The 144,179-nt window shown below is 43.3% G+C and overlaps 4 protein-coding genes, 1 long non-coding RNA gene and 2 pseudogenes across 7 annotated transcripts; 2 read left to right on the top strand and 5 right to left on the bottom strand.

Annotated features, from left to right (window-relative positions):
* Positions 1-10,435: 10,435 nt before the first annotated feature.
* SRGN (serglycin) lies at positions 10,436-22,798 on the bottom strand. The gene is made up of 3 exons (XM_036336933.1): positions 22,643-22,798; positions 14,200-14,347; positions 10,436-11,364 (listed from the first exon to the last, which is right to left on the bottom strand). Exons 1-3 carry the CDS (start codon positions 22,716-22,718, stop codon positions 11,121-11,123), a joined length of 468 nt encoding a protein of 155 aa, XP_036192826.1. The 5' UTR covers positions 22,719-22,798; the 3' UTR covers positions 10,436-11,120.
* On the top strand, positions 12,092-12,488 carry LOC118670086 (annotated as a pseudogene).
* Positions 22,799-50,635: 27,837 nt separating the features above from the next.
* Positions 50,636-51,948, bottom strand: LOC118670261. The gene is made up of 3 exons (XR_004972267.1): positions 51,874-51,948; positions 51,571-51,745; positions 50,636-51,129 (listed from the first exon to the last, which is right to left on the bottom strand). It is a non-coding gene; the product is annotated as an uncharacterized LOC118670261 (long non-coding RNA).
* Positions 51,949-79,296: 27,348 nt separating this feature from the next.
* Positions 79,297-113,745, bottom strand: LOC118670083 (kinesin family binding protein). 3 transcript variants are annotated; one of them, XM_036336930.1, is made up of 7 exons: positions 113,110-113,741; positions 109,122-109,220; positions 103,827-103,906; positions 101,422-101,605; positions 98,389-98,473; positions 97,305-97,345; positions 79,297-80,807 (listed from the first exon to the last, which is right to left on the bottom strand). In XM_036336930.1, the coding sequence occupies exons 1-7, from the start codon at positions 113,539-113,541 to the stop codon at positions 79,932-79,934; spliced, it is 1,797 nt and encodes a 598-aa protein (XP_036192823.1). In that variant the 5' UTR covers positions 113,542-113,741; the 3' UTR covers positions 79,297-79,931. The 3 variants fall into 3 exon arrangements, with proteins under 3 accessions (XP_036192823.1, XP_036192822.1, XP_036192824.1); XM_036336929.1 differs by lacking the exon at positions 97,305-97,345 and adding an exon at positions 85,779-85,894 and having other exon boundaries at positions 113,110-113,732; XM_036336931.1 differs by lacking the exons at positions 97,305-97,345; positions 101,422-101,605 and having other exon boundaries at positions 113,110-113,745.
* Positions 103,933-107,147, bottom strand: LOC118670084 (prothymosin alpha-like). Its single transcript, XM_036336932.1, has one exon. It carries the CDS (start codon positions 105,476-105,478, stop codon positions 105,218-105,220), a length of 261 nt encoding a protein of 86 aa, XP_036192825.1. The 5' UTR covers positions 105,479-107,147; the 3' UTR covers positions 103,933-105,217.
* Positions 113,746-115,384: 1,639 nt separating the features above from the next.
* Positions 115,385-115,929, top strand: LOC118670335 (annotated as a pseudogene).
* A 3,078-nt stretch (positions 115,930-119,007) lies between these two features.
* DDX21 (DExD-box helicase 21) lies at positions 119,008-143,942 on the bottom strand. The gene is made up of 15 exons (XM_036336928.1): positions 143,769-143,942; positions 141,286-141,828; positions 139,295-139,370; positions 138,454-138,632; positions 136,080-136,197; positions 135,203-135,388; positions 133,835-133,980; positions 133,009-133,158; positions 132,046-132,207; positions 128,944-129,063; positions 127,839-127,912; positions 126,049-126,208; positions 124,970-125,104; positions 122,563-122,607; positions 119,008-121,733 (listed from the first exon to the last, which is right to left on the bottom strand). Exons 1-15 carry the CDS (start codon positions 143,853-143,855, stop codon positions 121,467-121,469), a joined length of 2,448 nt encoding a protein of 815 aa, XP_036192821.1. The 5' UTR covers positions 143,856-143,942; the 3' UTR covers positions 119,008-121,466.
* Positions 143,943-144,179: the final 237 nt, after the last annotated feature.

The raw sequence follows: 144,179 nt of genomic DNA, 5'->3' as shown, positions 1-144,179 counted from the left end.
GACCGGCGTCTGTGCCCCAGCCGGTTCCTCCTCCCCATTTGAGTAGCTGGGGAAGAAGGGAGGGGGGAGGGTTTGTTCGGGAGGCGCTCTCCGCCTGGGGGTCACGGCCCCCGAGGGGAAGGGAAGCTGTTACTCGAGGTCCTGCTTCCTCGGGCCTCGCAAGAGCCGTGCTCGCTAATCCAGAGATGAGGCATTCTTCCAACTTTCTCCAGCTCTCTACCCAGCTCGCTCTCCCTCTGAAAACTTCTTGGTTTTGCGAACTTGTTAACTTTGTTGCCTCTGAAGAGACGACCAATGGAAAAAAGAGCACCATATAGGTTGCTACCTGACGTACACGGACCGTGAACTGTAGGGGGCTCTCGCCAGCGGTGCCGCCCCGGCCATCCCGTGGATGGGAAGGCTTCCCGGGAAGCCCGACGGTGCCGCCCCGCTGGCTGCTCAGCGGCTAGAGAGCAGCCCTGCGGACCCAAAGGTCCCAGGTTCGGTCCCGGTGCCCCTGGTGGGGGCTTGCAGGGGTCAGCCATTCAATGGCTCTCATCATTGATGTTTCTGTCTTTCCCTCTTCCTCCTCCCTGGAATCACTAAAAAGATATATGTACTTTAAAAGTCCGATGATGGTGCTGCAGACGATCGAGTCCTGTTGTAGCATTTCAAAACTTCGCCTTTAACCACCGCAGTGCACTCTATACGTTACCAAAGCAGGAAGAGTCGGCATGCACCGCAGAAATCCATCATAACAAAACAAAATCAAGTTTGTGAAGCAGGGCCATAAAGCAAGCCTCAAGTTTGAGAGGCTTGAAATTAGAGTATGGCCACTAGCCACGATAGAATTAAACTAGAAATAACGAAAAGACATAGCCAGGGGAGTGAGGGCGGAGGGTGGGGCTGGAACTGGGAGGAGGGGAGTTATGGGGGGGAAAAAAGAGGAACAAATGTAATAATCTGAACAATAAAGATTTAATTAAAAAAAAGAAAAGACATAGCCAGAAAATCCGCAAGTACTTGGAAACTCAGCAACGTAATTCTAAACCCCTGTGTCAAGAAGACATAAGTTTAAAAATAGTTTCAACTAAATGAAAGTACAACATAATTTACGGGATGCAGTTGAAGTAGTATTAGAGGGAGATCCATAGCTTTAAATGAGCATAGTTGTAAAGAAGAAAGATTTAAAGTCAGCAATGTAAGTTCACATGAGGAAGCTTTTAAAAAGCATGTTAGCATGTGGAGGGAGCAAGGGGTATATGGGAACTGCACTTTTTGCTTAATTTTGCTGTGAACTTAAAACTGCTGTAAAAAATAAAGTATTAAATAAAAAGCCCTCACAAATATGATCAAATGATCTTCGATAAAGGTGCCATGGTGACTCAATGAGAAAGGACGGTCTCTTCTACAAATAATGTTGGGACCGGGTGGGTATGTCTCAGTGGTTCAGCATGGACCCATGAACCAAGAGTTCATCAGTTCAATCACCAGTGAGGGCAAATGCCTGGGTCGCAGGCTCAGTCCCCAGTAGGGGGGCGTGCAGGCGGCAGCCCATCCATGTCTCTTATCGATGTTTCTATCTCTCCCTTCCTTTCTCTCAAATCAATAAAAACATATTTAAAAACAAATAGTGCTGGGAAAACTGGATATCCCCAAGCAAAAGAATGAATTTGGACCCTTCTCTTACACCATATACAAAAGTACTCCAGAAGAGAGTAAAGACCTAAACATAAGCCCTAAAACTATAAACCACCTAGAAGAAAACATGAGGAAAATCTTCACCACATTGGACTTGGTAGTGATCTCTTGAATATGAAACTAAAAATACAGGCAACAAAACCAAAGATAGACAAATGGAACTACATCCCGTAATGTGTGCATCAAAGGATAAACAGAATGAAAAGGTAACCTATGGAATGGGAGAAAATATTTGTAAATCATACATCTGATGAGGTATCCAGAATATATAGAAAAAACTCCTACAATTCAATAACAAAACATCAAATAATCTGACAAGACAAAGAACTTGAATGGGCATTTCTCCAAAGATGAAACACAGATGTCCAACAAACACCTGAAAAGATTTTCAACATCACTAATCATCAGAGAAATGCAAATAAAACCCACAAGATACCACCTCACACCCATTAGATTGATTACTATTTTTTAAAAAGTGTTATATCCTATATAATAAAAGCCTAATATGCAAATCAACTGAACGGCAGAACAATCAGTGGAATGACTGGTCACTATGATGCACACTGACCACCAGGGGGCAGACGCTCAATGCAGGAGCTGCCCACAGGCCCCAGGCCAGCCAAGGTGGTTGCCAGCACCCCCCCCCCCCCCCCCACCCCCCACCCCCCCGCCCATCACCCTGCTGGTTGCCCTGCAGATGGAGGAGACTGGTGGCGGCAGCGGGGAGTGGGGCAAGTGAGCAGGCAGTGCCAGGCCGGTCAAGATGGGTGCTAGCGGGGGCTCCTAGATCACCTCACTGGTTGCCCCACAGATCAGCCCTGATTGCTGGCCAGGCCTACCCGTGCACAAATTTCATGCACTGGGCCGCTGGTGTATAATAAATAGATAAAATGTGAAATGAAACAAGCACAGAGCCCTTTTATCTAAGACTGTAAAAGAAACAAGGATAAATCAAAGGAGAAAGACTGTTTCGTGTTTTCCCCTTCTTAGATTGTGTTTGCAGTCTCTGTCAAGTAACTGAGGGTATTTGCTGGAGCCAGATATTTGCATTCAGGGATCCTGACATTCATTCATTAAACATACATTTATTGAGTGCACATTAAATGTCAGGGGTTGTAGGCTGTGCAGATAGAACCATTTAGTGGTGATGATGATCAAAATAATAATAATGTTCTTGCCCCCAAGGAACTTAAATTTTAGTCTAGGAAATGGTCAAGAGACAGGTAATTAAATAAATGTATTCAGTTGGGGGAAAGCACTAAAAAGAAATAGACCTGGGGACATGATGGGTTGAAAGAGCTATTTTTAGGTAGGTGGTAGGAAAGTGACATTTAAACAAATCTGAAAGGATGAGTCACCTATTAGAAGAACTGAAGGAAGAAGTCCAGTTCTTCCTGAACTGCTAATGTAAAAGTCCTGAACTAGGAAAAGGCCTGGCTCTTTCCAGGAATGGAAAGACAGTGTAACTGAAGCTTACTGATAACAAGGACAGTTTAGTAACACCAAATGAGAAGCAATTAGAGAACAGTTGAGTACGAGGAGGTCCATAGATGTTGCTCTCTTACTTATCTCCAGATTCAGGAGGATTGTTGGGTCAGAATTTTAAAGCAACACATTCGGATGTTGCCTGAGTATCTCTTCACAACCATGAGAAGAACTGTTATCTTCCATCCTCATTCCAACAGAGCATTTGTTTATTCCCTTTGAATATAGGCTGTCTTTCCTACCAGACTTAGGGAAGGAGTTACAAGCTACCGACACCTCTTACCAACCGTAACACCTAAAATTCAGTAAACCCACAATAAGTATTTTATTTTGTTTTTTAATTAGAGCTGTAGACCTAATTGGAGATCAACTACTCTAACTTTTTTGTTTTATTAGGATTAAGATCATACAACTGATTAGCGTAGAATGCTGATGTCCTGACTCCCAGTACAGTTTTTTTTGGACCCTCTATGAGACTGCCCACTTGACATTAGTAAATAAGACCAGCGATTTTCAACCTTTTTCACTTCATGGCACACACAAACTAAAATTCTGTGGCACACCAAAAAATGTATTTTTGCCAATCTGAAAAAAAATAGGTATAATTTTTATCGATTCACATAAAAATTAGTAATAGTAATTACCTACCCTTTTTGCTCCAACGGACTTTTTTAAAAAATCATATGTGAGGCCGAAACCGGTTTGGCTCAGTGGATAGAGCGTCAGCCTGCGAACTGAAAGGTCCCAGGTTCGATTCCGGTCAAGGGCATGTACCTGGGTTGCAGGCATATCCCCAGTGGGAGATGTGCAGGAGGCAGCTGATCGATGTTTCTCTCTCATCGATATTTCTAACTGTCTATCTCTCTCCCTTCCTCTCTGTAAAAAATCAATAAAATATATTAAAAAAAAAATCATATGTGAGGATTTCTGGTACCAAGAATTAATTAATCAATTAGGTGTAACCTCATCATGTGACGTGACCGATAAGATGCAATTCTATTGTATGAACTACTAGAGTCCCAGTGCACGGGCTTGCGCACTCTCACAATCCGGGGCCACTCAGGGGATGTTGGACTGCCGGGCCAAAACCAGCAAACCGACATCCCCCCAAGGGATGTAGTAGTGCGTGAAGCAGCAGGCTGCCGGGGAGGAGACCAAAGGCACCGTGCCACTCCTGCTCATCTCAGCCCCGCTGCGCCTGCTGCTGCTGCTGACGCAGAGGTGGAGAGGCTCGCCCAGCTGCTCGCCAGCCATGAGCCCTGTGTCGGGCACCCATTGGTCAGCTGAGCAGCACTCCTGCTGTGAGGGCTCACTGACCACCAGGGGGCAGCTCCTGTATTGAGCATCTGCCCCCTGGTGGTCAGTGCACGTCATAGCAACTGGTCAAATGGTTGACCAGTTGAATGGTCAACCGGTCACTTAGGGTTTTAGAGAGAGAGAGAGAGAGAGATTTATGGTTCAAGACAGGGCATTCACACCAGATGGCTATTACGTTGTGTTAGCTGCTGTCATTTTTTTATTTTACCATCTAAGGGAAAAGAGGCCAGTGCCCCTGACTAAATAGTCAGGTATTGCATGTTTTAAAAAACCTTGAGGCACACCAGTTGAAAATCACTGAATAATACTATAGTCAAAGCACATTTAATAAGCCAAATAGAATCTGGATAGGATACAGTGATTTCTAAAAACTATTTAAAAGTTGTATTAGGCACTAGCATATTATTCATAACTGTAATTACACTGGTAATGTTGTCATTTAAACTGTGAGAAAAAAAGAGTAAAAACAATGCAAATCTTCATGAAATAAGACATTATCAATGAAAAAGGAAGATGATTTATTTTTACTTAGAAGATTTGCCTATTACCTTGACAGCTATTCTAGTTCCTACCCACTCTAAGTCTGGGGGCTTAAATTTCACCACATCAACGAGAATAAATAAAAGTAGCAGCAGCAAAGACATACTGGGGAAGCCAAGTATAAATAAGAGCTGGCAAAGAAGATTACGCCACAGGCCAATTTGTACTAAGTATTTATCCTACTGATCAAAACCCAATAACTGTGCTATTATAATAGATGCAAGGAGCCACAGAACTGCTGAGTGAGTTCTCTACCTGTCTACTTACCTATGTAAGCCAGAAGTTAAAGCTAGATTGTGAGACATACATCGTCTTGCCAGCCAAGGACTGTGGCATCTCTACGTTTGCCCTTTGCAAAATAAGAGGTGGTGGAAAATGTGACTAACAAGTGTTTACTTTCACACACACAAAAGTACCAGGTTCAGGTTAAAAGTATTAGGTGAGAATATAATTTGAGGAAATCAATCTATTTATCAAGAAATAGTTAGGAGAAAATCGGCCATCCATCCAAATTCATGAAGACTAAAATGTCAGATTAATAATTGTGACAGTGTCAAGGAGCAGCTATTTGCTGTCTTCCCTACCAGAGTTGACAGCCAAAGTTAAGAAAAAATAATCAAATACAAATATGCTCCCTCAAAAAAATGAAAATTGAATTTAAAGCATATGAACAAGTAGAAAAACACTTTTTTCTCTTAACCTCCCAGACCAAATAGAATACATCCTGCTTACCAGCTTCAGCCAATGCTGCTGTAATCATGGTAAATGTTCTTGTTTCCTTTTTTAGTTACCATTGTAAATGACAAATCTTTCTTTCACAATATATAGTTCTTTTTTAATGTACCCATACTTAATGCCTTATCTCACTGTTTTCCTTTTTATTGAGGAATAATTTACGTAAGTAAAGATATAATTTACATGTTACAAATGTACAAATCTTAAGTGTTCAGTTTGATCAGTTTTGACAAATGCGTACATTTGTTTAACCCATACCTCTATCAAAATGTACCTTGCTGCCGAAACCGGTTTGGCTCAGTGGATAGAGCATCGGCCTGCGGACTGAAAGGTCCCAGTTCGATTCCGGTCAAGGGCATGTACCTGGGCTGCGGGCACATCCCCAGTGGGAGATATGCAGGAGGCAGCTGATCGATGTTTCTCTCCCATCGATGTTTCTAACCCTCTATCTCTCTCCCTTCCTCTCTGTAAAAAATCAATAAAATATATTTTAAAAAAAAGATGTACCTTGCTGCCAGGCTGCTGTGGCTCAGTGGTTGAGCGTTGATCCTCAGTAGGGGGCGTGCGGGAGGCATACTCTCTCATCATTGATGTTTGCATTTCCCTCTCCCTTCCTCTCATAAATATGTTTTTTATTGGTTTCAGAGAGGAAGGGAGAGGGAGAGAGAGATAGAAACATCAATGATGAAAGAGATCATTGATCGGCTGCCTTCTGCACGCACCCACCCACCCCCAACTTGGGATTGAGCCCACAACCCGGGCATATGCCCTTGACCGGAATCAAATCTGAGAACCTGTAGTCCACAGGCCAAGGCTCTATCCACTGAGCCAAACTGGCTAGGGCAAAAAAATATATTTTTTAAAAACAAATGGCATGAATGGCTTAAAGTGCCTGAATGATGATAGCTACAGCCCACATATCAGTAGGATTCTTACTGTGTCTCCTGGTGGAAAGGCTCCCCTGGGGGAACCATGACATCTAAATCTGCAAAACACAGAGTTACAGGCATAGGAAACACCAATTCCCCAAGTAAGTTTGATGTTAAATGTGTTTTATCCTACTTCTCTCCTTGGTTCCTGGAACTATGTGTTCCACATATTAAAGACACAGCACCATATAAAAGTTATTGATTTAGCATGATACTGCATCCTGGAAGTTGATATCCCAATCTCAGTGTATCATATCCAAGCTGGTGTCTCAGCTCTGGCTTCAGCAGGTCCTTCTATCATGCTGGGGGCATCTATGATATGATGTGCGAGACAACAAGTGAATCCCATGGTCTCCTTACTGTAAAGAAGAGGGTCCTTTGCTGATGCAATGTTATATGAAATTATATTGGCGGATCAAACATTCTGTAAGCCCTTCAATATTGATGCTACTGAAGGCCCCACGGGTAGGAACAGCAAAATCCATACCTAGAATACATGTCTGGTCCCTCCAGGATGGGAGGAGCCTCATAGGCAACTTGCCACCAAGGTCTTCTTGAAGGATAATGTCACCTCAGTGGTTCAGAAATGAATGTTATTGTTAGCATGTGGGACATTTGGCAACATCAGTAGCTGGATCAGCCTTGGTTAGTGGGAGCTCATGTATAGCCTCCTTCCTGCCATTATGGCTGCTCCTCCATGCGTTCATTGGGCTAACATTAGGGTGGTCCATGACAAAGGCTGACTGACAATTGCCCAAGTCATTGTGTACACCTGGTTGTTTAGTGCCTCTTCAGTGATGGATGCTTTTTGATGGGTATTATCATTTTTTTAAAAAAGATGTTTTTACTTATTTCAGAGAGAAAGGGAGAGAGACAGATCAATGATGAGAGAGAATCATCAATCGCTGCCTCCTGCATGCCCCACCCTGGGGGGTCGAGCCCGCAACCCAGTCATGTGCCCTGACCAGGAATGGAGCCCAGGACCTTTCACTCTGCAGGCCAATGCTCTATCCACTGAGCCACACCAACCAGGGCGGGTATTATCATTTGATAAAAATTTTCACACTTTGTATCTTCTCTCATTGGTCCATTCCCATGTCTTTACCCCAGATTTCATAGTCCCCAATCCATCTTCCCATTTCATACCCCTAACCAACTGACCCATACATTTACCACTATCCATAAAACTATGTATTCTAACCTGGGTTACTTCTCTTTCCACACAGACTATGTGACCATGCACACCTTCGGAAGCTCTGCACACTGGGAGGCTTTCCTTTCATAGCTATTTTCAAGGCCACTCCTGATTGGCACTGCCATGCATTTTTTACTTGCACCCATATACCAAGCCAATCCCTCTGTGAGCCAAACTTGATCTTATTCCTAGTCTGTCATTTGGTCATAAGGAACACACACACTTCTCTGCTATATGGCCATAGATGTGAGCTGAGGGAGAAATGTCAGGGCATCAGTGGTACAAGACATGGAAGGTCTGGTCACAGGCTCATGACCCATAGATACAGTGGACCTATATGATATTCTGTGAAATGTCCAAACAGTCCAGGTCTCTTTGTATTATATTATGACAGAGAATAGAGGAGTTAACCTGGCACTGGGAAGACTGTACATATGTACTGCTGTCCAATCCAGTACTGTTTCTGATCTTCCTTTTGACATTGCTGGCCTACCACCTACCTGAAGCTGCTGCAATGAGAACCGCTAGTTGTTTAAATTTATGATAGTCCACTATTATCCTCTGACATTCCCCCCAGGATGAAATGTTTACTTATGGTGGATGGGTAGTAGGCTAGCTTTACAAGTTTTCACTTGGTCTTCCTCATTACAGTAGCTCCTGTCACACAGGCCAAGAAAGCAATGTGGAAGTTGTGCTAACTACCAGGTATGTCCACTCTAATTATAATGTGGAGACTGGAAAAATTACCATAGTGATTGGCATCGAAGTGGAGAGCAGCTTAATGGGGCTGAGCCCTTCACCTGTGGAATCTGATGCTATCTCTAGATAGTTCAGAATTGAGTTGAATTGTAACACCCCCCCGCCAAAAAAAAAATTGTAACACCCAGTTGGTGTTTGGAGACTTGCTGGTGGTGTGGAGAACCCCCCACCCTCTTCAACACACATTGGAATTTGATGCGGGACTCTTACCCATTATCTTACCTCTAGAGATGCCCAATCCAGTAAGCGCTCCTGGATTTCATTCTAATTTTGCTGTTTATTATGGTAATTGCCCCCACTGGCTTCTAATGGCTGAGGACTACCACCTGGCCTCTATTATTTTGGGTCCTTATCATTCCATTGCTATTAGAGAATCCAGTTCTGTAACATTTCTACCATCAGTCCTGCCCTTCACAGGAGAGCTACCACTGATAGCTCAGAGGTGCCGTCTCTCTCACCAGCATACTCTTCATTGCTTTGGCCTTCCTGAAGGACAGGCATCTGGTGGGTTTTTCAAGGTTTACACTGTCTGTTCATTCTAGCATTCTCACTTCCTTAAACCTTTTGACTCCTTTCTTCCACTGCCTGCCAAGGCAGTTCTAGCATTTCTACTTCACTTAAATGGATGTTACTCTTTCCAAACTTCTAAGAGCTGTTCTAGCAGCATGTCAGCACCTTCTCCTGGGTATTAAAACCTGTATCCCAAAAGTGTACTTCAATATTGGTGTAACCACGCAGAAACTTTATTTCTTTAATATTACTTTTTCTCCTTTCTTTCCTTTTGATTCAAATTGGCCTCAGTCAACACCTTTATTCAACTCACCGGCTTCCTTCTCCCTCGCACATCCATGCCCTTAATCACTAAGACCCCAGGACAGAGAGGCCTAGGTTGGCATCAAATAATCTTATGAACAAAGCCTCGGGTCTACTGACCACAGAGACAGCGTTTCAATCAAACTAAAAATAACATCTAGACCTCAGCTGTGGTTCAGCCCCTGGTGGTTCTCAACCTTCCTAATGCCGCGACCCTTTAATACAGTTCCTCATGTTGTGGTGACCCCCAACCATAAAATTATTTTCGTTGCTACTTCGTAACTGTAATTTTGCTACTGTTATGAATCGTAATGTAAATATCTGATATGCAGGATGTATTTTCATTGTTTGAGACCCACAGGTTGAGAACCGCTGCACCTAGACCCAGAAAAGCGGTGAAACCAGATGAAGCGATGCCAAGGCTGACATCAGACCCAGATCAACTACCTCCTACCCTAGTGCTGACCAATCAGTAGAGACCATGGCCCTGATCTCCCTTAGTTACCATGATTAACCCATCGCCTAGAAGCCATTGGGAAGCCAGGTCTTTGATACTAGCTCATCTGTGACTTCTGATGTGGGCCACTTCCTCAACCAGTCACGGTACAGGCTGCCCTGGGAAGAAGGTGTGGCCTTGGGCAAGGTGGCTCTCTCCCCAGAGATTAAGTTGTCAGTTCTCAAGAGATCTGGATGGTGCATACCAGGATCCATGACAATGATGACAACAGGCTTCACAGAACCAGGAGGAACAGAAACGGGAGTGGCCTCCAAAAAGAGGAAGTGCTCGGACAAGAAGAACCCTCTTGCTGTATATGAGTGTTTTCTTCATCTACTACTTAGTAGGACTTGATTCAGAAACATAGTTTGATCTCACTATAAAAAATGTATATTTTGTTAATAAGACTTCTATTTTGTTAATAAAATATCTGAGCAAAAATAATTATTATCCTGAATTTAGGACAAGAGATCCCAGACAGCTTAATCCTTTGATTATACTTCTGCTTTAATAGAACAACATTTGAAAATACACAGGTATCCAGGAAAAAAGGTAAAGCAGTATGAGGTATGGAGAACACAACTGTGCTTTACTTTGGGTCTTAAGTTTGTAATTGAAATAGCAATCATATGTCTAAACACACCATGTCCAGTAGCTCTGCAGACACATCCAATGGTAATACTAGAGCTGCACACTTTACACTAAAACATGTCAAATGCCCACTCTATAATTCACTGTGTTTCATCTGTTTGGTGTTGGTTTGTTTGTTTTTCCACTTAAAAAAAGGGTATATAATTCACAATCAAAGTCAGGTTTCTGAAGACTTAGGTATGAAATATCGCCTGTCAATTTGCTTCTCAAATTCATTTTAAAAAAGAAAAACAGTATAATTTATTCTGTAAAGCAATTTTATAGACATGGGGAATCTAGTTAATTCATAGCAATATTGATTGAATATGATATAAAGAAAGTGCAAATATTTTCTAGGACAATAGTAATAGGTAAAGGAGTATTTAATAATTCATGAGAAAAAAGTTGATAAAACTTAAACTTCTTTTTCAGATGTTTTAACATTTCTATAAAACTTTTTGTCCCAAAATTAATCATTTAACTGTGATACAGAAAATATTCTGAATGCATTGGCAGGTATCAAGGTGGAAAACCCTCTCTTCTATATAATAAAATTCTCTTCTGGTCCATCTTGACCCAAGTCCTGGTCATCTGTGGGCACAGGCTTAAAGTTGTAATAAAAAGCATCATTTGTATCCACAAATGATGGTTGGTATTCACTCTCCGTTCCAGTGAGGAAGCCATCTCCAGAGCCACTTCCAGATCCTGAGCCGGAGCCAAAGCCTGATCCAGAATAGTCCTCAGAAAGAGGGAAGACATCATTCAAGTTCTGGAATCGCATCATTCTGAAGTAAGACAGAAAAATGAAAAAAACACAGTAAAGTTGGAGACATAAGGAAGATAATTGTAATACATTTTTAAGGTAAGAAAATAAATGTAGCCACCCAGTTAATTAGTTAATCAAATTAAAAGTTAAAATTTCCCATATTCAATGCTTTAAGACAAAAAGTAAGTCAGACCTTTTCACATGTTTGCCTACACTTGTTTTATGTAACTCATTGCACTTATCTATTCCACATCTATCCATTGCAAACTCATATAAACAATGCTGATTTTCTTATTACTAGCATAAGAATCCTATACTTGAGATAGGCTTAAGGGATCATTTATTAAAAATAAAAAGACCCTTTTACCCATTTTCTCCCACTAAAAAAGGGATAGACAAGACAGCCTAGATAGATGACATTCTTCCCTAATTTAAAATTTCTACAAAACTTCTAATAATTCACAGTGCTTTGACAAAACCCACTCGTAAGAGTGAGAAGGAGAGTTACTGGCTGTGGGGAGGGAAAATCATTGAGATCTGAGGAGAGAAGAAATGGTGTAAAGTAAGTGTTTTTGAAGAACTTGAGTTATTCCTCTAATATTTTAGATTTAAATAAATCGCTATTGAAACCTAAGACCTAAAATAATGGAGGATGCTGTAATATCAGTTCAAGGTTAGTGCCGTGGACTTAAAGCAAAAGCATAAGGGCTCTTTCCTCCATCTTCCTGTAACGCCTCACGGGGTGCATGACTGTCCTGGCTGATGCTCCCAAGAGTATCAACAATGCTGAAGAGAGGCAACACCCAGGTTATTGTTAGGCCATGCTCCAAAGTCACCATCTGGTTTCCAACTGTGATAATGAAGGATGGTTACACTGGGGAACTGGACATTATTGATGACCACAGAGCTGGGAAAATTGTTGTGAACCTCACAGGCAGGTTGAACAAGTGTGGAGTAATCAGCCCCAGATTTGATGTGCAGCTCAAAGGTCTGGAAAACTGGCAGAACAACCTACTTCTGTGCCGTCACTTTGGTTTCATTGCACTGACAACCTCAGCAGGCATCATGGGCCATGAAGGAGCAAGACAAAATCTCACAGGAGGGGAAATCCTGGGATTCTTTTTCTAGACATGTATTACATATCTATATAATAAAAGCCTAAGAGACTATTACGGCAGAATGATCAGAACAACCAGTTGCTATGATGCGCATTGACTATGAGGAGGCGGATGCTCAACACAGGAGCTGCCCCCTGGTGGTCAGTGCACTCCCACAGGGGGAGCACCGCTCAGCCAAAAGCCGGGTTCACGGCTGGAGAGCACAGCGGCAGTGGCAGGAGCCTCTCCAGCCTCTGCGGCAGCACTAAGGAGCAGTGAGCTGAGTGGTAAGGAGCAGTGAGCAGGCAGGCATTTAGGAGCAAGGGGTCCCAGACTGCCAGAGGGATGTCTGACTGCTGGCTTAGGCCCGATCCCCCTGGGATGGGCCAGCAGATGGACATCTCCTGAGGGGTCCCAGACTGCAAGAGGATGCAGGCCAGGCTGAGGGACCACCCCCTCGTGCACAAATTTTGTGCACTGGGCCTCTAGTGTAAATAAAAGGCCTCGAGGGACAAAAACACACAAGTCAAAGCACAGGACAGGACTGCAGAGGGTGACGATGATGTCATCTCCTACACAGTGAAGACAGTGATGAAGAGGGTCTCCAGGATCCCCCAAGTCATGATGGACTTAGCTGGTTTGGGCACGATGATTTACCTGGCTTTGAGGAGAGTGATTTTCTAGGTGTAGCTCTGAGGACTAAAACTGTTATGAAAATCCTTTAATAACTCATTTTTGCTGTATGTTATATAACTTTGATATTCAATGAAATAACGGATTCTAGTGCAATTCAATTTTTTGTTACTTATTAGTTCCTGTTGAATCTTTTTTGCAAGTTTAAAGCAGGTTTTACTTGATCAAGAAGAGGTTTGGTTTTCTTTTATATTATTGAGTTGCGAGAGAGAGACATTGATTTGTTGTTCTACTTATTTATGCATTTATTGGTTGTTTCTTATATGTGCCCTGACCAGGGATCAAACCCACAACCTTGGCATTCTGGGACGACATTCTAACCAACTGAGCTAGCCAGACAAGGCCGTGGTTTTCTTTTGTAAGTCATGTCTTTTTATTCTTCCTTTCCTGACTTCTTGCTAAAAATCACCATCTAATTCCAGAACATTTTTTTGAACCCTCAAGAATCCTATACCTATTAGCCACTCTCTATTCCTCCCTTCCCTCCAGCCCCTGGCAACCACTAATCTATTTTCTGCCTCTATGTATTTATTCTTGGCATTTCCTATAAATAGAGTCATATAATATGTGGCTTTTTGTGTCTCGTTTCTGTCACTTTGCATAATGTTTTCAGGATTCATCCATGATGTAGCCTGTGTCAGTACTTCATCCCTTCTTATGATTAAATTATATTACACTTTAGGGATATATCATTTTGTTTAAACTATGAGGTTGATGGACTTTTATTAGATTTTAGTATCTATTGTGCTCTATTTACATAAATAAAATAATGTTCAATCATTTTCAAAACTTGTTGGTGAAAAATATTCTCACCAATTATTTTCACAAAATTTTTACTCAATTTTTGTCTCTGCCAAAATAAAAAGACTTTGCAAAAGAATAAGTGAACCATGTATTCTTGCACATCTCATCCACCAGTGAATACATTTTACCATGTACTGTGCAGTGAACACCAAACCCCCAAAGCAAGAGCCTGAAGAAAAACACTCTAGACGACCCTCCCACCTCCATGCCAAGATCTCAAGAGAGACTGGTGAAAGGAAAAGTAGAGCAAGACCACTTACAAAAAAGGGTCAGTCCTTGGCGGGAGGATTCTGTTGGATTCGCCTGGAAGTAGGTCGAACAGTGGTCCCTTTTCATCAATGCAGTTTGCAGAGGTACTGTCGGGATTACAGCGGACCCTCTGGTACCTGGCTCTCCGCACAGGTAAACCTGCCCAAACAAGCAACCCACGTGGTTAATAAGTACCTCGTACACAGCTTCTAATCTATTCTCTGTCACTAAGAAATTAAATAGATTCTAAATCTGGTAGCAGGTAAAGTGTGGACAGATTTTATGACCATAAATGTGACAGGAGCACACACTGGGTACCAGCCGTTTACATGTGTACCGTTTGTCCTTCTCACAACTCCCTTACAAAGTAGCCAGAGTTGAAGGTTAAAATAGGACTTGGTGACCAGCTGCGTGGAGTGAAGTCGGAGCTCTGCTGCTGATGGGCTGTGAAACCTTCTCTTCCCTCAGCCCTCACTGCAAAACAAAGATCTTAACAGTGTCTCTTTTTCATAAGCTGGTCACAAAAATTAGATGCATGTAAATGCATGTAAAGACCTTAACATAGGGCCGGGCACACAGTAAACACCTGATAATATTAACTAGCATTATGTTTGTTCTACTCTCTTCATTTTACACAAAGGAAAACTGAGGCCATACAGGAGCTGCCCGGCTCTTCTTATAGAGATGAGTCCAATCATGTTCACAAAGGTTGGGAATATATTGCATGTACCAGACATATTACAGAGTCCTATTTCTTTAGGGCCATCGAGCGCCCTTAGGAATGCAAGCAGTTAAAAACGTGGCCTCTTTTTTTGTCCTTCGACCTAGTCAGAGATTTCAAAACAACAAGGCTCCTCCTCACAGAGGGACAGGCGGGCTGGACTATCCTAGTCTGTCATAGCTTCCTTTGAGTTTAATTTCTACGAAAATGTTATGAGATTATACAGGAGATCTCTAATTAATTCATGAAATAAAGTCTTCATTCCTCCATTTAGCAAGGATGGAAGCCCAGTGGTGAGAAATACTTGACCCTTCAAAAGGTTCATCTCCTCCCCACCCCATTCACATGAGTGCAACTAGTAATCACCTAGCAAGACGGGGCATGCCTAAAATTCTTTTTTTTTTTTTTTAAATTATAGTTGACATATGCAATTCTTGAAAAGCAGGAAAGGTGGTTTTAGAGCCCAGCACATTGTTGTCCTGTACAGATCATAACAATAACTACTAAAAAAATATATAGTGCTATGGACAATCGCTGCAGCATTTTTTGCAATAGCAAAAGATGGGATGCCCTGACCAGTGTAGCTCAGTTGCTGGGGTGTCATCCTGTGCACTGAAAGGTTGCTGGTTCAATTCCCGGTCAGGACACATGCCCAAGGTGTGGGCTCAGTACCCAGGGTGGGGTGTGCAGGAGGCAGCCGATCAATGATTGTCTCTCATCATTGATGTTTCTATCTCTCTCTCTCTCTCTCTCTCCCTCTGCCTACCTCTCTGAAATCAATTTTTTTTTTAAAAAAAATGTAGCAAACAAAAGAAAGGGAAATTACTGCTAATCTCATTACCCAACTCCCCAGAGATGGTGGATTTTGGAGTTCTGCTTTTCTTCCTCCTGGGTACCTGTGTTTCTAGGAGCATAAGCTCAAATAAGTTGTGTCCCATTCTCTTCTGACAGCAACTATCAGAGGTTGGAAAGTGGAGCCTCTTCTGAGGTCAAGTTCCCCTTACATCTCGATGGGATGTCCAAGAACTTTGTTCTTAAAAGACCGCAGAACCACTGAACGCTTTCGAAACATCCTCTTCACCATTATGGCCCCTGTTCTCATGACTACTATCTCTATCCTCAACTTTTTTCTAGCTAGTTTTTCTGAATCATTTTATAAATACAACACTGCCAAGTTATTATATCATTAAGATATACATGACACATACTTATATGTATCTATAGGGAAATAGGGGAATAGGTAAAATACAAAAGATACATGAAACTGTCCACCTTAGTATTATTCAAAATAGGAAAATATAATCAAAACAATAGAAAATGCTCAAATAAATTATTTGGCATTCATATGAAAGAATGTGAACCAAATGGTAAAAAAGTAGTTAGTTAGGGAAAAGACTATGTAACATCATAGGAAAACCTCTCTTTTAAAATGAGTGAAAAAAACAGAATGCCACTGTGATGCATAATAGTTGTTTATATACATAAGGGTTAAGGAAACCATAGAAACAGATATGGGGGAGATGGGAGAAAATACACAAAAATAGCTAGTAGTAGACTCTGGTGATTTTTTCCCTCATTTAATGTTCTAAATTGCGGTAATAAACCATATTTCTTTAAAATTATAAACAAAAGAAAGACTTTAATGTAGAAATAACCTAAATATTCTCTTTTCTTTTTTCCTTTCTTTCCCTTCCTTCCTCCCTTCCTTCTGAACTGCTAGTCTATCACAATCTTTCCCATGGTTCCTCAGTACAATGTCTGGTCTGGGACAGCTAATCATTTAAAATGGGTTGGAGAGATGAAGGGGACATATGTAATACTTTCAACAATACAGATTTTTAAATAAATAAATAAATAAATAAATAAATAAGGGTTAGCTCTGTCACTGCCTGGAGGCTGGGGGTCAGGTGGCAAGATGGCATCACAATGTCCGCCCCTTACCAGCTGTGTGACCTTGACCTACTTAACCTCCGTACGCCTCAATTGCCTCATGCACAAAATGGGGGAAAGTAGTAAATCTAATAATGAGATATAAATATTAAGTGTTTAGGATAGCACATGGTCCGAGCTCTTTAAGTGCTAGTTTCTCTGTTTAGGAGAACAACAAAGACTGAGTTCTGATAGAGAATAGCTTGTAGGGAGACCAGAATTTAAATTACTGTTCTATCGTTTAATGCCTCTCTGATTCTCAATTTCTCATCTTTCAAGTGTGAATAGTGTCCCAAAGAGTTCCTGTTTAAGTAAGGTAAATGTACGTTCAATATCTACCACAAGCCTTTGCATATGGTAGGTAGTTAATACATTTTATTTTTATTTTATTTATTTATTTTTTTATTGCTTAAAGTATTACAAAGAGTATTACATATGTCTCCTTTTTTCCCCCGCCCTTGACAGTCCCCTGGCCTCCCCTCCCCCGTAGTTAATACATTTTAGCTCTTTCTTTCTCCTCTGGTTCTTTCCTAAAGCAGCCTAAGTTTGGAATCTAATTATGTACTACTCAGAAGTCTTAAGCTTGCGGTGGGATAAAAATTTAAAAAATTAAAAATCAACATCTTCTCCAGCAGAGGGTGCTGTCTTCACACCCTATGTTGTCAGACCAGTGATTTTTCAAACACTGCAGCAGCAGGCACACTGGTGTGCAGCAAGATTTTTTTTTTTAACCTTTACTTTACTTTACTTTATTATTGATTTGAGAGAGAAAGAAAGAGAGGAAGAGAGAGAGAGGCAGAGAGAGAGAAACATTGATCTGTTCTTCTACTCATTCATGCATTCACTGGTTATCTCCTGCATGTGTCCCTACTTGGGGATCAAACCTGAAACCTTGATGAATCTTTGGTGCATCTGGTCGATGCTCCAACCAACAGAGCTACCCGGCCAGGGCCAAGAATTTTTTAAACATGCAATTCCTGACTGTTTAGTCAGGGACACTGACCTCTGTTCCCCTTAGATGGTCATATTTTGAAACAACAACAGCCAACACAACAATAGCTGTCCAGTGTGAATGAATTAAAATTACACCCATTTTTGGTCAGATTAGCAAAAAATAGAATATATGTTTTTTGTGTGCCACAGAATTTCAGTGATTAGTTTTGTATGCCAAGAGATGAAAAAGGTTGAAATCGCTGGCCTAAACAAACACTGTGCAATAGTAACAGAAGACAAAACCACCTATGGAATTTTCAATGTTATAGCAGCCATATTTTACTTATTTATTTTTTAATCCTCACCCAAGGATACCTCCTCTATTGACTTTTAGAGAGAGAGTGGGAGGAAGGGCGGAAGAGAGAGAGAGAGAGAGAGAGAGAGAGAGAGAGAGAGACCTCTACGTGAGAGAGACACCTTGATTGGTTGCCTCCTGAATGTGCCCCGACCTGGGGATGGATGAACCTGCAACCGAGGTGCAGCAGCCATATTTTAAAGAGTAAAAAGAAATAAGTGAAATTCATTTAAATACATTTTATTTAAGCCAACATATTCAAATATTATTACTTAACGTAATATAAAAGTTACTGATTTTTTTTATACTAAGACTTCAAATCTGGTGTGTATTTTGCACTGAAAGCAGGTCTCAATTTGGACTCGCCACATTAAACACATTTCAAGAAGCACCCCCCCCCCCAAAAAAAAAACACACAACAACAACAACAAAAAAATAAGAAGCCACAAGTGGCTGGTGGTTACCATTTTGGACAGAGCAGGTCTAGGCAGTATCCTCTACATGTGGCTAAAGCATTGAATATCAAGCCAAAGAAATATTTGCATAGGTAGGAAGTTAAACAGAAAAGTTAAACTGACACTTTATGAGGAAGAAGCCAGGTGATTGATGACATCGTTTCACTGGTATAACAAATGCAACTTGGGTAAACTAGTAAAAAAAGAAATCTAAAGTACAAAATTTTCCCCAAAGTTCAGAATCTCAGCTTTTAAAATTTATGAAGGGGGTTTCTTTTGAGGGGGATGACAAGATGTTCTAAAACTGACTATGGTGATGATTGCCTGTATCTGTGAATACACTAAAAACCATGAAACTGTACACTTTAAACAGGTGAATTGTATGTATGTGAACTTGATCTCAATAAATCTGTTTAAAAATTTATAAAGAAATCAAAGGTGGCAGTCACCTTCTCCCCCACTCCAAAGTTGATCTGAGTTGGGACTGGTGTTTTTAAAATAAGGAACGTGATTACAGACCATAGTTCCTTGCATGTCTATTCAAAGGAGTTGGCAGGATGTGAAAATCTGACAGACTCAGCCCCTGATGGTGTAGGAGTATCTTGACTCTCTCTTGCTTGAGAGAAATATTTTATGATTACCATATTTAAAAAAAAAAAGGAATGTAATACCTTAATCAATAAAGAAATTTAAAAAAATAATAAAAAATAAATAAAATAAAATAAATGAGAATTATATGATGTAATAGATGTTTTAATACTACAATAGCAAATATCTATAATATATAAATGTAGCAAATCAACATGTATACCTTACATTTACACAATGTTCTGTGTCAAATTGTATTTCAATTAAAAATAAAATAAAAACAAAAAAAATAATAAAAGGTAAAAAAAAATAAAATAAAAGGAAGTATGCTCTTGTACTGAAAGATTATCTTCCTAAAAGGCCCCACTTACTGGATCTGCTGGTTGATTTCGTCATAGATTCCAGGGAGAAGAATGATTTTTCTTTAGAATCCCTTTCCTTCACTGCCCACCACTTCCTTTCTTCTCTCTCTCTCTCTCTCTCTCTCTCTCTCTCTCTCTCTCTCTCTCTCCTTCTCTCTCTCTCTCCTGCTTTACCAAAAATACTTTCGATAAATAAACATTACCAGAGCAAATAGCTTACTGCAGTAACCTCGGTCCTTTTATACTGTAGTACCAATTTCCCCCCAACATCATCACAATTTACTAATTTCCTCTTCTTAATGGGGACTTGCTGCAGCAGGTGTGTTAGAAAAACTTAAGCAGAAACTGACACGGGAGGAAGGAGAAAAGACCGTTTGATTCACGGTTTGGCAGCACTCACACAGACCTCACTATCTAAGTTGAAGTTGCTTCCTACTGGCCCGCCAACTGTACAATATGGAGAGGAGACTCCACCCTTGAATGGTTTGACAAGCTATAAAAGTATCAAGTTTACTTTCAATTTCTCCCTCTCTGTCCCTCGACTCAGCGGTGAACTTTAAAGCAAGGGCTATAGTCCAAGCAAGGTTTTTTGTTTAAAATAAATAAATCTCTAATACACCAAGAAGATAGCCAAGGTGCAGTAGAAAGTTAGCTGACCTTAAAATCAGAGGAGCAGTTCTGCTATTAATTAGTTGTAAGGGGCCTGGAGCCAGTTTTCTCCTCTTTAGCTTGGTGTTAGTTCCTCCTCACAGGGACTGTGATGGTCATTTCCCAGAGAATGGAGGGGAAAACCCATTACAAGCAAACAGCAGCACACATGAGTGGAATCAGTGTCTTTACCGTGATCTAGGAGACAGTGTGGCATAGATACATGGTCTGGCTCTGACCCCTTTGGCCATACCTGCTCATGGATTTTCCAGGTTCTCTCTATATGGGCATCTTTGAAGAAGAGAGGCAACAAGGGAGCTTAGATTCACAGGCCTCATCAATAACCCCCTGGAAGCTCGACAATTAAAATACATTGCCAAGCTTCCATTGCTTTGACTCTGTAGACAGTTGTACACCATGTCTTTACTTGGGTTTGACTCATAGTAACTGAAATGGGCTGAATTGTGTCTCTCCCCCACAATTCATCTGTTGAAGTCCTAACTCCCAGGACCTCGGAATGGGACTGGCTTTGGAGATAAGGCCTTAACAGGAGGTAAAGAAAAATGAGGTCATTTGGATGATCCCTAATCCAATATGGCTGGTGTCCTAAAAAGAAGAGGCGACTGGGACACAGACATATACAAAGGACCATAGAAAGGTACAGAGAGAAGACAGCCAGCCAGCAGCCCGGGAGAGAGGCTTCAGAATGAAGTCAACCCTGCCGGCACCTTGATCTTGGACTTCCGGCCTCCAGGGCCGTGGGGAACTAAATTTCTGTTGCTTAAACCGCCGTCTGTGGTGCTTTGTTATGGCCGCCCTCGCACGGGAATAAGATGTTTCGAAAATGTTCAGTGAGAACAAATCAAAGGGCCAGTTAATTTGATCGGTTCAGTCAAACCAATGGGTTACGTGGGGAAAGGACGCTACCGAGCCCTGTCCGGCATCACGTGGATCACTCCCCGTGTCGCCGTGGGTGGGCGTCTATTTCTGTTCTTATTCAGAATTGAGCACAAACCCTTCATTCCAACTTCTCCCTTGGAAACACCCTAGTTTTTCAATTCATTCATTGTCTCCCTTTTTGGTTTCTTTTCCAGCAAAGAGCTAAGCCTACCAGGTGATGACATAAATGCTAGCACTTTACCCAATCTCATAATGGTTTCTTTCTTTCTTCACTTCTTTTTGATGAATACCTACTACATGGAACATTTCTGTTTTAATTCTAGTTTACCTGGTGAACCTTGGTGGGGAACATGCCATTTCTGGGAAATTTTGAAGATGTAAAGACATCTCTAGCTCTGGCCAGGGAAGACCCAGCACACTGATCACTGTGCAACAAACATGGACCTTTCTGCTCTGGATCTTGCGAGAACACGTGGAATTATTCAGCGAGCTAAAGATATTCCCTGAAAGACCCAAGTCAAAGCCTGTTCCCTACAACTAACAATGTTTAACACTTTAAAAAAAAAATCAATAGATCAGGGAAAGCTTCAGCAACATTGCTTGCTGTTTGTTCTCCATAATTGCATCACAAGAAAAATGATCTTATAAATTTCCAATACATAATAAATGTATCTGAGATCAGCGATACGACTTCCTTTCCATCAGAAGTAAAAACAAGATGCAAAGAAGCAAACCTGGGACATGTGTGTCACCATGACTCAATATTTCCTTTACAGTTTAGGGGAACTTAATGTTTTTCTACTATAAATTCTACCATGACCTCTGCCTTATTTAGACAGGATCCCTTATTTACCAAAGGAGCAGCTATTGTATATTTCTTACAAACATTTTTGTTTTCTTAGTGATTCAAGGTTTTACCTCAATTCAGTCTTACTAAACAACCATAAATGACAGAGAAACCTAACAGGAAATTTTCAGATGTAATGTTTCTCTGACCAGCAGCACAAATACTAAAATTCTTTGGTCTCTCTTAAAATCTAAGAGGGTTTTCATGAACTAGGCCTACCCATAATTGAATTTTCACTAAGAACCAACTTTAAAAAGATGAAAAATACATGTGGTCAAATTTACTCTGATTAAAAACTAGCACTTCCCAGCGTTACAATAATTATGACACCACTGGAACCCATTAAAACTTGGGAGAGATGTGGACACGCAGGGGTGGGTAGATAACTCCAAAACACCCAACAGTGCCACCTCCTCCCTGCAACAGGTTGTCATTCCTTTCTGAGCTTTAAAAAATTTATAACCCATACATTTTCATCCAAAAATAAAACGGTGCATTTAATCATTGTAAAGTGTTTACAAGTCTGAGAGTTTAATTTTTCTTGGTACCAAACTTAACCAAACACACACTAAGAAGTTCAGTCACCAAAAATCCTTTTCCTTTGCTTACTTTCCCACAATATAATGCATCCTGTACTTTAAAGTGAACATAATCATTTGTGTGGACCCTGGGGCTTACCCAGAAGATGACAGGAGAACGAGAGTCCTGGGGCTTACCTTGAACTGAAGAGTCCAAAGTCAGGATGAGTGCGAGAGCCAGGACCAGCCGGCTGCATGGGAGAAGCACCTGCATCGTGACCAGCCTTCCAAAGCTCTGCCGCTTGCACGTCAACCCCACCGTTAGGAAATGCAGAAGGCACTCTCTGTCCCTTTTAGAAAGGGTTCTAAAACCTCAGGCCCTGCCCAGAGCTCACGTCATAACTTCCTGAACGAATAGAAAGAGATCCACATCAAAAAACCAGAGAGATTGAAAAAAAAGGCAGCCAAATAACTATTCATACCCATTATGAAACAGCATTTCTCTCCCAGGTCTGGCTTTTCAAAAGCTTTGTTGTTTGCCACTTGCCTGTTAGAACATTTTTTTCCACTAAACCTGTAGAATCAGCATTGAGTAGAGTTTGTTTTTTTCTTTCTTCAAGTAACAATCAGAACACAAAATTGCTAGCATTGAGTCCAGTGCATTGTTGATGAGATAAGAGAGCTAAGTACTGCCTTTTTTTTTTAATCACTGAGCATCTTCCACATAAAATATTCTTAATTTTCTTTTCTTCAGGGGTAGCATAACTCGCTGAGCCCAGCTCAAGAAGAGAAACTTCAAAGCTGAGTTCTCAACTACAAGAAAACGTTGTCAGATTTCAGATAACCGGTTCCTTCTTCTTGGACTCCGTTTCTCCCGTTGGACCACAGACTCTCCCTCTACCTCAAGAACAGCGTATTTTCTGTTATAAAGAACTGGGTGAAACAAAAATGCTTTTGCATTCCTCTGCTCCTTCGCACTGAGTATTTCTTATGCTTGGATGGCATTGACATTTTCATCTTTTCTTCGGGTAATAATTTCCAACTTAAGGTTTGGGTTTGGGCCTTGAGTAAGCTGAAAGTCTGAAACAAGGGGAGGTTGTCCCTTCTGTGGGCTCAGTGAGGTCCCCTTACTGGACCTCAGGAAACACACAACCCACTGGTCCTGGAAATGAAGCAACAGCATTTTCCCAGGTTCCAGACTGCGGAGCACCAGGCACAGGCTGGTCACACAATAAACCAGAGCCACCTGCCTTTCCCTTACTTCCGTCCGCGGGTCAGCCACGCTCCCTTTCAACGCGTCTGTCCCTACGGCTCCACTTGCCATTTCATCTTCACTGGGGCCTGGCCTTTGACAGGAGGGAGGGGTTTCCCTTCCCTGGGCCTCGGCTTCCTGCAGATTCCTTTACCATTTCCTGCTAAGGACAGGCCTCAGAATCTAATCGCTGACGGGTGTGTGCAAGTCCACCAGGGCTACAAAGAATGCACATTGTGATCCTCCTCCGAACCCGCTGGAAGGCACTCTTCTGAGTACAGTAACCAGCCCCAAACTCCCAAACCCAGTGAATTCCCCACCACGGACCATTGGTTTCAGCTTGAAATACCAGCCCTCACCTTTGGTCCTTTTTAATCCTACTCCCCAGCTTAAACCCTGGCACCAAAACCATAATCCCTGTCAACAGCTTCAATGAATTCCCTGCCAAATGTCAGAGCTGATGAGAGCCTGTGTTTTAAAATGGCAATGTTGGAGGCTTTTTCCATTTGGGTACTTCTTTTCCTTCTTCTTAGGGTCGTGGCATTTTTCTTTTTTTAATTTGCAGCATTTGCAAGCATTCTTCTACCAGTTCACTGACAATCAACGGTTTCTTTTTCAAATAGCCCTCCTCCAGTTTCATTTCCCTGGTTCTCTTCAAGCTGTGCAGGAGCAGGACAGATGCCTGCAACAGCCAGGAACCTGGGTCGGAGCCTGTCTCCCGCACTGCCCAGATCAGAGATGCTGGGCCACCTACTCTTCACACTCCCAGGGTCCTAGCTCTGATATTGATGTGTGAAACCCATGGGAGGACACCCACGGAAGCTTAGGGCACACACTGTGAGGGTCCCAGTGGCACTGCTGCTCTGGGCTGGGTACCTTCTTCTCACCCAAAGTTTCCTCCATTAGCCAAAGAGGACCCCTAGCTTCCCCTAAACCTCCGCCTCTACAGTATGCATGTTTTCCATAATTTCAAGACAAATTCTATTTCTGACTTAATCCTGCATTTACCAGGCAACCTTAGGTGCACCTACCCGATTTCACACTCCATCGGTTTGCCTATAAAATGGGTATCTTTATGTCTTTACAATACCCTGCACCAGGACACCAATCCGTTCCTTGCATAAGAGAGTAGCTTACCCCCGACTCTCCCCAAGCAATGTAAACATCACTTTTCCATAGCTATTGGCTTCAGGGTGGCCTTTCAAAGAGGAGGACCTGTTTGGAACACTTGAACCTTCCCAGCATCACAACTCAGCAGAACACTTGACAAGATGAGTTGAGGTTGTCAGAATTGAGGTTGTGAGATACTGATGGCCACACAAAATGGCTCTAAGGAACGCCTCGAAGCTCATTTCCTTTTTAAGGCTCCAAGTTAAAGATTCTGCCACTCAGCAGCCTCTGGGAAATGAAGAGTGGGAGGGTCTTGACTGAACTGGGCACTGCACCAAAACAACAAACAGCAAATAGATCCTGTGCCAAATCCATGTCTCCGGAAGAGACCTTAGAAATCGTCTTAATTCAAGCCCAGAAAGGTCTGTGACTTGCTGCTGGTCACATGGCTGGTGAGTGGCAAAACCAGGTCTAGAACTCATTTCCTAATTCAAAGCCCAGTGACACACGAAGACTGATGAGAAAAAAAGACTAAGAGTTATAAATCATCAGAATCCTTCCTTTTAGTCGTTTTACTTTTTAGGGGTACATACCAAAGTATTTCTATTTGAAATGATAAAACAGCTGGGATTTGCTTCTAAATAATTCATTTTGAGGAAGGGGGGATAAGGGAGGTATAAAAGTGGATAGATAATTGCTGAGGCTGAGTGATGGGTAGGTGGAGATTCATGATATTAGTCTCCCTACTTTAATATATGTTTGAGAATTTCCATAGTAAAAATCAACCTTTTAAAAGGGTATCTTTGCCCAGCCGGTGTGGCCCAGTGTTGAACGCTGACCTAGGAACCAAGAGGTCACGGTTTAATTCCCAGTCAGGTCACATGCCCAGTCGATCCCCAGTAGGGGCCATGAAGGAGGCAGCCGGTCAGTGATGTTTCTCTCTCTTGCTCTCTCTCTCTCTAAAATCAATAAAGAAAGAAAGAAAAAAAAGGCTGCCCATATTTACCAATTAAATTACTACACTTTAGTTATTTCTTATTTTTTGTCAAACTCTAGGCTCTTTTTTGGGGGTCTTGGTCACAAACATGAAAATGAACAGAATTGCTTAGTAAAATGCTACTTAGAAGCTTAACCATTCGGTCACAATCATTACATTGAGATAGTAAAAAATTTTCTCATGGGAAATCTTAACTTTTAACCCCACCTCTCAACCCCAAAAGAATGAAAGGAACTGCCCATCCTCCATCTAAAAAGATAGTATCTACTGCTGGTACCAGTCACTCCTCTGATTTAGATAATATGGTCTATATCTGATGACCTTTATTTGATGATATCCCCAAATGGATTAATCTTCTAGATTAGTTTAGCATGTTTCTGTACATTCACCCAAAGCAATGAGTGAATGAATGAATGAATGAATTCTGTATTGAACACTTCTATTTTGTTGCATGTACTAGTCTTATCTTCACACCTAGATTATTCTAGAGGAATAGTTTTGATCAGTATAGAATAAAATGGGCTTAAATAACTGTTGATTACCAAAAAGTTAACAGTGGCTTTTCTAGACCTTAAGTTGACATGTTTCTTTCATCTTTTCCAGACTATGTCAAATGTATAAACAAAAGCATATATATTAGTAATCAAGAAAAGACAACTCAATAAAAATATTGATTGTTGACAAAAATTTAACTTTACAAAACACTATTACTGGAGAGCATTCTTTGGATAACCTCCATTTGGAAATAATGAGACTAAAGGACTTGGGTCAGAGATCAGTGCTTAGGAACTGCCTGGTAAAGCAGTTTTCCTCAAGGGAATGTAGCTGGGAAATAGATTGGGGGGGAAATAGTAGGAAGGAAGACTGAAGGGGAAAAATGTGTGAGTTAAGTAGGTACTCCAGTCTTATACAAATTAAATAAGAAGAGAATTTCTTTTAACATTTTAGAGTATCCACGCAGTACTAATACTACTAGCACATGGGTGTAAAAGTTCTTTCCACTCTTCCCAAGAACTTGGAAATAGGAAAATGAGACCCCTTTCAAACAAACTCATAATAATGAACGGGAGGAAAGGTATGCATGCAAATTCACCCTAAAACAATAGAATGAAAAGAGGAGGAGAGAAAAGTGAGAAACTTTGTCCTCAAAATCAAGCCAGCCTTCTCCAAGATACATCCTACTCTAAAGACCAAATTGAAATCTCCCTGAATAGGATCAAGGGCATTTCCCCAGAAGGAAAGGGGTGGCCTCTCCTTGTTCGAGGCTGCTGGGAACAGATAAGCAGGACAAGCCTGAAAATTCCTACTTTAATGGGCTTCTCATAGCTTTTAGATTCGGATTTATTCATCTGGAAAAATATGAACCCATGGTGCCCAGAATGTTGGTGTCTGCTCTTACCCTCATAGCTGCTGCCTTTAGTTAATGAAGTTCCGATTAAAGCTGTGACTTGTGCTGAAAAGGCTCACGAAAGGCCGGACCCTGTAGTAGCAGCTCTGCAGGGCTTTCCTAGCACTACTGGCCTTTTAAAAAAATTATATTTTAATATATATATATATAAAATATATATATATATATATCTTTTTTATTGAGTTTACAGAGAGGAAGGAAGAGGGATAAAGAATTAGAAACATCATGCCGAAACCGGTTTGGCTCAGTGGATGGAGCGTCGGCCTGCGGACTGAAGGGTCCCAGGTTCGATTCTGGTCAAGGGCGTGTACCTGGGTTGCGGGCGTATCCCCAGTAGGAGATGTGCAGGAGGCAGCTGATCGATGTTTCTCTCTCATAGATGTTTCTGACTCTCTATCTCTCTCCCTTCCTCTCTGTAAAAACTCAATAAAATATATTAAAAAAAAAAAAGAATTAGAAACATCAATGAGAGAGAACATTGATCAGCTGCCTCCTGTACAACCCCTATGGGACTGAGCCCACAACCAAGGTACATGCCCTTGGCCAGAATCCAACCCAGGACCCCTCAGTCAGCAGGTCGATGCTCCACCCACTGAACCAAACTGGTTAGGGCTTTTTTTTTAATCCTCACCCAAGGATATGTTTATTAATTTTTTTTTTTTAGAGAGAGGGAAAGGGAGAAGGATGGAAGGAGGGAAAGAGAGAAGGAGAGAGACATCCTTGTGAGAGAGAAACATCAATCGGTTGCCTCCCATAAGCAGTCTGACTAGGTATCAAACTGGTAACACAAGTATGTGCCTGACTGGGAATCGAACCCACAACCTTTTGGTGTACAGGATGATGCTCTGTCCAGCTGAGCCACACCAGCCAGGGCCCACTACTGGCTCTCAAACACTGTGACTTCAAGAAGATTCCAAATAGAACCCCAAAACGCATTCTGCTTCCCATCCTAATCTCTCTCAACTACATTAGTCACAGTGAGTACTCAACGAAGTTATTACCCAAACATTTGCATCTTAACAGAGGATGATAACCAGTAATAAAATGATTTCAGAATTTGATCCTCAAGATAAGTGGAGATGGAGGATGGGGTTTGTGGGGAGGGAGGAAAAGACCGTTAGGGGCAAGCAAGCATTTACTCAATAGATCTCCGTTCAAAACCACATTCTTGGAGTTGTAGGGCTTGCATCAAGACGCTCCTTGTTCCGTGTGACCAGAAGACCCCCACCCACCTCAGAGGCCTTTCTGGTTGTAATCGTAGTGACTGGGAGAGAGTCAGGGCCCAGCCTGACTCGCTCACCCAGGCTAAGAGCCATCCTCCCGTCATTTATAACTGCACTGTCCACATGTGCCTATTGCACTTGAAATGACATTAGTGTTAATTAAAATGTGCTGCATGTATAATATATATACTGGATTTCAAAGCTGTAGTAAGGGAAAAGGACATAAAATCTCGTTAACAATTTTTATATTATTGAATGTATGTTGAAATGATAATATTTTGGATATATTGGGTCAAAACATTAAAATCCACTTCACCTGTTTCATTTTACTTTTTAAATGTGGCTCCTAGAAAAACTGAAGTCACATATGGCAGTTATCCTTGTGGCTGCATTATGTTCCTATTGGCCAACGCTGGCTTAGAAAACAATGGCTCCTTTATTGAGGAAACCCTTAGGTAGTTAGACAGAAGAGAGATGCACAACTTGAAAGCGTGGACAGTGTGCTTGGACTGAAAACGTCCTCTTCAAAGGCAGCCCTCAATACAAAACATTCAGATGTTGGTTAGGAAAAACCGATGCCAGCAAAGGCGAAAGCAACCCCTCTTGGCTGACTCACTGGGACATAGGTACCATCCTCAGGACGCCCTGTGTATTAATTCACTGCATCATCACACTGCCCTGTGAACTTAACCTATCGCGCAGAGGGGGAAACCGAGGCACAAAGAGGTAGACATGCGAGTGAGATTTGATTTTTGGTACTTTCAACCCTGACCTCTACCAGTTCTGTGACCCCTCACATGAGCTTTCCTTTCTGGATGAACTTCCCTGGGTTTTTAAAATTTTCTTAGTCCCGTTTCCCCAACCAGCCCATCCTATCTCTCTGCTGGCACTAAAAAAACAACCACTTCTGTCTGTAGGGAAAGCCCTTCCCTAGCATCACAGGACCCTAAATCTTGGAGTCTGGGCAAAACCAAGTGACTGACAATATGGTGCTTTCAAATCCCTCCTTTTAGCAACTCAGTGGATTGTGAGAATACAATTTTTCATTTCTGGCCCAAGCAGCCTGAAGGCTAGGAAACTTTGCCAGGTTTTATCTTTTGTTATTTGTCAAAGACCGTTTTTTTCACCTTTTGCATAATACTTCCCAAACGTTCCTGAGCTGACAGTTGGCTGCCTGCGGATGTTCTGAAGCTCCGCTAAGGAAATACTCTCAGGGAGCAGCCGGGGGCCTCGGAGCAGCTCCCCCCAAGGGGAGACGGTTAAGTGCTGGGAGAGGAAGCCTTTGCCTCTCTCACCTAATTTTTTTTTCCTGATCAAAAGATATGCTCTTGCCTTTCTTTTCCTCAGAAACCACAGAAGTGAGGTGGTTTTACTTTTTATTTTTAAGTCTCAATAATAAGAATAAATAAAGCATTCACCCTGGAAAGATGCTGCAATTGCCAGCTTATTTGTAACATTGTTAGCATTACTATTATTGTTATTACTATTACTTCTACTATTATTATTACCAAGTTCTCTCGGGACTGGCAGGCAGGAGTCCAGAGGGTGGCCAGATGTTGGCTTCTTTTACAGACGTGACCACTGAGGCCCAAGGAGTTTGCAGCTTACTCAAGGCCTTATCTTAGTTGTGAAAGAGCCTGGATCAGAGCTGATATCCGTTAGCCCAGAGGTTTGGGCAGAGCCTATCTCGGAGTTGGGTAAATTACGCCACCCAACAGGCAGCCACACAATGCAATTAGCATAGGCATGCAAGCCCCCCCCTCTTCCCTCCCACGGGCCCTTCTCAGGCTCCTTATCTCTGGTGCCCCCTTCCTGATGTTTGTGTTGGATCTGGTTCCTCTGAGGCTTTAGCTATTCTTGCCGCCTGAAACTCACTATTCCCAGGTACTCCATGGCTAACCCCCTCACCTATTTCAAGTCCTGACTCAAATCTGACCTTAAGGAGGCCCTGATCCCCATTTAATACTGCAGTCTATCCCGGCCTACCCGGTACCCCAGCCCCCTTCCTTTTCTTCTCCCTACAGCATTTATCAACTTACTGTCTGCCTCTCCACTAGAATGTAAGCGAGTTAGTTCCCTGATATGCCCCAAGTGCGAAGAAGAATCCCTGGTCACGGTAGATGCTCAGTAAATACTGGTGGAAATGGACATTGTTCATAGCTGTTCTCAGTGCTCACCAGCTCAGACTGTAAGAACCTCAGGGCAAGGATTGTATCCCTGCCGCAGGTTCACGCAGTGCCAGCACACAGGCAGGCCCTCGGGTTCTGTGCCAACTCCAAACTGCATAAAGTGTCCCGGGAACATGTGTTTCTTATTGCTTTCTGTTTGTGTGCTAATTAATCCTCACCCGAGGATATTTTTTTTTATTGATTTTAGAGAGTGTGGAAGGATGGGAGGGAAGGATGGGAGAGAGAGAGAGAGAGAGAGAGAAAGAGAGAGAGAGAGAGAGAGAGAGAGAGAAACATCAATGTGAGAGAGACACATCGATTGGCTACCTCCTACATGCCCTGGACCCGGGGCCAGGGACCCAGGGACAGGCCCTTGACCGGGAATCTGAGACTCTTTGGTGTTTGTCCAACGCTCTAACCACTGGCCAGGGTTTCTATTTCTTTACACTTTTATTTTATTCCTAAATTTTCCAAAATATGAAAATAAATTAAGCTAAAATAAAACTCTGAGGAGCAGAGGACCCCAGTGCGGCTTGCTTTGGACCCTGTGTACACCCGCGGTGTGACATCGTCCGGAGCATAACCAGTACAAGGAGCGAGCCTGGAAAACTCCGAGCCCTTTTCTCAGGGCCGGACAGGAAACCAGCGGTGGAAAGAGGCCAGGCCCCTCTTGCTTCAGAGAAGAACGGGCTCCGAGAGACTTGGAAAATCATAAGACTATTTTCAAGCCTGTGAAGGAATGTGCTGATCGGCAGTGTTCCATCTCTACAGGTGACAGAGCAAGAGAAAATATGCCTGTTTCTGAGAATAACAGAGTTCAGTGAGATTTAGAAAGAATGTCTTCCTTAGAAGGAGATAGAAAACACAGCAGAATACAACCAGGGGAAATTTGAGATGTCTCGCTCTGGAGTAAAATATCTTTTGATTTTTTTTAAAAAAGCAAACAAATAAAGCTCTGAGATGCACAGGACAAAGACGATGCTCCTTTTCCCCATTCGTATGGATCCGTCAGGGTCACACGGCGGTAAGCACGGGGAGTGGCTGGGAGCTGAGGCTTCGGCTGAGGCTGCTCGGTTCAGCCCTGCCACTTCCTAGTTGTGGTATCAGTCAAGTTGTTTAACCAGCGGTGCCTCAGTTTTTCTATCTTTTAAATGGGTGATAACCACACCAACCTCCTAGGAACACTTAGGATCAAACAAGCACATCCGTGTGAAGACCTGGCACGCGGCAATAAAGAACAAAGCCAGGCACCAAGTCAGTTCCCAGTCAGTAAGCGCTCTTACCATCCAGGTGTGGTCAGGTTAGAAGTCCTTAAAGGTATACGTCATTCCCAGAGGTGGAGAGCTGGAATAGGGACCGCAGGATAATCCTAGCTGAGACAGAAGCTACAAGGAGGCACAATAGATCTGGGAACTGGAGGATGGGCAGCTTGGGGGAAAGTGGCTGCAAGGGGGTAGACAATTGGGAAGCGAGGAAGGAAACGAAGCAGGAGCAAAACCTTCCAGAGAAATCTTAAACCCATTTTCTTTGATTTTGAAGGAGGAGGAGCCTGCTATGTGCCAGGCAGGGTATGGATGGGAGAACCGACCTCACACAACTCTGCCAGGTTCGCCTAACCATCCCCAGCCCACAGGCGAGAATGGAGGCTCAAGGCTGTCTGGTCGAGGGGCAGAGGCCAGGACCCATCCAGGCCTCTGTCCATCTCTAGTCACAAGGTCAGGTATCATTACAACAATAATTGCTCACATGTAAAGTACGAGCAGGCAGAGCTCTAAGCGCTTTCCACACATGAACACACGTAACCCTCACAGTCCACTGGGGCTTGTGCTGCGGAGGAAGCTGGGGATAGAGTCGGACCCGCTGAGGCTGAGCTCCAGGGGTCAGAACAAAGGGGAGCTCTCCAGTCCAAGGTGGGCTTCTATCGGGAAAGAGTCCAGACTCAGGCCCCGCTAGTCCTTCACCAGGCAGCTGCCAAAGTCAGCTTGTTACGACACAAACCAGATCACGTCACACCCCCCGCCCCCAGACCCTCCAAAGGCAGAGCCACAACGCCAAGCACGATTTCTCACCAGCAGAAATGTAAGGCCCCTAATCCTGGTCTCAGGAGAGCCCTTCTCTGACTGGATGCATCAGCAGCATCTTCTATCCTGCAGTGTGTATGTGAAGCAGAGACAGGGAAAACCCCATAGTGAGCGTGCAAGGCAGACACCATCATGGGAGCTCCGTGAGGACAGGGACTGGGTCTGGTCCCCAGAGTAGCATTTGTGCCTGGCACACGACAGGCTCTAGTACAGTGGTTCTCAACCTTCCTAAGGCCGCAACCCTTTAAGATAGTTCCTCATGTTGTGGTGACCCCCAACCATAAAATTATTTTTGTTGCTACTTCATAGCTGTGATTTTGCTACTGTTATGAATCTTAATGTAAATATCTGATATGCAGGATGTATTTTCATTGTGACAAATTGAACATAATTAAAGCATAGTGATTAATCACAAAAACAATATGTAATTAAATATGTGTTTTCCGATGGTCTTAGGCGACCCCTGTGAAAGGGTCGTTCGACCTCCAAAGGGGTCACGACCCACAGGTTGAGAACTGCTGCTCTAGTACATTTTTTGTGGACCAGATCCAGCTGGATCCAGCACTTGCCATGAACACAATGGACCCTGGCCATAAAGAGCTTCGTCTGTCCAGGACAAGCAAAGGACCTCGGCCACCCAAGGCCTGGGTATGTCTATCATGGAATCTGCCACAGAGGTTTTTAATCTGATGATGATGATGTAACCGTTAAAATGTAAGAAAACCCTTGAACGGTCACTGCCCATAATCTCACTATCTTTGCCTTTTCTGGTTCCCAAATACAACATAAGCATCATGCTGTCCAGCAGCGGCAATTACAGCATACCTACCAGATAATATTTTCCCACCATTTATCTTTTTATGCATTCCTGCTTAGTCTCCATAATTAGCTTTTGCAAAAGGCTGTCTGCTATTCTACTCTGGCTCCTGTGCCAGTTACAAACGATGGCCCGGTTGTTGGACCTGCACCCTTTTGGGGGGAATTGTGGGAAATAGTTCAGTGTCGTTGACTCTGATGCCTGTGGAGCACCATCGAGGGCCTAGACTAGGAGCACCGGGCGTCCAGCCAACCTCCTGCCTCATTGGCCCTTAAGTCCCAAGGAACACCAGCAAACCATTGCAGTGAAATGAAAGGACACCTTGGAAGACATACAGGTGAATCACACTAAAAAACCCCGGCAAAAGGGCCCAAAAGAATTCTGCATTTTCAAAATGACTGAAGTAAAGTGTTTGAGGAAGTCCCCGCTCCCAAGTTTCAGTCCCCAGCGGAGTTGAAACTACCTCCACACAAAGCTGTCCTTCTAAATGGCAACTCTTCAGATTTCATTGGCGACAGAGGGAAAGCCCCCTTTATGTCATAATGTACATTCTAACCGTACAGACCATCCAGGAAACCCCAGATCCCCCTGCTGCCCACGGGAGAGCGAGGTCGGCCCATGTCAAGCATGGCAGTTACTGGCTCTCTGGCTTGGATTGCCTCGTTAACTAACTTTTCCACTGCTTCCTTAGAAATGAAAGAACTCACATTCATTTAGTCTACACCACCAAGACTGTCTCTACCATAAAACCCATTCTCTCATAAAACCTACCCCAGCTGCCAGAAACTGAGGCAGAAGAAAAACCAAAGGTACACAGCCCAGCTAGAAACCGCCCCCCCCCTCACCCTCCCCACCCCACCGCCAGGCAAGTTGATGAACTTGTGGGTCCTTCCTCTTCCTCTAGACTCTGAGGCCCCACAGGACCAGCTGTGCCCCCCGGGGTGTGGGAGGAGGGATGGTTGCTGGTCAGATGTGCCCTTCTGGAAGCTTCTGCACAGCAGAATTCTGTTTTCCCCTCCAGGGCTGGCTTCCCTTGGGGGACTTGTCAGAGCACTTACCCCATAGGATCACCTACCGTGTGAAGGGCAGTTTACTTGCTCCTACCAAGCCTTGAGCTCTGAGGGCAGGCACAGGCCTCAGTGACAACTTGGCATCAGTGAGCCAGGAACCCTCTCTAGAAGCTTCATCCCTGCCCTGTCTTTATCGGATAGGGATCCAGGACAAGTGACATCGGATCCAGTCAGGTCCTGGTGATGGGATGACAGCAGGACCCTCTCCACCAGTAGAGGGCTACAGATTAAGTACACTGGGCTCTTTGGTCTGAATTTCTCTGACTTTAATAAAACATCTCAGAAAATGAAATCTCCACTAGACACAGCCCAAGGAAGAGGGATTCTCAATGGTAGGTACTCAGTGGGTGCTAAATAAATGCATGTCTTTTTTTTTTCTTGGCAAACCCCAGGGAGTGGGGATAAGGAGCATCTGCAGAGATTCTGAAAACCGTAGTCAGCAACAGCCTATCAGAGGAGAAGCCCAGAAACGCTAGCACCTGGTTCTCAAACTCGGCGAAACATTAAGGAGCTAGAGTTTTATGAAACCCGATGTTGGAGAAATGGGCGACTTAAGCAAAGTCAAGTGGCCATGGCAGAATCTAGGGGATGAGTATTTGGCTTTCACTGTAGAATTATTTGCATTTCGCTATATTTGAACATTTTCAATGTTGGAAAGGAAATCTTGATGCCTGGTCCCACCCCAGAGATGGATTTAATTGGTGCAGCCTGTGTGTAAAAGAGTTGAAAGAGCCCTGGCTGGTTAGAGCATCATCCAGATACACCAAGGTTGCGGGTTTGATCCCCAGTCGGGCACATACGAGAATCAGCCAATGAATGCACAAATAAGTGAAACAGCAAATCGATGTTTTTCTCTCTACCTCTCTCTCTCTAATCAATAAATAAACTTTTTAAAAAATAGTTGAAAGGACTCCAGAGTGGTTTTACTATCCAGGAGACCTGTTCTAATCACCCTGTTCTCTGGGACACTGTGAGCCTTGGCCACCCCACACTCGCTGAGAGGGTCAGCTCCAGATGGAGGAGAGGCTGGGCCCAAACCCTGGTTAACCCCAGAATCACCGGGGAACTAAAAAAAAGAACACAGGGGGATTTTCCTTGCTCTGATATGGGCCAGGGGGGTCCAGATCAGCAAAATCAGCATCACCCAGGAACTCATTAGAAATGTGAATTCTGGGGCCCCAACGCAGATCTATAGAATCAGAAATTCTGATAGTAGATCCAACAATAGGCATTTAACAAACAAACGCCTTGTGGTGTACGCTACCTCAAGTTTAGTCGTCTCCAAACTTGGCGGAGGAATTTTGGGGGAAAAATAAACAAGATTCCAAAACCAGCCTCAGACCTCCTGAATTAGGCCCTAGGAGTCTGTGTTCTTTTTTGTAAGTTCCCCGGTGATTCTGGTGTTAACCAGGGTTTGGGCCCAGCCTCTCCTCCATCTGGAGCTGACCCTCTCAGCGAGTGTGGGGTGGCCAAGGCTCCAGTGTCTCAGAGAACAAGGTGATTAGAACAGGTCTCCTGGCTCCTGGCTCCTGGCTCCTGGCTCCACAACTCTCCACACTCACTGTGTTTCCTCATTTTTTAAAATATATATATATTTTTTATTGATTTCAGAGAGGAAGGGAGGAGAGATAGAAACACCAATGATGAGAGAGAATCTTTGCTCAGTTGCCTCCTGCTCACCCACCACTGGGGATCGAGCCCCGCAACCTAGGCATGTGCCCTGAATGTGAATCAGATCATGACCTCCTGGTTCATAGGTCGATGCTCAACCACCAAGCCATGCCAGCCGGGCTGGTGATTTTTTTTTTTTAATGGACCTTATTGTGTCCCAAACCAAACCATCCCCAGGAGAATCACTAGTCTATGCCGGGAAAAGGCAGGAAAGTTTGGACTTCTGGCAACTCACCTTTCTCTGGCTCCTGTCCCTGACCCCGTAGGAGCTGAACCACCAAGGACTGAAAAGGAGCAGGAGGTTGGGCTTCTTAACACCTGGCAGTCAGGGAAGGCTCAGTCCTTTCCATACAATAGGAGCATCTCCAGGTCAGCTGACAGTCTCCAAAGAGGGCGAGATCGCTTCTCAAGGTCTGACCAACCCTGAAAGCACAGATGTGCAGCCAGCCGGGAGCTCATCCCGGAGGGAAGTCAGGCCATGAGAATCCAAGGTCCTCCAGCCTTGGGCAAGGGTAGCTTCTTACAGTTGCGACTTGGTGAAAAGAGCACTGGAATCAAATGGAGGAGATGGTTTCACCTGTCAATCCACTGGTCTATTTATTCATTCCTTATCCAGGCACTCATTCACTCTTTCAATAGGTCGTTTGGGGGCAGCTGCTTTGAGCCTGGACGGCTGTTTACTAGTAGAACAGCAACATGACACCCCAAGGAATTCAGTTATGATTTTCTCAAAGGCGTTCATGCCCCTCAGAGTGTTCTTAACTCCTAAGGCCATTACAGATACCGTAAGACATTGGTGAACCCTCTTCTCGGAAAAATGTCTGTGGCCATAAAATTATCCTGTAATTTTAGGGGATTTAGGGTTAGAGCTCCCAGTCTTCTACCTAGGACCTCCCACCAATTCTCCTGGACACATTCTTTCCCTACTATAACATGAATTTTCTAGACTCCCTGGACCCGATAGTCCCTGACATACTCTCAAAATCTCAAAGATCAGCCCTAACCGGTTTGGCTCAGTGGCTAGAGCGTCGGCCTGTGGACTCAAGAGTTCCAGGTTCGATTCTGGTCAAGGGTATGTACCTTGGTTGCGGGCACATCCCTGGTGAGGGGTGTGCAGGAGGCAGCTGGTCGGTGTTTCTCTCTCATTGATGTTTCTAACTCTCTATCTCTCTCCTTTCCTCTCTGTGAAAAATCAATAAAATATATTTTTAAAAAATCTCAAAGATCAGTAATTTCAGAAGGTCCACCTTCTCCCCAAACCCTACCCCCAGTTTCCAGAGAACTGGCCAGTTGAAATGAGATTAGGAGGAGAAAAGCAGAGAGGATCTTGAAAGTGTTTGTGGGAAAACAGAAGGTGGAGGGCACAAGGCTTTGTCCTTAGGAGAGAGAGAGGAAAAGAAAGCTGGGTGCCAGTCCGAGGTACGGTCTTCCCCGGGGCAAAGGCTGTCTGGACTGCACAGTGATAAGCCCCTCTGGAAAGCTTAGAGGCTTTAGTAACGCCCAGAAGTCAGCTCATCAATCAGAGGAATTCCCAGGAGGTTGAGGTCATCAAATTCATCTGTGCATTCCACAAAGAAATATTGAGGAAGGCTCCAGGGATACCAGGTAAACAAGCCAGAGGAGGTCCCTGACCTCACGGGCACTCTTTTTAGGGAAGCAGACAGAGCACTCGAACGTAAAATGAGCAAGCGCCTTTTAGGTAGTCATGAGCAAGAAGGAAATAAAACCGCTGAGGGGATCACTAGGGGCCGGGGCTACTTTACAAAGGGTCCATAGCAGAGGCGAAGTTTGAGATTGGGATGTCTAGCCAGGCAGGAGAAGATGGGAGTAGGTCTTTCCAGGCAGAGGGGGCAGCAAGGGAAAAGTCCTGAGGTGGGAAAGGACTTGGCAAGGCAGTGAGGGGGAAAGGGAGGCACTGGTGTCTGAGAGGCAGTGGGATTACCCATGTGGAACCTTGTAGGTGAGAAGAAGCTGGAAGCCACTGGAAGGTTTTTCGGAGAAGAAAGAAAAAATGACTTTAAGACCCTAACTGGTCTCCCCTCCACTCTTTGACCCTATTGCTTCCCTCTCTTCCCCAAGACACACTGATCTCCTTGGTTTTCCACAAACAGGACCAGTCCAGGCCAGTCACCTTGAGCCCTTCACACTGGTTATTCCCACTCCCCAAAACACGTGTTCCCCCCCCCCCCATATCCACATGGCTCACCTCTCATCTGTCAATCTTTGCTCAGATGATACCCTCTCGCCCAGCCTGTGTGGCTCAGTGGTTGAGAATCGACCCATGAACCAAGAGGTCACTGGCTCGATTTCTGGTCAGGGCACATGCCTGGGTTGCCAGCGACATCCCTAGTAAGGGGAGTGCAGGAGGCAGCTGATCGATGATGTTTTTCTCTCGTTGATGTTTCTATCTCTCTCCCTCTCCTTCTCTAAAAAGTCAGAACATATGTTATTTTAAAAATGATATCCTCTCAATGAGGCCTTTCCCACTTCCAAATTTATCATTGTAACTCCTCAGCCCAACACTCACTACCTCCCCACTCTGCTCCGGAGTACTTACCATTTTTCTAACACATCAAACAATGTGCACACTCATTTGTTTATTGTCTGCTGGAATGTCAGCTCCCTGAGAGCAGGGATTTCACTGTGCTTTGCTCACTGTTGGTGCCCAGTCCCTGGAACAGTGCCCAGCACTAGGAGGTGCTCAGTAAGTATTTCAGGGATGAATGAAGCACTTAAGAGACAATTGCAGTATTTAAGACAAGAAATAATGGTGGCTTGTAAAAGGATGGTGGCAGAGGAGATGGAGGCAAAGGGCAGGGAGAATTCTAGAATGTTGGGCTGAGTGAGTCTAGAGCTGGCTGGACCCAGCCCAAGTATTATTTGCACTATCTCCCACATATAGGGCCTGTAGAGCCACAGAGGCTGGGATCCCAGTCTCAAACCTGTGTGTCTCCTCTTTCCTTCTTCTTCTTCTTTTTAAAAAATATATATTTATGGATTTCAGAGAGGAAGGGAGAGGGAGAGAGAGATAGAAACATCAATGACAGAGAATCATCGATTGGCTGCCTCCTGCACACCCCACACTGGGGATCAAGCCCACAACCCGGGCATATGCCCTGACCAGGAATCAAATCCTGACCTACTGGTTCATAGGTTGATGCTCAAACACAGAGCCACATCGGCTGGACTCCTCCCTCCTTCTTGCCTTTCTATTTAGCATCAACACCTGAACTATATCAGGGACAAAAATAAATAAATAAATCTTCATTTTTGAGATTATACCTAGACCCCCAAACTCCCTAAATAGCCCTGGCCAGGTAGCTCAGTTGGTTGGAGCATCATCCTGTACACCAAAATGTTGTGGGTTCAATTCCTTGTCAGGGTACCTGCTTAGGTTGCAGTTCAATCCCCAGTTGGGCACATAGGGAGGTAACTGATGGGTGTTTCTCTCACATCAATGTTGGTTTTTTCTCTCTCTCCCTTCCTCTCTCTCTAAAAAATCAATTAAAAAAAAACAAACAAGAGAGGGAAACCAAGATGGCGGCATAGGTAAACACCGGAAATTGCTGCCTCGTACAACCTCTTCAAAAATACAACTAAAAGACAAAATGGACATCATCCAGAACCACAGGAAGGCTGGCTGAGTGGAAATTCTACAATTAGAAGGAAAGAGAAAAGCACACTGAGACTCAGAAGAGCTGCGGAAGTAAAGTGCAAAGGTTCGGAGGCGCACGTGGAAAGGGCTGTAACTGAGGACGTGGTTGTCTTTTTCAATCGAGAGGGAGTCTCAAGCTCCCGACTGCTCTGAACTCCAGTTCCAGGCGAGTCTGTGGGGACCCAGACTCATGCTGGGAGAAACTGGACTGTATGGCAGCAGGCGGCTTTCTCTCAGAGGCGCTTGCAGCGATTACCACGGGACACTGAGACGCGGGGCCTCTTAGGGCAGGGCTGAGGATCAGCCATAGCTGTTTGCTCTGCCCTGTTGATTCCCTGAGACCCCACCCCATCCAAGCTGTGCGCAGAGGCTTTTGCATATGAAAGGCCTGGCCCTTTGCAATGTGAAAATTACCTAACAAACTGCAGCTGGGTCAGAGAGACCCAGAACTTCCAAGAGAAGGCCCAAGGCTCCACAGCAGCTTGCATTGCTTCACAGCTGGGCCTCATTTGGGCACCTCCAAACTCCAAACAAGGAAGAGGAATCTGCAGATCTCCTCATAGCTCCTGCTGGGTAGCCTCAGGCAGAGGCTAAATTAGCACCTCCTTAGAGATCCAAGAGCCAGTGTACCCAGTGGTCAGAGGGGCACCATCCAGATTACAATTCCTCAGATTCATAAGGGACACACTCTCTAGTCAGAGTTTGGGCTGGGAGCTCGCCTGCTAGGTTCTAATCCCTGCTCCCCATGTACCAGCAGGGGGATCAGCTGGGCAAGCTCCCGAACCCCTTGTGTCTTCATCCTTCGTGTGGAAAACAGGCAGAGCCGTAGTACCTACTATGAGGGATGGAAGGTGGATTCAACACATCAAAACCTGTACAGCACTGAAAACCTGCACAGGTGAACCCCACGTAAATACTGGCAGCTGAGGTTGCTGTTGCACTGTGCAGGCCTTACCCATCATCCAGGGGTGCAAATCCGGGTCCCCCCGACCTGCACTGTTTCCCACCGCATGTCCCCACCACTGCCCGTACCCGCCGGTCTGTCCAGAATTAACCAGAACAATGCTCTCTTCCAGCATCTGCAGTTCTGCTCATCTGGTCTGATCCTCCAGGTAGAATCCCTGAAGGCCAGACTCCTCAATGTACAGAGAAGGAAATGCTCTTTATTTATTCATCTTTCTTTCTTAACTAGATTGTGAGCTCCTTGAAGCCAGACTGTCTCACTCCTATATGACTAAAAAAAAATAAAATAACATAAAAAAATTGGCGAGAAAAATGTGGGGCAAAGTCATGGAGTAGGTGTCACAGTCTCATAGGAGCGCAGGCTCTGGTACCAGACACACCGGAATCTTAAATCCCACTTTGCCACTTGCAGCCACCTGACCTGGGCAGGTTGCTGAGACCCTCTGAGCCTTCTTTCTTTTTTTCTTTTCTTTTTTTAAATATATTTTTAAGGACTGGTATGCATGCATATAAGCACAACCAACAGACGCAAGACACTGGGGGCCGGGGGATGAGGGCAAGTGCCGGGGGGTAGGGGAGGCCAGGGAGAGGTCAGTGGGGGGAGGGGGGGGAAAGAGACATATGTACTACTATTTGTAATACCTTAAACAATAAAAAAAATTTAAAAATATATATTTTTATTGATTTCAGAGAAGAAGGAAGAGGGAGCGAGAGATAGAAACATCAATGATGAGAGAGAATCATTGATTGGCTGCCTCCTGCACGCCCCCTACTGGGGATGGAGCCCACCACTCAGACATGTGCCCTTGACTGGAATCAAGCCTGGGGTCCTTCAGTCCACAGGCTGACGCTCTATCCACTGAGCCACACTGGCTAGGGCTGAGCCTTCTTTCTCATCTGTGCAATGCGGGCAGGGCAGCTGCCTCGGAGCCATGGTGGGGTCTGCTGGCAGACCCTGGAGCCGAGGTTGTCACCAGTCTGGCCATGGCCGTGCTGCAGGGGAGCCGGAGCCCGCCGGGCAGCACACCCAGCAGAGGCAGCCACGTCCAGGAAGTACACAAGGTCAAAAGGAACACCAGCTCTCAGAGATGTCCTTTGATCACTATCATGGACATGGTGTCGAATGGAACAGAAGTTGCTGTTTGGACTTTTTTCTCTTCTAACATCATAGATGCTTCCTTTGCTATTTTTATTCAATACAAACAGGAACAGAAAGTATTCGCGTAGCTGTACATCCAGTGAGTTACGAACAGGCGCAGAGATTGGGTAATTCCCAAACTGCCGTCTCATCGTCAGCCCACGAGGCCGAGGGATCCGGTAACGCCTAAACGACACTCTGTCCCTAAGGAGCTCCGGGGCTGGCTCCAACACTCACTGAAGATTGTGACAGAGGACGTGTAACAGTTCCCCCCACGCAGGGACGCCCTGCGCAGGGGATCGCACACTGGCAGTGCCTGTCCCACATTTGCTCTTCAGAAGTCTGTGAGGAATAGCAACATCTTTGCCTCTGAGAGGTGTCTTTTCTTCCCAGGAGCTTCATTGAGGATGAGCTGCTTATTTGTCTCAAAAGCAGTCACAGCCCTGGCCGGTGGCTCAGTGCTTGGACCATCGTTCCATACACCAAAAGGTTGCCTGTTAGATTCCCAGTCAGGGCACATACCTAGATTGCAGGTTCGATTCCCTGTCAGGACGTACAGGAGGCAGCGATTGGTATTTCTTATATCAATGTTTCTCTCTCTCTCTCTCTCTCTCTCTCTCTCTCTCTCAAAAAAAAAAAAAAAAATCAGTGAACATATCCTCAGGTGAGGATTTAAAAAACAAAGCAGTTATAGAATTTTTTTTATCACAATGAACAAGAATCCAAAAATAAAAGCTATATATAAAGTGGCTTTCTGATCTTTTGGCCCTGCAATTCTGAGAGGCAGCAGCTGTAGGGGAGGTTATTGTACCTGCAAGTCCCAGCAGGGTACCTGAGCGTACTGGGGTGTCGAAAAGACGCCATGGCTTCCTGTCCATTTTGTATTCAGAGGCACCTATAAACCAAGAGAATTTTGCACCAAAGGAGCCCCCAAATATAATTCTAACCTCAAAAATATCTCATTCAGTTTGGCAGAGGTGGAGCTGGAATTTAGCGTTACTTAGGGTGAGTGAATTGTGCAAACAGGATCAAGGGTGGGAGTGCAGGGTTCTTAATGATTTAAGAAAATGTAAGATAACAAACTGTGCTAAGACTCCAGTGTAGGCAAGGGACATGCTAACTGTAAGCCATTCTTTTCTAGATTCCCTTTTTACCAATATTCGCTAAGACAGACTTTTCACCAATTAGTCTGCATTTTGTCCCAAATTGGTCAAATCTGATCGTGAAATCAAATATAGATTGAAGGCTTACAGCGAAGGGAATGTAGTCAATAATATTGTAATAACGATGTAAGGTGCCAGTTGGGTTCTTGAAATATGAGGGGGACCACTTTGTAAAGTATATGATTTATCAAACTACTGTGCTGTACACCTGAACCTAATATAACATAATATTCAATGTAAGCTGTAATTGAAAAATAAAACAAGATAATAGGTTGGAGGCAGGAAGGGGGAGTTGGCTTTCTTTTGGTGGTGGCTAATGTGAGGCAATACAGAGGAAGAGGAGAGAGAAGGAAGAGAGAAAACAGGAGAGGAATGAACGGGCCCATGCTGGACTGATATGACACGGACACCAATCTGGCCTTGGAGAGTGAAAGCTGGGGCAAAACTCGAGTCCAAGCACTCCTACAGACACCACAGAGCCCTGCCCCTACCAGGAACCCCAGGGCTTTGCCCAGACCTTTTGGGATGGCCAAGTTTCTGAATCAATAACCAGGACACACAACTGAAAGGGAAGAGCATACCTGAAATGAACACTGACTCAAAAACCCAGGCCTCTGGCCATAGCTTTCTTGAACCCCAACCTCAGACACCTGCAGCCTGAATCACCCTGGTGCCCTCTGGGAGGGGTCAGAGCCCTGGAAGCACGCTCCCCACCCTCTCCTCCTTGCTCTCAGGTGGAGGCAGCTGGGAGAGGGTGGGTGATCCTCTACTTATTGCCAGGAGGTTCTGATGGCACTAGCAGCCCCTCCGCCATTGCCAAGAGGTGTCTGGGAAGGAAGTCTGCCCTGGGGTGGAGCTGGAGCTGCCATTTCCAGGCAGCCAGGCACGAAGCCTTTGGCCCACTTCCCTTTCCGATTTCAGCGCGGTGGACCCTGGGGGTCACCATGGTTTGGTTCTTGTTATAATCCTGGAAACTTGCTCTGCTTTGGGAGAGGGTCTTGGATACAGAGGAGCTAGAAGGCTCTTTGTAGCGCCCCCAGGTTCTGCCCCCGGGAGAACACCTCGTGGTCTTTTGCAGTGGAATCGAGAATTCGGGGGAGGAGGAGAACTGGAGGGAGCTAGCGGCCTCGGCCACCTTTGGTACAATGGTATTCTGTGTTTTTTTCTACCAGTTAGTCCTCCAGCCTGGTGTAGAGCCAAGTGCGGCCTGCCCTCCAGCCCACTTCCTCCTCTCAGGGGAGCCGGTGGCGGGAGGGGAGAGGGCGGCAGACTAAGCCGGCAGGGACCGGGGGTCCCGGCCCTGCCACCAGCATGCACTGGGTCATGGGGAATTCATTCCCCATCTCTAGCTTTCTTTCTTTCTCCTCCAAACATGGGGATTCCACACTTTGGGTGACAACCTCTGAAATGGGGTGCAGTGTTTAAATGATACATGTGCTTCCTTCCGGGGAGAAGTGTCTGTGGCTTTCACCAGGGGCTGAGAGTCCCCCGAGGATAAAGGTCATGATGAGGGCCCTGTTCTCTGACTCGGGCAGCATGGAGCCCTCTCCTGGGCGCACCATCTGCCACCTGACAGGCTTTATGCCGGCTCTTACCGCAGTGGGCTCCCACTCGCAGCTCGGACAGAGCTCTCCGACCCCCCTCTGGGACTCCTGCCACCCACAGCCATGATCCTTTGTATTTAACAAAGTCTTGTTTTGGCTGCTGAGCCAAGAGGCCAAGTTCCCATGGTGACACTGCCACCTGCCTCTCACTGGTCTCCAGTGTGCACGCTTTCCCAGGGTACATGTCCACAGGGGTGGGGGGCGGGTGGACCCCAAGGACACTGGGCGGCTAACCCTCTAGCCATTTCTCCATCCAGAACTTTTTGTTGTTTTTGTTGTTAATCCCCACCCGAGGATATTTTTCCATTGAGTTTTAAAGAGTGTGGAAGGGAGCGGGAGAGACAGACAGAGAGAGAAACATCAGTGTGAGAGAAACACATCTATTGGTTGCCTCCTGCACGGGCCACGACGAGGCTGGGATGGAGCCTGTAACCGAGATACTTGCCCTTGACTGGACTCGAACCCAGCACCCTTCAGTCTGAGGGCCGGTGCTCTATCCACTGAGCCAAACCGGCTAGGGTTCAGGATCTTAACAAGAACCAAACCACGGTGATCCAGAATGTTCACCCTCACTGAAATCTAACAGGAAGTAGGCTTTTGCACCCGCGATGCCTGGAAGTCTTAAGAGCCCAGACTCCTTCCCAGCTCTTCCCTGGGCCTCTGCTTCTCAGTTCCCCTAAACTGCCCGTGGGGTCGCCGAGCAACCCCTACAGCCGGGAATGGTGTGAGAGTGTGGAAGCATCATGCATAACGAACCCGCTTGTTTCCGATTTGCTCTGTATACCGATACCTGCCCTCAGCTCCAAACCTTTACACAGTTTTAATCTTCTACCCTGCGTTCTCGGCTCGGATCCCCTCACCAGGCTGCGGTCCCTGAGGGCAGGGACAGTGTCTGGGTCAGGCTTGATGCCCCTGTTCCCATGGTGACACTGAAGGAGGGCTCTAAAGGAGCACAGCGGGAATCCAGGCCGCCCCTTTCCTCCGTCTGGTTGACATAGTGAGAGGGGCAGCGGAGTGGGGAGAAGGCAGCAAGGAGCCGGGGGCCCACAGCGACCAGGGAACTGGCCCGCTCCTTCAGTCCACGCTCGTTTCTCACGCTCTGGGGGCCCCCTCTCCAGGGGCTGACATGATGGAAAGAAAAACCCAGCTGATCACCAACAGAAGGGCCTCCCCCAGGTTGCCACAGGGGACGGAAGGGGCACATTTGCCAAGAGATAGGGAACAGGGTGCGTGAGCCAGGGACACCCAGCCCAAGGGGAAGGTCAGGTAGCCCTAAGCATGAATGGTGTGACCTTTGCCCGAAGGTCACCCAGGACAAGAGGGCCAGCCTCCTCTGAAGGTGCATCTTCCTGGGTCAAGAACCCCTTTGGCATCTGGGGAAGCCCATAGACCCTTTCTCAGAATACTGTTTTAAAATACCTATAAGATCCACAGAATTTCAGTGGGAACAATGATGTTTAATACTGGTAATCAAAATATTTGTAAGTGTAATATAGTGATACTAGAGGCCCGGTGCATGAAATTTGTGCACTGGGGGGGTGGGCACGGTCCGCTCAGCCTGGCCTGTGCCCTCTCGCAGTGCGGAACCCCTAATTCCTTACCGTCCGCCTGCTGGCTGCTTCCTACTGCTCAGCTTGCTGCTCCTTCGTGCTGCACGGAGGCTCCCGCCGCCGCTGCCCTCGCCAGCCGTAAGCCCAGCTTCTGGCTGAGTGGTGCTCCCCCTGTGGGAGCACATTGACCACCAGGCAGCACCTCCTATGTTGAGCGTCTGCCCCCTGGTCGTCAGTTCATAGCGACCAGTCATTCCACCATTCAATCAATTTGCATATTAGGGTTTTATTATATAGGATATGTGCATCTTTATGAGTGCCTTAAAACAAAATCTAGGAGCAAGTCTAATACCTTCATTTTGAAGTGAAGATGAATTTAAATGACCTTTCAAGGTACCCCACCACAATCATAAATGATATGAAAATATCTGTGATTTCTACAGGTGACAAAGTCACAGGCGCTACTGTGATTTGAGACCCACACTCACACTGGAAGAAAATGCTCCAATTCAGTGGGAGGTGAGTGAAAATTAAGGTGTCATTTATCCCGACGGAGGCTCACTGACTCCTTTGAATCTATTTGTGGAGCTGGGTCCTCCCACAGCCACGGGACAACAGAGGACTTCCGGGAAGTGGCTCTCAAACTGGCGACACACAAGAATCACTGGTGAGTGACACCGGCCCTGCTCCTGCCCACCTGATGGGGACTCCCTGAGGACGGAGCCCTGGCAGCCGGTGGTGTTGTTTATTTAAACTCCCCACCAGCCACCAGAGGAGTGAGCCCCACTGTGTTAGAGGCCCGGGCACAAAAGCAAGCCTGGGCATTGCTCCCAAGACCGGAGCCTGGGCATCGCTGCCCACCCGTCAAGCCTTCCCCTACTGGTAGCTGATCCCGGGTGGGGCCTTGTACTGGGCACAGAGGACATCCTCGCCCCACCTCCTTCTGGCCTGGGGCTGGTGGTGCTCTTTCCCGGTGGGGCCCTCCTTCTAAGCTATCATACCCTGCACCGCTGTGCCTCCTCTCCCGTCTGAGCCCCACGCCACGGTCCATCTACAGCCTCTCCCAACCTCCCTCTCCCACAGGTGTCTGCCCTGCGGCACTCCAGGCACCGCTGACATTGTGCTCTGTGGAAATGGTGCCCCTGGAGTTGTGCAAGGGGGGGAACTGCCACCCCAATTAGAATGAAACTCCTGAGGAAGCTCTGCCTCCAGCTCTACTCCCGCTGCCTCCCTGCTTCTGGCACCGGCCCTGGCTCACCCTGGACAGTGTTCTGTGCTCTGCGCCCCAGTCCCCACGTAGAGGAAGGCGCAGCGGAGTCTTCATTCTGGACTCTTCCACTGAAGATTCTTCTGCACAACCCGTTCACTTCTTTCATCATTTCAATCTACAAATGTTTGAGTACCTGCTGTGTGCTAGGTGCTTGAGCGATATCAATGAAGAAAAGGTACAAATCTTTGCCCTCGTGGAGTTTACAATTTAGCAGGACGGGAATGGGGAGTGGGGGTGACACTGATACATCACAGTTAAGGAAATCAGACAGTGTGCTGCGGGGGAGGGAATGTTCAGAGAAAAGAGGTCAGGTGGTTAGAAGTGAGTTGTGCTCTTTTTTATTTCATTTTTTTTTAACATCGTCAATCAGCTGCCTCCTGCATGCCCCCTACTGGGGATGGAGCCCACAACCAAGGTTAGGGTGAGGTGCACTCTTTTAAAGTAACATGGTCAGGGGTGCTCATCCGAGAAGGTGACCTGTGAGTGAAGACGTGAAGGAGGGGAAGAGTGAGCCCGATGGAGAGCTCGCCCATGCAGGTGCCTGGGCGCACGTGCCTCCTTCCAGAGGAAAACAGAAGCTAACCTCACGCCCGGGAGAGACACAGCGAAAAGTCTCAGGCCTGTCCCCCTTCCTGGGGAAACAGGGAAGAAATGAAGGAAAGGGCTTTAGGAACTTGAAGTTCAAAAGCAAGGAGCAAAGAAAGGAAAACGGAGTTCTTATTGTCTGGAAAAGACAATGCGACAATGGTGTGGGGCTGCTCTAGTGAGAACCAGCGTAGCCAGCCTCCACCCCGCAAACAATGGGGGAAGTGGGGCCGAGGAAGTGAAACTCTGAGCCAGAAACCTTGGGAGGCCCACCCCACCCAGGCCCAGCAGCTCTGGGCGGAGGGCCGGACGCCCAGCCCCAAGGCCCGGCCGTCCCCCTACTCCGTCCTGGCACCTGTGTTGGGCCACCCTATCACCTTCCCTCTCCCTGTGCTCCTTGCATTCACCAAGCACAGTCCTGTGTCAGGGGCCTTGCATTGCTCTTGTCTCTGCCGCCAGAGATTTCTGCCGCTCACTGTCACCTCAGTCCTGCTCTCAAATGAAGACCCTCAGAGCGGCCTTCCCTGCCCATCCTAGTCTGTAAAAACAGCCGCCACCTCTCCCGGCCTGCTCCTCTCTACCCCTATCCTGACTGCCACTATCCGACATCGTATTATCTATCAGTGTATTGGTTGTGTCTTCAGGCAGCAGCAAGGGAGCTCCATGGGGCAAAAACTGTGCCACAGTCATCACCGCATCCCTAGAGTCTGGACCAGTGCCGGGCACCCACCACGCACTCTGCTCAGCCCTTTCTTGGCCTAGGACAGTGATGGCGAACCTATGACACGTGTCATGTCAGAGGTGACACGCGAACTCATTTTTTGGGTTGATTTTTCTTTGTTAAATGGCATTTAAATATATAAAATAAATATCAAAAATATAAGTCTTTGTTTTACTATGGTTGCAAATATCAAAAAATGTCTATATGTGACACGGCACCAGAGTTAAGGTAGGGTTTTTCAAAATGCTGACACGCCGAGCTCAAAAGGTTCGCCATCACTGGCTTAGGAGATGCTGCAGAAACTACCCAAGTGCTAACCCGATTCTCTGGAAATGCTCTTCTCACAAAAGATACTCACCATATACTGGGTTGAATAGAGTCCCCCCAAAATTCATGTGCACTGGAAGTTCAGAATGTGACCCTAGCTTGAAAAGAGGGTCTTTGCATGTATAATTGAGTTAAAATGAGGCCATCCTGGATTAGGATAGGCCCTAATCTAGTGGTTCTCAACCTTCTGGCCCTTTAAATACAGTTCCTCATGTTGTGACCCAACCATAAAATTATTTTCGTTGCTACTTCATAACTGTCATGTTGCTACCGTTATGAATCGTAACGTAAATATCTGATATGCAGGATGGTCTTAGGCGACCCCTGTGAAAGGGTCGTTCGACCGCCAAAGGGGTCGCGACCCACAGGTTGAGAACCGCTGCCCTAATCCAAGTGTCCTCATAAGAAGAAAAAAACGTAGACATCGAGGGAAGAAGATGTGAGACAGAGGAGAAGGCCATGTAACCACGGTGGCAGAGATGGAGTGAAGCACCCACAAGCCCATGATGGCAGCGCCCCCCACCCCCACCCCCACCCGCACCCCCACCCCCACCCCACTGCCCCAGGAGCTAGGAAAGGGGAAAGGACAGTCTCCTACAGCCTTCAAAGGGGGCATGGCCCTGCTGACACCTACTTTCTGACTTCTAGTCTCCAAAACTGAGGACGAAAGCATTTCCGGTGTAAGCCAGCCGGTTATGGAGCTCTGTTAGGGCAGCAGAGAAGCTGGCGCCCGAGTGCTATCTGGAACTCGTCTCATAAGCGGCCAGAGACGGGTCACTCCATTGGCTGGGCCCACCCCCGGAGCGCCCCGGAGCAGTAGGCCTGCCCTGCCCTCGAGGAGCTGGGAACCACGGGAAGACGTGGTTCACAGCCTGTTCCTGCCAGGGCGTCCCTGCCCATTCTCAAAACTGCTCTTCCAGAAGAAGGAAGTGCTGGGCCTGCAGGGAAGCAAGTGACATTGTGGAGGCAAACGCTGACTGAAAGGAAAGTGTTTAGTCCCTGTCAGCAGGATGTCATCACAGAGCGGCGCTGACCACTGCACACACAATGCCAGTCACGTCTGTCATTTCAGGTGCTCCAACTACAGTTTTTAAAATGATTTGATTGAGAAGAAAGGAGAAGGAGAAAGGGCTAGAAACATCAATGATGAGAGAGAATCATTGACCGGCTGCCTCCTGCAAGCCCCACACTGGGGATCAAGCCCGCAACCCGGGCATGTGCCCTGACCGGGAATCCAACCATGACCACCTGGCTCATAGGTCGACGCACAACCACTGAGACACACCGGCCGGGCTTCTGAGATATATTTTTTTAAGTATATTTTATTGATATTTTACAGAGAGGAAGGGAGAGGGTTAGAGAGTTAGAAACATCGATCAGCTGCCTCCTGCACACCTCCCACTGAGGATGTGCCCACAACCCAGGTACATGCCCTTGACCGGAATCGAACCTGGGACCTTTCAGTCTGCAGGCCGACGCTCTATCCGCTGAGCCAAACCGGTTAGGGCTGGAGGTTTTTTTATTCTTCTTCCATACTAAGCCTTCAGAATCCAGGTGTGCACAGCTCCCCTCAGTCCAGACCAGCAACATGCCACGTGCTCCGTGGCCACACGTGGCTAGAGGAGGCCACACTGGACATGCAGCCGTGGAGGCCTCCAGACAGGCCAGCTGCGCCTCCCATGGGCCCGTGGGCCTCCAGGGCTCCATCAATGAGCGCTGGGAAGCCCGTTAATTCCCCCGACACTGCTGGCCAGAATTCGAGCCCCTGTGCTTTTTCCCCAGGAGAAGTTCGATGGTTTTACTAGATTTTCAAAGGCATCTGGGCCCCTCCACAGGGTGAAGAACAGCTGCAGTGGTTACGGATGCACAGGCTGAGGACGAGCCCCGCTCCTTCACGTGGGGGTCCAGGGGTCTGTGACAGAAAAGGGGGCGCCTTATTCAAGGGAACATACCTTTTCATGACACAGTTTGGACTAAAGGCCACAGTTCGGGATTCTTTTAGCTGCCCCCCCAGCCTCCCCCCACCCCCCCACCCCCTGCCCCGGCCTCCCACGCTCCTGCCCCAGCCGCTGAGGGCAGCTGAGATTCTCAGTGTGACATCAGCAGCGAAGAGTGTGGGGGGTGGGAACTGAAGTCAGCAAACAGTAGTTTCCACAGCTTCTTGTGCCTACAAGGGTGACACATCTTTTGTACTCGTCTTTGTTCTCATACGAGTTTCCACAGAAATGACAGCTTCCTCTTTTTTTTCTCTTGTCCCATCTTCCTCATCAGGAGCCTAACATCCGTGAGTCTCCGCCTGCCCCCCAGAGGGAGGCTCCTTCACCCCTCCCCCCATCACCCAGGGCAGACCTACCTGAAGGCTCTTTTATGAGGGCCCCCAAATCCTGCTGCTCCTCAGAATCGCCTGGGGGTGGGGTGGGGGTGGGGGAACTCCCCCGGAGCCTCTGGGACGGCCCAGGATCCTCTCCTGAGGGCTGATTCCGTTTGCGTTCGCCTTTGGCTTGTTTCTCTTCCCTAAGGGAGGTGGCCTGGCAGGGGGGGAGGGGAGGGGAGCAGGCTTGGCCATCCCCTGAAGTGTGAAGCTGGCTCCCTGTCACTTTCTAGCTCTGTGACTTCGGGCGATTTTGTGTTAACCTCTGAGTCGCTGTTTCCTTACCTGCGGAATGGAGCCAGTCTGAGATTCAATCGTCCGCAGCTATAAGAGCCCTGCTCTCGGTCCTCCCGATGCCAGCCTCCGGGGCCTCACCTCCACCCTCCCCCCCCCCCCCCCCCCCGCCCCATGCTCCCCCATCCAACTGGGATGTTTCTTTGAAGATCGTGGCCCAGTGGCTTGAAGAAGAACCAGATGTCTCAGACACCAGCATATTCCGGGTGAAGACACTTCCCTGAGTTCCACCCAAGATGCCGAAGGGTGGAAAAAGAATATTCCTGAAACCAGTTTCTGTCTTGACACGATCCCAAGCAACACTCCGCATTTCCCACCCAGTCAGTGGCTGGAATCTTCCAATTTCCTTCGGCAGAAACGTTAACGTTGACTCAGAGATAATGTAATTTTTTAAAGTCCATAGACTCCCAAGTAAGACATTGTTTCAGAAAGTCCCATGTTGGATTCCTCTCAAAGATCCCCGAGAGGGCTGCCATGAGGAACAGCATGGGTTTCCCCGTCCCGGGGCTGGGTGATGACGGGGGAGCAGGGAGCAGCCTCGGCCTCCCAGACCGTCCTGACATCCACACTTTCCTCCCCTCCCCCCTGCGTGGACCTCATCCCATACAGGCCAGGCTCCTCCTGGCGCCGGGACCCCGCTGAACCACCTGGCCTCAGTCCCCCTCGTCACACGTCACACGAGCCTCTGTTCCGCCCCAGCCCTTCTCATCCTTCACATCTCGCCTCCTCCCAGGAATGTCCAGGCCTCTCCAGGTCCCTAGGTTTGCAGGCTCCTTCTTCTGAGTTCCCAAAGCCTTCGTTACCTGCCCGTCCTCCTGACCTCTGTACTGGAAGCTGGAAGCCTGGGTTCCTAGGCAGGGCCCAGGACAGGCACCTTGCACAGAAGTGTTCAGTAAAGTTTAACTGATTGCTGGATCCCATAAGCCCTCCAAGCGGGGGAAGTGGAAATTCACATTAACTTAGGGCCTCGTCTAAATTATGTCAGCCTGAGAACTGGGCCTGCCAGATTCACGTTTAGGTCAAGTCCCATCCAACCTGAAGTTGCATAAGAGAGGAAACAAGAGTTGCTACAAAACAGCCTAACCGCAGTGTGCACATATCTTGTTTGTCATCTGCAGCGACGCGTTTGGTTTCAGACGCATAGGCCTATTGCAAGATTAGTGTTCCGGTTCAGGCTCTAGGTCTTCGCTATTAGATCAGCTGGCGGCAGTGCGGGATGAGCCTCTACGCAAGGTTTTTCTGTCACTTTCAGAAAAACTTTCATAAATGGGCTTCCCTTCAGCAAAATGAGCCACGAAGTCAAGGCAGAAACATGTTGAGAAGGAAAAAAAAAAATCCTGCCCAGGGTGTGTTTGTCCTGAGTCGTTAGCTTATTTTCGTTCATGGGCATACTGTTGTGTAATTAATCCAGGTTCCCTTTTCTCATTGGTTGCTAGGAAGCTTAGAGCCAACCCTGTGACCCCCCCAAAAGGAGGATGTCAATTTCTGTATTAGTCTCTTCATGGATCCATTTTATGTTCATCTCTCCGCTTTTTTCTCTATTTTTATCATCAAAATTTGTCTGAAGTCCTGTTTAAAATAAGGATGTGGGTAAGAGAAGGAAAAATGGTCCTTGCCCTTGAGGAATCAGGAAGAGATAAATAAGGAGCTAAGTAACAATAATGAAAAAGATACTATGAGAGTTAACATTTATTTAGCACTTATGCAAGGCAGTATGGTACGTATCATCTGACTAAATTCCCCCAACAGGCTCACCAAACTGTTTTCCCCCCAAATTAGTATTACAGATGGAGAAAGGGAACCCGAGAGAGATTAAGTCATGAGCCCAGACCACACAGCTGTTGAATGGTGTCAACGTAAGAAACATTCAAATCTGTAGATAATTTTTGTGAGTTTATTTGAGCCAAACTGACGACAGTCACCAGGAAGCAAAACCTCAAGGGATTGAGATAATGTTCCAGAGAATGGCAGTTTAGCATCTGATTTTATACATTACAATCCAAAGAGAAGACACGAGTGGGTTACATGAAACCCATTGGTGATAGGTTAGGGAGGTGGGAGAAAGCAAAGCGCAAAGTGTGGGGTGGGGAGGGGCACTGACCTCTGGGATTGGATAAAGAGTAAAATGAGCCCTGGCCGGTGGGCTCAGTTGGTTGAGCTTCGTCCCGCGTGCCCAAGGGTCCCTGTTCGATTCCAGGTCAGGGCACATGCCCAGGGATCGGGTTTGGTCCCTGGTTGAGGAGTGTGTGGAAGGCAACCAGTCAATGTTTCTCTCTCACATTGATGTTTCTCTCTCTCCCTCCCTCTCTCTCTAAAATCAATTTTTTTAAAAAAGCAAAATGATAGATATATACCTCTTTTACATAGTGAAAGGCGCGCCGCCCGCCTCTCCGGGCGGTGCGGGAGGAGGAGTCTGGCCGCTGGGCTCTGGGATCCCTCCGCGCCCGCCGTAGGGCCTGGCCTCCCCGGAGCGGGTCCGAGTGTCCGGACCGGCTGCGTGGTGGCCGGCCGCGGGCCGAGGGGTGGGGCCGGGCGGCGACCGACCGCGGGGGAGGTCATGGGAGCGGAAGGCCTCACCGCCTGGCTCTTCCCTCCCTTCCCCCGTGGTCGGCTCCCCGCTTGCCCGCGCTGGGGCCGGGGGTCCATGCGGCCCTTGGGGCCCGGTCGGGGGGGCCGGGGCCTGCGTGGGCCGACCGCTGGGCCCCATGGGGGGGGCATTGGCTCCCCAGCCCACGGCGGGAGCCCGGCGTGGGCTGCCACCCGCCCGCTGCCCCCCGGACCGGGCCCAGTGCAGCAGCGGCGCCGGAGTGGGGCGCGTGCCCTAGCTCGGGGAGGCCGCCATGCTGCAGTGCACCGGCCCCATGGCCGGGCCTGCTCGGAGCGGATGCTGCTCCTCCAGAGCTGGGCCGCTCCACCGGCCGCACCCCGTTTGCTGGGCCTGTACCGCCCAGTCTGCCCGCAGGCCGGCTGCGGGTGCTGTGCGGGGGGCCGTCCTGCCTTGTGGTGAGTTCGAGAGGCAGCGGCAGGAGCCAGGCAAGGACTGCGCCCTCCATCTTGCCTTGGGTCCTCCATCTTGGGACAGAGCCATGTGCGCCCTCCATCTTGCCTTGGGTCCTCCATCCTGGGACAGAGCCATGTGCGCCCTCCATCTTGCCTTGGGTCCTCCATCTTGGGACGGTGCCATGTGCTTCCTCACGGGAAGAAGCCGCTGCTAGCCACACCCAGGATTTCTCTGGACTAACCAATAATAATCAAGGGAAGTGCACGCCATCACTATGACCGACTCGCGCCCGGCCAGTCGGCGGGGCCCACAGTCCCCTCTCCTGTCCTCACTCCACCCCCCTTTAAAACCCCCTGTCCCATCAGGCGTCTCTCTCTCTCGGCCACTGGAGCTTACCGTTGCATCGGTGAGTGTGGCAGGGGAGCCAAACCTAGGTCTGAAATAAATGACTCTTTGCTTTTGCATCGGACTGACGGGCTCCCTGGAGGTCTTGGGAACTTTGAATTCTGGGCACAACAATAGGTGTGTACATTGGTTGGGCTCTGAGGTGTCCAGAGAAAGAGAAGTTACCCTGACATTACAAAGGTATGTTTTTGTAGATGCCAAAAGACAGTAGGCTTCATTCAGGTGAAAGTTGACCTTTGTCAAGGAAGATACCAGCCTCGTACATGACCACCCACCATAAACTGCTTTTAGTGAAGAAGTTTTCATTTCAGACCATCCTATGGGGTTACTTTAGGTCTCTGAGTGTGTCAGGCCATCCCACAGGCCTCCCCTAAGCTTGTCAAGTTTAGTAGGTGCTCCCTTTTCATCCACAATAGTATAGCTGGTCCCAAGTCCAAGTGTGGGTGATGCCAAAGCTTGGACTCATAGGCACGATATCTACAAAATCAAATGTTAGGGGCAAAAAGTGAAGGTGCCATAGTGGGGTTTGTAGAGAGTCAGTGGATTTAACAGTAACTGCGGGCCAGCCTGCCCTAACGTATGCCAATGTCTTTGACTTAAGCAGAGAATATTACTACTAGGTACATAGCACCTTGGTTGTAATAACAAACAGCTAAGAAAGCAAAGAGCCTGAGGGTCCCCATGCTCCTGCTGCTAACTTCCCCTCAAACCCAGGCTTCAGGGAGTTCACGGGCAGCACACCCCCTGAGGGCAAGGACTGTGTCTCATTGTTGACGCTGCAGATGAAGACAGCTATACCCAAACCCACAGAACTGTATTCTGATCACATCCATAACCACACATCCAGGCCCCACAGAATCCTATAGAGGCACCTGCCTTTACCATGAAAACATTGCTCACAGAAGCGGTGCACAACTTTTCAAATTTCAATGAAAAGAAAAAGATAGTAAGCTGGCTACTTTATATACAGAAATAACCAATTAAAAGCAGGTCTGGCCTGGCCCATGTGGCTCAATTGGTTGAGCTTCGTCCCATGCACCAAGAGGTCACGGTTCAATCCCCGGTCCGAGCAATGCCTGGGTTTCAGGCTCAATCCCCGGTAGGGGGCTTGTAGGAGGCAGCCAATCGATGTTTCTTTCTCTCATTGATGTTTCTACCTCTCTCCCCCACTCCCTTCCTCTCTAAAAATCATTTTTAAGATGTAAATTAAAAACAAAAACAAGCTGAAACCGGTTTGGCTCAGTGGATAGAGCATCAGCCTGCGGACTGAAAGGTCCCAGGTTCGATTCCGGTCAAGGGCATGTACCTTGGTTTTGGGCATATCCCCAGTAGGAGGTGTGCAGGAGGCAGCTGATCGATGTTTCTCTCTCATCGATGTTTCTAACTCTCTATCTCTCTCCCTTCCTCTCTGTAAAAAATCAATAAAATATATTTTAAAAAAAACAAAAACAAAAGCACAAGTCTGCATCCAGAGTAAAGTAGAAGATTCAGGGCTTAGTAGGCAGTTCACACTTAGATGGCTGGGACACTGATTTCCACCAGTGCTGATGTGGAATTAGTAAAAAGTGGGGTCACCCCTGAGGTGTGTGGACAAAAAAGGGGTGCTGTAATAGATCATCAATTCCTAACTGGGCAGGTCATGGTGGGTAGTCATGTCCCAGGCCTATAACTTCCTTCATGAAAGGTGTGTAAGCCCAGCCTGTCTACTGTTCTGGTGCATCTAGGTTAGCACACCTTTGAAATATCAGAAGTAACACCCCTCAAAGGCATGACCACCCTCCTATAAATCCCATCCCCACCTTCCTTTTGTGTAGGCCTCCCAGGTGTAAGACCCGTGGGGTCAGACCGGACCTGGGTTTAGCAACCTCAGTACTTGAGTTCTGGCTAGAAAAGAATTCTGAGCCAAGACTCAAACTATAAGAGAACATTTCTTTAGAAAATCACAGAAGTAGAAGAAGTAATTCGTAGAAGAAATGGGCTTAGGAAACAAGTTACAGAGGCAAAGGAAGGGCCCTAGGAGCTTAGACTGAGGAGGGCAAGGGTAACAGGCCTGGGAGGATGGGGAAGGGGCGGGGAAAAGGAAAGGCAAGGGCGTGCTTGGGGAGGGAGGGCGCTCTAAGTCCTCCCTCCTAAGGGTTTGAAGGTGGAGATGTTAGGGGAGGTCCCAGGGCAAGATCTCAATAGCCTATTCGGCAGCTTTCCAGGTGTGTCCTTTCAGGGTCTAGGTCTCCACTGATTGATTGGTCAGTGCTGGGGAGGAGGGGTTATTATCCAATGCAGCTGGTCCTGAGGTCAGCCATGGGGTCGCTGGTCTGGTTTTGTTGCCTTTCTGGGCCTGGAACTGAATGGATTTTAGCAGTCCATGGCCTTAAACACTCGGCCACCTCATCAGCTCTGAATGGATTTTAAAAATGGACTTTAAAAAAGGCTTGGTGGAAGAATTATGGGGACACATAGCTGCTGCCTCCAAGACAATGGCCTGCATGACATCCTGAGAAGGAGAGCCCTGCGCCAGGGGAGGGTGGGGAGGGAGGGGGGGAGGGAGGGTCCCCATCCTGTGCACTCCCTGCACATCCGGGCGGGACTGGCGTAGGTGGAGTCAGTCCGGCAACTCCTCCTGATTCTTCTGTGAAGCAGGCAAGAACTCGAGTGTCAATGACCTTCTACTATGAATTCCAACTTGAAGAATCACATGAAAACACACCTTCCCTCCCTTCCACAGCATGGAATGAGTCGACTCCGGCGCAAGGCGCAAAGTGGCCTAATGAGCGAGTGAGTGAAGCAACATCAAAAGGACCTGAGTACAGCCAAGACCCCTCTCTGGCCCGGTGTGTCCAGATCTTAAGCCGAAGTCCCAATTTAAAAGGCGGGCGTCTCTCCCGGTGCCCTGGGCGGTCCCTCGGGTCTGTCTCTTGCTGCAACCGCGTTTGGACGGAACAGACCCAGGGGACGCTCCTTTTTCCAGGTTCCGACCACCCTCCAACCTCTTTCCTAGTCACCACCTTCGGAACCACCTCAGCCATCCTCAGCCTCAAGACCAGCCAACGTCATTTTTCCTACCTTAACTCCTTATTGCAGCACAACCATGAGCTCCCAGATTCGTCAGAATTATTCCCCCGAGGAGGCGGCTGCGGTCACCCCCTGGCCACCGGCACCTGCGGGCCTCCAACATGCACCTGTCCCTGGGCGTCTATTTCCACCCTGATGATCGGCTCTGGAGGGTGTGGGCCACTTCCTCACACACTGGCAAAGAGTAAGGGCGCCCAGCATCTTTTTTTTTCAGCATCTCTCTTTTAAAAAATATGTTTTTATTGATTTCAGAGAGGAAGGGAGAGGGAGAGAGAGAGAGAGAGAAACATCAATGATGAGGGAGAGTCATTGATCAGCTGCCTCCTGCACATCCCCTGCTGGGGATGGAGCCTGCAACCCAGGCATGTGCCCTGACTGGGAATCAAACATGACCTTCTAGTTCAGCCGTGGGCAAACTACGGCCCACGGGCCGGATTCGGCCCGTTTGAAATGAATAAAACTAAAAAAAAAAAAAAAAAAGACCATACCCTTTTATGTAATGATTTACTTTGAATTTATATTAGTTCACACAAACACTCCATCCATGCTTTTGTTCCGGCCCTCCGGTCCAGTTTAAGAACCCATTGTGGCCCTCGAGTCAAAAAGTTTGCCCACCCCTGGTCTAGTTCATAGGTTGATGCTTAACCACTGAGTCACCCCGGCCAGGCCCAGCATCTCTTAAAGATGTACAACTAGCGTAACAGCCCCCTTTTCTTCCAGGGTGACGTGCTGAAGCCGTCTCAAGATGAGTGGGCAAAACTCAGGATGTCATGGAAGCTGCCATGGGAGAGCCGCCCTGGCCTTGGAGAGGAGCCTGAGCCAGGCCCTTCTGGGTCTGCAGGCCCTGGGTCCTACCCGCACAAACCTCTGTGACTTCCTGGGGAACCACTTCCTGGATGAGGAGGTGAAACTCATCAAGAAGATGGGCGACCACCTGACGCACCTCTGCAGGCTGCCGCCCCCAGGCTGGTCTGAGTGCCTCTCCCAAAGCCTCACCTTCCAGCAGGACTAGGAGCCCTTGGTGCACAGGGGCCTCTGAGGAGCCCCTCTTCATTTCCCTGGTGTCTGGCTTTGGCCTCTGTCTCTCCCTGAAACCACTAGCTATCCTTTTAACCACCTGGGAGTCCTCGCCCATGCATTGGGCCACATGGAAAGAATAAAGCTTTTTGCGGCAAAATAATAAATAAATAAATAGAAGGTGGGTATCTCAACCAAAGCTGCAGGAAGGACACCCCCCCCCCCCCCCCGCCCTTGTTGATTAAAGTTCACGTTTCCAGAGAGATTGGCGTCCTTGTTCATCTCAGAGCAGCTGGCATAGAGCCATTCCTTCCTCTCCACAGCCAGGTGGTCCCTCCCTCCCCTGGTTCGTTTACAGGACCTGTCCTGAGCAGTGCATTTCCCCCAACACCACACACTCTGTGCTCTGTGCCTGGCACTGCTCTCAGAGCGGGGGCTCCACGACTCTGTTCGTGCCCTCCCCGAGCTGGCATTCTTGGCCTTTCCACCTTCATTTCCTCCGTGAATCTGCCCCTCCCAAATCATGACCTGCAGCTGGGACCTGACGCCACGGGCGGCCCATCATCACCTCAGATACAACATGACTCGCTGAATTTTTCTCTCTGGCCTCCTGCACTTTACATCCCCATCCCTGCCAGTGACAGCATCACTCCTCACCAGTCACCCGAGACAAAGCTTCGGCGGCAATACAAGTGGGTGGCATCTCTTGAGAGCTGACTATGCTCCAGGCACACTGTTATCTGATTTAACGCTCATCACCAAGCAATGAGGTGAGCTCCTTGGAGGAGAAAAGGGAAGCTCAGGAAAGTTCATTACTTTGCCCGAAGTCACACAGCTAGAAAGCAGCATCACCAGATCCAGATCCAGACCTATTTCCAGCGGGCAGCAGGTTTGCTTCAGCGTGTCCAAAACCTTTAGGAGTCCCTGAGACCTTTGCAGGGCTCTCTGAGGTTGAAACTATGTTCACAACACTCGTAAGGTATTATTTGCCTTTTTAGCTGTCATTTTCTTACAAGGGCGCCATGGGTTTTCAGAAGCTACGTAATAGGTGGTATCACAATAGACTGACTGCAGAGACAGATATAAGCATCCAGCGAGCCGTCTTTCTCATAAGCTGGACATCAAAGAGACTTGAAAAAACGTAAAAAGCCGTGGCCAGTGTGGCTCAGCTGGTTGGGCATCGTCCCATGCACTGAAGGGTTGCCAGTTCCTTTCCTGGTGAGGGCACATGCTCCTTCCCTGGAGGCAGCCAATCAATGATTCTCTCTCATCATTGAAGTTTCTATCTCTCTCCCTCTCTCTTCCTCTCTCTCTAAAAATGAATTAACAGGTTGCATGCTCATTCACTGAGGTTCAGTTAAAAATAATGTTAAAAAAAACCTTCTCACTAGTTTTTTTTCATTTTGGAATATATAGTTAATATAAAATAGGTTAACATGCAATGGATTTGTTATTTAGACTTTTTTTCTTAGTTTTAATGTCTAATATGGTAAACATCAATGGATATAACCCACAGCAACAACATTCAATACTTTTAACAAGTATAAAGTGGTCTGGAGATCACAAAGTTTAAGAGCCACTGACCTGAAGCTTCTTTTACTGTCTTTCTTTGCATTTCCTCAGCATCTCACATCTAAATTTGTTTTCGAACCTTCAGATGTTTTCTGGCCTCCAGGCTGCCCTTGACCCCCACAGATAGCAGCTGTTTTCTGCCCAACGTTCCTTGTCTTTTTTACTATTTTAAATTATGGATATATATTATATTTATTTTTAACATTTTAGGGCAAATAATTTAATGTGACATGTGCTCCCATGTGTATTGTATATCACTTTAGCAGTAATTCATATCCCTTGAAAATCCATGGTTAAATCTATTTCTTCAAAGTGTGGACAAAAAGGGGCCACATGCTAACCTGACTAGCTCAGGGAGGGCCTGTGTGGGCGGCCTTGCAAACTCAGACCTGAAGTAACCACGAAGGAGGGTCTGAAATTAAAACTTTTTAAACTAAAAGCAGATTATGGTGGGTAATCATGTCCTAGGTCATTATCATCCCTGACAAAGGTCAATCTTGACCCTAATTGAACCTGTCTGTTGTCTTTTTGCATCTACGATAACATGCCGTTGTCAAAGTAATTTTTCTTTTTCTGGACCCCTCAAAGCCCAGGCACAGCTCTGCGGAGACCACAAATCCCCTCATTGCTACTGAGTTCATTGTTGACTGCTAACTATCCTGCACCCACCTAAGTACAAGAAGTGTGTGCCTATCCTTACTTTTTATCCCGTCCCAGAGGTTTCCCCTGCTTTGCTTTCTCCCGCCTCCCCAATCTACCATCAATGCATTTCATGTAACCCACTGACATCTCCTCTTTGGATTGTAATGTATAAAACAAAGTGCAAAACTGCCATTCTCTGGGGCATTACCTCAATTGGTTGAGATTTTGCTTCCTGGCATTTGTCAACAGTTTGGCTCCAATAAACTCACAAAAACTCTTCACAGGTTTGAATGTTTCTCACAGTGAAAAGAGAATCATGCTTAAAATATTCAGGAGAACTACAAAAACAGGACTGTTTTTTAAGACAGTGGTTCTCAGATTAAGCTTTCATCAGTTACCAGGAGGGCTAGTTGAAACCTAGATTGCTAGCTCCACCCAGAGTTCATAGGTCTGGGTGGGCCCTAAGTTTGCATCTGCAACAAGTTTCTAGTTCCTGCTGCTGATCCAGGGACCACACTTTGAGAATCACTGTTCTAAGGAAATAACTCCCAGTTTCTATTTTTTTTTAATATATGTGTTTTATTGATTTCAGAGAAGAAGGGAGAGGGAGAGAGTTAGAAACATCAATGATGAGAGAAAAATCATGGATTGGCTGCCTCTTGCACACCAATCGAGCCCACAACCTGGGCATGTGTCCCGACCGGGAATCGAACCGTGACTTCCCGGTTCATAGGTGGACGCTCAACCACTGAGCCATGCCGGCCAGGCTACCAGTTTCTATTTTTTACTCAATTGAATTGCCATACACATGTTTGCTTCACGTGAGCTTCATATAATAGCAATATTACATATTCTCGTTCAAAATGGGGCTTAGTGAGAACTCACTGGTAACTTGGTTGGTGATTTTTTTTTTTTTTGAGATTGATATCTTTCTCCTCAGGCATGGCGTGAGAAGTCTTTTCTTTTTCCATTTATTTATTTGTTTGTTTGTTTGTTTGTTTATTTACTCTTTTCATCGCAATGACAGAAACTCAGCTTGAATTGATCTAAGCATAAGAGGAAATCTATGGAGTAGGTCAGGGCTTCAGGCCGGCCTTGGGTTCGGGCATTGCCGTCATTATCAGGAGTCTGTCTGCTTTTGGGGCTCTTTCCTCATATCATCTCTGCTCTTAGGCAGGCTCTCTCCCAACATGGTGACAGGGTGGCCCCAGCAGCTGCAAGCCAGGCTCGGACCAGCCTGGGAATCTCCGTGGAAAGATAAGGATCCTCTATTCTAGCAAAGTCCAAGGGTTGACTGTAGCCTCGATTGCTCTTGTGTGTGGTAAAAATACACAGGCCCCAAAATGTACTGTTCTAATAATTTTCAAGCGTACAGTTCTGTGGCATTAAGTGCATTCACATGTGCAACTGTTACCACCATTGTTCTCTCCGAGTCACAGTCTGCTGGTTTTCCTCTAAGAAACCACCCATGCCCAACTCCATGCGGTCTGGTGGGCTTCCTCTGTGTCAGCTCCTGCGTGCGTATGAAACCCATGCTTGGCCAATGAGAGTTGTCTCTCAGGCCACAGTGTGGGGACAGCCCGAGACAGAAGCTGGGTCAATGGGCGGATACTCATCACCCTGGGTTATGTCGAAACTACTGGGAGAGGGGACTCTTAACGTTGCCAAGCTGGTGAGGTGTCAGCCCGGTGCTCCCAGGAGCCGCTCACAGAAGGAGATTACCTGCAAACCAAAAGAGAGAAAATCAGGTCCAGACACAGGGGAGGAGAGAAAGATACTGAGGCCTCAGTTCTTCACGCCTGCATAGAGCCTTCTTTTTCTTCCTTACAAAGAGTCCCTATTAACACAGTATGGTAGGCAGAATACTGATCCCCTATGTCTACCCTCAACATGTCCATGTTCTGATCATCCTAATCCCTAGAACCCGGGACTATGTTACATGGCAAAGGGAACTTAAGGAACTTAAGGCTGCAGATGGGATTCATGCTGCTAATCAGATGATCTTAAAATAGGACTAGCCTGGATGACCCAGGTGGGAGCAATGTGCTCACAGGAGCCCTTCAAAATGGAAGCGGGAGCAGAGGCCAGAGTGACGGGATGTGAGGAGGACGCGACTCACCTTTGCTGGCTTTCAAGATGAAGGGGCCACAGGCCAAGGACGGCAGGAAGCTTCTAGAAGGTGGAAAAGGTAAGGAAACAGGTTCTTAGGAATGCAGCCCTGCCAACACCTTTGTTTTAGCCCAGTGAGACCAACATCCGACTTCTAACCCGCACAACCGTGAGATAATTAATCTGTGTCATTTGTAAGCCCACCTTTTGGTCATTCGTTAAAGCAGCCACCAAGGGTGTGGTGGTTTGTCTAGGAAATGAAAACGCCTGTATTTTACCAGTTGCCTCCTAACAAAGCCCTGTCACATCCCAGCCACCGGCTCCACCTGCACACGGTCAGGTCCGTGCTGGGCCACCAGGTCTGGCCTAAGCCTCTCAGCCTCCTGTCTCCAGAAGTGCTTCTTTCAGTATTTTCCTGTCATGGTTTTCTCGTTTTCCTCTCTGGGCCTTTGGTGTTAACACTGAGCCAACCCTCCTTCCCTCTCTTCCCCCACAGGGAGCCATGCTCTGCCTTCTGCCCTTTGTAACCCCACCGACCCTTCAGGGCTCAGCTCCAGTCCCACCTCCCCTAGACGGCCGTCATCCTCAGCCCCCACCCACAGACGCTCCTCTGGATGGACCACTCCCGCCTGTGCTCTTGCTGTTCAGATGTGAGAGGCCGTTTTCTTGCCTGGCATGGGCTGCAGATCCTTGAGGGCCTGCCTCTTCCCAGACTGTATCGCAGCACCTCCAAGCCCTCTTCTTAGGAGAAATCAGCTCTGAGGAGGCAAGCGATGCCCTGAAGTCTCTAGGCTTTCAGTCCACAGATCTTTCCACTTTCCCCTCTGGCCTCCAGGCCCAATCCAGAGAGTTGTTGCATGTGTGGCTGTTTGACTGCTTGCTATCTCCACAGCCAGCAGCCAGCCGGCCGGCATTCAGCATGGCTCCCTTCCCGCACTGCCCCTAAACCAGTCTTTGAGCCAGGTCTGGTTTGTATGAGCCGAGCCAGGGCTGTCCTCCAGGCCCAGCACAATAAGATGAGGTCTGTGTGTCCTTTCCCTCCTCTCCTGTGAGGCTTGAATGAGTTACGCTTAGGGACCTGGACTCACTGTGGGGTGATCTATGGTTTTTTGTTGAGCCCTTTGTACTAACCACAGAAAGGAAGCGAATGTTAAGTGACTTGAGTGAGATCCCTGCTCTTCTCTGAGCCTTGGTTTTTTTAATCTGTAAATTAAGGAGTTTGTGCCTTTATGCTCAACCTCACTGGTTACTCACAAAAATGCAGATTAAAACAGGTGCCATTTTCACCCACCAGGTAAGCAAAAAGTTACATCTAATGTTGGCGAGTATGTGGGGAAGCATACATGTGTGCACTACGTGTGGGAATGTGAATTGCTGCAACTCTTGGGGAGAATAATGTGGTAATGTCTTAAAGTAAGAATTATGCCCACTGCTAGAGGTCAGGATGGAGGGCACCCCTGGGAGGGGCTTATTGACCCAAAGGGAGTGTGAGGCGGCCTCCGCAGGTGCTGCCAATGTTCCATTTCTTGGTCTGAGTACTGGCACCACTTGTGTGTTCGATTGGTGAGAATTCATTAAACTATACATTTATGATGCACGTTCTTTTTGGTATGTATGTTATATCCCAGTAGAAAGTTAAAATAATGTATGCATGTCCTTTGGTCCGATAATTTCACTTTTAGAAATCTCCCCTACAAAAATAAAAGCACCAATAGGTAAGGTTTTATTCACAAGCGTGTTTATTGTTTGTAGTGACATGAAAATTGAAAACAGCCTGACTACTCATCAGAGGAAACAGGTGAATAAATAGGGTATACCCAATGCGATGGACTCGGAAGCAGCTTATTAATGAATTAAGTGGGGGTAGAAAGTTGCAGAGTAAGATGGATAATGATTCCATTTTTGTAAAAGAACAAACTTGAAGGAGCCAGTGTTCCTGTTTGAACACATGTCTCTGAGCACAGATAAAGGTGGAGAAGGCACCCACTTAGGGGCAAGGCTGGAGGAGAATGAGGGGGAATTTTTACGTGTCTCTATACAGTGGGGCCTTGACTTATGAGTTTAATTTGTTCTGAGACCAAGCTCGTTAAGGAGCTTGTTAACTCAAATTACTCTATCAAATCAATGCAAAAAATCAGCAGAGAGACAGCTGGTATCTCAAAAAACTCGTTAGTCGGGACACTCATAAGTCAAGGCCCCACTGTACTTCACTCATAACAAGCATATATTTTGTTTAATTTAAAATTTTAGTAAACCAAGAAAAAGGAAGATGGGGGATCCAGGTCAGAGTGGCTCCCCATGGGGAGAGCAGTGAAGGGAAGCCCCAGGCTGATGGCTTAGCATCAGATTTAGAGAATAGTCCGTGGGAACAGAGCAGGAAGGAGGGGGCTCTTGGAGGGAGGTGTTTGGGGAAAAGAATGAATAGATAATTAATGGTGAGTTTGATATCCAGGATCTAAAGGCAAACACTGAGGGAGCAAAAAGGCAGTTAGAAACTCTAAGAAGAACATAACTCGGTGCAAGAAAGGAATATAATCATAGTGTATTTTATTTAATTCCGCAGTGGTGACATTTACATAATCATTGTAAAGTAAGTACAGCTCATTCACATTATAAACATTTAGAATCCCACAAAGAAACAAGAGCTTGAGTATGACAGTAAAATGTATACACAATAGACTGCAGATTTACCAACAGTGCCAATGTGTACATGAAAAGGTGGATGACGTGGAGGTCGAAGAAAAGTTTAAAGGGAACTAATAACCTTATCTTGGTGAATGGCCAAGAAATAGAACAATACACATGTATATGCATATATATTTACATATATTTAATTATATATTTACATATGTATATACATACAGGGTGTCCCCCCAAAAATGTATGCACACTCAAACAGCTGATAAGCTCAATTTTGAAAATAAAATGTATTTCAATAAACACTGCCTTTATAATGATTCAAAGTGTGTATATATTTTTGGAGACACACATATATAAATATATATACACACACATTCATTACACATTATTATATATAACATATAGTGTAACCCAAAACAGTTAATTTTGAGAGCTATATTGAAAGTGAGGAGGGGAATTAAGGTATTGCAAGTAAGCTAAATCCCTTACTATCATTGGAAGAAGTCAATTGATAATGTTTTAAGTTGATAAAGTAAGAAATAACAATATGGCCCTAGCCAGTTTGGCTCAGTGGATAGAGCGTCAGCCTGCGGATCAAAGGGTCCCGGGTTCAATTCCAGTCAAAGGCATGTACCTTGAATGAAGGCTCCTCCCTGGCCCTGGTAGGGGTGCATGCAGGAGGCAACCAATCAATGTTTGTTAATTCTCTCACATGGATGTTTCTCTCTGTCTTTTCCTCTCTCTTCCACTCTCTCTCTGAAAAATCAGTGGAAAAATATCCTCGGGTGATATGAACATGTTACTACTATGTCCAGGTAACCACCAAAGATAGTTAAACAGGTTCCCTCCTGGGAGTGAGATCATGTGGTACTTGTCTTTCTCTGACTGGCTTATTTCACTTAGCATGATACTCTCCAGGTCCTTCCACACTGTCTCAAAGGGTAAGAGATCCCTTTTTATTGCTGTATAGTATTCCATGGTATAAATGTCCCACAGCTTTTTTATCCATTCATCTACTAATGGGCACTGGGACTGTTTGCAGATCTTAACTATTGTAAATTGTGCTGCTATGAACACAGGGATGCATACATTTTTTCTGATTGGTGCTTTGGGTTTCTTAGGATATATTCCTAGAAGTGGGATTACTGGGTCAATGGCAGTTCCATATTTAATTTTTTGAGGAAACGCCATACTGCTTTCCATAATGGCTACACCAGTCTGCATTCCCACCAGCAGTGAACTAGGGTTCCCTTTTCTCCACATCCTTTCCAGCACTTGTCATTTGTTGATTTGTTGATGACAGCCATTCTGACAGGTGTGAGATGGTACCTCATTGTCATTTTGATTTCATCTCTGGGATGAATAGTGACTTTGGGCATGTTTTCATATGTCTCTTGGCCTTCTGTATGTCCACTTTAGAGAAGTGTCTATTTAGGTCCTTTGCCCATTTTTTAATTGGTTGTTTGTCTTCCTTTTGTTAAGTTTAGGATTTACTTATATACTTTGGATATTAACTCTTTATCAGATGTTTCATTGTCAAATATGTTCTTCCAAACAGTGGGCTCCCTTTTCATTTTGTTGATGGTTTCTTTTGCTGTGCAGGAGCTTTTTATTTTTGATGTCGTCCCATTTGTTTGTCTTCTCCTTCGTTTCCTTTGCCTTAGGAGATGTATCCATAAGCATATTGCTATGAGAGATGTCTGGGATTTTGCTGCCTATGATTTATCCTAGGAATTTTATGGTTTCACGACTTACATTTAAGTCTTTTATCCATTTTTAGTTTATTCTTGTGTATGATATAAGTTGGTGGTCTAGTTTCATTTTTTGCATGTATCTGTCAAATTTTCCCAGCACCATTTATTGAAGAGACTGTCTTGACGCCTTTGTATGCTCTTGCCTGCTTTGTCAAATATTGAGCGTAATGGTTTGGGTCGATTTCTGGATTCTCTGTTCTGTTCCATTGATTCATATGCCTGTTCTTGTGCCAGTACCAGGCTGTTTTGATTACGGTGGCTTTGTAGTATAACTTGAAATCTGGTGTTGTGATTCTTCCAACTTTGTTTTTCTTTCTCAAGATTGCTACAGCTTAAAATATATTTTTATTGATTTCAGAGATAAAGGGAGAGGAAGAGAGAGTGAAACATCAATGATGAGAGAGAATCCTTGATCGGCTGCTTCATGCACATCCCCTACTGGGGATCAAGCCGGCAATCCAGGTGTGTGCCCCCGGAGTCGAACCGTGACCTCCTGGTTCACAGGCCAACACTGAACCACTGAGCCACACAGGCTGGACTAAGTGATAGGTTTTAAAAGCTCTTAAAGGAAACACAACAAATGGCTGGCCAAGTAGAAGTGTGGGAAAGTGCAATGTTGTGGAAGGATGAGGAAAGAAATGTTCCAAGGAGGGCCCATCTGTCTGTCAAATGCCTCAGGAATGATTAGTGAAAGGTTTCCATTGGGTTTAGCAGTATGGAGGTCCCTGACCTTCTAGCCAATGACTAAGTCCACCATATGCTGTATGCACATAGATTGTGTATTGGACTATGCATTGTATGTGTATATATTGGTGTCTTGGACTACCTGGCTACAGAGATATGAGGGGAGGGTTACATTTTCTCACTCAGAGGTCCACCTGGCATGTGGCTCTTGTCCCCTCCAAAAGTAGATGGCATTAAATGTAGGTACCAGTTATCAACACATATCTCTGTTCTGCAGTTTGGGGATTTCCCTAGGATGCTGTCTATTATAGGAGGAAGGATTGCTTGTAAACAACCTTTTTCCTTTTCCTCACCTCCCTTGAAGCATTCTAGAATATTCTGCAGGGCGTCATTAGGAAGTCCCTAGCTTATATCTAGGAGCTTCCCCGTGGGCCCTGAGAGCCCTAGTACTGCGGTTACCAGGCTCAGCCCCCAACTGGCATGCACCCAGCAGAATTCTCCTCATACAGGAGGAGGTGCTGAGAGAACCAGAGAGACTTGCAGCTCCTTGGCTACCTAAAACTCCTGGGAATGTTTGTTTTTTGTCCCTCTGCCCCTAGGTTGGGGTCTCCTTGGGAACCAAAGGCACAGAGTAACTTTCTGGTTCAAGATGTTTCTCCCTGTAAAAGCTGCTCTAATACACTCTAGCTTCCTTCTCTTAATTCTAAGAACAGAGGTTCTTGCACTTAATGTACATAAGATCACATGTGGTTCTATTAAAATGTAGATTTCTGGAACCCAACTCCTGAATTTCTAATTAGTTCTAGGTTAGATCCAGGGAGTCTGCATTTTAATTTTTTAAAAATTGATTTGAGAGAGGAAAGGGGGAGAGAAAGAGAGGAGGGAGGGAGGGAGAGAGAGAGAGACATTAATTTGTTGTTCCACTTATTTATACATTCACTGGCTGATTCTTCTATGTGCCCTGACTGGGGATCAAACCTGCAACCTTAGCGTATCAGGATGATGCTATAACTAACTGAGCTACCCAATCAGGGCCGGGGAGTTTGCATTTTAACAAGTACTTCTACATGATCCTGATGCAGGTATCCTTGATTGTAGAAAACAATGCCCTAAACCTATTATTGAAAATATGACTTTAAGTATAATTATCCCAATTCTTTAATAGTCATTAATGATCATTAAATCTTTTGTAATAAAAGCCTAATATGCAAATTGTCCCTTCGACTGGGAGTCCGACCAGGGGGTAGTGCCAGCAGTGGCAGGGGGCCGGAGGAAGGGAGGTGCCCCGGCTGGCAGCCCACAGCTGTTAAGGACCCTACTGGTGCATGAATTTAGTGCACTGGACCTCTAGTAATTATATAAAGAATTCCTGCTGCCAACCTTGGAACAACACAGAGTTGCCCCTGTGAGAAGCAGCTTAATTAGCAATCAAAACTTGAGTTTGGAGCTCATATTTGAAACTTATTTGTCTTCTCTGGCAGCAGGGTACCATTTCTGCTCAGCAGTGGTCACCCGAGCTTTATACCTTATCAGCTGCTCTTAGGAGGTATCTGCTGCCCTGGCCCAGTAGCTCAGATGGTTAGAGCATTGCCCCAATACACCAAGGTTGTGGGTTTGATCCCTGGTCAGGGCACATATAAAAATCAACTAATGAATGCATAAATAAATGGAGTCAACAAATCAGTATTTCTTTCTCTCCCCCTTCCTCTCTCTAAAACCAATAAATATTTTTTTTAAATTAAAAAGGTGTTTGCCTAGTTCTCTAAGAACCCTAAGGAATCTCAGTGACTTTCTTGTATGATGCTTAAGCATGTGTCAAGTCAGGTAAGATTATTTTCCAATTTAGAGGGTAAAAGCAGGCCCATGAAATTTAGTTACACGTTGGAATATTCTCAGTAAGTGAAACTTAAGCTACTCTTCCAGAGGAGGTCAGGAATCATTTCTCTTTAAGTCAGTGGTTCTCAACCTTGGCTGCACATTAGAATCACCTGGGAATCTTTTTAAAATCCTGATTTCTGGGCCTCATCCTCCGGAAATTCTGTTTCTTTGTTATGGGGTGGGGCCACAACATTAGTAACAAAGAAACAGAATTTCTGGAGGATGAGGCCCAGAAATCAGGATTTTAAAAAGATTCCCAGGTGATTTTAATGTGCAGCCAAGGTTGAGAACCACTGCTTTAAGTGGAATGTAATTAGGTTTTATGGGCTCTATAATAAACAAATGAAGGATTCCATATTCAGAAGCAGAGTTCAAAACTATGGAGCTTAAAAGGACACTAAGTTTTTGTAACATAAAGCCATTTATAGTTTTGCATAATGATTATAGCAGTTTGAAGATCATTCTGTTTCATTTTTACAATTTCTTACGTAATTGTACTATTTTCTTAATGTTTAAGAAATAGTTTTTGTGTGAAAAAGCAAAAAAATCATTCAAACAAGATTACAGATGACTTTAGAGCAGCGGTTCTCAACCAGTGGGTCGCGACCCCTTTGGGGGTCGAACGACCATTTCACAGGGGTTGCCTAAGACCTTCGGAAAACACATATATAATTACATATTGTTTTTGTGATTAATCACTATGCTTTAATTATGTTCAATTTGTAACAATGAAAATACATCCTGCATATCAGACATTTACATTACGATTCATAACAGTAGCAAAATTACAGTTATGAAGTAGCAACGAAAATAATTTTATGGTTGGGGGTCACCACAACATGAGGAACTGTATTAAAGGGTCGCGGCATTAGGAAGGTTGAGAACCACTGCTTTAGGGGGTGATGAATCTCCCAATAAGAAAACCTGACTGAGGGTGGTAACAGGAAAGGCCAAGTGATTAAGATAACCAGTGGAGAAAAAGTGAGTGAGATAATTCAGAAGGAAGTGGGGTGGAGGGAGCTCTGTACTGATAAGAGTTGGTATGTGGCTGCCACAGGTTATGACAGAGTCAGAAGCTCATTGTCATTTAGCAGGTTCTCTGGTTTGACTTTCTGAACTATTTTTGAACTCTATTTTCATATAGAATATGTATAAGGCCTTCTTATAATTTCCTATAGATGGAAAATATTGGGTTATGACATTCCTAAGAAAGTCTGGTTGGGTTATAATGGTTGAATGGGTTACATGGGTGAGATTTTGTGCGGGCTGTACTTTTCTCTGAGATCTCTGCTTTCTTGAAGCCCCCCGCTGCCCCCGTTCTAGGTTTTTTTCAAAGTCCAATAATAACAAATGATAAAAAACAAAAACAAAAAAACAAAACTATGTGAGTGGCTATTACGGTCCCCATTTGAATATTTTTTGCCCTAAAAGAGTACACCTTCCCTTGCAATTCCTCAGGGAAAGTTGTTGCCATTGCCTGTTGGAGTTCTAGGTTATGGACATCTTGTTCATCTCTGCTCCTGGGACCACAGTTTTAAGCAGAGCCGCCAGCTTCTCCCTGAATCATGTGAGAGGAAGGGCTTGATAGATATGTATTTTCCTTTTTTCACTTTTGTGATTAGAAAATACACATGTCCACATTTTAAGTGCTATCAGTTTGGGCCAATTAAATTTCTCCTTTTACTTGAAGTTGGCAAACTTTCTGTAAAGGGCCAGATGATAAATATGTCAGGCTTTTCAGGTCATGCAGTACTGCAGCTATTCAATGCTGCGGTGACAGCAGCACAGGCAGTGTGTGAATGAACGATCGAGGCTGTGTTCTAATAAAACTTCAGGGAAAAGACTACATAGTTCACCCAGTGTGGTTCCGAGTATAATAGTAACGGAAAGAGATTGGCATTTAAACAAAACTGTTGTAAATAACTAGGATTTTCCCAAAAGATAACCTACACTGTAAGACCCTGAAATTCATATAAAAATTTCAATGTTTTTCTCAGACAACTGCTTAGGATTGACAGGTATCAGTCTTCTGATAAGTAGTATTCAAGATATACTTGCTGAATAATTGAATAAATAAATGATGCCTTTGACTATCAGTTGTCTAAATCTAGAAAGATGAAAAAGAAAATTGCAGAGGATTTTTGTGTCAAAAAAATCACTTTTTTTATTAGCTCAATATGTAGTCTTTTCCTAATAATTTTTTTAGGGGTAAGAGAAACAAAAGGTCATCTGAAATCTATGGCTGTGATAGGTTATTTAGGTTCTGGCATATGTATTTCATGTAAGATTATGCAAAATTAGCCCAGAATAATGCCAACTGTGAAAGTAAGGGAGAGCTTCTATTATCCTTTAGCAACTCTACAGTACAGTAAAACCTCGGTATTACGGACTAATTTGGGTCAGGAGGTGTCCATTAAAGCCAAAAGTCCATTATATAATAAAGTAGGTTTTCCGCATGCATGTTAAAAAATTGACAAATTAGTTTACCTGTTTTTACTTATGTAGGCATGTTTGTGTAATTAAGTATGTATGAAAAGTTTAATTTCACAGAAAAGTTTTCTATATGTATCACTGTAATTTAAAATTTACACTGAATGTGTCTGTTACAAGCATGTCAAACTCATGGCCCACGGGCCGCATGCCTTGTTTATTTGGCCTGTGTTAGCCTTTGAGTTTGACACACTTGGTCTAGTAAAGGCGTGCATACACCAGTCACTGTGAGTAAACAAATGCAGACGCCTGGGCGTGGCTTAGTGCACATAGGAACATCGCTAGCACTTGTTCAAACTGCTGCAGAAAGTCATGCCTCGTGACAACAGAACCAATTACTGGGCGCAATGCAGGGGGATCACAAGCTAATCATTTGACGAACATTGTTTGGGAGTGGTGACTCTTGGATTTAAATATGTAGACTATAGTTGTAGATATGTAATATTTATATTGGCAAAATTACTAGTTTTTTCCCAACATATGGCCATTTCACTACGATTTGTTAAAAAATAACCTGTTAAGCCCTAACCGGTTTGGCTCAGTGGATAGAGCCTCGGCCTGCGGACTGAAGGGTCCCAGGATTAATTCCGGTCAAGGGCATGTACCTTGGTTGCGGGCACATACCCAGTAGGGAGTGTGCAGGAGGCAGCTGATCGATGTTTCTCTTAAATCTATGTTTCTAACTCTCTATCCCTCTCCTTTCCTCTCTGTAAAAAATCAATAAAATATATTTAAAAAATAATAATAACCTGTTAATTTAATTACAAGCAAATCTTGGTTAAATGCATTTTTAAAAAACAGGGTGTTAATTTTCACATATGACATACGGACTGGAAATTTTGTCCATTAAATCCAAAGTCCACTAAGTCTCGCGGTCCACAAAATCGAGGGTTCATTATATTAGGGATGAAAAAACACACAAACACACAACTCAGCTTTGTCAGAGTTCAAGTAGATAAAACAACGATAAAAGAATCCAGTGTTGCGGAGAACCAAGATGGCGGCATAGGTTAACACTGGAGTTTGCTGCTTTGAACAACTACTTCAAAAGTGAAACCAAAAAACGGAAGGGACATCACCCAGAACCACAGGAACGCTGCCTGAGTGGAAGTCCTACAACTAGGAGGAAAGAGAAACGCATACGGACACTCAGAGGAGGCGCAGTGCTGAAGTCAAATTCTGAGGTGCGGAGTGCGCGAGCGGGCTGGCGGCAGAGGGCGCGGTTGGCGTTTTCAATCGGGAGGGAGTCGCAGACTCTGAGCTCCAGATCCGGGCGAGTCTTTAGGGACCCAGACTCAAACGGGAGAAGCGGGACTGTCTGGCTTCGGTCAGAGCGAGTGCAGCTTTCTCTCTGAGCTTTGCAGCGGGTGCTGGGACTCAGAGAGGCAGAGCCCCTGGGGACAGGACTGAGAGCCGCCATAACTGCTCTCTCCGGCCCACCCTGTTGATCCTGTGCGACCCGCCCCGCCCAAGCCCTGCACACAGGCATTTGCCGGATAACCTCAGGCAAAGGCTAGATTAGCACCTCCCTAGAGGACAGAAGTTCTCTCACTGCTGACACAGCTGATTCTCATAGCCACTTGGCCTGGAGGTCAAACCCTCCCTGGAATTAGCTACAACAATCAAGATTTAACTATAAGACTGTGAACAAAGACCACTAGGGGGTGCACCAAGGAAGCATAACAAAATGCGGAGACAAAGAAACAGGACAAAATTGTCAATGGAAGATATAGAGTTCAGAACCACACTTTTAAGGTCTCTCAAGAACTGTTTAGAAGCCGTTGATAAACTTAATGAGATCTACAAGAAAACTAATAAGACCCTCGATCTTATATTGGGGAACCAACTAGAAATTAAGCATACACGGACTGAAATAACGAATATTATACAGACTCCCGACAGCAGACCAGAGGAGCGCAAGAATCAAGTCAATGATTTGAAATGCGAGGAAGCAAAAAACACCCAACCGGAAAAGCAAAATGAAAAAAGAATCCAAAAATGCGAGGATAGTGTAAGGAGCCTCTGGGACAGCTTCAAGCGTACCAACATCAGAATTATAGGGGTGCCAGAAGATGAGAGAGAGCAAGATATTGAAAACCTATTTGAAGAAATAATGACAGAAAACTTCCCCCACCTGGTGAAAGAAATGGACTTACAGATCCAAGAAGCGCGGAGAACCCCAAACAAAAGGAATCCAAAGAGGACCACACCAAGACACATCATAATTAAAATGCCAAGAGCAAAAGATAAAGAGAGAATCTTAAAAACAGCAAGAGAAAGAAACTCAGTTACCTACAAGGGAATACCCATACGACTGTCAGCTGATTTCTCAACAGAAACTTTGCAGGCCAGAAGGGAGTGGCAAGAAATATTCAAAGTGATGAATACCAAGAACCTACAACCAAGATTACTTTATCCAGCAAAGCTATCATTCAGAATTGAAGGTCAGATAAAGAGCTTCACAGATAAGGAAAAGCTAAAGGAGTTCATCACCACCAAACCAGGATTATATGAAATGCTGAAAGGTATCCTTTAAGAAGGGGAAGAGGAAGAAAAAGGTAAAGATACAAATTATGAACAACAAATAAGCATCTATCAACAAGTGAATCTAAGAATCAAGTGAATAAATAATCTGATGAACAGAATGAACTGTTGATTATAATAGAATCAGGGACATAGAAAGGGAATGGACTGACTATTCCTGGGGGGGAAAGGGGTGTGGGAGATGCGGGAAGAGACTGGACAAAAATCGTGCACCTATGGATGAGGACAGTGGGTGGGGAGTGAGGGCGGAGGGTGGGGCAGGAACTGGGAGGAGGGGAGTTATGGGGGGGGAAAAAAGAGGAACAAATGTAATAATCTGAACAATAAAGATTTAATAAAAAAAAAAAAAAAAAAAAAAAAAGAATCCAGTGTTGCCAAGAAATCCAAAATATCCTATGATGAAATAACAAAGAGATGACATTGCCGTGACTCCAGACTCATCCAAAACCAATGTGTGGTAAAGAATAAACGGTTTCAATTTCTCCTTTGGATGTGAGACCTAGACCAGCCACCGCTGATTTAAGTTTCCTAAGCCAACCTTCAACAGCATCTGCTCTACATCATGCCCAACAGAATACGCTAGGATAGGGCACCAGCTCGCAAAGCCTTCCAGGAAACCGAGCGGGACAGAGGATCGCAACGAACCTATTTCATAATCAGATGACATTTCACCCTCATTCTCTCACAAATGTAGTACAGTGGAGTTTCCCAAAGTCTACATGACATGCTAGCATTCCAGTTATGAAAACCAACCTGCTTCCTGTTTAGCCATAAAGATATTTGCAAAAATGTGCTCTGGCCTGTGTTTCTAAGTGGTTAGAGCATCTGTCTATGCGCTGAAGGGTCGAGGGTTTGATCCTCGGTCAAGGGCACGTATGGTCACCGGTATGTTTCTGGGTTGCAGGTTTGATGCCTGACCCCAGTCATCAGGAAGAGTGAAGGAGGAAACCAATTGATGTGTCTCTCTCACATCAATGTTTCTCTCTCACTCTCTATCCCCGCCCTTCTTCCCTCCCTGCCTCACACTCCCTAAAAATAAACAGAAAAGCCCTAGCTGGTTTGAAAAGCCCTGGAAGGGTCCCGTGTTTGATTCCTGTCAAGGGCACATGCGCGGGTTGCAGGCTCAATCCCCAGTGGGGGGCATGCAGGAGGCAGCTGATCAGTGATTCCCTCTCATCATTGATATTTCTCTCTCCCTCCCTTCCTCTCTGAAATCAATAAAAACATATTTAAATAAGTAAACAAAAATAAAAATCAATAGAAAAAAATATCGTTGGGTAAGGATTAACAAAAAAGATATTTGCAAAAATGTAAATTATGCCACTCTTTTTTGGGGGAAATCTTTTTTATAATGATTGTTTAACTCCAATGGGTTTATTATTTTTTTTATATATATATATATATATATTATTGATTTTTTTTACAGAGAGGAAAGGAGAGAGATAGTCAGAAACATCGATGAAAGAGAACCATTGATCAGTCACCTCCTGCACATCCCCCACCCGGGATGTGCCTGCAACCCAGGTACATGCCCTTGACCGGAATCGAACCTGGGACCTTTCAGTCTGCAGGCCGACGCTCTATCCACTGAGCCAAACCGGTTTCGGCACAATGGGTTTATTATTGTCATTTTAATGTAAATTGTTGAAAATTTTCTTAATTTGAATTTCAAATAGGATAAATACAAAAAAATATAACCTGCACACACAAAAGCTCTTTGGCATTCTCAATTTTAAGTGCAAAGGAGGTTTGAGACCAAGAGCTTGACAACTACTAAAATCAAGAGAAGCAGTGACGCCTTCGTGGCAGCTGGCGGGAAGCCATGCTCAGGCAGGCAGCTGTGGGACAGGCTCAGGGAGAGTGCAGCATTGCAAAGCCGCCAGTGAGATTTTCTGCTGATAACCAAGACAACGTCTGAAAACGTGAAAAGTCCCTACAGACAGCAAGTGACAAATAGCAGAGTATGCTGATGGGTGTCAGGATAAAAACTGGTTTTAAGACCAGTGCCTGTTATACTTGCATGTTATCTTCTGAATAACACTGCTGGGAAGAAGAAAAGCTATCACGATTTCAGAGGCTGGCACTTACAGATCATGTTCTCAGAGCTTAGCAGAGGACTTGCACACAGGAAGAGCTCAGTATTTGTTAAGTGAATGAATAACTATGTAAGTTGTGAAGTTCAATGAGGTTGGCAACAAAACGGCTCTATCAGGAAAGGCTGAGGTGCGCAGCGGTCTCACTAAGCCCAAGGAGCCGCCTCTCCCCTTTGCCTCCTCACGATCCTCGTCCCTTTCCTTCTGAATTAGTCTGATAGAGAGAGATTACGAGGAAGCATCTCGTCTCCAGCATCTTAACTCGGTATGACCTAACAGAACTCTTAATCTTTAACTCCACATCTCCCTCAAAAACTTCCTAACACCGAACCGGTATGGCTCAGTGGATAGAGCGTCGTCCTGCGGACTGAAAGGTCCCAGGTTCGATTCCGGTCAAGGGCAGGTACCTTGGTTACGGGCACATCCCCAGTAGGAGGTGTGCAGGAGGCAGCTGATTGATCTCTCTCATTGATGTTTCTAACTCTCTATCCCTCTCCCTTCTTCTCTATAAAAAATAAAGTATTTTTTTAAAAAAACAAAACTTCCTGATGCTTCTGCTTTTTTCAGCTTTCAGCTCAGAGGCAGCGTAGGTACAACCTCCTTCTTTGCTGCCTCTTTTCCCATCTAGTTCTCAGTACAGTGTCCACTCCCATCTTCTCAGAGGCCTTCCCAGATCACTGCAGCTAAGCGCCCCTTCCCATCAAATGTTTACCACATCACCCTGGCTCCTTTCTGAAGAGCACTCATAACCTGAAATCAGCTTGCTTACTTGTTCACTTCCTCCATGAGGGCAGGACCATGTTTATCTTGTTCATCACTGTACCTTCTATACTTACAAGAGTGAGAACAATGCTTGTCCCGTGGCAGACATTGTTACACATACATACATGTTACAGAACCTGTCCGAGACGGCTTGGCTCAGTGAATAAAGCGTCAGCCTGTGGACTGAAGGGTCCAGGTTTGATTCCGGCCAAGGGCACATGCCTGGGTTGCGGGCTCTATCCCCAGTAGTGGGTGTGTAGGAGGCAGCCAATCGATGATTCTCTCTCATCATTGATGTTTCTATCTCTCCTCCTTTCCTCTCTGAAATCAATAAATACATATTTTTTAAAAATGTTACAGAACCTTAGAGGTGACCTAGTCCTAAGCTTTCCAAAGCAATTTAATAGGCAAGCAACATACGCAACTATTCTCTGTATCAAATTTTACCACTAATCTTGACTTCTGCACTGTAAGGGTCTTCATTTCTTAAAGTAACTCACATGTATTAACAATATTATGAAGTACATATTCTTTTCTAACAGTGCTCAAAGGTTTATAAAATATACCAGGATCCTCTGATGAAAAACTGCAGCCAATAAAGAATTTTTTGGCACTAAGTAGTACTATAATAAATATTTATTCAATGACTGAGATTTTAGTGTTTCTATATGTGCAGTGTTACTGAAGAAATATTCTTTGGCTTCAAATAAGGCAATACCTTTGAAGTTGCAAAACTCAATTCTTACAAGAAAACAAGAGTAAATGGAAGTTTTTATTAGTGAAACAAGTAAATTTATATTTCCAACAAGGCTTTTATCCCCTATAGATGAGACAAACTATAATACTTTAAAACAACATAACTTAGTTTTTTAATATTTTCAAAATGAAAATATTTCTTTGGGAATTTAGGAAAGTAAACATTTGGGAAAAAATAACTATAGGAAGTTACTTTTTTTTCTTTTTCTTTTAATCTTTATTGTTGAAAGTATTACAAGAAGTTACTTTTTCAATTTTAATAATAGGTTGGTCTACAAGATATATTAACCAGCATTTTTCCTCTCAAAGGATCCATCAGGTACTAGACAACGAAGAACCTACCTTTAGAAAATGAGGCAGGAAAAGTTTATATTTAAATAGGGAACATACACTCTAAAATACCAATCACATGTCACACTAACAAGTCAATCTACATAATTAGATATAAATTATTAATTACATTTATGTTGATTAAGGTCCTAGTAAAGACTACATTGGTCTGACTGTATCTCAAGTTCGAATTGCACTCCTCTGGCTATAAAAGTAAATATAACAATGGAATTGGGCCCGTTTGACTAAGGGGAAAAAATATCTTCAATATTGCACATTTTTTTTCATTAAAAATGAAGTTTATTAAGTCAGGGCCATCTTGGTTCTGAATCTCTCCATTTTTGTTGGAAGAAGACTCACCATCTCTTTACTAAGTTCTAGCTCCACTTCTATTTCCTGAGCAGCTTCGGGGTGCTTTTCACAGTAATCAACAATAAATTTGTAATGTTCCAAGGATGTTGCCAAATTTTCTAGCTCTTTCTGGGGGTCTGAAGTGATGATTTTGCCATAGAGACGAGCAACTCGAAACTTAGCCAACATGGCAGGGCGAAGCACGTCTTCCCCTATATGCTCAGGAAACACTTTATTTGGGTCTCTCAGGGAGTCTAGGAAGAGCTGGTAGTACTTCATTGCTGACTTATTAAGATTATTTATTTTTTTTACAATGTGTGAATCGGGATCCCTCAGCTTGTCAGCAATGGCAACCTTCAAATCCATCATATCATAGTAAGCATGTGCAATTTCAAACTGAATCTGTCTGTTGACCAACAGATAATACTGTGGATTCAGATCCACAATTAGGGGCTCTAGCATGGCTATTCTACGTTTATGCATCTTGCACCGTCTCTCCATGTCAGTTTCAAAGAACGCAAGCACTTTAAACAGAGCACTGTGGTCTTGGACAACTTCAATATGGTCAGTGACATAACCGTCAATCTGAAAGAACTCTTTTGCTTCAGAGACATAGTGCTGACCCAGTAAGAAAAGTCCTCTGGCTTCTTCAAAATCTAAAGGTCTCAAGTAGCTCACTTTCTCTTCCACTGCAGAGATGGCATCACAGAGCTCACCGGTTCCAAACTGCACAGCTTTCTTCCTGACGCTTTCTTCCTCATCGAGTTCTTTTTTCCTTAAAGCTCTCAGTTCAGACTGTTTATCGAGATCAAGTTCTCCTATGTTGTCCTGAAAGAAAAAATAATTATGGGTAAGTGGGGTACTGATTTCCTGCTGCCAAATAATATTAGCGCAAACTGAGGAGTAAAAAAGAGAGAACTCTTAGTTCCTAGCTTGGTTTAGGGACATATGATAATCTTAAGCATCTTTTAGAAGATTTCTTCTAATTGTATTTTTTTTTTAACATATGCCCCCCCCCCCCTGTTTTGACCCCCTCTAGCTGGCCCGCAGGCTCCAGCTCACCCCCAGGCTCCTCTGCCCCAGGCCTTCAGCACCCTTTGTCTGTGTCCATGGGTTATGCATATATGCATACAAGCTTTTTGGTTGATTACTTCCCACCCACCCTCCCCCACCTTTTCTCTGAGAAACTGTATTTCAATTATATTAAAAACACAAGAAATTTGGAAGAAGTATTTAAATAGATTAACCATTTATATACTTTTATTACTATTTATTTTTTTATTTTGAGTGGAGAGATAAAACATCGATGGTTGCCTCCTGTATGCACCCTGACTGGGGATCGAATCCACCACCTTTTGGTTTATGGGACGACACTGCAGCCAACTGAGTACAATGGCCAGGACATATTAATTCCTCTTTTGGGACTCAAACTCATTTATAGTTATTCCTTCAGATAAGATAAATACGTATGAAAGAACTTTAAACACTGTGAAACAGTATATACATGTAATACATTATTAGATTTTAACAGAGTAAAACTATAATATAAATCCTAAAAATATTTCAGACATGTCATTAAGATTAATGATATGATGTTTATGCTACAGATAAGTTAGAGAAATATAGTACAGAAAAATACTCTAGGTATTTTAAAGACATTAAAGTGAAGATAGAGTTAAATCTAACTTTGTAGTTAAAAGTTCTCTCTTCTACCTCCTGGGGCAAAAAAAAACATATATAACTAAAATGGTTTAAAAATAGAGTAAGCCCTGACCAGTGTGGGAGCATCAGCCTGCGCACTGAAGGGTCGAGGTCAAGGGTTCGATTTCCCATCAAAGGCATGTACCTGGGTTGCAGATTCAATCCCTGGCCCAATCAGGGCACGTGCGGGAGGCAACCAATCGATGTCTCTCTCAGATCCAAGTTTCTCTCTCTCTCTCTCTTCCCCTCTCCCCCCCCCTCCCCGTTCCTCCCTCTACTCTCTCTAAAAACCATTGGAAAAAATATCCTCCGGTGAGGATCAACAACAAAAATTAAGCTCACCCTCCTCTTCCTGACCAATAAAATTAATGGTCAGATCCCTTAATGTTCAACCTCAAGGCCTTTCCTTCTTTTCTCTTGATTTTGTCTCTCTCCTACATTGTTCAAAATAAGAGCCATGTATGGATGATTACTGAGCACTTGAAATGTGGCGAGTCCAAACTGAGACATGGGCTATGTAAAATAATACTTTTTAAAAATATGTTTTTATTGATTTTAGAGAGGAAGGGAGAGGGGGAAAGAGAGAGAAACATCAATGATGAGAGAGAATAATTGACTGGCTGCCTCCTGCATGCCCCACAATGGGATCGAGCCCGCAACCAGCGCATGTGCCCTTAACTGGAATCGACCTGGGACCCTCCAGGTTCACTCTACCCATTGAGCCAAACCGGCTAGGGCTAAAATAATACTTAATTCCCAAGAAATTTTTGTATAAATTTTCAATTGGAAATTTAAAATATTTCTTACTTTTTAATATTGATGACCTATAGAAATGACAGTATTTTTTATATTCTGGATTAAAAATAGAATTAAAATTAATTTCACCTTTTTTTCCTTTTCTTTTTTTTTAAATATTTTTTTTTAAAATATATTTTATTGATTTTTTCACAGAGAGGAAGGGAGAGAGATAGAGAGCTAGAAACATCGATGAGAGAGAAACATCGATCAGCTGCCTCCTGCACATCCCCCACTGGAGACGTGCCCGCAACCCAGGTACATGCCCCCGACCGGAATCGAACCTGGGACCTCTCAGTCCACAGGCCGACGCTCTATCCACTGAGCCAAACCGGTTTTGGCTTCCTTTTCTTTTTTAATATATTTTTTATTGATTTCAGAGCAGAAGGGAGAGAGAGAGAAACATCAATGATGAGTCATTGATTGGCTGCCTCCTGCACACCCCCAACCCAGGCATGTGCCATGACCAGGAATTAAACCGTGACCTCCTGGTTCATAGGTCGACCCTCAACCACTGAGCCAAGCCGGCTGGGCTTTTCCCCCCTTTTCTAATGTGGCCACTAGAAAATTTGAAATTACATACATAGCTAGCATTACATTTCTATGGGACAGCACTGCTCTAAACAGGTGACTCCACCCACGCCATGGCTACAACTGCCTTCATGTAAGGATGACCCGCAAGTGTACAGCTTCAGCCCAGACCTCTTCTCAAGCTCAGCCCCATAAGCGCAGCTCCGAATGTGGCATCTCCTCTCAGAATATTCAGAGCAAGCATGTCAAACTCTTGGCCCTCAGGCCGCATGCCTTGTTTATTTGGCCAGTGTTAGCCTTTGAGTTTGACATGCTTGATTCAGAGGCATCTCAGCACGTCCACAATGGAACTCCTGTGCTTCTTCAGCAAACAGGTTCCTGTTCTAGTGTTATCTTAGGGAAGAACACTTCATCGATGTGGACAGCCAGCAACCTAGGAATCATCCTTGACAAGTTTCTCTCTTGTCCCTTTACCCCAGACTTCAAATCCATCACCAGGTCCTTAATGTTTTGGTTTCTAAACCAGTGGTCGCCAACCTTTTGGATCTCACGGACCACCAGTGGCCCGTGGATCACCGGTTGGCAACCACTGTTCTAAAATACCTCTTGAATCCATTCTTTTTTTCTTCTTCCATCTCTTCTGCCACCACCCTAGACCAAGCTACCTTCACATCTCATCTGACTGCTGCAGTGGTCTTCTAACTAATCTCCCTCGTCCACTCTTGCTTTCCCTCAATTCGCTCTCCATTCTACTACCAAAGTGATTGTTCCAAAACCCTTCCAGCCTTCCATTCCTTGAAGGCCCTGCACGTTTTAGCCCCTTTCTAACTCTGTTCCATCACATCCTCTCTCTCTCATGCAGCCTCATGAGCCTCAGTTTCCTCCCTTCTGGTACCATGCTCCCTACGCCCTAGAACTTTCTAATATGCTGCATCAGCCCCTGGGAGCAGTGCTCCCCCTTTCTCCAGCCCAGGTCATCCCTACTCTGTCCCAGAGCTTCCTTCAAATGTTACTTCCTCCTATTATATCTTCTCACATCACGTGTCTCTTTGTGGAACTTATCAAAGTTGTACTTGTACATGAAGTCAAAAAACAGGGTTGTTTTTTTGTTCATTATAGTACAATGACTAGCATAGAGATGGCATAAATACTTAAATAAGTGTGTGTATGTTTAAATTTAATTGAAACGTTTTGAAATATGATCAAAGGATGAAGTTAAAGCAACACAAAAGGTCAGAGTAAGGAAAAGCTGAGTCATTCTGTAGCAGGGCCACTATCTGAGCTTAAAGGAGTCGGGTGGTAGTCCTGGTGCCCAGTGTGGAGAACACCAACTACCTGAAGGGTAAGAGTTAAACCACAGTGCATTTTGCTTGACACAATTACTTCAAATGCAGGCCCTACGTCCCTACATCTTGTTGACTTGCTTCTTGGCTGCTTGTTTATTTACATGCATTCTAGGCTGCTTTTTGAGAAGAAAGCAGACAGCTCTTCCTGGCTCCAACTTCTCTAAATACAAAACTCCCTTACTTCTTTCCCCTGCTTTCCCTACTTCTTTACCCTCCTTCTCTAAAATGTTCTCATCGTTGTAAGATCTATGCTTCTAGGGTTTTGTGGTTTGTTCAGTTTTATTTTGTTTATAGTTATACAAGGTTCTATATTATTTACTAGTAAAAATCATTTTACTTTAATGAATGCAAGTAGAAATAAAGCATAGTTAACTCCTCTAGGAAAAGTCAGTGTATCTAACTTAGTGTATTGCATCTGAAGGATTTTCCTCTTTAGTGGTTAGAAACTAGGATCCAGTAGAGATCAGTAATAATGATGATGTTTGACATGTATTGAGGACTTGGTATATCTCGGGCACTTTTCTGAGCCATACACACACACCCCGCCCCTCCCACACACACACAATTTAACTCTCATAACAACACTATTAAGTACATACTATGGTTAACAGTGAGAAAACTGAAGCACAGAGAGATTAAGTAAATTGCCTAAAGCAGTGGTCGCCAACCTTTCAGACCTACTGACCACAGGTTGGCGACCGCTGGCCTAGAGCACATAGCTACAAACTGGCAGGGCTGTTTCAAATATATTTATATTTATTTTTATAAATACACATATTCACAGGGTGGGACAAAAGTAAGTTTACAGTTGTGAGTACATGAAAGTTTATTTTATATTATTATTTATGAACTATTGTGTTAATTACTGTGTTATTTTCCATATGAACTATAAACCCACTTTTGCCCCACCATATATTATATATATATATATATATATATATATATATATTGCTTAAAATATAAGATTAGTAAGAATTGTTTCCTGCCCTCAAGGTGCTTATAGTCGAAAGAGGTAAAGGAACATGAATAGGGATAATACAAAGCAGAATTTAAGTGACTTAGGAAGGGGTAAGAAAAGTTCCATGGAGTTTACAGAAAGGAGATGATATCTGAAGGGGGAGAAGAATTATGCATTTAATCATTATTTATTGAGAACCTAGTATACCTAAAGATGGTGATATAAATATGATGTAGATCCCACTTCTCAGGGAATTATATTCTATCCAAAGAAAAGTCTTCAAGGAAGAAGTGGTATTTGAGAAAGGCCTTGAACGGTAAGATTTTAAAAGATAGAGTAAGAAATACTTAGAGCATTCTGCATGTCTTGCATAATGAACATGCAATGAGCCCAAGAAGCATAATCCCCATTTTAAGCTTTTACTTATGTCCTGCTCATTTAAGAAAAGGCGACTTCTGACTGCATTACCTGCATTGACTGTTGAGCATTCTGCATGAGTGTCAAACAGTATTTGATCCAGCATCTTGCTATTTCCCCTTTTCTTTGATGATAAAGCTCTGGCACATCTCCTTCAGTTTCAGTAGCTACAATTACAAACATGATTTGTCTAAGTTAATGATCACAATTGTAATGTTCACTGTTATTCATTCTTTTTTTAAAAAAAATATTTTTATTAATTTCAGATAGGAAGGGAGAGGAGAGAGAGAGAGAGAGAGAGAAACATCAATGATGAAAGGGAATCATTGATCAGCTGCCTCTTGCACACCCCAAATTAGGAATAGAGCCTGCAACCTGGGCATATGCCCTGACCGGGAATCGAACCGTGATTTCTAGGTTCATAGGTCTATGTTCAACCACTGAACCACGCCAGCTGGGCATGAGTCTTTTTTATATCACTTTTTCCTATATAAGTAACAGATTCTTACTGAAGCACTGGGAAAAATACCCCACTCCAAATCCCTACCACCCAGAGATACTCACTGATATTATTTTTGCATATTTCTTTCTAGTTTTTCCTTATGTATTATCTGTAGGTGAAAACTAAGGTCAAGATATATATATATTCAGTTTTAAATATAGCTTTTTGCCTGGCCAGCATGGCTCAGTGGTTGAGCATCGACCTATGAACCAGGAGGTCATGGTTCGATTCTCGGTCAGGGCACATGCCTGGGTTGCAGGCTCAATCCCCAGTGGGGAGCATGCAGGAGGCAACCGATCAATGATTCTCTCTCATCATTGATGGTTTCTCTCTCTCTCTCTCTCTCTCTCTCTCTCTCTCTCTCTCATCCTCTTCTTTCCTCTATGAAATCAATAAAAATATATTTTAAAAAATTAAAATTTACCAAAACTTATGCACTAATACAGACCATACACAGTGCCATTCGCAGTTGAGAGAAATGTAAACCTACAGATGCAGTATTTAATAACTGTAAAAATTCACCATAGCTAAGATCTGGAAACAGCCTAAGTGCCCATCAGTAGATGAATGGATTAGAAAACTGTGGTACATCTACACGATGGAATACTATGCTGCTGTAAAAAGGAAGGAACTCTTACCATTTGCAACGGCATGGATGGAACTGGAGAGCATTATGCTAAGTGAAATAAGTCAGTCAATGAAGGAAAAATACCACATGATCTCACTCATTCATGGATAATAGAGACCATTATAAACTTTTGAACAATAATAGATACAGAGGCAGAGCTGCCTCAAACAGATTGTCAAACTGCAACGGGAAGGCCGGGGAGGGTTGGGGGGCAGGAGGGAGGGGGTAAGAGATCAACCGAAGGACTTGTATACATGCATATAAGCATAACCAATGGACTTAAGACACTGGGGGGTAGGGGAGGCTAGGGGACTGTCAAGGGCGGAGGGGGGAAAAAGAACACATATGTAATACCCTTTGTAATACTTTAAGCAATAAAAATAAATAAATAAAAATAACTGTAACATATGAGTTTAAATGTAAAATAGCTGTAATACATACTATACTACTGTATAATTTCATAGTCACCTCCTGTTGCTATTGTGGTGGACTCAAGTGTTGCAAGTATCTGCTTAAAATGCTGTGTAAATGCTAATCATCTCTGAGCAGTTCATCTCCCTGGTAAATTGCATATTGCCGTAAAAAGTGATCTCTCAGGGTCTCATGTATTTTTTGTCACATTTAGTGCAGCACTGTAAGCCTTGAATAACATGGCGCCAAACGAAGTGCCTCTAGCACTGCCTCTGGAAGTGCTCCCAAGAAGCAGAGAAAAAGACATGATATGACAAGAAAAATTGCTTGGTAAGTACTGTAGATGGAGTTCTGCAGCTGCAACTGCTGCCATTTCAAGATAAATGAATCCAGGATAAGGATCAGTGTTAAAAAAAAAAAAAAATTGTGAAGCTGTCCCTGTAACTACACCAGCAGGCATGAAGACCTTGAACTTTTTGCAAAATACCTTTTATCTAGTACTAAAAATGCAGCTTTTATGTGGGTGCAGGATTACTTAAGAAAGGCATACCTAGAGATGTGAGGCACAACTAATGATTTGAGAAAAAGCGAAGTCACTATATGACAATTTAAAGCAAAAGGAAGGTGAAGGTTCTTAAGCTGGAGAATTTAATGCCAGCAATGAATGATTTGATACTTTTAGAAAGAGGTTTGGTTTTAAAATCTGAAGTTAACAGAGAAGCAGCTTCTGTCGACCAAGAGGCAGCAGACAAGTTCCTAGATGCTATCAGAAAATCATTGTGGAGAAAGGGTATCTGCCTGGACAGCTTTGTAATGCAGGTGAAAGTGCACTAATCTGGGGGGGAGGGGAAGCCACAAAGGACATTTATTAATAAGGCAGAGAAGCAAGCGCCAGGAGTTGAGATAGGAAGGATAGCCTAGCTCTACTGTTCTGTGCAAATGCAGGCGGGTTTATGATCAGGAGTGCCCTTATATATGATGCTGCTAACCCTGAGCCTTGAAGGGAAAGAGTAAATACCAGCTTTCAGTCAACAAGAAAGCCTGGACAACAAGAACACTTTTTCTCAATTGGTTCCACTGATGCTTTGTCCCTAAAGGCAAGAATTAACCTGCCAGTAAGGGACTGCCTTTTAAAGTTCTTTTAATATTGGACAGTGCCCCTGGCCATCCAGACCCCATGAGTTCAACACCAATGGCATCTAAGTGATCTACTTGCCCCCAAACACATCTCTAATTCAGCCTCTAGATCAGGGGGTCACAAAGACATTTAATGTCTTTGTATCATGCATGGTACTCTATGGAAAAGATTGTCACTCTATGGAAGTGGACACCGATAGAAAGTCTAGAAGGATTACACCATTGGAGATACCATCATTGTTACAGAAAAAGCCATGAAAGCCATCAAGCCCAAAACAATAAAGTCCTGCTGTTGTTAACTGCGTCCAGATGATGTGGATGACTTCACAGAATTTATGATGGAGCCAATCAAGGAAATCATGAGATTGTGGATATTGCAACAAAAAAGAAAGGGGGGGGGCGAGGGGGTAAGAATCTTGGAGAAATTCAAGAGCTAAAAGACATCACATCAGAAGACAACACGATGAAGATTAGTGCATCTGAACCAGTGCCAGAGGAAGATGCAGAAGAGGCAGATGAAGAGGAAGATGAAGAGGCAGTGCCAGAACGCAAACTGACCTGCATCAATCTAGCAGAAGGGTCTGATTATTCAAAACTGCTTTTTACTTATTTCATGACAAGAACCTTTCTATGATACAGGCACAGTAAAGCAAATGTGGGAGGACTGGTTCTGAATAGAAACATTTTAGAGAAATGAAAAAGCAGAAAAGTCAGACAGAAAATAAAGGTATTTCCATAAAGTTAGTGTGTGCCTGCCTACGCTTCCACCTCTTTTGCTTCTGCCACCCAAAACAGCAAGACTAACCCCATCCTCAGCATACTCAGCATGAAGACTAGGATGAAGACTTGCATGATGATCCACTTCCCCTTAATGAATAGTAAGTAAATCATTATCATGGTGCAAAGCTAATGAACTTGTCTGTGTATGCCTGTCTTCATGTGAAAACCTAGTAACTGTATGAGACACTTTTGTTATCACCTAAGTATTCATTGTGTCAGGACATCATGTGCAAGACCTGAAGAGGATAGCCTGTCCTTACATAGGCATAAGGTGAGTGATATTTAGTGTAAAATTAGTAATGTTTTCATTTTCTTACTGTTTCATAACTTTGCTTTCAAAGAATTACATTAACATACAGTATGCTTCTCTCTCTCGCAATTGGAGAAACTAGGTATCACCTTATCACAGGTAAGTGGTTTTAAAAAATGTAATGTTTTCAATATGTATTATGACTATGACTGTAGTACTATATGCTATGCAAATTTTATAATGATTCATTCATTAGTGGATAAGTTAGACTACCGTGAAGCAATCATATCGATTACACTAAACTACCATAAAGCAATCAATATTGTTGCTTCATTATCAATGCATGAATCATACCTGTAAATAAATGTAAATTTCTTTCTCAAATTATCTTTTCATTTTTGTTGTCTAATGTAATATGTGTAACATACAGTGTTTTGTATCATATAAGACAATACTGATGTAGGTACTGACAGGATTAATCTTGTAAACTTTATGGTGCTTAATGTATTATAGTGCAATACTATAAATACATGTTCTCTTCCTTATGATCTTAATATTTTCTTTTTTTCTATCTACTTTATTGTAAGAATATAGGATATAATACACATACAGTGTTAATCAACTGTTTATGTTATTGGTAAGACTTTGGGTCAACGGTAGGCTATAGTGAAGTTTTTTGGGAGTCAGAAGTTATATGCTAATTTTTTACTTTGTAGGAGGTCAGAACCCCTGACTTTGTTTTTCAACGGTCACCTGTATTTAATATAATGTACATTCCTCTAATTCTTCATAGCCTCTGTATTCTTCTGATCCACAATGATAAAGAAAATTGTGACCTTATTATAAAACCTGTTACATGATCAAATACACATTTTAAAATTAAGATATGACATATAACATTATACTAGCTTCAGGTATGTGACATTCAAATATTCTATCCTCTATAATAAAAGGCTAATGTGCAAATTGACCAAAAGGCGGAAAGTCGCCGAAACCGGTTTGGCTCAGTGGATAGAGCATCAGCCTGCGGACTGAGAGGTCCCAGGTTCGATTCCGGTCAAGGGCATGTACCTGGGTTGCAGGCACATCCCCAGTGGGGGATGTGCAAGAGGCAGCTGATCAATGTTTCTCTCTCATCGATGTTTCTAACTCTCTCTATCTCTCTCCCTTCCTCTCTGTGAAAAATCAATAAAATATATTTAAAAAAAAAAAAAAAGGCAGAAAGTCCCGTCGCTATGACACACACTAACCACCAGGGGGCAGATGCTCAGCGCAGGAGCTGCCCCCTGGTGGTCAGTGCGCTCCCAACAGGGGGAGCACCACTCAGCCAGAAGCCGGGCTCACAGCTGGTGGGAGCCTCTCCTGGCTCCGTGGCAGCGCTAAGGATTTCTGACTGCTGTGGGGAACGGGCCTAAGCTGTCAGACATCCCCCGAGAGGTCCTGGACTGTAAGAGGGCGCAGGCTGGGCCCCGTTTCATGCACCGGGCCTCTAGTTTATATATACAGTGAGGCCTTGACTTATGAGTGTCCCAACTTACGAGCCATCTCTCGGCTGATTTTCTGCTTTAAGTTGCGAGCTAAAATTCGGGTTATGAGTCAGCTTAAGATACCCCACCGCTAGTTGGCGCAGCGAACATCACAGTGAACGCCACAACATCAGCCCAGCATCACGTGTCTCTCGTTCACTTTTTGATTTGACATATGAGTAATTTGAATTACAAGCTCCGTCACGGAACGAATTAAACTCGTAAGTCAAGGCCCCACTGTATTGTAAAATAATCACAGTAAGTCTAGTTAACATGTTACTACACAGTTACAGTATTTTTCTTGTGATAAGAACTTTTAAGACCCACTCTCTTAGCAAATTTCAAGTATGCAATACATTATTAACTACTAGAGGCCCGGTGCACAGAATTCGTGCACCCCCCTCAGCCCGGCCTGCACCCTCTCGTAGTCCAGGAGCCCTCAGAGGATGTCTGACTGGCAGCTTAAAGCTGTCAGTCGGACATCCTTAGCGCTGCCGCAGAGGCAGGACAGGCTCCTGCCACCGCCGCTGCACTTGCCAGCTATGAGCCTGGCTTCTGTCTGAGCAGTGCTCCCCCTATGGGAGCACACTGACCACCAGGGGGCAGCTCCTGTGTTGCGCGTCTGCCCCCTGGTGGTCAGTGCGCGTCATAGCAACTGGTCATTCCACCATTCGGTTGATTTGCATATTAGCCTTTTATATAGGACTAGAGGCCCAATGCACGAAATTTGTGCAAGAGTAGGCCTTCCTTCCCCTGGCTGCTGGCACCGGCTTCCTTCTGGGACCCGGGACCTGGGCTTCCCTCGCAGTCCCAGCTTCATCTGGAAGGTTGTCCGGAAGGACGTCCAGTCTAATTAGCACATTATGCTTTCATTAGTATAGTCACCATGCTATATGTTACATCCCCATAACATGTATTTTATGACTGAAGTTTGTACCTTTTGAACCCCTACACATCTCACCCAACCCTTGCCTCTGGCAACTATCAATCTGTTCTCTGTATTTGAGTTCAACTTTTTTTTTAGATTCCACATATAAGTGAGATCATACAGGATTTGTCTTTTCTGTCTGACTTATTTCACTTAGCGTAATGCCTTCAATGTCCACTTATATTATCACAAAGATTCCCACCCCCTTTTTAAAATATATATTTTTATTTATTTCAGAGAGGAAGGGAGAGGGAGAGAGATAGAAACATCAATAATGAAAGAACCATTGATTGGCTGCCTCGTGCATGCCTTCTAAGGGGAATAGAACCCAGGACCCCTTAGTCTACAGGTCAATGTGATATATATCCACTGAGCCAAACCAGCCAAGGCGCCCCCCGCCCTCCCTTTTTTACCACCATTCTAATAGCAATATATTTTTGCCCTAGCCAGCGTGGCTCAGTTGGTTGGAGCATTGTCCCCATATACGAAAGGTTGCAGGTTCAATTCCCAGTCAGGGCACATACCTAGGTTGTGGGTTCAATCCCTGGTCGGGGCATGTACCGAAGGCAACCAATTGATGTTCTCTCTCACCTCTCTCACATCTCTCTCTCTCTTCCCTAACTCTCTCTCTCTCTCCTTCCCTCCTCCTTCCACTCTTTGTGGCTTAGTGGTTGAGCATGGACTTATGAACCAGGAGGTCATGGTCTAATTTGCAGTTGTAGACTCAATCCCCAGTAGGGGACATGCAGGAGGCAGCCAATCAATGATTCTCTCTCATCATTGATGTTTTTTTTGTTGTTGTTGTTTTTAATATATTTTATTGATTTTTGAGAGGAAAGGAGAGGGGAAGAGAGAAACATCAATGATGAGAGAGAATCACTGATTGGCTGCCTCCTGCACGCCCCCCACTGGGGATCGAGCCCGCAACCCAGGCATGTGCCCTTGGATGGAATCGAACCCAGTACCCCTCAGTCCTCAGGCTGATGCTCTATCCATTGGGCCAAACCAGCCAGGGCATCATTGATGTTTTTGTCCCTCGCCCTTCCTCTCTGAAATCAATAAAAATATATTTGTAAATAAATAAATAATCAATGGGCATATCCTCAGGTAAAGATTTAAAAATAAAAATTTTTTTCAATTCCCAAGAAACATTTTTTTTTTGTTACTGTTAATCCAAACTCTAGGATATTTTTCCATTGATTTTTAGAGTGTAAAAGGAGGGGGAGACACAGAAGGAGAAACATTGATGTGAGAGAGACTGGGGCCAGGGATCAAGACTACAACCTAGCCGAAACCGGTTTGGCTCAGTGGATAGAGCGTCGGCCTGCGGACTGAAAGGTCCCAGGTTCGATTCCGGTCAAGGGCATGTGCCTGGGTTGCGGGCACATCCCCAGTGGGAGATGTGCAGGAGGCAGTTGATCGATGTTTCTCTCTCGTCAATGTTTCTAATTCTCTATCTCTCTCCCTTCCTCTCTGTAAAAAATCAATAAAATATATTAAAAAAAAAAAAGACTACAACCTAGGTAGGTGCCCTTGACCTGGAATCGAACCTGGGACCCTTCAGTCTGCAAGCTGATGCTCTATCCACACAGCTAAACCGGCTCTACAAAACAATTTTTACCCTATTCAGAATGCATGTCTTAGATATTTCAAGCATCTTATTAGAAACTAATGTTTATTATCATGATCACAGACTTGTTCCCAAACTTAATACTGAGTATAAGTTTTTTTAAAATTCTCACCCGAGGACATTTTCATTGATTTTTTGAGAGGAGGTGGGGAGGGGGGAGAAAAACATACATATGAGAAACATTGATCGATTGCCTCCCATAAGCACCTGGACTGGGACCAGGGATTGAAACAGCAACCCAGGTATGTACTCTGACCAGGAATCGAACCCAAAACCTTTTGGTGTACAGGATGAACTCCTACCGACTGAGCCACACTGGCCAGGGCCTACATTTAATTTCATCTGAGCCTTAATTCCAAGCCTTCCCAAGGTTGCAGAGTCCCCCGCCCCCCATCCTCAACTCTCCAGAGAGAAGCTTTTTCATCTCCAGCCAGTGGAGGAGGTTGGAAGGGCATGAGGTAGGGAAGGGTCAAGTTAGTGGTCTTTTGGCTCAAGCAATGGAGTTCTGGACTTGGAACCATCCTGCTTGTGTCTGAATGCCTCCTCTGCCCCTTACTATGTGACACTGCACAGCTGTTGGAGCTCTCTGTGCTCCAGTTCCCTATCTGTAAAGTACAGAATGTAACAGTGACTATCAGAGAGTATTGCTATGAGGATGTAATGAAATGATACCCACAAAGAATGTAGGACAGGATATGGTACATGCAGGTGCTCAACATCATTATAATAAAATTGGACTAAGAAAAGCATCACTCATACAGGTTTTTAGAATACCTACTTTAATAAAAATATGAATTCTATATTTCATGTCTATAAGTGAATCCTTATGAGGTAGTTGGAAAGCAGTTTCCTTTAATTATTTAAACATTTACTTTTACCATCTTCCCTATGCTGTGGTCTCTGTTAACAAAGAAATAGTGCTAAACAAGTGAAGGTTAGCATAGCTCCTAACCAACTTATCAAAAATTCCAAATTAGGGGAATCGAAATTGAAACAGATTTCTAATGAATTAAAAGTATTCCTTAGTGGAAAGCATCCTCCAAAATAATGTCCAGAATGATAGTGGCAGTTTAATAAAGGGCCAATTATTTAATTTTGTAACATGAGTCCTATGTCCAGCTTTACCAAAATATTGTTACATTTGTGGAAGGTATTCCCTTTTGCAAGGAAAAATTTAAAATTATAAATAAATTTGGTTTAAATTATGTTGGTTTTCACTAGTATTTTTTAAAAAACCCTTTATAACATGAAATAACAGTATAGTTATTAATCCACATACTTTCCTCTGTAGTTTCCATTAATAAGGGTGTGCCACCAACACCACCAAAGCCCAGTACAACAGAAGCACTGACCAGTTCTACAGGGAGAGAATCAACTCTATAAGCAACACAGAAGGCGGCATTGATGTAATTTACGAGTGGCTTGGATTGTCTCCTTCAGATGAACATTCGTTTCAATAGAAAAAGGGATTTTTAAATGGTAAAACTTTCTACCTGAATTCTCTTAATAGGAAAACAGTTGATTCTCACTGTTCATGTAGTTATGTTCTATAAAGTCACTGTGAACAATAAATGAGCAAATACTGAAACATTGCTCCTACAGGAAATACAGGGTTAGGTTCCTATGAGCTTCTGGTCACATTTTTGTCAACTGATCAATATATAACCTCATCATACAAGTGTTTATTTAAAGACACCTTATTTAATATACACTAACATTGAATTCATGGCCAACAGCACTATACACTTGTGTCTGAATGAAGTTTATTTCACACTGTATTTTCTCCATAAGGCCTTCATGTACTGAGGAAACTAGACAGCACTTCAGCACTATATCTGGGGGCCATTATAAATAATGAAATCACCAACAAAAAGCACAAAAATGTCACACTAAATAGACCACAAAAAGGACACTTGTTTTACAGTATGAGAGCTGAAACCTCAACTGGGGAATGTGCACCTTGGACAATTCAAATTCTTTGCTATTCTGCACATGTCTGCAAATGACTGCAGAAGTGCCTTGAGCACTGATTTGGGGGTTACAAGTAAATTGTAGCAAGTAGGTGAATTCCCAAATATGAAATCCACAAATAATGAGGATTGACTGTACTTTGGAACCTGCACTTAGATATGAAGTCCTTAATCTTTCCTCTACAGAAATGGGTTCTTGAATTCCTTAAGGTTTGAAAGTAAAAGTTACTGGATTGATACCTTACAAAAATGTGTTCAGAGACCTGTGTAAGCATGTTACAGATTTTATAAGGGGAAGTTTTTTTAATTGAGGTATTATTGACATATATTATTATACTAGAGGCCGGTGAACAAAATTCATGGGGGGGGGGAACCCCTTGGGGGATGTCTGACTGCCAGTTTAGGCCTGGGGATCGGGCCTAAACTGGCAGTCAGATATCCCTCTCACAATCCTGAAACACTGGTTCCTAATTGCTCACCTGCCTGGTCACCCCTAACTGCCCCCCCTTGCTGGCCTGATTGCCCCCAACTGCCCCCTCCCTGCCGGCCTAGTCACTCCTTACCCCCCTGCCCGCCTGGTTGCTCCCAACTGCACCCCACCAGCCTAGTTGCCCCACGCAGCCTGCTTGTTCAGTCATTTGGTTGTCCCTCACTAACCCCCCTGCCGGCCCAGTTGTAGGCAGCCATCTTGTGAGGGCATGAGGGTTAATTTGCATATTACCCCTTTATTATATAGGATTAGCTTCAGATGTATGTGATTTGATATTTGCATATTGCAAAATGATCACAAGTCTAGTTAATATCCATCACCACACAGCCACAAAATTTTTTTTCTTGTGACGAGGACTTTTAAGATTTACTCTTAGCAACTTCCAAATATGTAATACAGTTAACCATGCTATATATTACAACTCCATGATGTAATTATTTTAAAACTGGAAGTCTGTACCTTTCTCTAAAAAAAATATTTCCTTCTAAATAATATTCCACTGTATATGTACGCTACATTTTCATTATCCATTCACCCACGGATAGATACTGAGATTGCTTCCAATCTTGGCTATTATAAATACTGCTGCAGGGCAGATACTTTTCGGGTTAGTGTTTTCCTTTCCTTTGGATATATACCCAGAAGTGGAATTGCTGGTTCATAAGGTAGCTCTATTTTTATTTTTTGAGGAACCTCCATACTGTTTTCCCACAGAGGTAGAACCAATTTATACAAAAGTACACAAGGGTCCCCTTTCTCCACATCCTCACCAACACTTATTTCATGACTTTTTGATCTAACAAGTGTGAGGTGATATCTCATTGATTTGCTCAAATATAAATGTTAACTGTGGTTTTTAAGACTAAAACACTGTAATTAAAAAACTAGATATTTGGACACATCATTTATGTAGTATTCCAACCAAAAGTATATATAGCAGTGCCACCTTTTCTGTGGTCTTGCTTTCCATGGTTTCAGTTCCCCAAGTTCAACAATGGTCTGGAAATATTAAATGGAAAATTCCAGAAATAACTCATAAGTTTTAAAATCGCATGCCATTCTTAGTAGTGTAATGACATCTCATACTGTCCTATTCCATCCCTTTGTCCAGTGTATCCACGCTGTGTAAACATGACCTGCTGTTAGTCACCTAGTATTCACCTAGATTGATTGCTGCTGGTATCACAGTGCTTGTGTGCAAGTAACCCTCATTTTAATAATGGCCATTTTAATAATGGCCCCAAAGCACAAGAGTAGTTTAAACTTTATAGTAGATATATATAAATAAGAAAAAAACCACAGTAGATATAGAGTTCAATACTAACCACAGTTTCAGGCATCCACTGGGGGTCTTGGGACATATCCCCTGTAGGTAAGGGGGTACTATTGTAATCTGAATCTTAGTGTAAGAAAACATCAACATACCAACTGATGAAAATTCTATGAAATGACAGGCCTGTATTTTTCAAAAATGTCTATATGATGAAAGACAGAGAGGTTGAGGAACATTCCAGATTTAAAAAGACTAAAGAGGTGTGAAAACTAAACGCAATATGCAATCTTGAACTGGATATTCTGGTACTAGAAAAGAACTACTATAAAGGACATTATGAGGACAATTAATGAAATAGAAATATGCATTACAGATAAAAGAACTGCATCATTTCTTTTTCTATGATTACATAAAACATCCTTATCCTTAAGAAATACACATTTAGCCGAAACCGGTTTGGCTCAGTGGATAGAGCATCAGCCTGCAGACTGAAAGGTCCCAGGTTTGATTCCGGTCAAGGGCATGTACCTGGGTTGCAGGCACATCCCCAGTGGGGGATGTGCAAGAGGCAGCTGATCAATGTTTCTCTCTCATCGATGTTTCTAACTCTCTCTATCTCTCTCCCTTCCTCTCTGTAAAAAATCCATAAAATATATTTTTTAAAAAAAGAAATACACATTTAAGTATTAAGGGGTAAAGAAGTCTAATGTATGCAATCTTCTCTCAAATAGTTCAGAAACAAAAATAAAATGTGACTGCAAATGAGGCAAATATTAAAAACAGGTGAATTTAGGCCGAAACCGGTTTGGCTCAGTGGATAGAGCGTCGGCCTGCGGACTGAAAGGTCCCAGGTTCGATTCCGGTCAAGGGCATGTACCTGGGTTGCGGGCATATCCCCAGTAGGAGATGTGCAGGAGGCAGCTGATCGATGTTTCTAACTCTCTCTCTCCCTTCCTCTCTGTAAAAAATCAATAAAATATATTAAAAAAAAAAACAAAAAACAAAAAAACAGGTGAATTTAGAAGGTCATATACTAGTAGTGGGTAGTTTTTTGTTTTCTTGAATTTTCTAAAGTTTAATTATTTAAAATAAAGTTTTAAAAAGATATATAGTAAAACATGTACATATAAACTTACTGTCTTCTGTGGTTGGGTTCTTTCCAGTTTGACCAAAAATGACATTAGCAGCTGATAAACAGTGCCTGGCCTCCATAAAGCATTGCTGTTAAGGAAATAAACAAGAGTAAATGCAACTGTCCCACAGCCTTATTTGTAACTGATATGGGAAAAGCTATTAAAATCAGTAAAAACCACTAAGGAGACCCGGTATAGTCGCCGAACATTAAGAAGACACGTTATGGTATTATCAAGTTACAAGGCTGCCTCAAAGAAGTACAATGCCCCCAAACTCTTAAAAAACCAAGCTGATGGAAGACAGCTGCTGACTGAGTTGGCTCTCCTCAGGTAATCAGTAAGTATACAACAATAGCTATCATCATAGACTCAAAGTGCCTCAGATCATCTGTAGGTTCTGCCCAAATAGCCAAAGAAGTGCACAACTTCTTAGACCAGCGGTTCTCAACCTGTGGGTCGCAACCCCTTTGGTGGTCGAACGACCCTTTCACAGGGGTGGCCTAAGACCGTCCTGCATATCAGATATTTACATTACGATTCATAACAGTAGCAACATTACAGTTATGAAGTAGCAACGAAAATAATTTTATGGTTGGGTCACAACATGAGGGACTGTATTTAAAGGGCCAGAAGGTTGAGAACCACTGTCTTAGACCATTTACATTCTGTCAGAGGACTTAAAGATTTGATGTTTTTTAGGTTTAGAGATCCCTTTTATGTCCTACCATTCAAAGGCAAAAATAATGATAAGAAGAGATTCCTGTCTTCTAAAAATCTTCAAATTTATGAGAATTCCCACCACTTTCTCAACGACTTTCCACAGACAAATTTTACAAAACTGCTTTATCAACACATTTGAAGACTTCATAATTCAAATCTGGGCATAGTAAACTTCTCAAATGCTTGGAGAAGATCTCTTTGTTAATGTGAACACTTTGCATTTATCATGTAAGTCACGGGACCACCCAGCAAAAGTACTAAGTTCAAGTCCAATTTTTAGTTGAAAGCCATCCTCATAAATATGTCTATTTCATGTTAGATATACCTACCTGATTTTGCTAAGATTTTTAATAGTTAGCTATGACTTTAAAATCTCAACATTGAATGTAGCCCTCCCTAATGGCAAATTTAGGAGCCATCTTGAGAATATCTGGGGACCATGTGTAGTATTAGCCCAGCAACATCTACAGATCAAAGTGTTAGTGTTAAACCTCAAAAAAACAAAAGTTCGTTTACATAAACAGCTTTAATTGCCCTTCCACAATCTCTCAGCCTTCATTACCACTTCAGCTTTCTCCAGCTTGGTTCCTGTGAGCAACCACTAGAACAGTGAGTGTCTTGCTTTGTGCCCTCTAGGTGGCTGCTAAATGTGGGACGTTAGCACCTGCCAGGTAGGGACTCACCAAGTAGCAAAACCTCACCTCTGGAACCAGAGGAAGATGAGGATGATATAAATGACAGCTGCTCTTTTAAAAACATGGTTCAAATATCTCTCTTTGCAGTACAACTAAACCAGCTGTAACAAAAACTTATAAACCATCTTGGTAAAAAAATAAAAGCACAAGGTAGTGGAGGTACTCATGAAAACTACTGCACACTCCACATAAGCAATGTTTAACAACTTCATATTTTAAATTACACTTTGATATCTAGATATCTAAGTATTATCAATACCAACATCGTTTTAAGTGATAATCATAGTGAATATGTAACTTTAAACAAAACAAATAAGAGGCGCCCAGAAGTTATAAAAATGGTGCCACAAGCAGAGGCACAAGATAACACTTTTTGATGATGGCCACAATGAAATGGATGCATGAGTTAGATTTAACTGGATGCTCTGATATATGCAGCAGCATTACTTACTTAGACCATAGTCCTAGACGCAGTGCTGCAGTCACCACAGGCCTTTCTCTCCTACTAACAGCTTTTCTGAATGAAATTCTGTGGGACGATGCTTTAAACATAGGGTGCATTTACAGAATCAGCACTAACAAAAATCTTAGAAAGGATAAAGGGCCAATAAGGGTATCGCAGCAGGCAACCAGAGATCTAAGAAGGAACTCTGATAAGCAAAAATTACCAAAACTTCAGAGAGGCTTGTGAATCAGAAATACAAATAAAAGTAAATTCTATTGCTGAGATATCTGACTGAGGATTAACAAAATATCTAGCTGGGAAAGGTGGCTTAAAAGTGTTTTAGCATTAAAAACAAGATCTTGAATAGAGGAACAAATAAGTCAATTAAAAGTATACAACATGATTCTTAATAATTTTGATAAACAACTAAAAAGCTAACAGTCCCTGTGAAGTATATCACAAAGACCTGGAACTCTGGAACTGAGCAGAGATATTCCCAATATAGAAAAATTATTATAAAGAAATTCTAAATAACTGAAATGCATCACATGCTTTTATCAAAGCCCACATTTAACAGTCAACTTCCTCAAATTCTCATAGCCAGCAGATTACAATTGTCTAAAGATAAAGTTATATCTATAAAATCTGCAAGTTAAGGTAACATCTCACTAAAATGAATTGAGATAGCATGCTTTTCACAAAAAAGAATTGGTCTTAGGTAACGTAATTTTTAGAGGCTAGAAACATGTAAGATAATGATAAAACTCAGTATTTTAAGATTCAATAGATTAATGCAACAAAAGTTACAAAATTTTAGCACACTGGCAAACCGGGCTGTATTTTTCTGTCTAGTTTACATCAAAATATAAGCTACCTATTTTTTTCAAGGTTTCATTATAAGTTCTTATTGTTACTGCTGTTGAGATGAGAGTATGGGCTACTGGTTGGCTACTTTATATCCCATTTTTTGGTTAAAACTATCACAAAGGCCCATGCCATTCTAGCTGGATGCCAGTTGTGTGGATATGCTTCTGTTGTTGTCGTCGTTGAACTCTATTACAGATGTCCCTAAGCTACCGAGTTTTAAAAGATTATATTTTCAAGGTACTATTTATTGTTCTACATTTCATATACTCTATCGGTAACTTTGTTAGATAACAACTTCAAATGGCTTACCTTATTGATGTAAAATTGTGACAAGGTAGCAGCATTAATAGCCCACTCTATAGGATGGTAGGCATTGTGCTCAAGCTGGCGTTTTAGGGTACTGTGGCAATAATGAGCAGCCTTCTCAAACACTTCCTTATGTTGGTAGACTTGAGCCAGGTAATACAGGTTATGAGTATAAACCTTCTCAAATCTATGAAGAAAAAAACCAATATTTGCATAATGGTTTACAATTTATACAGAACTTTCAAATATATGTACCTTAATCCTCTCACCAACCCTTTAAATCGGGAATGGCTATTTGACAGATAAGAAAACTGATCCTTAGATATGAACAGAGTCAGATATCTAAGTAAGTGGCAAATGAAGGTTTTAATTCGTTTCAGAATCCACATTCTAGAACTTTTATGAGTGCCTTGAAAGAGAAAACGTGGGGAGAACCAAGATGGCGGCATAGGTTAACGCCGGAGTTTGCTGCTCTGAACAACTACTTCAAAAGTGAAACCAAAAAACGGAAGGGACATCACCCAGAACCACAGGAACGCTGGCTGAGTGGAAGTCCTACAACTAGGAGGAAAGAGAAACGCATACGGACACTCAGAGGAGGCACAGTGCTGAAGTCAAATTCTGAGGTGCGGAGTGCGCGGAGCGGGCTGGCGGCGGAGGGCGCGGTTGGCGTTTTCAATCGGGAGGGAGTCGCAGACTCTGAGCTCCAGATCCGGGCGAGTCTTTAGGGACCCAGACTCAAACGGGAGAAGCGGGACTGTCTGGCTTCGGTCAGAGTGAGTGCAGCTTTCTCTCTGAGCTTTGCAGCGGGTGCTGGCACTCAGAGAGGCAGAGCCCCAGGACAGGACTGAGAGCCGCCATAACTGCTCTCTCCGGCCCACCCTGTTGATCCTGTGCGACCCGCCCCGCCCAAGCCCTGCACACAGGCATTTGCCGGATAGCCTCAGGCAAACACCAGATTAGCACCTCCCTAGAGGACAGAAGTTCTCTCACTGCTGACACAGCTGATTCTCATAGCCACTTGGCCTGGAGGTCAAACCCTCCCTGGAATTAACTACAACAATCAAGATTTAACTATAAGACTGTGAACAAAGACCACTAGGGGGTGCACCAAGGAAGCATAACAAAATGCGGAGACAAAGAAACAGGACAAAATTGTCAATGGAAGATATAGAGTTCAGAACCACACTTTTAAGGTCTCTCAAGAACTGTTTAGAAGCCGCCGATAAACTTAATGAGATCTACAAGAAAACTAATAAGACCCTCGATGTTATATTGGGGAACCAACTAGAAATTAAGCATACACGGACTGAAATAACGAATATTATACAGACTCCCGACAGCAGACCAGAGGAGCGCAAGAATCAAGTCAATGATTTGAAATGCGAGGAAGCAAAAAACACCCAACCGGAAAAGCAAAATGAAAAAAGAATCCAAAAATGCGAGGATAGTGTAAGGAGCCTCTGGGACAGCTTCAAGCGTACCAACATCAGAATTATAGGGGTGCCAGAAGATGAGAGAGAGCAAGATATTGAAAACCTATTTGAAGAAATAATGACAGAAAACTTCCCCCACCTGGTGAAAGAAATGGACTTACAGGTCCAAGAAGCGCGGAGAACCCCAAACAAAAGGAATCCAAAGAGGACCACACCAAGACACATCATAATTAAAATGCCAAGAGCAAAAGATAAAGAGAGAATCTTAAAAACAGCAAGAGAAAGAAACTCAGTTACCTACAAGGGAATACCCATACGACTGTCAGCTGATTTCTCAACAGAAACTTTGCAGGCCAGAAGGGAGTGGCAAGGAATATTCAAAGTGATGAATACCAAGAACCTACAACCAAGATTACTTTATCCAGCAAAGCTATCATTCAGAATTGAAGGTCAGATAAAGAGCTTCACAGATAAGGAAAAGCTAAAGGAGTTCATCACCACCAAACCAGGATTATATGAAATGCTGAAAGGTATCCTTTAAGAAGAGGAAGAGGAAGAAAAAGGTAAAGATACAAATTATGAACAACAAATATGCATCTATCAACAAGTGAATCTAAGAATCAAGTGAATAAATAATCTGATGAACAGAATGAACTGTTGATTACAAATAGAATCAGGGACATAGAAAGGGAATGGACTGACTATTCCTGGGGGGGAAAGGGGTGTGGGAGATGCAGGAAGAGACTGGACAAAAATCGTGCACCTATGGATGAGGACAGTGGGTGGGGAGTGAGGGCGGAGGGTGGGGCGGGAACTGGGAGGAGGGGAGTTATGGGGGGAAAAAAAAGAGGAACAAATGTAATAATCTGAACAATAAAGATTTAATTAAAAAAAAAGAAAGAGAAAACGTGTTTAACAATCATCTACACTATGTGAAAATGTCTGTGAGGGCTGATTTCTATACCTACTCACCTTTTTGATCTCTCTTGTTCAGTAAGTTTCTCTTCTTCAGGAAGAAAATGCTCAGTAGGATCAAGAGGAGGACTCCCAATCTACAATCAAAGAAAAACAACTCTAAAATTTCACTGTAAACATCAAGCGCCCTCTTCTGGAAGGACTGGAGAAATCAAAATTTAAAAGCCAAATACACCACTTCATTTTTCACTAATTCACTTTCATTTTACCCAAGAAGAAATTTTCTTAACCCATAAAATCTAAAAGAGTCAAAGAATTAAAAGATTTCCTACAAGCTCACGCTTGACAAAGTTTTAATGGCTGTTTCAGGTGAACTTCAAATAAACTAAAAAAAAACCACCCTGATTTTAGATAAATAATTTTTAGGTATTTTAAGTCTTTTCTTTATTTTTAATTTATCTTTATTGTTGAAAATATTACATATGTGCCCTTTTTTCCTTCCACCGTGCCCCTCCAGACCTGCTAGGAATTTTGTCTTAATTCTGTCTGATATTCTTTTAAAACCTACATAAGCATGACAAATAGAAAAAATGTATACATCCTTAGAGTAATATTGTTCTAACCTGACCACTAATGAAAAATCAAAGTTTTAAACAATTTTTCTAATATTTTTCTCAAGGAAACAAGTATATAGATTACCCTCTTTTTAAAATCTTTTATTGATTTAGAGAAACATCAATTTGTTTTACCGCTTATTTTTGCATTCATTGGTTGATTTTTGTTGTTAGAACAACTCAGCAAAATAAAATTGCCATTTATTGTTGGACAACATTGTTTCACACATACATCAAAACAGGCCAAAAAAAATAGCAACTTCATAGACAAAAAAAAGGGGGGAAGAAACCTTTTTAACCATCTCATATAAACCAACTACTTAGAGTGCAGCTAAGAAGATACACAAAAAGTTACTGGAATGCTCGGAATAAGACTGTTTTTGTTGTTGCTTTTTTTTACAAGGTTTTTTTCACACCACAAGTAAAGTCAGAAGTAGGACAGAAAGAAAAAGAAAAAAAAAGGACAGAGAATGATCCAAAGGCTAGTTTGGTCATCCCAAGATCATTAAAAATGGCGAACCCAACAATATGTACAGAAATATGAAATGTAAATAAAAAATACAAATTTTCCTTTTTAAAGTACTTAAAAAAAAAAAAAAAAAGCAGGGCCTTGGAAGTTCTGGTTCTTTTTTTCCTCCCGTTGCAAATTCACGTTGTGGTTTTGGTTGGGTGGTGGAGTGCATGTCACCTGCAGGTGGCGCTGCCCGTGTTGGGCGGGCAGGCAGGAGCCTCTACTTGAAGGTGACCATGTTTAGATTCTGAGATGGGAAGTGGAGGGAGAATAGGTCACGGAGTCCTTTTTTCTTTTAAGTGTAACTTTTCCTTTTTTGCTGCCTAGTCATCCTCATCATCTTCAGCTGCCCGTGTGCCCGTAGATGCCTCAGCCTCCTTATCTTCATCTCCATCCTCTTCCTCACCATCACCTTCCTCTTTCTCCTCTCCTCCTTCTTCTACCTCATTGTCAGCCTCGGGCTCTCCATTTTCATTAGCATTTCCATTCGCAGGTGCATCTCTTCCATTTTCTGCCTTCACAACACCCTTCTTTAAGTCCCTGGTGGTGATTTTGGAGCTGGTGTCCACAGCCGTGTCTGACATGGTGGGGCAAGCCAGTGATCCGATGCAGCAAATTTTTTTTTTTTAAAGTGAGAGTTGGAGGACTCTGGCGTAGAAGTTGCTGGAGTCCAAAGTGGCAGAGGAGGCGCGTGGTGGAGGTAGCTGTAGCCAGCGGAGAGGCAGCCACAGAACAATGCAAAGATGGCTTTTCAGAGCAGCCAGTTTCATTGGTTGATTCTTGTATGTGCCCTGACTGGGGATCGAATCCCCAACCTTGAGGTATTGGGACGATGCTCTGACCAGCTGAGCAGGCCAGGGCTGATTATCCTCTTTCAATACAGGGACATTAAAAACAGTTATTCTTGCCCGGCCTGCATGGCTCAGTGGTTGAGCACTGACCTATGAACAAGGAGGTCACAGTTCAATTCCCGGTCAGGTCAGGTGTCTGGGCTGTGGGCTCGATCTCTAGTGTGGGTGTGCAGGAGGCAGCCAATCTATGATTCTCCCTCATCATTGATGTTTCTATATCTCTCTCCCTCTCCCTTCCTCTCTGAAATCAATAAAATATATATTTTATAAAACAACAAAACAGTGATTCCACTGTTTATTGCCTTGAGCTTCTGCTTCCTCCTCGGTAAAAACGATAAAAGTGTACCTACCTCATAAGAATGCTAGGAGGATTCAATGAGTTAATATGTGTAAGTCACTTACAACCCCATCTTAAGTCTTCCAAAAAAACAGCTACTTAACCTCTGCCTAATTCTACTTGTTTGAGAACAGTTTCATCTACAAGCCCATCCATACTTTAAACTGAATTCACTAAACTCCAAATAGTAACAATACTTCCCATGAAAAAAAAAAATCTTACATTTTGTATGCAAACAATAAAAGCATCATGACTTGGGGTCCTAGAATTCATAGAAAGTGAAAATGACTAAGATAGGAAGCAAGGCCAAAGGCAAACATAATAGATTTTTAATTAATTCTGCAAAGACCATCTCAACAATTTTAAGGGCTGTTTAGTATGCTTACCCCTGTCTTAATGAGGGGAATTAGTCAACGTATTATTTTATGTACATACTTCACTGTTATGACTATCACACTTTATGTGTAACACTGGCAGTTAAATCAGTCTCTTAACTAAAACAGAGGCATAAAAATAGAGTGGCCTGAACTGTGTAGCTCAGTTGGTGGGGTGTTATCCCATGCACCAAAAAGGTCACTGGTTCCATTCTCAGTCAGGACACATGCCTGGGTTGCAGGCTCGATCCCTAGCAGGGGGTGTGCAGAAGGCAGGTGATTGATGTTTCTCTCTCTTCCCCTTATCCCTCCTCTTTCTCTTGAATCAATACATACATTTTTTTAAGTACACAGTGTTTTGCTACATGTTTTATGTTTCCTTATTAATACTAGTTTTGAATGAAATATTATAGGTTTTTGGTATCTTTACATTTTAATTTAACAAATTCATATATTAAGAGTGAGCCTAAAATCATAAACAGAGATTAACATCTCAATTTGGCTTTGTGGTTCTCTGCTCTTCTTAGTTCTTAAGGAGGAAAGTTATAACACCAAGGTAGAAGAGCCATGACAAAGAATATATGTACCCCTATGTTCACAGCAGCACAATTTACAATAGCTAAGATCTGGAAACAGCCCAAGTGCCCATCAGTAGATGAGTGGGTAAAAAAGCTGTGGTACATTTACACAAAGGAATACTATGCAGGTATAAAAAAGAAGGATCTCTTACCTTTTAAGAGCATGGAGGGACCTAGAGAGTATTATGCTAAGTGAAATAAGCCAGTCAGAGAAACACAAGTATCACATGATCTCATTTATATGTGGAATCTAATGAACAAAATAAACTGAATAAAACAGACCCAGAGACACTGAAGCATGCAACAGACTGATGCATTTCAGAGGGAAAAGGAGGGATGGGAGAAATTAACCAAAGAACTTATATGCATACTAGAGGCCTGGTGCATGGATTCATGCACATTGAAAGGAAATTAATTAGAAGAAATATTTTAATATCACTATTCGCCCTTTCTCTATAATAGAAGTGTCAACCAAATACACAATCGACAATGACAGATCGAAACACACGTGTGCTATTGGTGCCTGCAAGAGCTTTATATGTATCATGCATGTGTGAGTCAACTTAGCCTTTTATATATATAGAATAAACTTGCTTAATGAGACCTACTTTCTGATTTAGCTAAACTTTTTCCAGCTCAGTGAAGCACCCCAACTTCTCTTTCAAGTAATTGTCAGCAACACAGCAGTAAATATCAACACAAAGCAGATTGTGAGGATCAAATGAGATGAGGCACGGGAAAACTCTTCACAAACATTTGGTTAAAGTGTAAAATGTTTGCACCTGGCTATAAAGCAAGTTGTGTTCCTGGGCTGAAGAAACTCCAAGGAGGCTAGTCACTAGGGAGAGGAAGCCGGGCATTGCTACTTGACGTCATTACTTAGCACCCACAGCAATCGTTTCCGGGCTGGGCTATGGGCTGCATTTTGCGCCATGGGGTCTTGGCAGCATTGGCTGCAATTTGGTGGAGTGTCACTTTGGGGTGGTGGCAGGGCCTGTGTCCCACTTGGGGGAAGCCGAGTGTTGGTGTGTCAGCGCCAGGTCCGTGGTGCCAGCCAGTGCATGTCATGGCAGCTCCTGTGTTAAGCATCTGCCCCCTGGTAGTCAGTGCACATCATAGCTACCAGTCGGACGGTCAGAGGGATACAGCCTTTTATATATATAGATATGCATAACCCATGGACACAGACAATAGTGCAGTGAAGGACTGGGGAAGGAACAGGAGTAGGGTAGAGGGAGTTAATTGGGGGAGGGGGGGGCGTGTATCTAATACTTTCAACAATAAAGATAAATTTTTTTAAAAAGAGAGAGCAGGAAGGAGAGTAAAACCAGTTTTAGTTGAGCACCTACTATGTGCCAAGTACCATCTTATACCTATGTTAGTTCATTCTTTGACCAATGCTACAGGGTGCAAGTATCACTATTTCCATTTCACATATGAGGAATCTAAGGCCCAGAGAAGTAGAGTGACTTATCAGAAGGCTATACGGTTAATAGGTTCAGGATTCAAACTCAGATATGTATACAAAGTCTGTGCTCTCCCCACCCCATGAAAATAATAATAATAATTATAAACTGACAAAGCAAATAGGAATGCTCAATCTGTGCATTCTGCTTACAGTGCATTGCTTCTATCTGCTATCATCATTGTGACACTACACTGTTCTTAAAGGAGCACTGAGCACTAGTGTTCTACACTAAGTCCAACTACCAAGTGAGGCAGCAGAGTCTAGGTTAAAAGTATGGGTTCTGGAATCAGATTGTGTGGATTATAATCCCAACTTCACAATTTACTAGTGTGTGGAGACAAGTAACTTAATCCCTTGTGGTCTGTTTTCTCACCTCTAAATTAAGAATAATAAAAGTACCCACCCCAGAAATTGCCATGAGGATTAAATGAGTTTAAATTTGTAAATCACTTTTAACAGTGTCTGCAAGTACAGCTATCAGGTGACCACCCAGACAGCTCTATAGAGCGGTCCCTAAGTATACTGAGGAGTCATACACATATTATGAGTAAGGAATTCTTAACATCAGTTCTTGACTAGTTTCAATGAAATGTTAAAATTTATCTGACATGCAACATACCTCTTTCATATACCGAAGATATAGTGCTTCTGATGAGTCTAGGTAAGCTTGTGCTGTTTCAATTTCTTCTCTTTCAGACCACAAAATACCCAGATTATTCTGGAAAATAAAGAGAAATAATGACAATATAAATCATCTAGTAACAGTAACTTTTAGTTTCAAAGTCAAAATTTACCTACCAAACAGTACTGGAGTCTGATTAACAATGAATTATTCCCAACATTGTCTTTATGTAGTGGTAAACAGCTACTGATGGACCCCTAATGATCACCGCCTCCTGGTATTCATGACCTTGTTGTATAATCTTTTCCCCGTAAGTATGGGCTGGATTTAGTGGCTTGCTTCTAACAAACAGAATATGGCAGTGATGGCGAACCTTTTGAGCTCGGTGTGTCAGCATTTTGAAAAACCCTAACTTAACTCTGGTGCCGTGTCACATATAGAAATTTTTTGATATTTGCAACCATAGTAAAACAAAGACTTATATTTTTTATATTTATTTTATATATTTAAATACCATTTAGCAACAACAACAAAATCAACCAAAAAAATGAGTTCACGTGTCACCTCTGACACGCCGTGTCATAGGTTCGCCATCACTGGAATATGGCAACAGTGATAGAAGGTCTCTTCCCAGATTAAGTTACAGAACACCATTCCATTTGAGGTGCTCTCCCATTCTCTCTGAGGGAAGTCCACTGCCATGTGGTGGCTGTGCAGACTCGCATGGCAAGGAACTGAAGGAGGTCAACTGAAGCCCTCAGACCAACCACCTGTAAGGAACTGAAACCTGCCAACAATCCCATAAGAGCGTTAGGAAGATCCTCCCTCAGTTGACCCTTCAAGTGCAGCCTCAACAGGCCAACAATAGGATGAGAGACCTTGAGGCAGAGGCGACCGGCTAAACCATGCCTAGATTCCTGAAATAAAAGTTGTTTCTTCAAGATCCTAACTTTGGGGGTAAAATTTTACATAGCAATAGGTAGTATACATCGAGACAAAGATGAGCCAGAAACATGTTTTCAAGTATCTACAATCTCCAGAGTCCTCTTAACAGTTATTGTTTGGTTCAAGCCTGAAGAAAGGGAGGTGAGCTCTCAAATTCCAATTATTCAAATTATGTTATGAAGACTCTGAAGATGCTATATGCCTTTACTCATCAGTTAAGTCAGATTCCCAATGTTTACCATTTCAAACAATAAAACATGTTTGTACTTTTCAGAGTTCTTAAAATTATATAGCTTTGTAATTATATCCAGTCAACTAAAAATTCTTCATTTGTAGTGTCTTTTCTTGTATTGATCACTTCCTTTTGATTTCCATAGCACGAACTTCCTTCTGCTACCATGAAGGTGCTAAGAAATTGATTAGATTTGGGGTAAAATGCTAAATAACATTTTTAAAACTAAGCCAGTTTGTCCCCTGGCATGTGACTCTGTAAGGCGCTGTACAGAGCAAATCAGGACTGTTTAGATGGTCAAAACTCAAGACTGGATGCCTAGCTAACCTTTAGAAAACAGGGTTAAACTGCCTCCCACCCCATGGGATCGTGGGATAGTCCTTCAGGCACAAGGAAACTTCTGAGGCTGGGTTTCTACCACCTTCTGCTTACTTCCCTAGGGAGGGGCACAGGATAAAGAAAGAGGTTTATGATGTGTGTGTGTTTTTAAATACATTTTATTGATTTTTTAGAGAGAGGAAGGGAGAGGGAGAGATAGAAACATCGATGAAAAAGAAACATCATGGATCAGCTGCCTTCTGCATGCTCCCCACAGGGGATCAAATCCACAACCCGGGCATGTGCCCTGACTGGGAATTGAACTGGTGGCCTCTTAGTTCCTGGTTCGATGCTCAACCACTGAGCTACACCAGCCGGGCACAAAGAGTTTTTAATGCAGATTAACCTGTGGTCCACAGAACCACAAGGTACCCATTAATAGAATTCAGAGTCTAAGAATATGGATGGAAAAATCATTTCAATTTATTTTCACTATGTTCTACTAAAATTTAGCATTTCTTTTAATTATGAAAGCAGGAAAAAAAATGCAACAATATGCTCTGGGGGGTGTGGCTCTGTGGTCAGGGCATCGGCCTAAGGACCGAAGGGTCGTGGGTTCGATTCCTGGTCAAGGGCACAAACCTGGGTTGCAGGTTCATCCCTGCCCAGGTCAGGGTATGTGCGGGAGGTAACCAATCGGTATCGGTATCTCTCTCTCTCTCTCTCTCTCTCTCTCTCTCTCTCTCTCTCCTCTCCCCACCCCCCCCCCTTCCTTTCCTCCCTCCCTTCCACTTTCTCTAAAAAATCAATGGAAAAATATCCTTGGGTGAAGATTAACAACAACAAAATAAGCAGCAGTATTATAGTACCTGAGATTTTGTGACCTATAAAAGTGAGAAAAATCTTAATGTTACAATTTGCTGATCTCAAAATATTTATATTCATTACTATTTTAAAATTATGAACATTGCCCAGCCCGCATGGCTTCAACCTATGAACCAGGAGGTCATGGTCCAATTCCCAGTGTGGGGTGTGCAGGAGAGAGCCAATCAATGATTCTCTCTCATCACTGATGTTTCTCTCTTTCTCTCCCTTTCCCTTCCTCTCTGAAATAAAAATATATTAAAAAATAAAATAAAATTATGGACATTAGACACATCGTTAGATGTTGTTTAACATATTAATAAAGAAGCACACATATTACTACATCATACATTTGTTTTAAAAAATATTTTGATCCCTAGCTGGATTGCTCAGTTGGTTGGAGTGTTGTTCCATACACCAAAAGGTTATGAGTTCAATTCCTGGTCAGGGCACATACTTAGGTTGTGGGTTTGATTCCTGGTTGCAGTGCATAACAATTGATGTTTCTCTCTCGTATCAATGTTTCTCTCTCTCTCTTTCTCTAAAATAAATGAAAACATATCCTTAGGTGAGGATTAAAATATATATGTGTGTTGATAACTTTTATATAACTGGTTCCTTTAATATTCTTTTACATTTTATTTTATACATTTAAAATCATTCCTGTTTTATGCAATACTAGAGGCCTGGTACATGAATTCGTGTGCGGGGTGGGGTCCAGCCCCCCACCCTGATGAGGGCCACTGGGTGGGCGGGCTGGGGGGAGGGGCCACGGGTGTTGGCCAGCCACTCTGCCCCCTGGTGAACTCCCTGTCAACTCCCAGTGGCGGGGACAATTTGTATATTAACCTTTTATTATATAGGATAGGCTTCACTAGACTGCAATATGCCACAAAAAATGTTTAGAAACCCTAGAGTTTAATGGTGAGTTGAGCAAAAGATCTAGAATTGATTTGATTTTTAACTCCACAGAAATAACTACTATTGACATTCTACATGAATTGTTTTTTAAGTATAATATAAATCCTACAACACAACAGAAACTATTGTATCATTCACAGAGCATCAGACCAGGTAGGGAAAAAAGTTGAATATACAATAAAAACAGCTAAAAAAAGTACTACTACTGGTGAATTCTACCAAACACGTAAGGAAGAAATAATACCAACTCTACACAAACTCTTCTGGAAAAATAAGGAAAGAACACCTCCCATCTCATACCAAATCAAAGGCATAACAAGAAAATTACAGACTGATACCCTTCATGAACATAGATACAAAAAACGTTAACAAAATTTTAGCAAATTGAGGACAAATGGGTCAACCTTAAATTAAGGTTAAAATTACTTTAGTTTTTTTTTTCTTAATAGAATGGACAGGATCAGAACTGGTGGAGAAGAGCTGAAAAAGGCATTTACGATTACAAGGGGGCGAAACCCAGGCAACGACCACGACTAAGCGAGCAGCAAGCGACGCTGAAGAGGGCGACGAGGGTGGGGGGTTCCCGGCCGTTTATCCCGAAGCTTCCAAGCCGTGGGACAGACTGTGCCCCGTGACATGTGCCCTCGGCCCTGGCAGAGTCGGGGCCCGCCCCGCCCTCCCCTCGCCCCGGCAGCCGGCTCTCACCTGCGCCTGGATGTACAGCGAGACGCAGTCGGGCGCCAGCCGGTACCTGCGCACCAGCCGCAGGCATCTCATCAGGTGCTCCTCCCCCGCCGACAGCTCCTCCGTGTCGAGGTGGTTCAGCCCCAGGTGGAACTCAATCACCGCCAGCCTCACGGCGCCCTGGGCCACGGGCCCCTCGACCGCCACCAGCTCGGCCAGCAGCCCCGGGGCGGAGTCCCCCGCGCCCACGTCGTCCTCGGCCTGAGGCCGCTCGTCCTCGTCCTCGTCCTCGGGCGCGGGGCCCAGCAGCGCTCTGACCTCCTCCAGCAGAACTCGGGCGCCGTACTTGGACTTGTACGGCTCCTTCTCGGGGTTTTTATGCAGTTCTACCCGCGACAGAGCCAGCGCGGCCTGGAATTTCTCACGAATCTCGGCCCACGCGCCGTTCGCCATAGCGGCCTCCGCTGCTCAGGTTTCCCTAATGTTTCCAATCCGGACTCCCGCCTTCCTTTCTGCTTTACGACACTTCACTTACGGCCCCTGATAGGTCCGGGCACTGCATCACTATAACCAATGAGGTCCGCCAAGGGAACCGCAATATGCTCAGCAGTGACCAATGGGAAGGCGCAGTGATTACCGTAGCAACCGTTGTCGTGGAAACGAAGCTGCCAAAGAGGATGGCCCCACCTCCCATCCCCGCCCTCCGTAATGGTGAATTCATCTCTCTCGCTTGGCCCGGTAAAGTTATATTGATATAAAACTACCGGCTGACTTTAATATAACATATGGAAATATTGTTAACAAACATATCTACTAACTACTCTTGTTAATTGATATAAGCCGAAAGGCATAACTCTTTTGGCATTAGTGTGTAACTTAGTCCATCACCATAAAAATATAACAAGGATCGGGTTATTATTACTGTATAGCCTGAATGAAAGCTATGAACGTAAAAAGCACTTCAACCCTGAAATGCAGGTTGTAGGGATGTGCACAACTTCCCAAAGTAACACGAGTTAAATCCCAGAGCTGTGGCAAGGCACCTCAGACACTTTTTCCACTACACACCTTCCTAAACTAGCCAAATTCAGGGCGGACTGAGGGGAAGGGGGAGAGCACTTTTAATTATTATCCTATACTGTCTCCTAGTAGGAGCTCAATACATAAACCACCATGACACATGGTGCTGACCTCTAAAGATCTAGCTGGTAGAACAGCCAGGTGAAAACTAAAATAGAGATTTCTGAAAAATCCTTACACAGACACACACCTAATAAAGACATCAGACTAGGAAACTTGAGATGGAAGAGTTCTAGCTGACAATATTTCCTCTCCTGGCCTTCTTTTTACACCAGTATTTTGAGTATTGAAGGTCATGGGATGTTCCCTGTGAGATGTCATAAAGCAGTCCCTGTGGAATTTGTCCAGTGAGTGGTATACAGAGCAATGCAGTGACCCGAGATCAAGCTCGTGGATGGTAATTAGAAGAGAGGGGAAAGTATAAGGCATGTTGTGATGAAAGGGAGTTAACTTGTTTGGCCAGAGCACAGCTAATGTCTATCATTTATGTTCACTCCAGTAAAAATAAGATACTAAGAAGAGCACTAATTTGTCTTTACACCGGGGAGCCAACTTAATGGAAAACTCATTAAGAGCAGGGTAATCATCATCTGTAGTATATAATATTGATCTGAAAGTGCCGGAAAATGCAATTGGACATTCTTTTGAACAAATAAGTATAATGATTGGGAAGATGGAAAAATCATTTTTTACAGATGATATGATTGATTGTCTTCCTGAAAAAGCAAAGTAAAACAACTAAACAGAAAAAGTAAAAAAAAGTTTAGTAAACAGGCGGGTCACACATAAAGGTATAAAAATCAACAACCTTTCATTGGAGGAAAGATGCAATGGAGAAAAAGACCACTTTCATAATAGTAACATCAACAAATATCTAGCATAAACTTAACCATTTTAGTGAAATAAAAATAAGAATATAAGACGTAAGTCTTATTTCCCAGACGGTAAGCCCTAAACAGCATTACCTAAATTATAAGGAAGCCCGGTTCCTTCAAAAAAAAAATGCTAATTCTGGTTCTGGGACAGGATGAGTCTGGCTATCTTGTCACACCAGAAATCAAAGAAACCATCAAGACTAGAAGGGTCAGTTCAAAAGAATTGAAATGGTGCCAACTTAAAAAGAGGTTCTTGGGCAGTGCTGCCAACACCCTGGCGGAGAAGCTGAGGTCATCGTCAGACTTGAAATACTTAAATTGGGTAGAAAACTGTTTCAGCAATGCAGACAATTAAGTGCATTATTGTTGGCGATGGTGCCATTGGTAAAACATGTCTCCTAACACAATAAGCAAATTTCCATCTGACTATGTACCAACTGTTTTTGACAACTATGTAGTCACAATTGTGATTGGTGGAGAGCCATATACTCTTAGACTTTTTGATACAGCAGGGCAAGAGAATATGACAAGATTTTGACTGCTGAGTTATCCACAAGCAGATGTATTTCTAGTCTGTTTTTCAGTGGTCTCTCCATCCTCATTAGGGTGCCTGAAATAACTCACTGTCCATAGACTCCTTCCTTGCTTGTTGGGACCCAAATTGATCTGAGATGACCCCTCTACTATTGAGAAAGTTGCCAAGAACAAACAAAAGCCTATCATTCCAGACTGCTGAAAAGCTGGCCCGTGACCTGAAGGCCGTCAAATATGTGGAGCATTCTGCACTCAGCCAGAAAGGCCTGAAGAACGTATTTGATGAAGCAAATTGGCTGCCCTGGAGCCCAGGGAACAGAAGAGCTGCAGGTGTGTGTTGCTATGTTCATAAAACATCTCTCCAGAGCCCTTTCTGCACAGCTGGTGTCGGCATCATATAAAAAGCAATGTTTAGCCGAAACCGGCTTGGCTCAGTGGATAGAGCGTCGGCCTGCAGACTGAAAGGTCCCAGGTTCGATTCCGGTCAAGGGCATGTACCTGGGTTGCGGGCATATCCCCAGTAGGAGATGTGCAGGAGGCAGCTGATCGATGTTTCTCTCTCATCGATGTTTCTAACTCTCTAACTCTCTCCCTTCCTCTCTGTAAAAAAAAAATCAATATTAAAAAAAAAACACAAAAAATAAAAATAAAAATAAAAAGCAATGTTTAGCCGAAACCGGTTTGGCTCAGTGGATAGAGCGTCGGCCTGCGGACTGAAAGGTCCCAGGTTCGATTCCGGTCAAGGGCATGTGCCTGGGTTGCGGGCACATCCCCAGTGGGAGATGTGCAGGAGGCAGCTGATCGATGTTTCTCTCTCATCGATGTTTCTAACTCTATCTCTCTCCCTTCCTCTCTGTAAAAAAAAAAAACTCAATAAAATATATTTAAAAAAATAAAAAATAAAAGCAATGTTTAAATCAAACTCAAGATAAACATTAAAATTCATTTTTGCAATAAAAGAGGTCCTTGTCCACAGAGAGAATATCTGAAGCAATTTATTAAAATCTTGGCAGCCGGCCCCTCAACTCCCGCTTTCTCTGAGCTGCCTTTACTAAAGCTGACCGCTCTCCCAGCATTTCCCTCCACAGAAGACCTATTGTCACGGCCTCTGGAGGGGCAATTCCTGGAGGGACTGCTTCAGCGGATCTAGGGTCTTGAATAAACAAAAACTATGAAAATAAATCACTATCTTGGGGAGAGGGGGAGTAGGCGCTTGCTGTTCAAAGAGGAGATGGACAATTGGAGGATGAAATAACTGCAATAGGTTAAAGTATATCACATGTTAAAACCTACAAATTTAGTGATCAAACAAAGGACTTGTATGCATGCATATAAGCATAACCAATGGACACAGACAGAAGGGTGGAGCAGCCGGGAGAGGTCAATGGGGGAGAAAGGAGACACATAATACTTCTTTCAACAATAATTTAAATTTAAAAAACCTACAAATTTATAAATAATTAACAGTAACAATGAAAAACAAATGACTTGGCTTCTTCAAAAACTAAATTGCAAGGAAAAAAGTACCTCTCTATAGGGGAATTTGTCAATAAATAAAAATACTACATATTCACTTACCTTTTAACCAAGCCATCCCACTTCTAGGAATCTACCCTGAAAATATACCTCCAACATTATGAAACAGACACACAAGATTCCTTACTGCAGCATTGTCTGTAACTGCAAACTATAGGAAATCTATTTTGCTTACATAAGAAATAAGAAAAAGGTTGAATAAACTATGTTATACCCACACAATGGAGTATGATGCACAGAATAAGGTTTCTATGAACCAATGTGGAGTGATTCCAGGGTATTCTGTGAAGGAAAAAAAGCAAAATGCAAAGCAGTACCTATAGAATGACACCCTTCATCTTAATATCCTGGTTTTGATTATTGTACTATGGTTATATAAAATATTAACATTGGGCCCTAACTGGTTTGGCTCAGTGGATAGAGCATCGGCCTGTGGACTGAAAGGTCCCAGGTTCAATTCTGGTCAAGGGCATGTACCTTGGTTGCAGGCACATCCCCAGTAGGAGGTGTGCAGGAGGCAGCTATCGATGTTTCTCTCTCATGGATGTTTCTAACTCTCTATCCCTCTCCCTTCCTCTCTGTAAAAAATCAATAAAATATATATTGTCTTAAAAATATTAACATTGGTAGAAACTGAGTGGAGTATACAAAACTCTGTACTATTTGAATACATTTTAAGAAAATATGTTTTCATTGGTTTTTAGAGGGAGAGCAAGGGAGAGATAGAAACATCAATGAGAGCCACACTGACATAGCTGAGTGGTTGAGCATCTACCTATGAACCATGTCACGGTTTGATTCCTGGTCAGGGCACATGCCCAGGTTGCAGGCTCGATCCCGAGTGTGGGGCAAGCAGGAGGCAGCCAATCAATGATTCTCTCTGACCACTGATGTTTCTATATCTCTCTCTCTCCCTTCCTCTCTGAAATCAGTAAGAAAACTATATTTTTTTAAAAATCAATTTTTCAGTCTATAATTAATCTGGGATTTAGTGTAAAGATTAAGTCAGAATTCTAGAAGAAAATGAAACTTTTACTAGTATAACCTTGGGGGTGGGGAATACTTTTCTAAGCATAAGATATAGCCAGAAATGATAAAAGATTGATAGTTACAATTGCATAAAAACTTTGTCAAAACATCCCACACAATTAAAAGACAAAATATTTTCAAGAGTATTTGCTACATACAATCACTACTAATAAACAAAGAACTTATCAACAAGAGGCAGACACCAGTAGAAAAAAAAACAAATATATAGGGTAATTTTTAATGCTAATTGCCCATAAATAGGAAATATTACCCCCCACTCAATTAAGAGATTGAAATAAAAATGGTATTTTGTACCTAACAAACTGACAAAAGGAAGCCAAAATCCAGGGCCCCCTTGATGTGGGGAAACAGGTTCTCATTCATTGTAGGGTGGAGCTGTAAACTGGTACCGCATCGACAAGCAACTTGCACCAGAGCTTAATAAACGTTCACTTTGACCCCGAAATTCCTTTAGAAGATTTGTCCTAAACTGACAATCAGACAAGTAGGCAAAGATTTACACGAGGGCACTCATTTTAGGGTTGTGTACAATAGAGAAAACTTACAAATAACCAACATGGCCATCTAAATATACAGTGAGATAATATGTAGTCTCAAAATGTCATACATCTATACTTTCTGAAGTGTGCATTACATGTTGAGGCAGGGAGAGCAACTCACAAAATTGAATGAAAATGGTTCCAATTTTGTACATGAATTCCTGGAAGAAATGCTCACAAAAATGTTAGATATGAGGTGACTGTTAGGTTTTTTCTTCTATGTTTGAACTTTTATACGCACCATTTATTTTTAAAATAAAAATTTCAAGCTATTTTCAATTTTAGGAAAAAAGTCACCAAAAACATAAAAAGTACTAATACCTTTATTATGGCATAAAGCAATATTTTATACATTAACGCAATTTTATAATAAAAACATTTTATGTACAATTGTAAAGAAACCACTGCATAGATAACACCAATGTAAAAATGGGCTGGCTTTTAAAAGTTCATTGAGTTCATAAATTGGAAAATATTTTCTCTGTAGAAAACAGTAAAAGTGGTAACACTCCCCAGGCTAGCGCAAAAGCCCATTTCAACCGAGCAGTAGCTGAATTATACATTTATAAATATAGTTTGAATTCTAGGATCCAGAAGAGACTTTAGTTTCATTTACTAAAACAGCCATAGCCATGCTTTCCTTAAAATTAAGTTGTGTAAAGTGAAATATCCAATAATTTTCCCCTTATTCTTAATTTAGGTCTGATTATTTTTCTTTAGGCTAATCCACATCAAGGTTTTAATAAAGGACAAGTACTTTTAATCTGCTTGATAAAGTACCCGTTTCTATCTAAACTATGAAATGTTTTATTTCTTATTAATTATAATCCACAAGGCACATGAGTTCTCTGTCACCAAACACCTTCCCCTAAATTCCTGTGGCTTGACAGGTAGCCACGAGGAACAGGAGGAAAAGTGGTAACACTGACAAGTGGATCAAGAAATAAAACTGAGAACTGAGAAACATCCGGTCAGGATTCAAAGAGAGAACTGAAGTCCAAATAGAAAAAGGACATAGCCTGGAGAATCAGGGGTGAGTTGGCTATCTGAGCCCCTTATTGCAAAGTGATCAAGTAAAAGGCAGTTAGATACAAAGACACTACTAAGTGAAAAAAACCAAGTCCTAGAAAGAGTTCAGTTATTCAAAATAATTAAATGAAAACAAGATAGGCCATGTAGTTTAACTTCTCCCATCATAGTTTATTCCCTGAGATTCCCAGTACAGATTTTCTAGGAATGAAGGCGAGAAGACAATGCCATTCTTAAGCTCCTGGACCATGCAGGTTTCTCAGAGAAGTAATATTTGAGAACTCAGTTAACTATCTGGCCAGAGGCTATGTCAAGTTCTCAAATTCCCTCAAAGCAACAACTTAAAATAATCACATAGCTTGTCTTTAAAACCTCCCAATGGAGTAGCAGTTTAATAAAGATTCCTATACTGTGGCTATAGGAATAGGCTTTTTTGAGAAACTAAACCAGATCATTCTACCTAAAAATTCCAGTTTGCCCATTAGACATTAACTGCCAGAAACATTAATGACCCATTAAGTTTCTACCAATTAAAGATACTTTATCTTCACTTGCTCTTCTCTTTGCTCTTAACAGATGTTTCCTTCTTGCATATGAAAAGTATTTTCAGTGGCTTTGTTTTGATTTTTCAGCAATGCAAATCTCTGCCCCCTATTCCCTTAATTCCTTCTTGGTAAATAGGAAGTGTAATACACTGTCACCAAGCCCCATATATCCAACCTCCTTACTTATGAAGAAAGTTATGGAGCCATCTCATACATTTAGAATTCCTTAGAGACACTTGCTCTCTATTAAAAACATTTTGTTATATATAGAGATATATAGATGTATAAAATCTATGAAGAATTCACTGAAGCACAAATCACTCTATATTGAGAAGCTAAAAATGTATCAAAGTGCACAAAATGATGGCTAATCTACATACTGTCTCCTATCATATGTATCACTATCCTCCAAATCTATAGCACAGGCTGGCATAAACACTATTACATCCAAGCTGTTTGAAATCTTGCTTCAAAACATCGCTCAGTGTTAATTCTCAGAAGACGTGTTACAGGATCACAGGAGGAATCGTTAGGAGGTGGCTGAAGAATGCCAATTACAGAAGAAAGCGCTTCTCAGAGACTGTTGCATTCTGCATAGGTACTTAGGGAAGAACACTATTCAGAGATACCTTAAAGCAGCGGTTCTCAACCTGTGGGTCGCGACCTCTTTGGGGGTCGAATGACCCTTCCACAGGGGGTGCCTAAGACCTTCGGAAAACACATATATAATTACAGATTATTTTTGTGATTAATCACTATGCTTTAATTATGTTCAATTTGTAACAATGAAATTGGGGGTCACCACAACATGAGGAACTGTATTAAAGGCTCGGGGCATTAGGAAGGTTGAGAACCACTGCTTTAAAGTATAAAGACTGGTCAACTTAAAAGTATAGGCAGATACATCCTTGACTTTATCTTATAATATATAAAAAATGCATTAGAATAAAATGCAATGAATTCATATACCTTTTCAAAAGGAAAACCTGATACAGAAGTAGCAATAAAGTTATAAATGACAATCAGATGAAGTGATTTACATGAAGCTTATCTCTCTGGGAGAGATGGGCCAGGGCAAGTGGTCAGGAAGGAAACACAATGTGCTTTTAACTTTGCATGGGAAAAAAAAGTTCAGTTCCATGTTGCCAAACACAGTTCTGTTTTGCCATATAAATCGTCTACTTCAATTACTAACCAAACGCTTTACTGAAACTCCGTTTCTGGCCTTTGTTCTGGAATCGGTTATTTCTGTTGCCACCGCCTGATCGCTGTCCCCTGAAGTTTCTATTTCCGTCCCGCTGTCCCCTGAAGTTTCTGCTTCCGTCCCGCTGTCCCCGGAAGCCTCGATTGCCTTCCCGCTGTCCCCTGAAGCTTCGGAATCCTTCCCGCGGTCCTTCCAGCTCCGGTTGCTCCGTGGCCACAGAGAGTTGCCAGCGCCGGGAATCATGCCATTTTTCCTGTTGAGAGATGCTTTTGTTTTTTCCTCTTTTATTTTTACTGAATTTGGTTTAAAAAGACACGAGAAAGACATTTTTTGCCCTTTCTCAAAGAGAAAAACTAGATTGATAACCTAAGTGCGTAAAAGGTCACTGGTCAAAAATACTAACCTTCATGGCCCAAAAGCCAGAGTCACTGAAGGGTGGAAAAATAACTTTCACTATAAAAAGTACCCTCAAAGCCTGGCCAGCAAGGCTCAGTGGTTGAGCAGCAACCAAAGAACCGGGAGGTAATGGTTCGATGCCCCGTCAAGGCACATGCCCAGGTTGCAGGCTGATCCCCAAGAGGCAGCTGATCAATGATTCTCTCTCATCATTGATGTCTCTACCTTTCTCTCTCTCTCCTTTCTCTCTGAAATCAATAAAAATATATTTTTAAAAAAGAGAGAGAAGTGACCTCATAGTATAGCATCATCACAGTATCATTTATTCAATTCAACTACTATAGGTATCCAAAGCTCTCAGGCAGTAAAACATAAATATACCTTGTACAAACATGTTTCTCACAGCAGTAGTGAGTAAAGAAAGATATAGAAATTAAAAAAGTTTATGTCAACCTCATGTAACATATATAGGGGAGTCTGGATATACTCTGTAGGAAAAAAAAACAAGCAGGCTGACCAAGAAAATATATCAGAATAAAATGTTAGGAGAGAAAAATCCTAAACTTCTTAATTGTCTTTTAGTGAAGGGCCTAGAGCTATTGTTTCCTTTCTATTATTCTGTATTTTCAATAACAAACATTCTACAATTTAGATATGTTAACTTCAAAATCCAAGAAAAAGAATACCTGTATTCCTGTGACTGCTTCAGTACGGACATCAAAGCAAACACCCTAGAAATCAAAACAAAAGCAGTTAATCCAGCCTTTGACCTGAATTATAAAATGCACATTAAGTAATACACCGAATAACCAGGTATTGTTTTTTTTAAAAAGAAGATATTTTTAAAAAATGGAATATCACATTTCGCATTAAGATATTTAAAAATTGTATAACCAGCAAATACTGTTTATAAATGGCCTCTTTTTTGCCATCAATAATGTTCTGAAATGCTTCTTGTGTCCTTTATTTTTATTATCTCTTTATAGCTTTTCATATTTCTTGTTATTTACTAAGATAATAATGGACAGGAAAACTCTGGAAGGGATAAATATTATGTACCTAAGCAAGATATTTTAAATGCTTGAAAAAAAATTAAATGCATAGTTTGGAGTGTACTAGACTTTTTTCTTTTAAGTGTCCACAGAAATGAAGCCATGGAAAGTAATAAATTTGTCATTATCGAGTCAAAAAAAAGTATTAATTTAAGGTAAACTTTAGACGAAGACCAACACACTACACTGTACCTCCCAAAGCACAATAGAAAAAAGCTAAGGAGATATACACACATATATATATATATATGACTCAAAAACTATTTAGAACTGAGTAGAGGTCATTCTTGGCTATCGCACTGTGCTCATCCTCAAGTAACTATTAGCTACATTTATGGCTGAGGAAACAGAAGACTGGATAGGCTAACTGACTGGCCTAGGGCCCCACAGCTGGTAAGTAGAGTCGGTTTGAGAACTCCGCTCAGTATGGCTCCAAAACTTATGGTCTAAAACACTGCCTTTCATCAGAAAGAGTGTCAACTATTCAAGACGGCTGAACTAAAGCAGAAAAATAAATGATCTATGATTAATCTAGTTTTTTTATAATTCAGCCTCCTATGAAGTTTTCTAAAAAATTAAATTCAGGACACTATATTTGATAATAAGCAGACATTATCTCCAATTAAGTCCTGTTTCTTGGTACCCATTTTTTATACTATATTCAAACTACCCCTGCAACTGACACAGGCACCCCTCCCCACTGGTTGGTTGTGATTGCAACATTTTATGAGGAACAGCCCTTCTACCCAACAATTTACCCAGGTATAATCACAGGTAGCATCAGGTACTGATAGATTTTGCCATTTGTGGGAATGTTCATTTACATGTTTACTAAGTATTCAATGACAGGCTCTCACTGGGTATAGACAGAACTAGAAAACAGTCTTTGCCCTTGAGATTATACTGTTCTTGAGGCTCTCAGCCAGCAAGCACAGCAAGTAAAATTTACCGGAATAAAGGTATGCCCTAAGAACTCTGCAGGACAGATACAGATGCCCCCAACTCTGCTTATGGCCAGGGAAAGCTTCACAGGGAGACTTAGAGCTAAGCCAATCACAAAGGACACCATGAAGAAAGAAATATTATAAACACTGGGTCCATGCATGTAGGATGAGAAAAAACAAGGCGTGCTTGGCATTGCTGGAGTGGAGGAGGGTGCTGGTGGTGAGCAGGCAGAGATGAAGGTGGTGAGGGGGGCAGGCGCCAGCTCACAGAGGATCTTATCCTCCAGGGGAAAGTTGAGACTGCATCCCACACATTATGTGGAGTTAGAGATAACCAACGTGGTCGGACATGAAATGAGTTGAAAATAAACCTCATTTGGTTCACCAGGCCAAGTATAGTCCATGTACCCTGGAAACCTGAGATCTGTAGGGGGTTCCACAAAGTCAAAATTATTTTCATAAGAATACTGAAATGTCATCTGCCCTTTTCACTCTCATTCTTTCCCAAGGGTGCAGTGGAGTTTCCCAGACCCCACATGACATGTGATGATGCTCTGAGGACTAACTGAACATGATATTCTTGTTTTAGAGTCCCAGTTTTAAATAGCACTAGATATAACCCATATGAACAAAAGCTTTTCGGTATCCCCAACATTTATTAAGAATGTAAAGGGGTCATGAGACCAAAATGTTTGAGAATTGCTGTGCTGATCCGTGTCATTAACTGAGAGCAGGACTCAGAAGAAAGAACACCACTTTTGGAAGGCAAGATTTTAAATTTTGAATGTGAATTAAAGAATTTGTATTTGTTTTAAGTTGCTTAATAATAAACTCCATCTTAGTGGAGATGTCAGGGAAGCAGCTGGATCTTCAAGTCCAGCACTGGAGGCAGGCGGTTCAGGATCCACACGGATGGGGGGTAGGTGTCCGTGACTAAGTGGAGCTGAGGGTCATGGATGGCACTGCCCAGAGAAAACTAGAGAGTGAACATATGCAGCCGCCCCGAGAACAGGGAGAAACCCCCACACAGTGCGTTATGGCCGCGGAAGGCCACTGAACCAAAGCAAGGTCACAACAGGGGTCCCAGCCTTCCTTACCTCCTTTCCCTTGAGAAAGACCATTCCCTTCACTTTGGAATCAATATCCTCACCCAGTTGCTCTTTAAGTTCTTTCCAAGCATAACTAATGTTTGGCATTTCAATTGAGCACTTCAGGACCATGGTCACAAAGCCCTATGGAGGAAAGGGGAACAAAATTAAAGTCTTAAAAGCAAACCTAGCTGATAAATACCTGCCCTCATGTTTCTAAAATATTTCTGGAAAAGTTCACCCTAAAAGGATATGCTGCCTTCCACCCCCCACCAACCATACAAATAGGTACAAGTAAAACTGAGGAACCCTGAATAAGATTGGTGGATTGTGCCGAAGTCAATAACCCCATTGTGGCATTATAGTTTTGCAAACTGTTAACACTGGGAGAAACTGGGCAAAGTGTACAGGGAGCTCACTATATTATCTCTTACAACAACCTGTGAACCTATAGTTACCTCAAAGTTTAAAAAAAGAAACCGAAAAGCATACACCTTCTAAAGTTTCTAGGTATGCTGGACAAATGTATTATGTACATTTCTGTATGTGTGTATTTTAGGAATTTCAAGTTTTGAGATACAATTCACATAACCACAAAATTCACCATTTTAAAGTGTACCATTCAGGGGTTTTTAGTAAGTTCACAAAATTTGCAAACATCAACCTATCTAAAATTCCAGAACACTTCATCACCGTAAAAAGAATCCCTATGCCCATTAGCAGTCACGGCCATTTCCTCCCTTTTCAGGGACACTGGCAACCACTAATCTGCTTTATGTCTCGAAGGGTTTGTTTATATACATCTGCCTTCAAGCAAAAATTAAAACAACTGGGTCGTCAACAACATTGTAATAACTATGTATGATGCCAGATGGGTACTGGAATTACTAGAATACTTTGTGGAGTATGTGACTGTTTAACTGCTATGCTGTGCATCTGAAACTAATACAAAATAAACTGAATGTTAACTGTAATTGAAAAATAAAATAAATAAAAAGTTGAAACAATTGGGAAGTTTAAAGGGAACACTTTCAAATCCTGCTCCAACTCCCAACTATAACGCATCAGGTATCTGACAGGGACCTTACCGCCTCTGAGTTGATCAAGGAGCGCTGGTCTACAGATGTGGCACCTGAAATATGGGCCAGAGCTGCCGCCAGGGCTTCCACGGCTCCCTTCTCCTCTATCAGTTTCTCGGCTGACTGCTTAAAGTGACTAATAGCAGTGGGAGGAACAGAATCCAAAAACCTATAGTGTGATTGAGAATATATTCGTTAGAAGGACAGAAGTGGACAGATTTCATTTTCTTAATGTATCTTCGTTGTCAAAAGTATTACAAATGTCTCCCCTTTTTCCCCATTGACACCCTCCACCCTGTACCTGCCTGACAGATTTCATTTTCAAGACAACATCTCAAGTAACTATATATATATATATATATATATATATAGCCTATCTAAAATTCCATAACATTTCATCACCCTAAAAAGAATCCCTATGCCCATTAGCAAATATACATAATTGATTTTAGAGAGATAGAGATAGAAACATCGATGAGAGAGAACATTAATCGGCTGCCTTCTGCAAGCCTCGTACTGGGGATCGAGCCAGCAACTCATGCATGTGCCCTGACCAGGAATCAAACTGTGACCCCCTGGTTCACAGGCCAACACTCAACCACTGTGCAACACCAGCTGGGCTAAATTAGTAACTTTCTAACGAGGTCTAACACATCATTTTGATGCAAAGCATGTAATCATCACATTTCTGTGGTAATAAATTCATTCCTTTGATTTTATCTAGTTCTAACCACCAAAACAAAATGTCTTATCCTAAGAAAATAGTAAGATATTAAGATGTTCATCACAGTGTTATAAAAAAAAACTTAACAGTTTTAAAATGTGCATCAATAAAGCATGTGTTACTTTTAGAATCAGGAAATACTTCAACTATTTCCATTCTGAAATAAAAGAGAGAAAAAAAGACTCTCAAATCAAGTTAAAAATGATACATGCCTTTACGAGACTATACATTTATCTTGGTGATAATAAATGTCACATCTCAAATTTGAAAGAGATCGTCCACAAGGACGAATAGGCTACGTGAGGCAGCCTCGTTTGGCGGGCCTGTCCCGCTCAAGACCATTTCCCATACCCCACCATCACCATCTTGGTCTCTTTTCTCCTTCCCGACATCTCACCCCAAATTTTCTTAACTGGTGTCATAAGAAACCCTGTTTGCAGAATGTTTAAAGAAAGACATGCTAAAAATACGTTTGAAAAATGCCGAGTTAAATTCTTTTCATTTGCAGAACTTTCCCCAGCTATTAATGTGCTAATATCTAGTATTTCTTTTTATCATGAACTCCTCGTTTATTTTTTTTAAATTGATTTCAGGGAGAGGAAGAGAGAGAGAGAGAGAGAGAGAGCAAGAGAGAGAGAGGGAGGGAGAGAGAGAGAGAGAGAGAAACATCGATCAGCTGCCTCCTGCTCAAGCCCTGACCAGAAATTGAACCCACCACACCTCTTGGTATAGGAGATGACAATCCACCAACTGAGCCACACTGGCCACAGCTTATGTTTTTTATTGATTTTAGAGTGAGAGGAAGAGAGAGAAACATCAATCAGTTGCCTCCTGTATGCACCCTGACCAGTGATTGAACCTGTGACCTTTCAGTATATGGGATGATACTCTAACCAACTGAGCCACACCAGCCAGGGCCTCCTATTTTTCGAAAAACCATGTCACGTGCCCTGGCGGGTGTGGCTCCGTTGGCTGAGCACTGTCCTGTGCACTGAGAGGTTGCTGGTTCAATTCCCGGTCAGGTCACACGCCTGAGTTTCGAGCTCAATACCCACAGCAGTGGCAGGGAACATACCTGATGGCATCTTTGCTGGAAGCTTTTATTATCTCTGTTGCAGAAGGAACACCTATTCGTTTAAATTTAATTCCCTACAAGAAAATGAACTATAGTTTAATATACAACATGGCCATTAACTATTTTCTTTGAGATTGGTAATCCTCTAATCTTTTTTTTCCCCTCTAATCTTTTATATTTACCAAACATATTACATATTTATAAGAAAAACTTTTTGAGAATGGTTTTAGATTTACAAAGAGTTCCTATATATCATGCACCAAGTTTTCTTATTGTTATTACTGTGGTACATTTATCCCAACTAAGAAACCCAACTGCTGCTTTACTATTAGCCCCAGAGTTCATTAGAATGTCACTAGTTTTTCTATTAGTATTCTTTCCCTGTTCCAATATCCAATCCAGGAAACTACATTAATCGAATCGTCATGTCTTCTTAGTCTCCCCTGATCTGTGGCAGTTTATGTTTCCTTGTTGTCCATGACCCAGACAGTTTTAAGGGGTACTGACCAGCTATTTTGCAGACTGTCCCTCAATTCAGCTACCTGCTATTTTTCACATGCTTAGCGGGGGTCATGGGCTTTGGGAAAGAAGACCAGAGGTGAAAGCTGCCTCATCACACTGGGTCAGGGGTACGTGCTTACCTGTCAACCATGACCAACTGCCAGGCAGCACTTGCCTGCTTTTGGCACTGTAATTGCCCCTTGCCCCACCACCCCTACCATTTTCTTTGTAAGCGAGTCACTAAGAGCAGTCCACCCTGGAGGAGGAAGTACCAATTTCCGTATAGAAGCATTCCTACAACCCCCTAGTCTAGCCTTAAATATTTCTGATGTGTTCTCATGGTCTGAAAGCTGCCTTTCTAACATAAAACACCCATTATAATTATTAAATATGAAAACAAAACCACTGCTTTCAAATGCCAAGTTATTTCAAAACGGGCCTTCTATTGTAGGACAATGTATAAAATATGTATCTAACAAACTCTGAGTCATGGCCACACGCTGGAAATACAACTAATTTCAAGTTAATAAAAACTGGGTAAGGAAACCAAAGGCCGACTTCAGAACTCCACATTTGTTGAATAAGGCTAAGAAAATAGTTTTACCGCTTTTTGCTCCACTTGCGCTAACTGATACTCTTCCTTGTGCTGATAAAAGCAGATGCAAATCCCAGTCCTTCCAGCTCTACCTGTTCGCCCAGAACGATGAATGTAGGATTCCACATCCTATTGAAGTAAAATACAAGAGTGATACAACGAAAAATAGACAAGGACCTGAGCAGTCTACACAGAGGCAAGAGTGGAGGTAAATATGCCGGGGTTATGAGGGAAGAGGTTCCTTAGCATTTCAATTCATATTAAAGTATTATCGAAATAAGCTAACAAACAAAACAGAAACAGACTCGTAGATACAGAGAACAGACTGACAGCTGTCACAGGGGAGGGTGGAGGGGGACTGGGTGAAAAGGGTGAAGGGATTAAGAAAAAAAAAGACAAAACCTCATAGACAATAGTACCAGAGGGAAAGGGGGGAGGGGGAGAAGGGGGAAAGGGGATAATTGTGGATGGAAGGAGGTTTGACTTGGGTGGTGAACATACAATATACAGATGATGTATTACAGAACTGTACCCCCGAAACCTATGAAATTTTACTAACTAATGTCATCCCAATAAAACCAATTTTAAAAAAAAAATTTAAAGCCCTGGCCAGGTAGCTCAATTTGTTAAGCAGAACCCCAAACATGCCAAGGTTGTGGGTGCAATCCCCAGTCAGGGAACATACAAGAAGCAACCAATAGCCCGGCCTGTGTGGCTGTTATTGAACTTCGAACCACGAATCAAGAAGTTGCTGGTTCAATTCCATTGGGGCACATGCCCAGGTTGTGGGCTGGGTCCCCTGTAGAAAGCATGCAGGAGGCAGCTGATCAATGTTTCTCTCTCTAAAGATTAAAAAACATGTATGTGTGTATGTGTACCAATTTCCTTACAGAAGCACTCCTACAACCCCCTAATCTATCCTGTGTGTATGTGTATGTATGTGTGTGTATATATATATATATATATATATATATATATATATATATACACGCATTCATGAAGCATTCTGAGAAAAAATATATTAAAAAATGAAGCAACCGCCGAAACCGGTTTGGCTCAGTGGATAGAGCGTCGGTCTGCAGACTGAAAGGTCCCAGGTTCGATTCCAGTCAAGGGCATGTACCTGGGTTGTGGACACATCCCCAGTGGGAGATGTGCAGGAGGCAGCTGTTCGATGTTTCTCTCTCATCGATGTTTCTAACTCTCTATCTCTCTCCCTTCCTCTCTGTAAAAAATCAATAAAATATATTAAAAAAAAAAAAATGAAGCAGCCAATGAACATGAATAGGTAGAACAGCCAGTCGATGTTTCTCTCTCCCCCTTCCTCTCTCCATCTAAAATCAATTTTTAAAATATGAAAGTACTGTGACAATTTTTCAAAACCTCTAGACCAGCCGTGGGCAAACTATGGCCTGCAGGCCAGATCCGGGCCGTTTGAAATGAATAAAACTAAAAAAAAAAAAAAAAAAAGACCGTACCCTTTTATGTAATGAAGCTTACTTTGAATTTATATCAGTTCACACAAACACTCCATCCATGCTTTTGTTCCGGCCCTCAGGTCCAGTTTAAGAACCCATTGTGGCCCTCGAGTCACAAAGTTTGCCCACCCCTGCTCTAGACCAATGGTCCTTGTCCCACGGACACGTCTGCACAAAGCACCATCTAAACAGTGCTGTCTGGCAGAACCGTATGTAATTTCAATCTGTAATTTTCTAGTAACCACACTAAAAAGTAAAAATTAAAAGGTTAGATTAATTTTAATATTAACTCGATATACCCAAAAGTTTTATCACTTCAATATGCTACCTATTTAAAACAAGTTATCAAAATGAGATAGATATTTTGCATTCTTTTCTCATGTCTTCAAAATCCAGTGCATAGTAATCAAAAGTTTAAAATAAGAAACATTCCAGCCGAAACCGGTTTGGCTCAGTGGATAGAGCGTCGGTCTGCAGACTGAAAGGTCCCAGGTTCGATTCCGGTCAAGGGCATGTACCTGGGTTGCGGGCACATCCCCAGTGGGAGATGTGCAGGAGGCAGCTGATCGATGTTTCTCTCTCATCGATGTTTCTAACTCTCTATCTCTCTCCCTTCCTCTCTGTAAAAACTCAATAAAATATATTTAAAAAAAAAAAAAAAGAAACATTCCAACCTGTGTTTTACTCTTATAGCACATGTCAGACTAGGTGCATTTCAAGTGTATTCCACAACCCCACTGGCTGTGGCTATCATATTGAACAGCACAGGTCTGCAGGCTCATTTAAACAATATCTATGCCACACACTTACGGGACTTCCTTCATAAGAATTGATCACTTGTGCCCTATCCATTGCTCAGGCAATGGATAGAGCATCAGCCTGTGCGAACTGAAGGGTCCCAGGTTCAATTCCGGCCAAGGGCACATGGATGGGTTGCGGGCTCGATCCCCAGTAGGGAACATGCAGGAGGCAGCCAATCAATGATTCTCTCTCATTGATGTTTCTATCTCCTTCTCCCTTCCTCTCTGAAATCAATAAATAGTAAAAAAAATAAATAAAAAGAATTGATCACTTGTGATCACAGTAATCAGGTATTTTTTCCATCCTTTAATCCTGAGGGATTTGCCAGTTTGAGGGGAGGTGAAGTGATATGATAGTAACAGGCTCCTTCAGGCCGTCTTTTATTAATTTCAAGTACTGTCCACACCACGTAAATTGTGCTTCAGGGTCCTCCCTTATAGGTTCCATTCTCCCAAAAAAAACCCAGTATTTTAGCCATGGAAACTGCTAACTACAAGCTTCTTCTCCCTTCTCTATCTTCTAGCTCATGAATTTATCCATCCTGCTGCCACCCCATCTAAATCCTACCCATGTTCAAAAGTCCAGTTCAAAATTGCACCACCTCCACGTAGCCTTCCAGGGCTGACCCTCTAACCAGAAATTATGTTTCCTACCTCTGGCCAGTGATCACACTTGCACTCAACTGTCAGTTCTCAGGGGAAAGCCTCATAATAAATTTTAAATCACCCCTAGCATTCAAGACACGGCTTTTATTAATCAAATGAAAGTAACGATACAACTTCCATTTTTAATACCCAAAAGAAACAACAAAACAAAAATATAAAACACTTACCTTTGGTGGAGAACATTGTATAACCAGATCAACCTCAGGGATGTCTAATCCACGTGCAGCAACGTTGGTTGCAACCATAACTCCAAAATCACCATTTCTAAAACCTTTCAGGGTGATTTCCCTTTGCTTCTGTGGGATGTCTCCGTGTAATGACTGGGCATCCTGCCAAAGAAATAAGCTAGCGTAAGAATCCAGATCCAACAATACGGGTACTTTTTTACATCACCAATGAGGCCTGTCAAAGAGATTCATATTTTGGTGCTACTTCTACTGAAAATAATACGAAGTGGAAAGAAAATATGTGCCTTACATGGACAAGCTTCAAAACTACTTCCAATCTTTGGTCATTAAATCAAATGCACCCACCTATATTTAAAAGGTACAGAACACCAGATAAGAGTGATCAAATCTATTAGCTGGTGTAACTTTGGGTTTAAGCCACTTTTTCCTCATCTCTGAGATGAGACTGACAGGTTAGGTGAGCTCTAACACGTATATTCTATTAATTAAAAGATGATTTGTCTGCCCAGTCGGCATGGCTCAGTGGTTGAGCATCAATCTATGATCTAGGAGGTCATGGTTAGATTCCTGGTCAGGGAATATGCCCAGGTTTTGGCCTCAATCCCCAGTATGGGTTGTGCAGGAGGCAGCCAATCAATGATTCTCTCTCATCATTGATGTTTCTATCTCTCTCTCCCTTTCCCTTCCTCTCTGAAATCAATCCTATGTAATAAAGAGCTAATATGCTAACTAGACCGAACAGCCGAACGACCGTCCGGATGACATTCTGGACAACCGTCTGGATGACCTTCCAGATGAAGCCGGGGCAGTGAGGACCAGCCAAGGCAGCCGGGACTGCAAGGGCCGAGCCCCTTGCACAAATTTCGTGCATCGGGCCTCTAGTAAAAATATGAAAAATAAAAGATGCTTCCTCCCTAAAGGAAAGGGAGAGGAAGGACCAACCTGCTTCATGGACGTATTCTGAGACAACTCCTGGGCTTCTTTCTTGGTTTCACAGAAGATGATAGTGCGCCCGTGAAATCCACTGTACACTCGGATCACATCCCCAATAACTGCTGCTCTCTGAGTCCAGTGGCACTTGATAGCCAGATGCTTAAAAGAGAGGGGAAAAGGTCAATTTCATAAACATACCTAGAACCTGAAATCACCTGTTCACCACTAAGGTGCTAGAAGCAGTAGGTAAGCCCACCTAGAGCAGACTATACCACTGTTTAGAAAAAAAACTAAACCATGAAAGCAGAGGGCTCCTTCCATTTCTCCAAAGAGCATCTGACTTCTTTACTTTCTGACGTAAACCATGAAAATGTAGGAAAAGAAATACCATTTAGATTCCTACAGGAAACCAAACAACAAGAAAAACGTTTCTATGTTTTGTTCTTTCATCCACTTAAAAATGCAATCAGTAGTCAGTTACATGTCTACTCCTTGGGTGAAATAAATTCAGGTAGGTACCTGACCCTAAGATGAAAACAGCTTCAACACAAAGCACTAGATCTCTCCTCTGCCCTCTAGTGTTTAAAGCCTAGGGGTAATTTCTGTTTAGATCATTCAGACAGATTTAGGTTCCAAAAAAATTATGAAATCAAACTACCAGAAAATGAACTTAGAAAACACAGATACCATATATGTCTTTACTTGGCTTTTCACATGGATTTGTGTTTATCTAGAAAAAGACTTCGTATTTGCCAATCTTAAAACTATCAAAATCAGACAGGAAAAAATGATATACAATTTATTACTAATTCTAGCAACTAAATGAATCATTTACCTCCACAGTTATTGCTGCTTTCTGAGTCCTTTTACCAATCAGGTCCACCTGTTCATATGTAGGCTTCATGTATTTCTTAGCAACATTATATACCCAATGAGGGCAAGTTGCAGAAAAAAGCAGTGTCTGGGGATTGTCTTCTGAATCTTTGGGGGTAAAAAAGTTAGTATGAATAACCCAAACAAGCCTACATAGTATTCCACCTAACCCAATTCTTCTAGGCTCCATTAACACTCTACAGCAACCACTAGGCCAAGCCAGGCATTAAGACACAAAAATGAAAGACACAGGTTACCAACAGGCAAATAAATACTGCCTAAATAATTTATGTAAAGCATCCTTAAAATAGCCCTAGCTGGTTTGGCTCAGTGGACAGAGTGTCGGCCTGTGGACCGAAGGGTCCCAGGTTTGATTCCGGTCAAGGGCACATGTCCAGGTTGTGGGATCGATCCCCAGCAGGGGGTGTGCAGGAGAGAGCCAATCAATGATTCTCTCTCATCATTTATGTTTCTATCTCTCTCTCCCTCTCCCTTCCTCTCTGAAATCAGTAAAAATATCTTTTTTAAAAAAGAATCCTTGAAATAGCAAAAGAACTTGAAACTTATTTTCTTTCTGACCATTGGCCTTTATGAACCACAAGGAAAATTTGTCCATTATAACAAATCCTACCAAGTGAAAAACACCCTGGGGTGGGATGTGGGGGCGGACTAGGTCAATTGGGGGGGGGGGGGGAGGGAACGTATGTAATACTTTCAACAATAAAGATTAAAAAAAAAAACAACACAAGACACCAATTCATTGCATTTTCATATATTTCAAATGGCAGTGTAAGCTCATAGAACCCTTTTTGAGAGCAACTTGACGATAACTATTGAGGAGCATGAACATTCATATCATTCAACTCAGTAATTTCACTTCTGGAAATCTATCCTAAAAAACTAATTCCAAACACTGTGGTATAAAAGGAAGCTATCTGCACAAAAAATGTTTGTAAGCAGAATTTGTATTATCTAAAAATTAAAACACATACATGGAATTAAATCATGGCACAACCACTTCGCGGACTACTGTGCCCAATTTGTATATGCACAGTGGGGTTACATTAATGCGCACACACACATACTTACATGCAATAGCACAAAGTCAGGAAGAAATGTACCAAAAGTCAAGTACACTGAACTGGTAGATAGGAAATTCTCCTTACTTTCTCAAATTTCCCCCAATTCTGATAAATCGTGAATTATTTTTAATTCAAGTTTTCCTGAATAAAGTAAGTAACTTCCCAATTTCCTAAAGCTTCATTTAACTCTTAGAAAACTACTTAATCACCACTCTTCTTACCCCTTTTATCAATTCCTTGGAGTTTACCTTTCTTGTATGCCACACTTAAAATCTCTTCCACTTGGTCAGCAAACCCCATATCCAGCATCTGGTCCACTTCATCCAGGACAACATGCTTAAGTTTGGTGAGCTCTAGCTTGCCATTCTGCAGGTGGTCTTTGATTCGACCTGGTGTCCCAACCAGGATGTCAATCCCATTCCGCATACGTTCAACTATAGAGAACATAACGATAAGATACGCTTGGTTTTTAAGTCCTTTTATTAGGCTGGGGTACCAATCACAAATATTTTTACTCTAAAATTTTTACCAACTACAAGGTAATATGCTAAGGATTGAAGATAAAGATACCAAGACATGCCTAGACAGTTTGCTCAGTGGTTAGAGCGTCGGCCCTTAGACTGAAGGGTGGTGGGTTCCATTCACAGTCAGGGTACATGCCCGGGTTGCGGGCTCCATCCCCTGTGGGGGGGTGTGCAAGAGGCAGTCAATCGATGATGTTTCTCTCTCATCCATGTTTCTATCTCTCTATCCCTCTCCCTTCCTCTCTCTCTCTCTAAAGAAAAAAAAAAATCAATAAAAACCTATTATAAAAAAAGGGGAGGGGGGAGTAACCTTCAATTCCGAGTTTCTAGTTCCAAGGGCCCAACTGGACTCTGTCCTTGGGGTTCAGTAAGATACCTTTACATCCTTTAGATAAACATAGGTAACACAAAAGTCCTGAGGAGGATACACAGGATTTGACACATCATTAGGCAGGACCGTGTTACTGACCAACTTTAAACAATAACAACAAAGAAAACCACCAGATTAGACCAGGTAAAGCCGGATGTCAAGGTCGGATCTAACTGGGACATCCAACAATGAATGGGGCATTTTCCTTTCCTCACTTTTGAATTTACTTACTTTGACCTCCATAGGGAGTTCCACCATAAAAACAAGCCACTGACAACTTTTTTGTGATGTCGCTGAAGTCTCTGCTTACTTGATTTGCCAGTTCCCTTGTGGGTGTAAGAACCAGTACCTGAAAAGAAAAAATTAAATTTAATTCGTAACAAGTATTTTCAAAACATGTGCTTTGTAATGCGCTGTGTGTGTGGAAGGATAATATAGTTTCCAACAAGGCTTCTCAGAAGAAACAACTGTGATCTCCCCAATCAGAAGAGAAGTAGTTGCCCAAAGGTATGGTGCTCCAGGAGCTGCACGGAGCAGGCTGAGCAGCTGGGGCGATGTTCACGGAGCTGCTGGTACTTAAAGAACAGCACGCCAGGAAAGGAACAACACCGCTATAACATTAGCTAATATTTGTGCTTTTACTGTGCCTCAGGCTCTACTAAATGCTTAATATGCAATATTCTCATTCAATTTTCACAAGGTATTCACCTATAATATCTACAATGATACACAAGAGATTTCTAAAACCAAAGGCTAAGAGGAGGCTGAGCCTGGATTTAAGAGTCAGGCTCCAGCCCTAGCTGGTTTAGTTCAGTGGATAGAGCGTCGGCCTGCGGACCAAAGGGTCCCAGGTTGGATTCTGGTCGAGGGCATGTACTGTGGTTGCAGGCTCCTCCCCGGCCTGGGCCCTTGTCAGGGCTCGTGCGGGAGGCAACCAATTGATGTTCTTCTCTCACATCAATGTTTCTATCTTTCCCCTCTATCTTCCACTCTCCCTAAAACAGCAGTTCTCAACCTGTGGGTCGTGACCCCTTTGGCGGTCGAACAACCCTTTCACAGGGGTCTCCTAAGATCATCCTGCATATCAGATATTTACATTATGATTCATAACAGTAGCAACATTACAGTTATGAAGTAGCAACGAAAATAATTATGGTTGGGTCACAACATGAGGAACTGTATTTAAAGGGCCAGAAGGTTGAGAACCACTGCAAAATCAATGAAAAAATATCCTCGGGCAAGTATTAACAAAAAAATTAAAAATAAATAAAAGAGCCTGGCTCCAAAACCTGTGACCTGAACCTAAGGCAGGACCGACATGAGGGACTTTGAACCCTGGAGCAGTCTTTGATCCAGCAGGACACACAACATGAAACCACTAGATCCTCCAGTAAGGTAACAACCTGACACAAATAGGATTTAAGAGCAACAACCCAATACATTCATCCAACAGATATTACTGAATATCCACTATGTGCCAGATGGTATTCTAGGTGCCAGAATAATTCATTTACTGCTGTATTTGTTAACAGCAGTAAACAAATAATGAGACGGAAGCATGGTCACAAAAAGCCAGTAAACAAATGAGGTGGGGCCAGAAATTCAGGATCAAGAACCTCCAGCCAATGTGACAACACAGGCATTTTAGTGAAGTAGGGAGGTTGGCCTCTTCACCTCTCTGCGTGTCTCTCCTTCCACTCATGCATCGCTACTAAAAACAGGTTTCTCGCCTCGGCCAGGTAGGTCAGTTGCTTAGAGCATCATCCTGATATGTCCAGGTTGTAGGTTCAATCCCAGTCAGGGCACATATAACAATCAAACAATGAATGCATAAGTAAGTGGAACAACAAATCGATGTTTCTGTCTATATATATAGCTCTCCTTAAAATCAATCAATAAATAAAAATGCCTGTGTCTTTAAAAATAAATAAATAAATGCTTTCTCCACTTCAAGTAAAAATGATAGACACTTGACCAAATCCGTGAGCCCTGGGGACAATCTAATAGTTTGACAGAAACACTGTGAACATTAATAAATAATACAGGGGGTGGGGGGTAGAGGGTAACGTGGGGACAAGGACACATATGTAATATCTTAATCAATAAAAAATATATTTAAAAAATAAATAAATAAATAAATAAATAAATAAATAATACAGATGGTCACAACCATGGGATGGATTACAATATTTAAATATATAGGATTTGTGGCCAACACTATAAAAAATTTTTTTAATTGATTTGAGAGAGAGGAAGGGAGAAAGGGGGGAGGGAGAGAGGGAGAGTTGGGGAAGGAGACAGAGAAGGGGGGGGGGCGTTGCTTCACTTATATATGCCTTCATTGGTTGCTTCTTGTATGTGACCTGACCAGAGAGCTAACCTGCAACCTTGGCGTATTGGGATGATACTCCAATCAACTGAGCTGCCTGTCCAGGGCTGTGGCCAACACTTTAAAAGAATTATCCAGGTTTAGCTGCAGATAGATATACAGTCAATACCCAAAAACGGCTTTAAGGAGAACCCTATACAAAACAGTAGGGTTGTACACAATGCCCAAGAGATGTTTGCCGTGAGAATTTGGAGGCCCTGGTGGCGTCTGAGTTACCTGAGGGGCACGGCCTCTCTTCCGGTCATGCAGTTCCGCCAGCAGCTTCTCAATCAAAGGGATGGCAAAGGAGAAAGTCTTCCCAGTTCCTGTCCGCGCCTGTGCAATTAAGTCTTTTCCACTATACACATGGTGAAATGTCTTTGCTTGTATAGGAAACAGGAAGGTCACCCCACGGGCTGTAAACAGATTAACCGTGTTACTGACATTGCAGTTCTTCAAGTATCAGCCATTCGGGAGGAGGAATTCTACCTTCTCAACATCTACAAATTCAGGTTCAGATATATTCTAGTGGTGAAGAAGCTATTTGACTGAAAAATATCAATATACTTTAAAGCACCGAATTACAGTCAATATTTATTATTTTAAGAGTTTAAGTTGCTTGTCATGAAATGTCATCCACAGGTCAGTATAAGGTGAGAAGCAGATGCTTTGCAGTCCAAGTCCAGACTGTGCAACACCTGGTTCAGAAAACACCCAGCCGAGCATGTGACCGCCTGGCTCATTCACAGGCACACCGCTAAGGTGAATTCCAAGCCAGGCTGGTGTCATTAACCTAGAGATACCTCAACAAGTGGAAGAGGATAAAAAAAGGAAGATATTAACATGGTATCAACCGTTTAATTGCAGCGGCATTATCAGTCATTACACTTCTGAATAAATGTTAACCACCTGTTTAAGAGCCAACAAAGGCCATCACTAGTGTAGTCCTACGTTGTACATATAGATCTACTTCATTATACGGCTGCACATAAGAACACATCCTAGTTCCTCTCAACAAATATGGTGGAGTGCTTCCAAATAATATGTTCTAATTTATACAATAGTCTAGGAATATTACCTTTGAGAAGTTTAATAGTTTCTTCAGATATGGGGAAATTAGAGAAAGCGCCTTCTTTTTGTTCCACAGGTATTTCCTATCAAGTAAAGGGCCACAGAAAGAAATCAGTAACTTTACCCCTGCAGGTTAATACAGAGAAGCCTTCTGAGAAAGAAACCAAAGAACCTATTCTAACATACCTTTCTCAATCAACCCAAAAGACACAAAAACCTTATGGGTAAATGAAGGTCTAAAAAGGAAATAATCGCCCTAACCGGTTTGGCTCAGTGGATAGAGCATCAGCCTGGGGACTGAAGGGTCCCAGGTTCGATTCCGGTCAAGGGCATGTAACTTGGTTTCGGGCACATTCCCAGTAGGGGGTGTGCAGGAGGCAGCTGATCGATGTTTCTGACTCTATCTCTCTCCCTTTCTCTCTGTAAAAAATCAATAAAAATATATTTTAAAAATAAAATATAAAAAAATAAAAAGGAAATAATCTGTAAAACCCTAGAAGAAAAATCTGTAGCAAATATATACCATACATACACTATGTATGGCTAGTGAAGGCAGGATCAGTCTCAACTAAGAACTATTCCACAGCCATTCCAAACAACTACGCAGTTGCACAGGTCTTAGCCCTTTTCCACAGCAGCGTCTCTCATACATCCACAGGAAATAAGGACCAAACAGTGGCATTGATAGTAAAAATCCGAATGCCCAACAAATTGGGCAAATAAAATGCCCAATAATTATGTGAATTTCTAAAAATTTAAGTGATGGATTATGTAACCATTAAGAATATTTAATGGATTATGAATATTTAGCCAACCGGTTTGGCTCAGTGGATAGAGCGTTGGCCTTCGGACTCAAGGGTCCCAGGTTTGATTCCGGCCAAGGGCATGTACCTTGGTTGTGGGCACATCCCCGGTAGGGCGTGTGCAGGAGGCAGCTGATCAATGTTTCTCTCTCATCGATGTTTCTAACTCTCTATCCCTCTCCCTTCCTCTCTGTAAAAAAAATCAATAAAATGTATTTAAAAAAAGAATATTTAATATTTTTACTTAATAAATAATTAAAATAAATTATTTAACAAGTGGGGGAAATGCTTATATAAAAGTGGAAAAGCCCTAACTGGTTTGGCTCAGTGGATAGAGCATCGGCCTGCGGACTCAAGGGTCCCAGGTTCGATTCTGGTCAAGGGCATGTACCTTGGTTGCGGTCACATCCCCAGTGGGGGGTGTGCAGGAGGCAGCTGATTGATGTTTATCTCTCATCGATGTTTCTAACTCTCTATCCCTCTCCCTTCCTCTCTGTAAAAAATCAATAAAAATATATATTTTTTAAAAAAAGTGGAAAAGTCTGGATACAATACTGCATACAGCACAATCCTAATCTGATTAAAAAGATAATTCCATATATATAAAGTACAGCAAGGAAATACCAAAATCAACAGGTTACTTCTGTACCTGAAAAGTGCTTAATATTCACTGAATTACTGAATGCAGAAATTCTAAGGAAACTTTTAAAAATAAATTTCTATATTTCCTAAGTTCTCTAGATCACATATTATTTTTAATAATCAAAAAAATTCTTAAATGTTGATCATGCCCTACAAACTCAAAATGTTTATAAAATTAGGACTTTCCTGAGATTCTGAAAGCAGTCAGAATTAGCTTCCAAGCAGATTTATTCATCCTGTTCAACTCAAGTTAGTTAACAGCCTAAACAGAGACTTACAATCCTACTTAATCTTGGTTAGTGAAACCCCTAAGAGAAGGAGGGCCTGTTCACATGACTACATCCCTCCTGTTAATTTCTGACTTACAAATAAGCTGCCAGCGTCTGGAGAGATTTTCCCCAAACTTAAACAGATCTGCTTACTTGCAAGGAGGCATTCTGACTCTAGGCTCAACAGACCCCATGAAGCGCTAACAAATCAAATTTCCTCCCATTGTTAAGTATGTAGTGATTACTTACTTATTTATCTGAAATCATACATATCTCATCCTTACCTGCTCCAACTCACTGTTACTTTCTTCACTGGCAGCTTCATTGGAGTTAGAGTCAAGTCCAGAATGAGAGAATCCATTCTTTAGTTTGGGGCTTTTCTCCCCAATTTCTCCATTCATTTCCTTTTCTTTCTTTATCTTCTTGGGTTTAGGAGCATCCACTTCTTCTTCAGAAGGCTCCTCACTTTTTTTTACTTTTTTGGTTTTAGAGGAAACTTTCTTTTCCACAGACTCCTTTGTTTTTTTTACACTTTTGTTTTTAGGAGAAATCACATCATCTTGAGATGGCTCCTCGATCTTTTTAGACTTTTTGGATTTAACTTCATCTTGAGATGGCTCCTCGATCTTTTTTGCCTTTTTGGATTTAACTTCATCCTGAGATGGCTCCTCGATCTTTTTTGCCTTTTTGGATTTAGGAGAATTCATGTCGACCTCAGAAGGCTCTGCTTTCTTTTTAACTTTTCTAGCTTTGGGGGAAACGGCTTCTTCCTTTTCTTCTGCTGCCTCTTCAGTCTTATTAGATTTTGGCTTCTCTTTTTTACTTTTCTAAAAAAAAAAAATCAATAAAGAAAATGCAAACACTGCACAAAGCATCTGATACATCAATTCAGGATTACTTCTAGATTATACAATTATGAAGAACACAATTTGAGGGCATTTTTCAACATTTGTACTTCCACCTTGCAGTAAGGCAAAAATCAAACTATGCTTCCTCGTACTATTAGCTATATGAAGATAAGTCTATAGCAATGTAACATCATTAGCTTGGAAGAGAATGCCTCTTAGTAACTACTCAATTCATGTTAGTCCAAAAGTTGTAAAATCAAATTTTCACAAAGTATTTCGGGTGGCTCATGGGATGCTCCCACGGGCTCTAAACTAAATACACTATAGCAAGTGACCAAGTAAAGCAGTTTAATTCTGATAAAAGTAATAAGGCCATATATGTGCATGGATGGAATAGAGACTCTTCTTTCCTAGAATGCATGTACAGGTAAAACAAGGATTCTTAACATCTGCCTTGCCTACCTCACAAGTGCAAATGAATTTACAGAGAAACTTCATGAACCAAAAAGCTATAAAAACTCATAATCTATCACCCCATGTGTAAAAAAGATGAACCTAATTTAAAGAAGATGTGGGGGTGAAGCACAAGTTACAAGGGGCTGGAATGAGTGAAGCCTCAAAACCAAATCAGACTATGGCTCCTACCTGAAACGTCTGACCCTCTCCAACGCTTCCCGTTACTGAAACCTTCATTACTCAATATTACTGCACACCATCAGGCAGCTGTTGGAGCCTGTTAAAACCTCTCCGACAGAGCCCCAGCAATCGCACAAGTACGGAGCTGAAATCTGCCTCCCTAGAACCTGAGGTGTGGCCTCTCGAATCTTGGATAAGGGTAATCCCTCCAACATGACCGTCCCTCAGACATAAGGAAAACAGCCTGTTCCCCCGCCCCCTCTCCACGATTTCAGAGTTTTCTTCTTTTCATCCCTTGGTTCCACCACATCAGAGTGGATTTCCCATCCCCGTGGTCTCCTTCGGAATATAACGGAGTTCGGTCGTGTCCCTCCTAATCTGAGATCCCACAACTGAACACGGTCACGGAGGCAGGGAAAGTACAGCAGTGAGTGTCCTCCCCACCTGGGAAGGCGCGTCTGTGCCCCCTCGGCTTCCTGCAAGGCCAGACTACTGCTGTTGTAAAATCGCCCCATCCAAAAGTCCCGGAAACAGCAAGAAAAGATCTAAGTCGTATACAAGTTCTGGGACAAGCTTTGTTCCCACTGACCTCATCTCAGAACAGACCCGGTCACAATTCAATCACTATCTAAATAAGTAACAAGGAGGCAGGCCGCTGTCAAAGGAACAGGAGAACTGCACCCCGCCGGCCACTCTCAAAAATACGGTGCACAGTTAGCACCACAACAGGGCTTTGCATTCCAGCGGGCGATCTGGTCGCTCACATTAAGAGGAACTGATGTGCGGAACTACAGTTCCGAAGGGCTGCTCACCGGAAACAATGCCTCCCGGAGTAGGGCGAAAGCGTCTCCGCTGACGCCGCCCACGTGTGCAGGTGGGTGAAATTCTCGCTCGTCTAAAGCGGCCATCCCTACCTTGACTTGACTTACAGTTCTCTCCGCGCACGCACCGGCCGGGAGTCAGGTCTGAGCTTGAGCCAAAACCTGGGGGCCTAACCGCCCAACTCAGTGCCCCGGGTGCGGGGCACCCAGGTTCCGGGACCACGTGGGACACCTGGCGCTCCCCGCAGTCCCGACCCGTCCCGGCCTCGGCCAGGACTCCCGCCGCGCGCCCACCGCCCACGGGAAACGCTACTCCCAGGCGCCCCTTGGCCGACACCCACGCGGGTCTCCCGACCAGCCGGGTCCGCGCCGCGCTCCCAGCGCTCCCAGCCGGCGCACCCTCCCCTCCCGCACCCGGCCACGCGTCCTGCCGAGCCCCAGCCCCTCCGCCCTCGGTGGCACCTTCTCATTTTGTTTCCTCGGTGTCTCCACTTTTCCCATGGCCGCGTCTGATTCCAAGTCTGCGTCACTAAGGAGTTTCCCCGGCATCGTTCAGCACGAGCGGTACAGGCCTGCCGAGCTCGTCCACCGCGTGGAAAGGAAGAGACAGCCTTACCCGATTGGTCCACCCAGCTTCCGTCACTTCCTGTAGCAAAGCGTTTCCCCCGGAAGGAGAAAGCCCCAGGGAGGCGGGGCCCCACGTGCCGGTTCCAAGCACCCGCTGCTCAGCGCCTGGGCGTGGTGAATTGATTGCTGGCGGCACCTCGAGTAGGCGGTACCTACTGTAGGCTAGAACTGGAAGGAGCACAAATGTTGTTTGGCTTTGTATTTTTTTTAATATATATATTAACATATTTTTATTGATTTCAGAGA

The sequence above is a fragment of the Myotis myotis genome, unplaced genomic scaffold (assembly GCF_014108235.1).
Source record: "Myotis myotis isolate mMyoMyo1 unplaced genomic scaffold, mMyoMyo1.p scaffold_m19_p_15, whole genome shotgun sequence".
Taxonomy (NCBI): domain Eukaryota; kingdom Metazoa; phylum Chordata; class Mammalia; order Chiroptera; family Vespertilionidae; genus Myotis; species Myotis myotis.
The sequence above is the reverse complement of the archived record's forward strand: the minus strand, read 5'-3'. Positions and strand labels throughout refer to the sequence as shown.

Excerpts from the sequence above, each read along its gene's own strand:
- SRGN (XM_036336933.1), bottom strand. The coding sequence starts at position 22,718 with ATGCAGGTGCTTCTCCCATGCAGCCGGCTGGTCCTGGCTCTCGCACTC. Across the intron at positions 14,348-22,642 it reads TTTGGACTCTTCAGTTCAAG|GTTTACCTGTGCGGAGAGCC; the intron begins GTAAGCCCCAGG and ends TTGTTTGGGCAG. Across the intron at positions 11,365-14,199 it reads CCAAGGACTGACCCTTTTTT|AATGATGCGATTCCAGAACT; the intron begins GTAAGTGGTCTT and ends GTCTTACTTCAG.
- LOC118670083 (XM_036336929.1), bottom strand. The coding sequence starts at position 113,541 with ATGGCGAACGGCGCGTGGGCCGAGATTCGTGAGAAATTCCAGGCCGCG. Across the intron at positions 103,907-109,121 it reads ATCTTCGGTATATGAAAGAG|ATTGGGAGTCCTCCTCTTGA; the intron begins GTATGTTGCATG and ends CTTTGATTGTAG. Across the intron at positions 101,606-103,826 it reads GAACAAGAGAGATCAAAAAG|ATTTGAGAAGGTTTATACTC; the intron begins GTGAGTAGGTAT and ends TTTTCTTCATAG.
- LOC118670084 (XM_036336932.1), bottom strand. The coding sequence starts at position 105,478 with ATGTCAGACACGGCTGTGGACACCAGCTCCAAAATCACCACCAGGGAC.
- DDX21 (XM_036336928.1), bottom strand. The coding sequence starts at position 143,855 with ATGCCGGGGAAACTCCTTAGTGACGCAGACTTGGAATCAGACGCGGCC. Across the intron at positions 132,208-133,008 it reads AGAATACGTCCATGAAGCAG|GATGCCCAGTCATTACACGG; the intron begins GTTGGTCCTTCC and ends TTTCTTTGGCAG. Across the intron at positions 121,734-122,562 it reads AAGCAGTCACAGGAATACAG|GAAAAATGGCATGATTCCCG; the intron begins GTATTCTTTTTC and ends ATCTCTCAACAG.